Source organism: Artibeus jamaicensis, unplaced genomic scaffold (genome assembly GCF_021234435.1).
Source record: "Artibeus jamaicensis isolate MK-2021 breed Jamaican fruit bat unplaced genomic scaffold, CSHL_Jam_final contig_64, whole genome shotgun sequence".
Lineage (NCBI taxonomy): Eukaryota > Metazoa > Chordata > Mammalia > Chiroptera > Phyllostomidae > Artibeus > Artibeus jamaicensis.
Genome location: NW_026521911.1, coordinates 3563801 through 3680756, shown reverse-complemented (window position 1 = coordinate 3680756; position 116956 = coordinate 3563801). Strand labels below are relative to the sequence as shown.

At 53.7% G+C, this 116956-nt stretch overlaps 2 protein-coding genes across 6 annotated transcripts; one reads left to right on the top strand and one right to left on the bottom strand.

Annotated features, from left to right (window-relative positions):
- Window positions 1-27936: 27936 nt before the first annotated feature.
- On the top strand, window positions 27937-98325 carry ARRB1 (arrestin beta 1). Of its 5 annotated transcripts, none has more exons than XM_053670743.1 (16): window positions 27937-28020; window positions 73609-73639; window positions 75282-75342; window positions 78001-78045; window positions 78714-78910; window positions 80221-80280; window positions 81125-81192; window positions 83276-83411; window positions 84263-84347; window positions 84782-84854; window positions 85644-85781; window positions 86451-86534; window positions 87728-87751; window positions 89839-89909; window positions 90725-90776; window positions 92115-98325. In XM_053670743.1, exons 1-16 carry the CDS (start codon window positions 28001-28003, stop codon window positions 92224-92226), a joined length of 1257 nt encoding a protein of 418 aa, XP_053526718.1. In that variant the 5' UTR covers window positions 27937-28000; the 3' UTR covers window positions 92227-98325. The 5 variants fall into 5 exon arrangements, with proteins under 5 accessions (XP_053526718.1, XP_053526720.1, XP_053526716.1 ...); XM_053670745.1 differs by having other exon boundaries at window positions 27966-28020; window positions 78755-78910; XM_053670741.1 differs by lacking the exon at window positions 27937-28020 and adding an exon at window positions 54597-54691.
- Window positions 98326-108783: 10458 nt separating this feature from the next.
- Window positions 108784-111697, bottom strand: TPBGL (trophoblast glycoprotein like). Its single transcript, XM_037131557.2, has one exon. The coding sequence runs from the start codon at window positions 111463-111465 to the stop codon at window positions 110296-110298; it is 1170 nt and encodes a 389-aa protein (XP_036987452.2). The 5' UTR covers window positions 111466-111697; the 3' UTR covers window positions 108784-110295.
- Window positions 111698-116956: the final 5259 nt, after the last annotated feature.

Genomic DNA, 116956 nt, shown 5'->3' with positions numbered 1-116956 from the left:
CAGGCTGGCACTCAATTCACTGAGCCACACCAGCCAGGGCTGGGCTGTGTAATATTGACGTACAATAAAATAAGACATACGTGTATGTAAATGCATAAAAGGGTAAATACCCAGCTGATAGATAACTAACTTCTGGGAATGAAGCAGTATTAGGGAGGCTAAGGGGCAAGCTACTTTATTGCTCAAACATTTTTAATAATAAAAACATATTCACACATTACTTGTGAAGTTGAAAATGAATAAAATGGAAAAAATGCAAGGACCTCATTTCTGATCGTCTGGCCACTTGTGAAACAGTGTGAAAGGCCCAGCCTCTGACACCCAATCTCTCCGCCCCGTCTTCTGACAGCGCAGCGTGAGGAGCGCGGACTCTCCATGGACCGCACAGCCCTGTCGGACACGGCGGCCGCGGGCCTCACAGGGCCGCTGGGCACCGGGCGGGGGGCTGGTCCCCGTGGAGAACCGCTCCGTGTGTGAAATACAGACCAGATTCCGAAACATAAAAAAGAGTGCCTCAATAATTTTTATATTGATTGCATGTTAAAACAATAACATTTTAGATACATTGAATTAAATAAAATATGCTATTAAGTTCACCTGTTTCTTTCTTTTTTTTTTTTATGTGGCTACCAGAAAATTTAGAATTCCTTATGTGGCTTATATTTCTGTTGGGCAGTGCTGTTGGAATCTTTCTTTCTTTTTTGTTTAAAAAAGATGTTATTTATTTATTTTTAGAGAGAGAGGAAGGGCGAAAGAAGGAGGGGGATAAAAACATCCGAAGCCCCCCACGGGGCCCACGGTCCAGGCATGTTCCCTGATGGGGAATCGAACCAGCAACCCTTTGATGTGTGGGATGAGATACACCAGTCCAGGCAGGGCTATAAATCTTTCAACCACAGAAGTCAATGGTGCTTTACTTTTCTTTGTTTTCTTGAGATTTGGCACAGTGGTTGGCAGAGAGAGGGCCCTTAGTTACTGTTTAAAGGCTTATTGAACAAAAGAAGCTTTACAAGGAGTGTGATGAATCTGTTCCCTGTTTGCCTGGGACCCTGGGAAACTCAGGGCTCGGTTTCATGCTCATTCGAGTTCCTGGGACCCCACCCTGGCCCAGGGGTGAAGGAGGCCTGTCGAGGGGAACTCAGAATTGTTTCTGGAGCCCTGGAGCCAGGAAAGTGAGATCGCCGCAGCCTCCTGGTCCACATAAAACCCTCCCTCCTCCAGACACTGAGGCCAAAGTGGTCCAGTTGACAAGTAGAGGTGAACTCAGTGAGAGTGGCCATTTAAACTTGTAAACAGCCTGCGTGGTCACTGGGTCCCCAGTGTACTGGGGTATAGATTTAACTTCCTGCCTCTGGGGCCAGACAGAATGTTTCTCAGATCAAATGATGCTTTGGAAAAACTCTAGGTGTTTTTCATTCAGTAAAATTTTTCCAAGCATCTGTTCAGTGAGGCACAGCATTGAAGGTCACAGACACAAGCTAGTCAGCCTGAGTTCTCATCCCTGGTCCGGCTGTGTGCTAGCTACGTGACTTTGGTGGCATTATCTCTGCATAAATTTTCTCTTCTGTAAAACGAATGAAAATATCAATACCCCCCCCACACACACAGGATGGCTGTGAGGTTAAATGATTTAGTAGAGACGGAGTGCTTAACATGTAGTAAAGCATCTGGAACATAGTAAATGCTCAATTAGCATTTGTTTTATTGCTTGGATGCACTGCCTATGCCAGGTGCTGGAGACATACTTTAATTTGATTCAGCTCCTGTCCTCCAGGAGCTCAGATCTGGGGGTGAGGGGTGGGGATACAGATAAATAAATGTGATAAGTGTCGTGTCATGATAGGGACACTAGAGCACTGCAGAGGGCAGGGTATTGGAAAGGTGTCGCGGAGCTCCAACCTTTGATCTGAGCCTCACAAGACACCAGGTGTTCGCCAGGCCAACAGGCGCATCAGCAGAATGAAGGGGCCGGACACTTTAGGAGCTTAAGAAGAACCCCCTTCCCACAACCTAAAAATAAAAAGTTCAAAATATAAAATACATTCAAATGGTTAAAAAAATGAAATACATGAATAAAAACATTGAGAAGGATAAAAGAAGCAAGCAAGAACAATACTGTTCTGGTTAAGCCATGTAAATATTTTGGGGCACAGTTTCCAGACCTCTCATTAAGCAACGAGACAACCTGTAATGAATGGATGTATACCAGCGGTGTCACACAAATGGGGTCACCACAGTGCCTGGGCCCCGTGGAGGACGCTGGTGCCACAGCAGGAGGGTGCCGGAGGAGGGGACAGAGGCAGGGGCAGTGGGGAGATACAGAACCAGCTCACCCTGCCTCGCACCCAGTGCGCCACTGACAAGCTTGGTGATCTCAGGCAAGCCACTTAACACGGAAAACGTTCACGGTACGGGACAGCGTATCATCGCTGTTAGTGCACACCAACAACTGGGTGTTTAGGTTACATCCACCTTCTATGGCTTTGGCTAGGGTGAGTCGCCTCACCAAGTACTACCCAACGCGAACACACGGGCTCTGACCTCTGCTCTTTGCGGATGGACACACACGGAACACAGTGGACTACAAGCAAAAGGACCATACTACTATAATGTACAGGGCAGAGAAAGCTTCCTTAAAAGGGAGATATGGGAATATTTGGGCCGGAGATCAGGCTTCTAAGGCAGAGAGATGTGGCCAAGAGAGAGAAAAAAGGCAGGGAGTCCCAAAACCCTCAGGCTTCCTCCTGGAGTGTGGGAATCAGGGTCTGATCTGGGGAGGTGGGGCCCAAGACCAGCTGGAACAAGGCCTTGCCAGGGCCAGTGAGGGCTAGGAGGGGCAGGGGTGTGCAGGTCAAAAATACCTGCTGGATCCTTCCTGGGGGCGTCACTGCGCCCAGCCGGAGGGCGGGGAACACAGCGCCGTACCTAGACAGTAAGTCTGTCCAGCTTAATTTTAGAACGCGGAAATTCCACCTTTCCGAAACTGGCTCTCCCAAAGTGCTGCATGCTTTGCCCTCTGGCGGCGACGACCTGCAACTACAGCACCTTGGTGATCCTCTTTCCCAGAGGTGGGTGGGGCTGCTGCTCTCCCTGGGCGGCACTCCTTACCCTCTCAAGGGGTCAGGTAGTCAAGTGTTCATCTTTTGTGACTCCATTCAAGAGGCTGAGAATGTGGGACAGACGTAGTTGGGGAGGTGGGCATGCTCCACAGAAACAAGAGGCAAGACAGGCTGGCTTCCCAGGACTTGGATAGTGAAACCCACACGTAAAGGACTGAATTTACTATGATTCCACTGTGGTGACCAGAGGACAGGCATAAGGTGGTAACAAGCCAGTACTACCAACTCCCCAGCTTTCTGCCCAGAGCAAGGCCTTGTGAACAGGTAGCTGGTTAGCTTGAAGACAAAAAGAAAGGGCAAGAGCCCAGGGCTGACATGCAGCCAACACTGCCCAGAGGTAGGAGCCAGGCCTGGGGTACTGAATACGGAGGGCTCTTACTTAGACATGAGTGCTTTGGGGTTTTGTAGAGAGAAGCCAATAGAAGCTTAGAAGGCTGGGGTTCTGGCTCCAAGGAACCTCTGCTTAGCCTCATGCCTCTGCAGAGAGACACTCAGCCTGTCTGCCTTTTGAGTGGTGCAAGGCTCCACACAAGCATTGAGCTTTGGGGAGGAGTCAGAGCAGTAGGGCTCGGACCCCACTGCTGGGGGGAACATAAGTTAGCTTAGCGGCTCTGGAAAGTTTGTTATCCTTGAGGAATGCTGATTGCACACTCCCAAAACCCAGCAATTCCACTCCTGGGTATAGGAGTCTGGTCCTCAAGACTTTGTGCTCACATTCTCCCTTACAAGAATATGAAGGGTGTGGTTTCCCTCTGTACCACAGAGGGAAGTTATGCAGAACTTTAACATAGGTGGACACTTTTCACCATGTTTAAGTAAACTTGCAAAGACTATAATTTCCAGCACTATCGCAATGTCAACACTGTAAATATAAAGCAGTTAGTCACTCTTATAAAGGTCTCCATAAGAATATGAATGCCACAGTGATTTGATACCCACAATTATCCACTTAAAAAATACAAAAACAAGTTTTTCTTGAACAGTTGCACATTCTTATATTGTTTCATTTTCTCCTTGAACTTATGTTTCCATGCCTCATAAGCCCGGGAATGTTTCCAGGCACCCTGGAAGCTCCAGAGCGCCCTGTGGAGTGGGTCCATGACCTCGTCCATTCTTTGTGCCCCCCCTGGCTGAGTTAACGCGGGTTTGGTTTAGCTGGGCCGTTTTCCAGGAAGATGTGAAACCAGCTGGGTGTTTTTGCCAGGTCAGTGATGTATTGAGATTTAATTTCTTTCCATCCCCCCTTGTTTACTCATCAAGAAGGGTCTGAACCACAATACAGCTGAAACTATTTACCATACTATTAACTCATTTTACCAACAAAAGGAGAAGGAGACTGTCTTCTAAGACTGAAAATCTAGCCCCCTAAGTAAAAGTACTTATTAATATCCAGGAATGTAAAGGATTAGGCAGTGTCATTTCCCAGATGCAACTGATTACTGATCATTTTCTACCAACAAAAAGCCACAGTAGGAGAAGTTAAGAAGACTTAAGATGCCTCCATCTTAATCATATTGAGACCTGGTGAGAAGACAGTAACTAGGGACCACAACATCTCTTAAATTCTGTAAAGTGACATTAAATTATCTAAAATGAAAACAAGATGGTGAGTGGAATAAATGGTTGGGGACCACAAATTGTTTCAGGATACCAACCAAGTCCAGTTCAGTCCCTTCAGGAAGATGGGAGGTCACTGAAGAGCAGGACAGCTTGGAAGAGGAGCCGCTAGAGGGCGGCAGAGCACAGCAGACCCGGGCCGGTCACGGGGAAACCCAGCTGCGGTCCCCTGGTCCAGTGAACCCCAGTGAAAAAGCCTGGCAGAGAGCAGGACTCACTACCAATCGGCCTTCACCGCCCGCTACAGCTTCTCACGACCGAGAAGGGAGGCAGGGGCCCCAAGGAAGGTTATGGACCACTGCCGTCCAACAGAAATATAAAATGTGAGCCACATCCATAATTTCAAAATTTCCAGTAGCCACATAAGAAAAAAGAAGAAACAAGTGGCATTAATTTTAATATTTTTATTTACCTAGTAGATCCGAAGTATCATTGTAACATGCAATTAATATAAAAATTATTGGGCTATCTGAGTTTTTTAGTACAATATTAAGTCTTTGAAATCCAACATGTACTTTCTCTTTACAGCACTTAACAAGTTGGACTAGCCACAGTTCAAGGGTGCAGTAGCTACTACTGACTACAGACATTTAATTTCCAGCAGGTCAGCACCTCTTGCCAGACAAGGGTCTTGAGAGGATTCCCCTGCCATCCCAGGGCTGTACAGCCTTGGCCTACAGCACCCCTCCACCAGACACCTCCTGCAAGTATCTCTGCCAGGGTGCCGCACTGTCTCCTCACCTCTCAGGCCCCTCTTTGCTACACCAGAGCTGCTTCCTAAAGTTCCCAGATTAGGGAACTTTCAGGACGCTTCTTGCTCCCCCTGCCCTTCCCTGGTCAGAGATCAGAGCTGTTCAGGCTTGAGGAGGTTCCAGAGTTGAGAGCTTCGCCTCCGAAGAGCAGGATGATGGGGAGGAGGACGACAGCTTGATTCTAGACCCGGTCCCCACCGAGAGGCAGGTCTCAGAGAGGCGGGGGCAGGCTCTGGTCTCCCCAAACTTGGATAGGCCCCCACTGTGGTGACCTTGGGCAAATGACTTAAAGCTCTCTCACTGCCTCAGTTTCCTCATCTGTAAAATGTGGGTAATAGTAGCTATCTAAGAGGCTTGCTGTGAGGATGAAATAGATACCTAAAGTTGCGCTTGGCACATATTAAGAGCTAAATAAATATCAACTCTTAAAAATTTACATTTGCATAACTGCATTTTGACACTTTTAAACAATAACAGTTTGGTAAGATACAAACTGCTGAGAGCCGCTGGTGCTCGTGCTGGGCCTGGAGTTGCTCTGACCAGACCTTCATGGTGCCTGGATGGGTCCCTTATGGTGTCGCCTCCTGTCACCTTCCGCCAGTAATCAATCCCATTAGTACAGCCTGCCAACTGCTAAGAATTTTAATCAACGTAAAGAAAAAAATGATCAATTAAAATACCTCTGAAAACAACTTAGTTATTCTCTAATACACGGCTAAGGCTTCTGGAATGCTTGCAAAGTGTCAAGTGCTTTTCTTCCTCCTTATTTTATGCTTTAGAGCATTTAATTTCTACAACATTGCAAGTTAGAGTCTATATTTTATAGACGAGACAGATCACACAGCTAGGAAGTGGCAGAAGGAAGACTCAAATCCAGACAGTCTGGCTCCGGAGGCTCCGCGTGGGCCACCCTTTTCCATTTGTCACTGACAAAATCTGTTCCTTCCACTCTTGGGCCTCGCCTTCACAGCTCTCACCTTTGCAAAGCCCTCTGGTCCACCCGGCCCCACCCCCACTCATCATGTGTTCCCAGGCCTGTGTTCCCAGGCCTGTGTTCCCAGGCACTTGGTTCAGGCCCCTGGCACCCGTCACGTGACATCACCCCCCCCCCCCCGAGATATGCTGGAATCCAGTTCTCATACCAGGGTGTCAGCCTCATGACTGGTGACGAGGCCCAGGCCTGGGGCAGGGGGGGGCGGCGCGGAGCCGGGCAGGCCACGGTTTGATTTCTCCCTCTGACACCTGCTTTGTGGGTGCCTTGACCAAAAAACCCTAATTCCCTGTGCCTCAAAGTGTTTTGTGAGTGTTTTTGGTAATATGTGTGACGTTTCTGACAGAAAGTAGATGCTTTCTAAGTCCTGGTTTCTCTGAATTAAAAATAAGACAGTTTCTTTACCATCAGGAAATGACATAATCAGCACACTGATATGAAAGGCAATTTGAATACAATCCAAAACTCTTCAAATGCATTCGCCCTTTGACCCACCAATTCTACTTCTAGGGAATTACTTACAAATATATCCCCAAATGTGAGAAGATATATATGCATAAGATATCCATTGTAGCAAAAGACTGGGCACCAGCAACATGCCCAACACCACAGAACCGTTCGAACACATTGTAACGTGCCCATCGGATGGGCTGCCTCGAAATCAGGGCCGAGAGTAGCAAGGCTCTCCGTACAGTGGGATGAACCACCTTCCAGATTTAAAAAACAAAAAAAAGCAAAGTGCAGAACAGTGTGGAAAATGTTACAATTTGTGTAAAAACTAAAGAGAAAGGCTATAGATGTAAATAGATGGCCCCCGGGGAGGGGCTGCGGAGCCGGGCCTCAGACGGGAAGATGGCTGGCTCTTCGCCGACTACTCTCTTTGAATGTTGTAGGATGCGCATGCACACTGCTTACATTTTTAACTAATTTAAAAATTAAAAAGAACACCTGAAGATATTCGATCTCAGTCACAACATCTTTCCAGAGATGGTGGACGAGTGGCTAACAGGGACATGGAAAGGTGCTCAACACGCCTGGTCCTCAGGGGAACAAACGCACATGGAAGCCACGCGGGAGCCCCTCACGCCTGTCGGAATGGCTGTCATCAAACAGACCAGAGGTGAGCGCTGGGCAGGACGCAGAGAAAAGGGAACCCTCTGGCACGGTTGGCGGGAATGCAAATGGGTGCGGACGCTGTGGGAAACAGCATGGAGGTTCCCCAAAACTTACAAAGAGAACTACCATCCGATCCAGAGGTTCCACTTCCAGGTATATGTTCAAAGGAAATTAACAATGTTTACAGTAGCAGTGTTTACAATAGCCAAGACATGGAAGCAACTTACGTGTTTACTGATGGACAAAGGAATAAGAAAATGTGGTATTACACACACACACATATCTATGTATATATGCGGTATTACATATATATGTGGTATTATATACACACACATATATATATATATAATTGAATATTATTCAGCCGTAAAAAATAAAGCAATTCTGCCATTTGCAACATCACAGATGCTAAGCAAAATAAGTTAGACAGAGAAGGACCAATACTGTGTAATCTTAATGTGGAATAAGAAAAAATACCTGAGCTCTTAGAAGCAGAGAGATCAGCAGTCACTGCGGGGAGGTCGGGAGGCGGGTGGAGGCGGCCGAAGGGCACAAACTGCCGGTCCCGGGGACGTCCGGGCAGCGTGACGCCTCTAGGTAAACAGCACTGTTTTCTGTGCTTGCGCGCTGGGGAGAGAGAGCACCGTAAAAGCTCTCCCCACACACCCGCAGAAGAGGTGACAGTGTGAGGTGACAACGCGTTACTTAATCTTACTGTGGTCATCATTCTGCGGTATATACCTATACCAAATCATCACATTGAAAACCGTAAACCTACACAAGTTCATTTTTCAGTTAAACCTCAAAGCTAGGAACAAACCTCATCATAATAAGGGAAATGCAAATTAAATCGAGATTACATTTTTCATCCCTCAGACTGGCCGGCATTTTCGAGTCTGGCGGCAAGCGCGGCTCACACTGGCCCTGTGGCACCTTACGGGTGGCAGTCAAGGGCTGCAGCCAACTGTCAAACGGCCTGGCCGAACCTGGTCAAACGTGCTTGCCTGATGACAGTGTGATTCCCTTTCCAGCTCAAAGCCAGAGGCAGCGCTCTGCCCCTGCCACGGCCCACATCAGCCCCCAGCAGCAGGGGCCCCTGTGGGGGGCTGGGGCCAGGCCGGAGGAGCTGAGCTGAGGAGGCTGAAGGAGACTGGCCCAGTTCTGCGGTTTCCGTTTTTTAATGTCATTTATTTAAATTAATTTATTTTTATTTATTGATTTTAGAGAAAGAGAAAGGAGACAGAGAGACATTGATTTGTTGTTCCACTTATTTATGCATTCACTGGTTGCTTCTGGTATGTGCCTTGACCCAGCATTGAACCTGTGACCTTGGTGTATGGGGACCACGCTCTAATCAGGTAGACAGCTACCTGGACAGGGCTATCTTTTAAAAAAAATTTTTTTAATATAAGAAGAATGTACTCATGCATTACTTATATAATTAAAAGTTTAAAAATTCAGAAATATTTTACTAACATGTTCCCAGGAAATGTGTGGGGAAAGGGGAAAGATGAGAGGAAAGACCATTTCTGTTGCCTCACCTCCTCCACCGGATTTCCCCCGAGATGTCCGCCCTGCAGCTGCGTTGAGAAGGCACACGGTTTGGTGTTCTGCTTTCCCGTTACCTTCACAACGGCCTTGGTCAACATCTGCAACAGGCCCCGGAGTCTCTCTCTCCGTCTCTGTCAGTGGCCTGAGGGAAGGACGGCAGGTGGGCGGGGGAAGTGGCGGAGGTCGGGTGGGGCGTTCTGTGTGCTCTGGGCACTGGAGAGGAGGGTTCTGCAACCTGCACACCTGGAAGTTTTGGTCTGGGTGGTTCCCGGTCGTGGGAACTGCCCCGCGCACCGGAGCGTGCACGGGAGCGTGCACCGGAGCGTGGTTATCCCAGGCCTCCCCCCACTAAATGCCGCAGCAGCCCCCACCCCCGCAACACTGTGACAATATTGAGACCGCAGAGGTCTCAGACATTGTTGAAAGTCACCTGGGGTAAGGTTGCCAGATTTAGTTAAAGACAAAAAGAGGACACCCAGTTAAATTTGAAGTTGAATTTCAGATAAACTACAGATGATTTTTTAGGTAAGTGTGTCTCACAGAAGACATCCTTCTACTGAATTCACTTGGTTTTCTGAAACTCAGACCGAAGCGGACGGCCTGTATTTCACCTAGCAACCTAGGGTCGGGGTGGAGGGGTCACCCACTGTCCGGAGCCCGCCGTGGGGTGGCAGCTGTGAAGGAGACGACAGAAGGGCCCTGGCTCCCGGTCTGGCCGTGGGACAGGAGCAGGGCAGGGGGTGTGCTGGGCAGCCCCACTAAGGCTCTTCGGGCGCCTGGCTGGCTGGGCCCTTCAACTGCTGGTTCTGCTTCTGCTTCTGCCCCTTTCTCCTACTCAAACTGCTCTCCCCAAGGGTTTCCGTGACGTATTCACATTGTGTCCCCCACGGGCAGAAGTCACTGAAACCCGAAGGACTGCATGAAGCCCCCGTCCAGTGGGCTGGCAGCCAATCTCCCCAGGAAGCCCGCCTCAGAGGCTGGGAGAGCTTTGAAGGGCAGGCTCCTGGGGCCTCCTCCACTCAGGGTCTGGGGAGGCAGGGCCTTTGAGGCTGGACCTGCTGGGCTTGGCAGGGGTCCCTGGGAGAGGTGGTGAGATTCAGCAGCTGGAGGCAATGGAGGAGACAGCCCAGCCCTTCCATAAGCTTTACTGTGTGCCAGGCCCTGTGCTCGGGGCTGGGGAGGCATTAGTGGTCAGGCGGAGCTGGCCCTTGCTCCGTGGACAGGTATGGGAGGTGCCGGCAGGGAGCGTTGAGGGCACCCAGAGGACCAGTGAGTTGGTCTGTGGGGCAGAGGGCCGATCAACAAGTGGTAAGTCAAGCCATGGATGTATGTGAAGTCCAAGGTGCCTGAGACATCTGGGGCAGACGTCCAAGGGCCGGAGCTTTGGGTCCAGGTTAGGCAGAGAAGCATGGGCAGAGCCCTTCGGGACGATGAGCGCCATAGCTGGTCAGAGAGAGAAAAGAGGGTGAAGACAAAGCCTAGGAGCCTCATGTTTAGGGACAGTGAGGGACACTTGGAGAAATGGTCAGAGGGATTGATGCTGGGAGGCCACTGAGGAGTACCCAGGAGGGAGCAGACGACGGCAGCCAGCACTCCTGGGAGGCAGACCAGCTGGGGACGGCCATGGAGGATACGAGGACATAGCCAGCACAGTCCTGGGCCTCTCACTTCAGGATGAACGTTCACTCGCAGAGTAGACCCAGGGGAGGACAGGTGTTGTCGGGGAAATGTTGAAATGCACTGGGGATGCCAACAGGAGAAGGAGGCCTCCTGGGGCCACGAGCCACCCATAGCCAAAGCCCTGGAGACTCAGACTGCCTTGGCTCACTCTGCGGCAACCCAGCTGGTCGTCGGACGTGCCAGACGGGCTCCTACCTCAGGGCCTTTGCACCTGCTGCCACTGCCTAGACCACTTCCCCAGCAGGCACAGCCTCACTGCCTTAAGGTTTTTATTCAAATGTTATTTCTCCAGTAGGCCTTCCCTGACAACAGTTTAAAGTAGCAACACTCCCAGCATTACCTAGTCCCCTTCCCTACTTTGTGTTTCTCCAAAATACATTTATCACCATCTAATGAAATCTGTATTAAATAGTTTTTGTTTTGATTTGAATAGACATGTTCACATAGTTCAAGGCTACAAGCTGTGCCCAGCCTTTTGCTGTTACAGATAGTCCTGCAGTCAACAACCTTGCACCTAATTCTTTTTCTGTGTCGATGACACTCTCACCCAGAGTCCCAGAAGTGGCATTTCTGGGTCAAGGGTAAACACATTTATAATTTTATCTTATTAATTTTTTTCTCTTCTGACTAGATTGTAAGTTCCAGGAGAGGACTTTTAAACATTTTATTCATTGCTGTATCCCCAGTGCTTCCAACATGGCTTAGCACATAGTAGGTGCTCAATAAATTACATGTTGACGGAATGAATGACCTCATACCTGGAAGCCTGAAGACGTGCTCCTGGGGGCCATTCCAGTCGGCCTCCGTTCCAGCCTCGGGGCTGCGGATCCTCAGAGGCTTCTGGACGCAGCCCGCAGTCCCTGCCGTCCCACACCCCCTCCAGAAATCTGAAGTCTTCTATCTGAGTAGATGCAGGGGCGCTGTTCCAAGGCGGACTGTTCCCTCTCTCACTGCTTCCCTGGCTTTACCCAGGAAGACATTTGAGAAATATGTCTACTAGGCAACATGCCTCGTTTCACTTCTCAATTCCCTTCCCTGCCTATAGTTTCCTCTTTTTAAAAAATGTACAAAATCACTAAATTCATGAAGAACGATCAGGTGGCAGAGAGACTGGGCTAATTTTCAGAAATTCATTCATTCATGGAGTGAAGTTTTTTTTTTTTAAAGATTGTATTTATTTATATTTTAGACAGAGGGAAAGGGAGAAAGAGAGGGAGAGAAACATCAATGTGTGGTTGCCTCCCACACGCCCCCTACTGGGGACCTGGTGCACAACCCAGGCATGTGCCGCAACTGGAAATCAAAGGGGCGACCCGATGGGTCACAGGTCGGCCCTCAAACCACTGAGCCACACCAGCCAGGGCGGAGTGAGGGTTTATTTTGTGCCTGGGCCTGAGAACATGATGAAAATTACCCCTGTGTCGAGGGTTCCTCATTCACATTCCTGGGGACCGAGCACCAAGAAGTTTCCTTGTGGGCAAGGACTCAGTACCCACCTTGTGCCCCCCTCCCCAGAAACCGGCTGGTTGGGTCCTCCGGGCCTTCAGGGCAACGGTGAAGAGACTGACTCGAATAATTCTCTGATCGTCTCTCACCTGTCAGAGGGACTGGTTTTTTTTTGTAGGTTGGTTGTTTAACTTTAGGTTTCATGTCTCTGGGAGTGTCTGTTGATATTTGTCTGAGTCAACTGTTTAACTGCAGGGAACTTGGTCGCTCTGACTCCAGGTGTTGCCCTTCGGGCCCCTTGGGGAGCACCGGGTGGAATCAGGACTTCTCCCATGGCCCCCCGGTTTTCACCAGAATGGGGAGGAAGTAGAGGGGAGAAAATTTGAAGCCAGACTGACCTGGGTTCAAACCCTGGCTTACTAACTGTGAGGGCTTGAGCAACTAAGGTCAAAGCTCCCTTCATCCTGCGTTCCGGAACTGCCTGTCCTTTTCCATCCCTCCGGTAACCAGGCACCGAGATACAGAGGACTGAAGGGGCAAAGTCCAGAACCTCTGACTCGGGGTTGGAAAGAAGATTCCATGAAGGCAACCTGTGTACCTCAGGCCAGGCCACCGCCTTCACCTTCACGGTGAAGCGGTTCTTTCTAACAAAACCAGGACCCCCGGCTGCAGATCGTCCGCGAGGGTCTTTTGCAGCTGCAGCTCCAAACATGTTTTGGCTCCTAACATAAACTTTTTAGATTTTCTGAGAAGTTCAGATATAAATTAGAGAACTGTTTAGATCTCTTTAATTGCATCTGGTGCTAAAGTGTTCATAACCTGTGTAGCCAGGCGTGTTCTTATTAAACTTCGCTAAACAGAAAACTCCAGAAAATTCCTAGACACTGGACACCTGCATCAGTGTGTATGCTGCACTGGGGGATCCCAAATTTCTATACAGACTGAATCATCAAGAAAAAGCCCTTCGCCCAGGCCAGGTGGATCAGTCAGTGAGAGCGTCGTCCGAATATGCCAAGATTGCAGGTTCGATCCCTGGTCAGGGCACATACAAGAATCAGCCAATGACTGCGGGAATGAGTGGAACAACAAATCAGTGTATCTCTCTCTCTCTCTCTCTCTGTCTCTCTCTTTCCCTTCCTCTTTTCTCTCTAAAATCAATACATTTAAAAGGAAGAAAGAAAGGAAGGAAGAAGGAGAGAGAAAAAGAATTCTGTAAGACCGAAAGAGACAGGAAATTGCTTTGACTGTAAGAAGCTGAAGGTTGGAGGGAGCTTGAAGCTGCCTGAACTTGAAGATACCCAGTGGTTATTTCAAGAGATGACAGTGATTAAGACAAAGGGTTTGGCGTAAACACAGGAACAAAACTACCCCGGGCAGATTTGACGGTGACTGCATCGGCTGAGAAGTAAATGTCATTTCAAGCCCTTGAGCTGGCGTTGCCTGAAGCGGAGTGTCCCACCGTAGCCTGGGGGAGACGTAGGGGACAGAGCAACAGTATTCGCCCCATGCACCTTGTCTGGATTCTGCCTCAAACCAACCAATTGTCAAAGAGAAAAAACAGAGAGAGGTATTTGGGGAAATTGGAAAACTGACTCGATATTTGAGGGTGAGGTCTTGATAACCCTCAAAGCGGGGTGACGGGCACATGGGGTGCATTTTGCTCTTCTTTTCACCTCTGCATATGTTTGAGTTTTTTCATAAAAAAGTAAAATACACTAAGGCCAAAATACAGAGTATTTCAAATGTTAAGATCGAATACTTCTCTTTCCTTACGTAGCGTCCATTGCTTAACATCGTGCCACCTTTTTTTTACTTTGTGTCTGAACCACAGTTTTCTGGTACGGGTTTGTGTTCTTCCTGGAGTTTCTCGGCCCTTTTCCCATTAGTGTCTGAGAGGGGGAGCAGGTGCCTTTTTTTACCAAGTGACCAAGAGCTTCTAGCTTCTTAATTGTACTACCTACTGACTGGAATTTACTTTCTTCTTGAAAACGTTTTTAAGACACCGTTAATCAGAGCCTTCTGTTTTCCTGTTCTATTTTCATTCAGATACTTCCAGGAAAACAATTGCCACCCTGAAAGTTTTCTGTTCAGAGTGGGTCTGGGTCAGTCCCATTGTTTCTTGGGTGTTCCGCCTGTCAGGTCGGGCCCCCTGGGAGCAGAGCCTGAGACGAGGATTCCGGTGAAAGTGAGACCACTCGTTCACCGTCACCAGGATGGAGCCGGGAAGCAAGGAAGGGTCCTGGGCCGGACGCTAAGTTCAGCGTGACCCCGCAGAGACCCTGGAGTTTACCCCCTTGAAACTGGGGGGCATTTTGTGCAGCCATGCACGGCAGCTGGGCGGTGGGTGCACCAGACGGGTGAAGGGGGTCCGAGAGCACCATCCACGACTCCGGTGGTCCTCGTACTTGTTAAAACAGATCGCAGGGCCCCACCCCAAGAGTTTCTCATTCAGTAGATCCGAAGTGGAGCCTGAGAATGTGCACTTCTGACATGTTGCCAGGTTCAGCCCCGGAACTATACTTTGAGAATCAAAGCACTACATTACCTGGTTCTGTGTTTGCTTTCTTCAACCACGAGCTCAAGTAATGTTTTTAGCAAGAGTGCATGGGAGGTAAACTTTATTTGTTCTTACAAGTCTATTTTGCCTCTACTAGATGTGTATTTTTGTTTGCTTGTTTGGGGGTTTGTTTTTTTTTAGTTTGGTGAGTTTAAAAACATCTCTCCTCAGGACTTGGCAGGTCATTGTTCCTAAGCTTCCAGTGTCAGAGAAGCTGGAGGCTAATTTGATCTCTATTACCTTATAGATAACCTGCTTGTTTGCTTTCAACTTACAGAGTTGTTAGGCTTTCTGAAACCTCATGAGACCCTGGTTGCATGATTTTTCTTTGAGTCTGATCATCATTCAATGAGCATTTTTAATCTGATGTATTTTTTTCCAGTGCTCTGAGGTTTTCTTCCATTATCTCTCTGATTATTTTCCCACCTCTTTTCCCTTCTCTCTGGAATTCTCACTACACAGATATCTGCCTTTTGATTTGATCCCTTATGACTCGATTGTTTCCCCCTTAATGAAAAAAGACTCTTTGTTGTCTCTATATTCCTGGAGAATTCTGTGACTTTTGCTTCTAGACACTTTTAAGTACTCTTAAAAAAAGATTTTATTTATTGTTTTTAGAGAGAGGGGAAAGGAGGGAGAAAAAGAGGGGAGAGAAACATCAATGTGTGGTTGCCTCTCATGTGCCCCCGACTCTGGGGACCCAGCCTGAAACCCAGGCATGTGTCCTGACTGGGAATCAAACCAACAATTCTTTGGTTCTCAGGCCGGCACTCAATTCACTGAGCCACACCAACCAGGACTAAGTATTTTTTTTTGGCAGAGATAATACAGAGAGTGCCATGCACCCTTCCCCCAGTTTCCTCTCTGAGCACCTTACATAACCGTACTAATACATCAAAACTAAGCAGTAAACATTTCTACATTACTATGGCCAAACTCCAGGTTTTATTAGGATTTCAACAGTTTTCCCATCGACATCCTCTTTCTGTTCCAAGACCCAGGGCAGGGTACCACACTGCCTTCAATCATCGTGTCTTCTGAGTGTACAATGTCACAGTTCCTCGGACTTTCCTTGTTTTGTGTCTTTTGTTTTTTATGGCTTTGACAGTTTTGAGGCATACTAGTCAGCTCTTTGGTAGGACGTCCCCAGTTTGGATCTTTTCCCCTGGTTAGACTGGGGCGAAGTGTTTCTGGGAAGAATACCGAAAAGGTGAGGGACTCCTCACATCACGTGATCTCAGCTGGTGCCGTAACCTTGATTGCTTGATTAAAGCGACTTGCCAGACTGATCCACTGTGACTTTACTATGTTCCCCCTTTCCGTGCTCTCCTCTCTGGAGGTGAGCACCACATCTGGCGCACATTCCTGTCGGGAGAACCACTTCAGCTCCATCTGGAGAGGAGAGTAGCCACATATGTTATTTGGGATTCTGCTGTGAGGGAGATTCACCCCCTTCCCCCACACGTTTATTTATTCAATCATTCATTTAGGCCAACACGGACTCATGTATATTTATTTTAGATTTGGGGTTATACTCCAATACTACACTATTTATTTGGTTGCTCAAATTGTCCCAGCTTTGGCCACTGTCCCTTGCAGGTCAGTTTGTGTCCTACTGACACACCCCACCCTGATTTATTGAAGCACTTCCTTACTTTCTGCTACTAGCTTCTAGACTTTCAAATAATATGTTTTTGATTTTGGCAACTATATATTTTTTTAGATTTTATTTATTTATTTTTAGAGAACAGGGCAGCGAGGGAGAAAGAGAGGGAGAGAAACACCCACCAGGTGCCTCAACTGGAGACCCAGCCCGCAACCCAGGCACACGCCCTGACTGGGAATCAAACTGGCGACTTTTGGGTTCCAAGGCCAGCACTCAATCCACTGAGCCACACCAGCCAGGGCAAGCAACTACATATTTTTTAATTTCCCAGAAAATGTTCCTGTTTTCTGATTGTTCCCTTTTATTAGCAGCCCTTTCTTTGTTGTATGGACCCAATATATTCCCCAATTAAAATTTACCTCTAATCATAATGTTGTAAGTGCTGTTTCTTGGATTTAAAAGATCAGAATTACTCTCTAGACAAAGCATGAAACACTTAATCATAGTTAAAATATATGTAAGCAATGTACTCTTGGCAACGTACAAGTAAGAGCCCAATTGTCAGAGCCAGCAGGTGGGGGGAGGTCAGGTGAAGCAGACTGCAGGTGCTGACTGCTCTTTACATAGAAGTCAGAGATGCGGCGGAAGCAGATGGGACTGGAAATAGAGATTTTAAACAATTATTGAGCTTGAAGAAATAATCATTAGAAAAATAAACTGACATTATAAGTAACACAATGTGGAAGGAGTTGGAAGATGGAAGTGTGAGCAGATGTCTTCATGTTTTCATGAGTGAATATGATAATTAATACTGAAAATTAATGCCGTTCATCAAGAAGGGGAGGTATATGCGTATTAATCAGATCTGTGGTGAAAGCCACCACATATCAAAGCAGAAGAGATTATGGGTTTCTTTCAGAGAGGAGACCTGGAGCAGGGTAAGATAGGATGGAGCAATACTGAGTGCTCTCTTAGTGATATTCTGAATTGAAGCATTTAAAAAACAAACTTGATAAAAATAACATTTCGTAAAAATAATGTCCATGTTTGTAACTGTCGAGCACATCAGCAGGGCGGTGCCCAATGGAACGCGCAGGGTGGGAGGGGACCGGACCGCGGATGAGACGCGGTGAGGCAGGGCTGTGCACTTTCTGCAGAAAGCGGCCCACCCTGGGGAGGGGGTTCCCAGAAGCAGGGCCCCTTCCCTCTGCTCCTTCAGCATGTTTACCCAATAGCTTACCCAGTACTGGCTGAGTTTCAGACCCTGTTGGGAGGCAGAGGCTTGGAGCTACCTTTGCCCTTGGTGTTTAAACCAATTGTTGCAGGAGACTGCTCGCCCTAGAGCCGGCTCCCCACCCGGGAAGGGTGTGCAGTCCGCGTGCACTTTCCTTTTCACCATGAGGGAGTTTGGGGCAGGATTCCGAGAGGCATGGTGACCACTCCTCCTGGTTTGCCCACCACCGTGTTGGTTTTAAAACTGGAAGTCCTTCATCTCAGGGAACCCCTTTGTCATGGGCAAACCTGGGCATTTGGTCACCCTTGCCCAGGGGACAGTGCTAGCCCTCTCACTTCTCCTTGGTCTTGGCTCCACTGGAGGAGACCAAAGAACCCATGGCTTGTATCATCTCTGGAGCTGACAGCATGATCTCCTTTCTGAATTTGGGGGCCCTGCAGTCATAGGGGAGGTGGGTGGCAGATCAAGAAGCTGATGATGCTGATTTTTGGATGGCTAAGGTGACGGAAGTGGGTACCAGTAAGGGAAGTAGGAGAGATGGGTGAGGTAACTTAAGGAAGGGTGGCTTCTCTGCTTCCAAAATTGCATGTCTGGGGGCAAACTGTTTGACCTTGGGAAGAGACCCAATTGTTATCCCCACCCCATTCCTTAAAATGCACATATTTAATACATGTCTGTTGAGTACTTACTATGTACTATGCTCTGATTACTAACTATGATCATTTATTAAATGAGCCCTCTTTTAAACGCTGAGATATTGTGAGGAACCAGATGCAGATACAGATAGAGTTTACAGACCGAAAGTGGGTGTTGACCACTGACCCGTGGGGTCAATCCATTTTTGAAATCCATTTGTCTATATGTTCACCATGCGATTGCATGTGTGTGCCCCTGCGCACGATGTCGTCATGATTGCAGCTTGATGTTAAGTTTTAAAGTCATGTAGTACCGGTCCTCCAGTTTCGCCCCTGCCCCCGGAGACCGATTTAACTAGTTCCACACCAATGTCTACGAAGAAAAGCTTCTTGGGATTTTGATTAGGATTTTATTAAATTTATAGGTTGATTTTGGGAAAATAACAGCCTACTATTGTCTTCCAAGCCATGAACTTGATATACTTCTTTACTTTTTTTACCTCTCCTTTCATTTCCCTCAACAATGTTCTATAATTTTCAGTGTAAGGGTAAAGATCTTGCATGTCTTTTGTTAAATTTATCCCTAAATATTTATGTTTCTAGTGCTCATTTAAATAGAATTTTAAATTTCACGTTCAATCTCTTCCTGCTGGTATATAGAAACACAATTGATTTTTATATATTGACTTCATTTAATTCTGGTAGTTGTACGTTCCTTAGTATTTTCCATGTTAACAAGCATATCATTTGCAAATACATAGCTCTACTTTTTCCCCCCAATCTTTGTGTCTTTTATTTCTTTTTATTATTTATTACAATGACTAGAATTTCTAGTATCAAGTTAGTAGAACTAATGAGAATCGAGATCCTTGTTTTGTTCTTTATCTTAAAGGGAAAGCATTCAGAAAGGTGTAGAGATCTTCCTTATACTCCCCACCTCCACACCTGTAAGGCCTCCCCCACCAGAGTGGTACATTTGTTACAACTGATTCGTTACATACATTGATGATACATCATAATCACCCAAAGGCCATAGTTTACATTAGGGCTCACTCTGGATGTTGGATATTCTAGAGGTTTGGACAAATTTACAATATGTGTCCACCATTATAGTATCATACAGAGTATTTTTACTGTCTTAAAAATCATCTGTGATGACTTATTCATCCCTCCCCTTCCCTTCAATGCCTGATTTTTACTGTCTCCATAGTCTTGCCTTCTCCAGAATGTCACGTTGTTGCAACCACACAGTACGTAGCATCAGATCAGCTTCCTTCACGCAGCGAAATGCACTTACGTGTCCTCCATGTCTTTTCACTACTCTATAGCTCATGTGTTTTTATCACTGAATAATATTCCATTGTCTGGATGCACCCCAGGTTGTTTGTGCACACACCTACTGAAATACATCTTGGGTGCTTCCAAGTTCTGGCAATTATGAATAAAGCTGCTATAAACATCTGCATGTTGATTCTTGTGTGGACCTACGTTTTCAGTTCATGTAGGTAAATACCAAGAAGCATGATTGCTAGATTATATAAGAGTATGTTCGGTTTGGTTAAAAAATCATAAAACTCTCAAAACAGTGGTACCGTTGTGTGTCCCCACCAGCCTCGGATGAGAGTTCCTGCTTCTCCAAATCCTTGCCGGTGTTTGGAGTGGTCAGTGCATTTTGGATTTTATCCATTCTAATGGGTGTGCAGTGGTATCTCATTGCTGTTTTAATTTCCATTTCCCCGATGACTCATGATGTGCAGCATCTTCAGAAGCTGGTTTGCCATCTGTGTATCCTGTTTGGTGAGGGGTCATTTCTTTTTCTAGGACTAAAATTACATCATTTTGCCCACAGTTCAGTGAAGCAATTCTTTTTCTGTTTTCCCTGCAAATTAGATAATTTAGACTGATCTTCAAGGTCACTCATTCTTTCTTCTGCTGCCACCAATTAATAGGAAGCCCAACCAGTAAATTTTTCACTTCAGATATTGTATTTTGAGCTCTTACATTTACATTTGGTTCTTTTTTGAAGGTTTATTTTATCCTCCTTTGAGAGAGAGGGGAAGGGAACAGAAAGAGAAGCACTGGTCAGCTGTCTCCCACATGTGCTCCAGCTGGGAGCCGGGCCCACACCCTGGGCATGTGCGCCAAGCGGGAATCGAACCAGCGACCCTTTGGTTCTGGGACGACACTCCAACCAACCAAGCCAAGCTGGCCAGGGCTCCATTTGGTTCTGTTTAATTTTATTCTATTTCTGCACTGAAGCTAATCCATCTGTCTGTTTGTTCTACACCTGTTTTCCTTCATGTTCTTGAATGTATTTGTAACAGCTGACTTGAAATTCTTGTCTGATCAACCCAACATCTGGGTGACCTTGGCATCTGCACCTGTTGACTGCTTTCTGTTTGACTGCGGGTTACGTTTTCCTGGTTTTTGTTTGTTTGCTTTTCACACGTCCAGTAATGTTTATTTCTGCACTGGACATTTCAGATGATGTGCTGTGGGGACTCTAGGTTTTGTCACCTTCCTGTGGGAGGGTTGACTTTTGCTCTGGCAGGCAGTTCAGTCACTGGCTGGTCCTCCTGAACTGGGGAAGCTCAGTCGCACATCCAGTTAGAGCAGATCCACTGCACTTATTCTTTGTGAAATAATTACTGGTGTAGAAAGTTTCTTTTAGCTTAGCTGTTACTGGTAACGTCACATAAAGTTTTAAGGTCGTTGTCAAATTTGGTACAAAACTTTCATGTTTTCATACATGAGCTTTAAGGCCTTGTTACTCATTAGTTTTTGTATATGGTAACTAATCTTAAATATACATTTAGTCTTAACTAGCTAGTCATTGAGGGCCTCCCTGTCATTGGTTTTACATTATTTTTTTCAATGTCAGTATTTTCTATCAAATCTGGAAAACATTAAAAAAATTTCAGTTAGTTTGATTATTAAACCTATGTATTAAGTGAATTCCTCCTATTTATTAGGACAAATAGGAGGAATAACTCCTATTCATTAATCAAATTGTTGCACAATCGGAAAGTACATTCATCACTTCTGTTTGGAATTTATCTCTTCCTCTTAATTAGTTGCCCTTTTGGGGATGATTTGAGAAAAAAATTGTCACAGTTCATCACTTAATGTTTAAATAGTTCCTGTTGATTTTATCACTTCGTTTTTTTAAAAATAACCTTCTCAAGGCATCTTTTACATTTGAGCATATCATTTAATTAACCACAATTTCAAGTGTACAATCCAGTTATTCTTTTTAGTAAGTTTACCAAGTTTTATAATGTTTCCGTTACCCCAGTAAGACCCCTCAGGCCGTCGCTGTGAATCCTCATTACCCTGCCTCTCACCGTTGCCCTCGGCAGCTACTAACCTACTTTCTGTCCCTATAGATTCGCCTTTCTGCACACTTCATATAAATAAAATCATACAACATACGGTCTTTTGTGTCTCACTTTTTTTACAAAGGATAATGTTTCTGAAGATCATCCATGTTATAGCATATATTTGTATTTGCTTTATTTTTCATATTTTATTATATTTAAATTTTATTGATTTTAGAGAGAGAGGAAGTGAGGGAGAGAAACAGTGAATGAAGCAGGGGAGAGAGAGAGAGAGTCATCGCTTTGTTGTCCCACCCACTGATGTGCCCACTGGTTGATTCTTGTATGTGCCCTGACCAGGGATCAAACCCGAAACCTTGGTGTAACGGAATGATTCTCTAACCAACTGAGCTACCTGGCTAGGGCTGTATTTTACTTCTTTTAATTGCTGGATAATATTCCTTTGTGTGGATGTACTGCATTTGATCTACCCATTTTGTCGATCCATGTTGATGGACATTTAGATTGCTTCCAATTGTTGGCTCTTGGGTCTATTCTACTTTGCCTTTAATCTTGGGCCAAATCTCCAGTCTTGACACACTGTCTGTATGGTTGAGGTATAGCACCTCTGAGGTTTCGGTGGGAGACCCAAGGTGCTCACTAAATCGCAATCACTCGGGGAAACTGAAACGAACCTTCCCCGTGGTGGGAAGCGTCTGAAACCCCCTGCTCGGTTCCTTCAGCTTTCTAGCTACCACTTTCCACTGCAAGTCATCCCCTCGTGGGGTCGGCCAAGTCAGGGGTCAGCCACGGACTTGAGATCAGTCTCTATGTGGATTTGGAGTCTTAACCCCACTGACGCTCTCCTTTCCAGGGTCCCCCTTCAATTTCTGGCCATTATAGCAACCCCAAATTCCTTCCTCTCTCAAGGTTTCTGCTTGAGTTCCAGCTTCTCTGCACTGCCCAGAATGGGGAAGTCCCGCAGGGGCCATACATACAGAATTAGATTTCACCCAGTGTGATTCCCATCTTTCAAGAATGAAATCCTCTCCAGTTTGACTATTTTTGCTCGCTCTCTAGTGCCTTCCAATTCTTGTCACATTTTGTCCAAAATTTGTATTGCTGTCTGCAGGAGGGTTATTCTGATACAAGGTACTTTGCAATGCCCTGGCCAGTGTGGTTCAGTTGGTTGGAACATTGTCCTGTTCATCAAAAGTTTGCAGGTTCAATTCCCAGTCAGGGTACATACCTAGGCTGTGGGTTGGATCCCTATTCGGGGAGCCTGTCAGAGACAATCAATAGATGTTTCTCTCTGACACTGATGTCTCTCTCTCTCTCTCTCTCAGATGAATGAGAGAGGAATGAAAAATGTCCTCGGGTGAGGATAAAAAAAGACACTTTAGTATCTTTTAGTATCTAGAATTGGAACCGATCTCTCTGTTGCTCTCTCTCTGTCTTTTAGAAAGCTAACTGAGACAACCTGGCAGAGGCTTTTCTGTTAACAAGGGCATGCGTCCTTTGCTGTCATCTCCTGGCTCTGAGTTCTTACTGTAGCTCGCTTGGCTGCATTTCGCAGTAAAGTGGATGTTTGTATTTTTTGGCTACTCAGCCTCTAAACGCCCTTCTTATGTTTGGGGAATCCTTCACCCTACGATTCTTGGAGTAAGTTAAAGCCTGCTTCCCACTATGGAAATCACAAATGACAAAACACAATTTCTGGGGCTGGCAGAGGGCAGGGGCACATGACCTAGGGTAAGGGCACAGGACGAGGTGCAGCCAGTCAGATGCACAGGGGACTTGGGCTCAAGTCCGTAGGCCCAGCCAAGAATCCTTGCTGGTGAGAGGTGGCAGTGGCCACGTCTAGTTTCTGGGGCTTGGTGCTGGCACCAGTGGAAGAATGAGATTCGGCATTCTTCATCAGTTGTAACTTCCTGAGTATTCTGCCAGTACCTTCGTTGTCTATGTAAATCAGCCGGAATTGGTTTTGTGGATTACAAATGAGAGACTCGAATTGTCCACCTAGTGACAGTTAGACACTAGTAATCTCACCACGAAATCTGGTTAGACAAATGTAAAAAGCCTACTGGGAGCTGGCCCATCCCTGAGCCTGCTTCCTTGGGATATGGCCCCTCCTCCTTTTCAGCCCCTCCCCACCCCTCTCTGTGCTCTGGCCACAGATCCATCTGAATTCCTCTGAAATGTCTTGCCCTCTCCTTCCTCCCTGGCTTTGCAGCTGTTGAATTTCCTCTCCCTGGAGCGCACTTACCATTCTTCCCCTCAGCTGCCCACACAGCCTCCTAATTGGTCTCCCCTCTGCATCCCCTCTGGCCCCTGTCCAGTTCACTTCACACCACAGCCAGAGCCATCTTTTCAAAACACGTGTCTGAGCATGCCACTGCTCTTCTTAAAATGTTTTAAAGCTTCTTTACTGACCTTAGGATAAAGACCAAATTCCTTAGCACGATCCCCCAGGTAGAGAGATACTTAAGAGATAGTTGTCCAGGACTGGCTGGATAAAGATTGAGGGGATCGAAGGAGGAATCAAGGGTTCCACTCGGATTTCTGGTTCGGTGAAGCTCCCTCATGTGTCAGCCTCTAATATCTCCAAGGCATGCACCAGTCAGGCTCAGATCCTTTGCTGAACAGGGAGCCGAGAGCCCATCCCCCACCCGCCCCCTCACTCTCACTTCAGCTGCCTGACCAGCTAAGCAGAGGCGTTGGCGCTGAGCTGCAGCCCTGCCTTGTACTTGCTATGTCCTTGGCCGAAGCACTTTCCCTCTTAGAGCCTTTCTTTTCTCATCTCTGAAGCAGGAATAATATTTCATTTCTCTCTATCTTTTGGTAAAGAATTACTATCGTGAGAAGTAAAAATTCAAGCACGAGACCGGCCCAAGTTAGGACCCAGAGGAAGATGACCATCTCCTTATGAGTCTCAGCAGTGAAATCTGTTTGTCTTTTTGAGAAATTACTCTGGTTTTCATGTGGAAGAAATGGGTTGAGACAGGAAGGAAGGAGCCTCTGGGCCCCTCAGCCCTCCGTGCCCTTGGAGAAATTCGTGAGGAGGTGGTCTGCGTGGAGCGTTGAACAAACAGACCTGGACCCTCCACTGTCCACCGTTGGTGCCTCAGCAGGTGCTGTCGGCTCTACCTCCAAATACTCACGAACCTCTTCATTTCTTTTCACTTCTGCTGCCACCACCGTAGTCTAAACTATTACCCCCTCTCTCCTGCCTACGGCAATCGGGGAATGCCCTGCTTCTGCTCTTGTCTTGCTCCAAGACATCTCCTTGCAACAGCCAGGGTGACTTTTACTCATCTCCTAAGTCCTCCACTCGCTCCCCAAACTCCTTGGCCCCAACCACAAGCCCTGTATGATCTTCACCACTCCTTCCCCGTTCACCCAAACCCAGGCACCCTGCTCCTGGGCTTCCGAGAGGCCCAGCTTCTGTACTTGCTGCCCCCTCTGTCTGGACAGCTCTGCCCCAGGCGCTCCCCACACAATGCACAGCGCTGGCTCCTCACTGCAGGTCTCAGGCCACAGGTCTACTCCTTGAGCAGCTTTCTCTAAGTATGCTGGCTCCTATCATGCTTTGTTTCATCATCATTTTATTTTATTCATAACACTTGTTACTGCCTGAAATTAGATTATTTATGTTCACAGAGGTCTCCTCAAGATTACCACTTTCATATTTTTATTAATTTTAATTATACTAGGAATACATCACAATGCTGTATTCCTAAAATGCAAAGCAAAAATACCCCTTTGCGTCTCTTCTCCCTCCCTAGATCCCTCACTGGAGTGACGGCTTCGTTTGTCCTGCTGATCGCCCTTTGTGAGGGCCTAGAACCATGCACGGCACGTTCGACAAACAGTTATTGAATGAAAAGTAAATCAAGGGCCACGTTCAGGCTCTACTGCATATTAGCTTCGCTTTGGGGAGGGCTTAAGAGGGGAGGTCAGAGGGCAAGGTCCAGAGAAAGCTATGGCTTTGGGGCAAGCCACTTAGCTTCTCTGAGTGTCAGTTTGCTCATGTATACAAAAAGGGAAAAGAGCATTTATCTCGCAGAATTGTGAGCATCAAGTAGTGGCAGGCACACCATACACCCCCTCGTGAAGTTCTTGGGCCAGCAGGGTGTGCTTGAAGTCCTGCAGGTTGACTCCACAGGCTACGAATCTGCTCGGTGCCCCGAGAAGAACGTTAGAGCTATGCCTCCAAACCGGGCTGGGAAGAGCCGTGTGCTGGCTCCACGCCTGTCTCCAAGAGCACAGTTTACCTGAAACAATCTGACGTATCTTCCTGGGCTGTTTGTTTTACGTGGAAATAATTTCAATGTTACATTTTGTATTGAGTCAAATAATGTTTTGGGCATCATCGGGGGGGCGGGGGGGAGAACCACTGGAGGTCATCTGGTTGGGTTGAACTCCTATTTTCCAGGTAGGGAAACTGGGGCAGAGAGTGGCAGGACCTGGCTTCTCCCTCTTGGCAAGGGTCCCTCTGGCTCACACTGTGGCCTCGCCTCTCATCACGCAGGAGTCTAGTATATTCCTCTTAAGATCCCTGGCTTTAGCAGAAACAGCAGGTGGCTTCCTCTCCTTCCCCTGTGAGAGTGAGGGGCAGCCCAGAGGCCAAGGCCAGGAGGAGAGTTCTCAGCCTTCATCCACAGTCTCCGAGCTCCTAACATTGTCCAGACCCTGGACTACCCTGACTGCCTGTCAGTCCCCCAGCCCCCAACCACCTGCCATCTGGAAGTAATTACAGTAATTCCGCTGGGATATCTTTCCCCGACTATGTAACTAGCGTAGGTATCTGTTTCTGAGCATAATTACAGGAGATTTTTACAGACCCACAATCGCATCCAAGTAAATGATAGCTTCCTTTCCTCCCATTAACAGGCCAATGTTAGGGACCTGTCAGGAGGACCAATGAGTCAAATCCCACAGTGAAAGACCTTACACTGTCCCTCCACCTGCAAAGCAGGAGTAACCTCAGACAAAGCAGGGTCCCAGCCAGGATTTTGAAGGACACCAAGAGGCCTGCAGGGGGCTGGGTTAACATCGACAGGGCCCTGCAGCGTGTCTGTCAGGCACTCAGTATGGACCAGCAAACATCTATGACCAATTCTGCAAGCTGGTACTACTGTATTTTGTTGTGTTTAATGCATACTTTTTTGCCCAAATTTTTGAAGGAAAAATAAGGATGTGCATTACACAGGGGCATAATGAATACATACCATGGGTATAATAATCCCATATACAATGCACACAACGTGGGTGCACATTATACCTGGCAAAATACAGGTCTCATACTTTACATGTTTAGAGATTGGTTCTGAGAGAGCTGGTGTCCCGGGCCACTCCCAGCAGCCTGTGGAGCTGCGCCAGGGTGCTTTCCATCATACTAGCTCACCATGCCAGAGTCCCAGGCCCAGCAGGCCAGCTCTGTGCCCCCTTCCTTATCTCCTCTTCTCACTGCTTCCTCTTTTAGGGCAGCCACTACCGCTGCCCTTGCTCACTCCCGTCCCCCTCCCACTGTCATCTGTTCCTCAGCGTTGACACTGTCTTCTCCTGCCCCCTCCACCCCTGCTTCCTGTCTCTGTTGGGTTGTTGGGTGTTATCTCTCCAGAAGGGTGGGGAGATGGGGTGGGGGAAGGGTGGAGCACAGAGCAACGGCCTTGCCAGGCACCCAGAGTCCCCCACCAACCCCCATCCCTGCCCTGCTAAGGGTGCCGCCAGGAACTGGGGCTTAGAGCAGGCAGACCCTCGGTTTTCACCTTCCGGAACACACAAAGGCTGCCCCCTATGTGCCCCGGGGAGCAGCCTGCGCACACGCAGGGCTGCACCAAGACTTGCACACCACTCCATCCACACAAATACACTCTAACCGGCCCGCGCACACGGCGTGCACACGTCCCCGCAGCAGCACACTGTCGCGTGCACACACGCGCACGTATATTCACCGCAGCGTGCGCCCTCACGTACACATCACATACACCACATGGGCGCACACGCACGCACACACATAGATGCATCTGGACACGCACCTGTGTAGACCCCCAAATGTCCTGCAGGCCCTGACGCCTCCAGCTGCCCTGGCGGCTGGCTGGGCGGCGCGCGCACACCCAGACACAAGCACACACGCGCACACTCCCGCACTGCTCCCCGCCCCTGGCCGCGGCCTGGGTGCTGTGCTGCGAGGCGAGCGGTTCGGCGGGCGGTGACCCGGGCGGGGGCGGGGGCGGCGGCTGCGGCGGCGGAGGCCGGAGAGCGGAGGAGGCGGAGCAGGGAACCGGGAGCCTGCTGGCCCGAGCTCCTCCTGCCCGCCGGGGATTTTCCAGCCTGGGCGCTTTCGCCGCGGACCTCCCTGCGGCCGCCGCGGACCATGGGCGACAAAGGGACACGGTGAGTGCGGGAGGCGGCCGGTTCGCTGCGCGTGGGGCTGACCTGGGAGAAGGCACGGGCAAGGGTTCTAGTCCGCGCCCTGGCTCCGCGATCGCGGTCACCTCCGAACCGCCAACGCCTGGCTCAGCAGCGCTGGGTTCTCCTCTGCCCCCGAGGTTTCCCCGGGTAGTCGCTGGCAGGGCCGTGGGCGGGGGAACGGAGACGCGAGGACCGGGCTGCCCCGTACGGCTCATGGCTCCTCGGCGCCGAGACACAGTCACACACACTCACTCGCTGACACTCAGCAGGAGCCAGCAGATGCGGGGAGCTACCGCGGGTAGGCTGACACACAATGGCACACACGCTCATGTGGGCATACCGGGGCACTCGTCCACGGGCACACTCATCTGCACGCACACGCTGACATTCACTGCCGTACACTCAGTGGTATGTACTTGTTAACACATTCTTGCCGACCGTCATGTTGTTGTACATAATGTGTGTAACAGATGTGTCACACTCCAACACGCCAACTCTAACACGCCCTTATGCTGCACACACATGTTGGCCTACACGCGTCCACTGTCGCTTTTGCTCACTGTTGCAGACACTCTCACAGGGATACACACGTTGTCACCCTTACTGATATGACCACTTCGTGCTGGCATGTATCTCGCTAACATGGTGTTCACGGGACCACACCAGCACCGACCCCCATGGCCACAAGCTGGACGAGTGCCCACACAGACTGGCGCCAGTCCCTGGGGCTGCTGACACACGCTCTGGTCCCCACAGGTCACACGGTGGGAGGAACCGCACCCAACTGCTGTTTCCTCTCCCTCTGACCTCCCTGAGGCCTGGCCCGGACGGCAGGGTCTGTTCTGAGCTGGGGATGAGGAAGCAAGCCTTCCCCAAAAGGGAGAGGATATGCCCCTGAAATGGAAAATTGGGACAAAAAAGGGGAGGGGGGCTGGAGCTGGGGCAGGGCGGCCCCTGGGGACAGCCCTGGGCAGATGCTCAGCCTCGTCACCCTCGCCCTGCCCTTTGGTCTGCCCACTTCCCTGAATTCTCATAGAAGCTTCTCCTGTGTCCCCTCCTGCTGCCCCTCCCGCAGCCTCCTCTTGCACGCGTCCTTCCCTTCCTCTCTCCTGTTCTTGTGCCCCGTTGCTTCCTCCTCTCTTTCCCCTCCTCCCTCCCCCTCTCTTTGCTTCCAATAATTACTTATTGAGCACCTGCTGCATACTAGGCATAGTGTGGGGATCAAAGATGTGTGCCGAAGGAACGGATAGACGGGGGAGAGATGACCCCGGAGGTCGCCATGTTTCCGGACCACGACAAAGCTATTTCCCCCACTGCCATCCCACGCTCTCTTTTGGCATCACGAGAGGGGACCTCCAGAGACTGTTTAATTTTTCAGAGGAAGAAATTGAGGCTCAGAAGTAACTGGTGCCCCTATAATTTAGGGACTGCTTCCCAGCCATCCTGACAGTTCTGCAAGGAGGTTAATTTTCCTCTTCCCACTTCCTGGAAGAGGAACCAGAGCTCAGAGAGGTCATCTGACTCGCTTAAGGTCAGGAGGGATCAGAGGCAAGGGCCTAGACTGGAGCCCGCATGGTCCCACTTCTCTGTGACTGTTTGGCACTGCCATGCCTCTGGAGGGCCCTGGGTCTGAGTTCTGGGTGGGGCACCCTGTTCTGTGTCTGGAGGCCCAGGCTGGTGGGGGAGGCTTCCAAAGGTTGTGAGGTGTCTGCATGCACCTTGATAGCTGGTCCCCGTTGCAGGGGCTGGCCAGCACTGTCACCCGGCACCCTGTCCTCCGCAGGAGAATGTGTGAATCTCTTTTCCACATCCCTGTCCCTCAAAGCCAAGATCCTGCTGGCCATCGAGGTCAGACTTTTCTCCCTGCAGGAAATCAGGAGCTCTTCCTCTCCTTCATTCTTCCTCTGCTGCTTCGCCCTCAGGGTGAGTCAGCCCCTCTTGGGCCTTGGCTTGCCTCTCTCTGACTTGGGGAGGACTGTCATTGGTCCCCTGCTGCCGTGGGTGGTCAGCAGGATGAAGACACCAGGAGCAGTGAGGCACCTATTGGAGATGCGATGCTTGGAGGCAGGGCCTTTCCCCTGCTCTGCCTCTAACTCACTGAGGGACCTTGGAGACCTTGGGCATTGTCTCCACCTTTCTGGACATTAGTTTTCTCATCTGTAAATTGGAGCCATTGATTGTTAAAATTTACCGGGCTCTCCTTGTGTTCACTGAGCTCACTGGGCAGGGGAGGAGGTGCTGCCTGGAGCCTGGAGCCCAGGTCGGGCTTCATTCCAGCCAAGGGTAGCCCTGCTCCCCTCTCGGTCTCTCCTGCAGCCCCTGTTGGCCTCCCTCTCCCCCCCAGGCAGGTTTCCTGGTTACTTTGGAAGAGAAGGGCAGAGTCAATACTGGGCTGTGTCTTGCCTTATTCCATAAGCTGCGGGACCCTGCTTTATAACGGCAAATGCGAAGCACTCTAAGGATTGGGAGTCATCCGTCCGTCCCTGAGCCTGAGTTTCATCCCCGATATGAGAGTGACGGTGGGAATTAGTCAGAAACCATCACTGCCCTCTAGGAACTTTGGGGTCAAGGGGGAAAGACAGATACCTGGATAGGACTCGTTATAAGGCAGAAAGTATGCTGCCTGCTCTAACGAGGTGCCCTGGGAGGAGTCATACACCTGTTCGACCAATGCTGACTGAATGCCAGGGCTGGGGGTTCAAGATGAATGGCTCCCCTGTGTCCCCGAAGGACTTAGAGCAGAGCAGGTGATTACAGGACAGGAAGACGTGTACTGTGAGAGGCTAAGGAGGAGTCCCCAACCCAGACCCAGCAGGCCACGTGGTGAGGGAAGCTTTCCTGGGAAGGAAGTGGCATTGGAGCTACTGAGTCTCATGTGGAAGGATGAGGAGGCCAAGGAGGTGGGATCAGGGACATCATTGCTGGCCGAGGGCGCAGAATGTGCGGAGGCTGGAGGCGTGAAGCAACATGTGCAGCCATGGCGGGGGGGCGGGGACCGGGGGTGCTGGGTGAGCCTTCAGAGGTAAACACAGGCCAGCCGTCCACAGCCTGGCATGCCAAGCTAAGGAGACCGGCTTTTCTCCTGCGTGGAAGGTGATTAAGAGAGGAGTGTGGGGAGGGGAGGGATGGAGCAGATTTTCATTTCAGAGGGGGCTTGGGCAGTGGCGAGGAGGGTAGGTGGGAAGAGTCGGCCTAGAAGCAAGGAGAGCGGTGAGGAGGCTGAGGAGGGGCCTGACCGAAGGCAAGTCCTGACCGAAGGCTGTGCAGGGGATGGAACCGAGGAACCTGGAGAAGGAGGTGGAGCCATTTAGCCTGACTGGCTGGGTCTCTGACATGCACGACCTCCTCTGGTTCTCCCAGTGATCTTATTCACCTAGGGACTGCTGCTCCCATTTCACAGGTGAGGCAACACGCTGAGAAAGATGAAGTGGTTTGTGCACTGCATTTAGCCAATGAGCTTCTGAACCCAGGCCTGTCTGCCTGCAAAGCCCCTCTGCTGCTCTGTGCTTTCGTTCAGCGGGAGGGTTGTCTGGCTCCCAGGTAGCCTCCCCCAACTCCCCGGTGACTCCATCCTCAAGCTGTGTTTCCCTTCTGGTTCTTGCTGTTCCTACTAACTCAATTGGCAACATGAAGGATCGGAGTCAGACAACAGAAGGGACTTCCTGAGAAGCTGTGGGGTGGAATGGGTTTTCCTTTCGTACAGATGTTTACAAACTCTTCCTTTCTGGTGGCTGCGGAGGGCGGGTGTGATGGGAACGCATGGTCACCAGCGGTCCGTGAGCCTTGGCTGTTGTCTCTGTTGGCGGTTAGGCTCTGTGTGTCCCATCTTGGCTAGAACGTGGGGAAATCCTGTGGCTTTGGCCAGGGTCACTGTGGGGCTGCTGGGAGCAGAAGTGTTGAACCTGACCCGCTGTGATCCCTGATTCTAGGTTGGCTTCTGGGCCTCAGACTTCCTCATGGCTTTCTCCTTTCTGAGTTCGGGCCTTCTTGCTTGAGATTGCAGCACAGGTTCAGGGGTCCCGAGTCATGGGCTGGCGACACCTCAGGTCTGTGGCGAGGGAAGGACGCGAGGCTGGGGGTCAGCACGCCTCGAGTGGCTTCCTGGAACTGCCGCCAGTATGACCATACCGACCATCTAATGAAGCCTGCGAGGGACTGGGGGGAAGAGGGAGCCGCTTGGCAAGGAGCCAGGCTGGAGGTTGAGGGAGACGCAGCGATACTTCTGCATAGATGGGTCAGGACCTCGGGTGGAGGAGCGGGGGTGGAGGTGGAGTTGGGGATTTGAAACTCTTGGGATTAGAGATGGTGGTTGATTTGGAGAGGGTGGGTGACGTGGTGCAGGGACCAGGTGTAGCCTATGACCAGAGGACAGTTAGGGACAGCTGGGCCTTGGAGGGCACCAAAGGCCAAAGGCCTTGGCAGAAGGTGGGGAGAGGAGGGCGGGCACAGGGGAGGCCGTGTCCTGGGAACAACCAACAGAGGACAAGCTGGGTTAAGGCCCCTGGGATTTAGCCAGAAGACACTCGTTGACTTGGCGTGGGGGTGGGGTGGGGTTTGGAGCAGGTGGTGAGGACAAAGCCAGGTTCAGGTGCAGGGGAGACGGGGAGGACTCTGTTGTTTTTCATGCCTGGAGCTGGGGTGAGTGCAAGGCCCTGGGAGGTGGGGCTGGGGTGTGGAGACCTGGGGCACGAGTCTCAGTGGAGGGCTGGAAGGGACATTTCAGGAGTGTGAGCTGGTCACAGGGAGGCATATCTGTGTTGACTCCTGAAAGAAGGGCATTCAGGGGCCTTGGGGAGGCATTCTGGAGCAGGTGCGCCCTGAGCTGGGTCCTAGGGCATGAGGAAGGCTTAGGTGTTGTAGGCAGATGGAAGAGCCTATACCGAAAGGTGCGGATAGTGGACGCAGGGGCTCAGGTGTGCGGGGTGAGGCTGGCGATGGAGGTGGTAGCCTTGGCAAGAGGCCCCGGCTGCTGGGGTGATGTGTTTCAGGGCACTTCCTGACTCTCTTATTTGCAGCCCAGGTATCTTTGTTCCCCAGCTGGTGAGCGCCCCTGGGTTGCTGTTATTTCTGTTTCCTGTTCGCTCGTCCCTTATTCACCTCTGGGTCTGGTCCATAGGAGACATCTGGCAGGAATTTATTAGCTGGACAAACTCCGTCATCTCTTCTTGTCTCTGCTATCACCCTAGGGGCTCCCTTAGTGCTGAAGTTAGGTCTTCTCCGTCAGGGAATTCTGGGGATGGAGGCCATGCTTCCCCCATTAAACTGGGTGCTGGGGGTCTCTTCCATCAGATCGGGAAGTCAGGAGGGAGGGGATATGCCACCCCTTTAGGATGAGGTTCTTGCAGGGGACGCCTGTTTCTCCCCCATGAGACAGACTTCTGCAAGCGGCAGCCATGCCTCCTTCACCAGACTGGGGGCCCCGCGAGGTGAGGCCCGTCCCCAGCACTCGACCCCTGCAAACAGAGCAGGTGCTATCCCCGATGGTTCCCAGGCACCCTCCCTCCCCGCTGCGTGCAGGAGAGGTCCTGCCCTCGTGTCCTCTTGTGTCCTGGTAGGGGGTGTAGGACAGAGGGTGTGGGGCAGGACAGGATGGCTGCTTTTGAGAGGGGAACAAAGGACTCTGTTGTCCCAACCCCCCTTCCCACCCCCAGGGGCCCTGGCAGGGTCATCTCTCTGGAGACACGCCTCCTCCTTCCTGGGACTGGTCCATCTTTAGTCCCACTTTAGAGGAACTGCTTGTTCCTTCCCAGGAGACCTGGTGCCAGACAAGGCCCCCAGGAGGCCAAGGCCCAAGGCCTGGACCAGACAGGTCCCTGGAGTACTGTGTGTTTGAAGTTATCACAGCAACTGAGCAGCTTTCCTGCTGCCCAAGTCCGGGGTGGGCCTGCCTGAGACCGTAGTTAGTCCATGGGGCCGCTGTACCTGGAGCAGGATCTGTCTGTTGGCCTAAAGAATGTGGAGCAAAGTGGGGTGCTGTGGCTGATGTCAGGCCAGCAGGACTGCACTCAAGGTCTGAGCTGTTCGGTGGCCCTGCAGGGTGTAGCTTTTCTCTCTCCTGCACTCAGAGGCGAAGAACCTGAACAGGTCTGGTCCTGGATGAAGCAGGAGGTCCCTCCCATTCTGGCCTTGAGCACCTAGGTTCGCTCAGAGGGAGAAGCTGCATGCTGCTTCCTTTTGCAGCTACATCCCCTTCTCCTAGATGCTGCAACCAATGAGCATGGGGGGGGGGGTGTGTTTTGGCAAAGGATGGGGAGAGGTTAGGGAGTGGACAGCTGGGGTGCAGCACCTCAGGAGGGTCCCAGAAGTACGCTCTAATGCTTACTCGTTGCTGTGCAGTCTCGGGTACCGCACTGACCCACTCTGGGTCGTGGTGTCCCTGTGGAAAAAATCAGCCACCACATGTAAGGCCCTCTTGGCTGAGCCGCCCTTTTCCTGTGTTCTGTGAGTGTGTTTGGGGATGACCTGTCTTCTGGAGGACCGGAAGTGGGGATCAGGCAGCTCATGGCTCTGGCACACATCAGGGCTCTGGGACTGCCAGGGAGCTGGGCCGGGGTGGTGTGGGCTGTGCTTTCCCACACAAGTCCTCGCCTCAGCCGCCTTCCACCTCTGAGATCTGCTGCAGGTCCTGGACTGTCTCCTTCTCTCTGCCCAGGCTGTGGCCTCCTCATGGACACCCTCCTCTGGGTGTCCACAGCCTCCTCTGTGATCTGATTAGCATAGATTAGAGGCTGATTAGAATACTGGGTAGGCTCTAGTGAGAACCAGATTTCCTGGTTTCAAATGCCAGCTCTGCCACTTACCAGCTCAGTGACCTGCTCCAATTATTTAACTCTTCCTCTGCTGCAGCCCCCTCATCTGGAAAAGGGGGTAGTAATAGTGCCTGCATGGGAGGTTGTTGTGAAGATTAAATGAATTAAAGTAGGTAAAGTCCCTGGCACAAGGGTGGTGTCACTGAGGTGAGCTCTGGGATGACTGCTCACTGGTCTGCCTCCCTCATGAGGCCGTGAGCTCCCGCCGTGAGGGACCCCAAAGGGCTCAGCACAAGCCAGTTTTATCATTGGCTGTCAGTACAGGGGGAATGTCCTGACCCCACACAATGCTCGGCGCCCTTCCTGTCCTTTAAGGACTGGATCACATGTGGCCTTCTCCTCCAGGAAGCCCTCACTGTGCCCCGTGGCCTTTTGTGCCATTCTCTCTCACAACAGTCCCACCGCTTTTGTTTGGGTCTTGGTTATTCCTACAATGTGATGTCCTCTCTGTGAGGCCAAGGGCACCTGGCCCGGGCCTGTCGTCCCTGGAGCCTGTGCAGACCTGGCATGGCGCTGAGCTCCATAAATATTTGTTTAGCGAAGGAGACTGAATGTAGGTATTTCACTGGGAAAAGATATGCTTGTGGGGTGAGCAATGTGGTGGGTGAAGACGATGGGACATCACTGGTGACTGTTACATGTCTAAAGGTGGGCCAGGGAGTGGAGTATTCTCTGTGACTCCGAGGGCGGAGGTCATAGGTGACCGGCTTCGCCTCGCTGGGAGAGTGATCTCTGACAGCCGGCGCTACCTGGCAGGGGGGTTGGTGGCTCGCTCGAGCCTCCGTGCCTGTGCCCCTGCTGCTGTCCCCATCTAGAGTGCCACCCGCCCTTCTCTCTCTCTGCTGGTCCAAGCCCTACTTCCTAAATAAGTGCCCCAGCCATGGAGCCGTCCTTTGCTGGTCCCCAGAGGGTGGGCATCCCCATCTCAGACATTACTGAGCCTTTGCTGTGTCCAGGCAGAAAAGGTACGGACGATGGGTAGATCCTCTTTAGGATGGACATCTGGATCGGCTGCAGTGTATCTCATGTGGTGTGACCTGGCCTGGGGAGGGGACCGTGGCTTCCAATGACCCACTGGTGGTCAACGAGCTCTTTTATGCAGCCGGAGAGCACAGAGCTCCCCATCGGCTTCCACTGGGCAAGTACGCAGAACCTAACTGCTGGGGATAGAGTTCTGGGTACTGCGTCCAGCAGGCTGAGGTCATAATCAGCTAATTAAACCACCCAAGAACTGCTCTTTGGCCAAGAGGAGGAGAGGGAAATGGGGTGGGGGTGGGAGGCTCAGAAGAGAGGGATGCCATGCAGAGGGGTTCAGGCGCTGGACTTGCTGAGCACAACTGGAAGAGAGAAGCAGGAAGTGGGCCGGGGAGCCGGGAGACAGACAGACAGACAGATGAAAGAAGGTGCTATATGAGGACAGCACCCCAGTGATGTGGCTCAGGAGTTGGGGTTCTGACCCCACTTTCCCCTGTCCCTGTGGTACTGTGGAGGAGCCGGTTTCCTCCTTTGTGTCAAGCAGAAAGTAGGGGAGGCGTCGTCCCAGGAGGTCTCTGGGACCTTTCCTTTTTGATTCCAGCGCTAGAAGGGGAGATGTCATCAACAGCAGGCTGTGTTCTTGCGTGGCCTCCAGCACCCCATCCTCTGGACGGGGCGGGCTGTATGCGGGTCTGTCCCAGCCTCAGACTGAGCTGCAGGGCTTCATCAGAAGCGAGCGTGTAGGGCAGCTGGCAAGCCCTCGGCCTCTGTCATGTCCTCGTCTCTGCCCATCCTCATGACTCGTGTCCTGCCATTTAAGGCTGCCCAGTGTCTTTTTCATTGGTCTCCTGATTTCCCAAGTAGCACCCCCAGGGGTGTGGGAATCCTGCTCCCCAAAGGCAGAACCTTGAGGTGTGGAGCGTGGAGGTGAGTCAGACAGACTCGGCTTCGCTGTCCAGCAACACTGCTCACTATCTCCACAGTACTGGGTGAAGGTTTTCCTGTTTGTGAAACTGATGTAGTAATAACACCACTGCATGCTGGGGGCAGAGAGGGTAAGGACTTGATCAAGAGTCATTGTTACTGTTCGGGACCTGGAGTGGATCTCAGGTCTTCTGTCTGTGCCCCCCGTTCTCCGGCCTGTCCTGGACTGTGTGCACAGCTGGGTGTGCGGGGGCGGGGCTGCGCTGGGCCAGAGGAGAAGCTCATATGATGGCAGGAAAGGGAAGTGAGATTGCCCAGGGAGGGGAGGGGTGGAGCACAGTGGTGCTGGGGCAGCCTGGGTCCCCTCCCTTTTGGCTCCTCACCCATGGCCGATTCTCTAGGAGGAAGTGGGGCATGGGTGGGCATTGTGGAGGGCCTGAGGCCTCTCTCTTAGCGCCCAGATGCCAGTGAGGAGCCCAGAGCCTGGTTTTCTGCCAGGGAAGCCAGCCGACTCTGTTTCCTACACTCCGGCAGCAGCCTTTCCTGGTTCCCAATCCCTAGTGGGAGGTGTCTTCTTGGATCCAGGGCGCTTGAAAAGCAGCGCCTGCAGAGGTTTGCCGAGGTCTGGAAGAGAGGCAGCAAAGGCAGAGAAGAAAGCCGCCTTCCCCTCCCCCAGCCTCTCCCCAAAGCTCTGGGCTGTGACAGCCAGGGCCTCTGACTCCGAGGAAGCTGGTTACATAACTCAGCACGACTCCCTGCTTCCTTCTTTCATTCCTCCCCAGAGGGACCACACAGAGGAGGTGCAACTCTGCTCAGAATTCCTGGGCCTGAGAGGTCCCTGTGACCATCCTCCTGCCTGCGGGGGGCTGGGGGGCGGTGCTGCCTGTAGCATTTTAGGAGCAAAGCTGTGTGCACTACCTTGGTGCAGGCTGCCGGGGCTGGCTCTGCCCAATGCCCGCCTTCCCGCACTGTTGGGAGCAGAGCTGCAAAGAGAGAAGTGTCATTAGAGGAAACGGCCATGTCCTGAGATAATTTGCCTGCAAAGTGGCCCCCAGAGGGGAGCTTCTCTGAAACCAGAGGAACAAACAACCAGCGTCTTTCAGTTTGTTCCATTCAACTTCACAAACATTTCTGAGTGTTGGCTGGGTGCCAGGCCCAGACCCCCCCACTCAAGGCCTGGCCCTGAAGCCGCCCGGCCCACCCCAGGGGCTTGTCTCTGTTTTAGCGGGAAGCTGATTTAAGGAGCAGCTCTGCCCCTGTCTCCCACCTAAGACCACGCCCTGTCTTGTAGGGTGGGGTTTGCCCTGCAGGGTTCTGGGGTGGCGGGGAACATCATGACAAGGAGCACCCCCATCCCTCCAGGCTGGGGGTTTCAGGGTTGGCTTATACCCTTACTGTTCAGCCACCCGCCCTCCCAGGGAGGGTCTCGTGGACGTGTATGTCTGTGAGAATCTGCCACATTGCAGGCCTGGGTTGGGCACCTCAGGTATGAAGAGGAAACGGACAAACCTTGGCCCCTGGGCTGCTCACATCCTTTGGGGGAGAGGAGCTGGGTCAGCACAACACACCCTAAGAAGGGGACAAGGGGGTTGGTCTGGCTTCAGGCAGAGCGAGCCCAGTAGGTGGGGTCAGAGCTGCTCTCGAGAGGGGGAGCACTGGAGCAGTCCTCACAGTGAGCTGAGGTGAGCCGCAGGGGCTGCTTGTCTTGGTGGTGTCTGTGACAGACATTTCTAGCCAGGACTGACTGCTTCATCAGGTACTTGAGGACCCACTATGTGCCGGGCACAGTGTCAGACACTCATCCATCTGTCATTAGGAAGGGGTGTCCTGGGACTGCAGACTTTTTGAGGACACAACGTCTAGGGCGAAAGTGCAAGTTCTGCTGCGTGGCATCCAGGGGCTGTTTGGACAGAGGCCCTGGGCTCAGCCAAGACACCGTTGGAAACCAGGTCTGCCCAGCACTCCTCTGGTGGAGGGTGGGGGGAGCCAAGGCTTCCCTCTGGCCAAACAGACCCTGCAGAGGTCTGATGACTGTTCCAAGTGAGTGATGGACAGGAAGTAGTCAGGAAACCACATCCTGTGAGAAACAGCTCCAGGCTGTGGGGCTGTGGGTGGTAGCGGGATTGGGACCTGGGTGCTGTCTCTGCGCCTCTGAGGGCCCCGGGGTGTGGTGGGGAGGGGCGGCGGGCTGCCGTTCTCACCTCCCCTCTACTGGTAGCTTTGTGTCTGTGATAAGTTTTTCAGCCTCTGGGCATAGTTTCCATGCTTTTTATGTTCTATCTGTGCTAATGAAAGTGCCTAGCACATTAGTGGGTTGATTTTATTGTGGGTCCATATAGCTCCAGGGCAGTGGAAGAAACCTAGAAGCATGTTTTAAACTCAGTAAGAACAACTTCTCCTCCTCCTTCCCCCTTCTCCCCCTCCCCTCTTCCTCCTTCCTCTCCCTCATCTTCTTCTCCCACTCCTTTCTTCTTTCTTCTTCTTCTTCTTTTGCAATACATTTTTAAAAATATCCTAAAAACGACAAAGATGATCACACAGAATAACCAACTGGTTAATACGCACACACTCATTTCTCAGATCATTGGCAGTGCTGACTTCAGCAGCGGCGGCTCAGCGTGCCTACTTGAAACAATGCAGCCATCTCTCACGTACACCACTTTGCAGAAGAAAAGGAAAAAAATAGAAGTTTTTAATACAAAGAACTTTCAAATGCAAAACTGTGACCCAGTCGCAGACAGAGCCCTGACCCAGACCACAGCCCGACCCGGATGCCTCCACCTCAGCTTCCTTTGGAGGGAGGTGCTGGTGGGGGGAGCACGTGAGCAGGGAGCTCTAGTCCTGACCCTCGCGGTCCCCACCTGCTGTGATGGATACATGCCCCCGTGGCCAAAGAGGTTTCTTCTGCCCACCGCACCGCCGCCTGCCCAGTCTGAGCGCCCCTCCGGCCTGGACTGTTGCAGTGGTGTTCTGGCCACTGACCCTCTATTCAGCCTCAACCCTGCATACTCTCCTCTTGTTCTGAAATTCATACCTGACCCCGTTCTTCCCCAGATTAGAAATTGGTTTGCTGCCTTCCCCATCCTGTAGGACAGTCCCCATTCTTCAGGTGGCACTGGTGGCCCTTCGTAGTCTGTGCCAAACTTCTTCCCATGTTCCTTTCCCACTTTTCCCCACCACCAGCCAATGCTCTGGCCACACCGACTTTCGGGGTGTTCCTCCACAGTCTTCGTACTTTTCATACCTCAGTGCCTTTGTTCGAGCCCATCTCTTGGTCTGGGATCCCTTCCTCCTCTGACGAAATCCCCCTTCTATTTGACGTTGACACAGTTCAGCGGAGCACGCGGCACTGGACGCCACTGGGCGCTTGGGAGTGGCGCCGGCCCTGGACTCCTCGCTCCCCGCGCCAGCAGAGGCGGTGGCCCCTCCAAGCTCCCTTAGTGTCCTGCAGCCTTCCCAACGGCATGGCTTATTGTCACTGGCTGTCACTGTGTCAGGTTTTAGTGCCAACGGGCAGGTGTGTGTTTGGTGACTCCTGGACCCTCGCACCTGGTGGGGCCTCAGATGAGTGGGGACCAGGACCGGGTCGGGGAGTGAGTCAGGGAAGACTCACTGGAGGAAGCGAGCCCCGGGCTGATGACCCAAAGGAGAAGCGCTCTTTCCCTCTTCTCACTTCCTTCCTAGCCTCGGTGCTGGAAGAAAACAGCCAAACCTACAAAAAGGAAGTGTATGCGTATATTTTGAGTTAGGCGCTGGGATTTCTTAGCCTGGGGATGATTTAAAAAGGCATGTACTTCCTCCGTCCCTCCGCCCTTTCCTGTCTCCTTCATCCCTCTCGCTCTCCTTTTCTTCTCTCCACACACATTTTCTGAACCTCTAGAACGTGCCAGAGACCGAGGTTACGAAAACTGTTAAATAAAACATGCCTTTATATTCTTCTCTCTTCTTAAAGGTCGTGTTGGACATTTATATTCATCTGTCTCCTTAATGTTCATGCTGGAACCTGCCATTTCCTCTGTCTGTCTCATTGGATCTGAGTTCAAGTCTTGACGAGTCACTGACAGCTTTGTGACCCTGGGCAGGTCATATCACTTTTCCGGGTCTCAGGTTCCTTCTGTACCCCACGGAGGTGAGGATGCCCTCCTTATAGGGTTGTAGCTGAGAACGTGTGTGAGGCGCCAAGCAGGTGCCTCTGGCAGTGGTTGCCCGTGGAGGGAGACCCCCTCTCAGACAGGAAGCTTTCTGAAGGTGGTGGCCACGAGCAGTGTGTCCTCCGGGCTCAGCATGAGGCCAGGCACAGAGTACGTGAGGGTGACCAGTCACCCCAGTTCTCCTGGAACTGTCTCAGTTCCGCGTCCAGGGAAACCCCACAGTCCCGGGCGAGCGGGAACAGTGTGTCACTGTGTGCTGCCTTTTCCATATGGGTTTGTAGAACGGATATACGACCGAATGAACCGTGATGGAGGGACAGAGGTGGACCGTGGATGAGCAAGAGCAGGTGCTGGGGGGCTGGTTTGGGGGGTGAGAGGTATGGTCTCGTGATGGGTCTAGAAGCCCCAGCAGGGGGAAACCGGGGGGACCCTCTGCTGCTTGGCGGGGCGTGGAAGACACAGGGCCACGAGTCTCTCAGGCTGTTGCTTTGGAGCTGGTTTCAGGCTTCTAAGGCCTGGGGGTTCTTCCTCTGGCATGTCCAGAGAGAAGTCGTTTGTTGATTTCCATTCTATCTGGGAAGGTACAGTGAGCCCCCAGCTGCTCCTCTGTCTCAGAAGCAGGAGGCCGCTTGCTCCCCAGCCCACTGTGGTCCCATTTGTCTGTCCATTGCCTCGGGAGCCAGGGCCGCGAGGTTGGAGAGCAGGGCCAAAGCCCCATCCTTGGGCCCAGGCCCAGAGAATGAGTGAGGCCTCGGTTTGTCCACGTGCTCTGAGGGGACACAGCCCTGCCTGCCACGCTGTCTATGAGATGTCACTTGTGGAAGGTGCCTTGGCATTGCTAGCACATAGTAGGTGTGCTGTGTTGTTTGTTGTCCTCTTCTGTAAATTGGGCAATAAAGCTTGCCCTGTATGCCTCCCTGGGTTGTTCTGTGGGACGAATGGGGTGTGGGATGTGGGGACCCAGGTTGAACTGTGTAAGGCCCTTCAAATACGTGAGGTGTGTGCCTGCCGGCCCAGGGTTCCAGGCACCGGTGGGGGCTGACCCTGCCCACCAGGACATAAAAAGGTTTTCCCTGGGTTGTGCTCTGGGATCACAAAGAAAGCCAGTGGCGCTGCCCGCATGTGCACACATCCTCTGCACTCAGATGGGCTCTGCTGCTTCTGAAACAGTGGCAAGAGACAGAAAGAAGAAGGACTGCCCTCAGGAGCCTCACCCGTCTGCTGGGCTGGGGGCAGGGCCTTTGTGAAGGCGAGTTGTGCTCAGATCGCCTCTGGGCCCTTCCTCCAGCCCAGAGGCGGATTCACCATGAGGCTGGTGCAGCAGCAGCAGCTTCAGGTCCTTCAAACTCCAGGGCCTTTTCCAAGGCCTAGCAATGCATCTCTATGCCCAGGGGTTTTATGAAATGTGCAAAAGAATGAGTGCGAGTGTGTGTGTGTGTGTGTGTGTGTGTGTATGTGTGTGTGTTAGAGGGCTTCCGAAGTCCATGAGCTTCATTTAGGTTCATTCAAGCCTGGAACCATCCCCGCTCTGGCCGGGTGCTGCTTTGTGCCAGGGCCTCGGTGCCAGGTTGTCGTGTGTCCTCAGGAAGGCCTCATCCCACCGTGAGGATCTGGCCATCAGCTAGAGCCTTTCTGGCTGAAGCAGGACCTGAAAGGCATCCTGCAGAGCCAGTTCTGGGCCAGGCAGAAATCACACCTTCTGCTTGCTGTGTAAATAAGAGACTGGAAAAGGCCTCCCTGCCTCATCTGCAAAGTGGACATACCTACCTGAAAGGGCTGTGGGAAAGTTTAGATAATGTACCGGGGGATGCAACTGCCCGGCACAGCCTCGGGCTTGACGTGGGAGCTGAGCAAAAGTTGGTGGAAGCTGGTTGGAGATGACTCAGGGGTCCCACCCCTCCCCCTGGGACAGAGCCAGTTCTGCTGTGGCGGGCACCTGTGCTGTGCCTGATGCTGGCTGCTGGGGACACAGCTGCTGGGGTGGAGGTGGTAAGATGAGCTAAAAGTGTTTATAGGCCGTGAAATGCAGCTCCTTGGGCAGGGCGGGTATAAACTGGCCCTTTGGTATGAGAAGGGTGGGCGGAAGTCTGGACTGACCTTCTCTGCTCTTGGGCTGGGGTTGGGCTTGGGAGGGTGGGGTGAGTGAGGAGCCTGACCTGTTTGTGCCTGAGTCAAGCTCTGGTTCAGGCTAAGCTGACCTTTCCTGCTCAGAAAGGAAGCCAGGCCGGCAGGGTGCGCTGCTTCCCCCCAGAGTGAAGAGGTGTCTGTCTCCTGTGCCTCCCAGCAGAAGCATCCCCTCCAGTGTGGGGCAGGAAGAGGCCGGAGTGGGAGCTATGAGGAAGGGACATGGGCTTTGGTGTCAGGCCAGCTTTCAAACCCCACTGCTATTATTTGTTATGTCTGTGACCTTGACAGTTGTGTCATCTCCCTGGACCTCAGTTTTCTCATCTTTAGAATGAGGGTGATAGCATTCTCCACCCCCACCCCCCCGGGTTATGATAGGTCTTGAATGAGATAACATAGGGCTTAGCACAGTGCCTGGCACAGAGAGGTGCTTAATGAATGTTGATTGTCCCTCTTTTCTGCCCCATGACCCTCATCAACTTGCCTTGCACTTTACCCCTTTACCCACGGTTGGACCGTGGGCTGCCTGGGACAGGGCTTTATGTCTCGTTCTTTCATCGTCATACACCCAGCTCTGGCATGGTACCTTCGAAACACTTTGAATTGGTTGGTCAGAAGCTACACAGGCCCAAAGGAAAGACAGAAACTCACTGTGCACCTACTCTGTGCTTCTGCTGAGGCCTACTGTGTGGTCTCTGCCCTGCAGAGCTCCAATAGCCACTTGTATCTTGCTACACAAGGGACTTTGTTTTTTTCTTCTCAGCACCCCTGTAATCAGAACATCGTTTGGTCAGCATTTGAGGTCTGCCTGTCCCCAACTGGAATGCCAGGGCCACCCGAGCTGTGTCTCCAGGTCCCAGGGCCTGGCACAAGGCACACGTGTACATTTTCACTGAATGAATGACTGTCCTTTTCTTTCCCTTCTCTGAAGCCAGGCCTGGTGTCCTTTCTGGCCCAGCCATTTTCCACTTGGGGCAAGTCACCCTGCCTCTTTCAGCTCCGGTTTCTTCTTCTTTAACGTGAGGAAAACAGTGGTCCCAGACAATCAAGCGCTTGGCTGTGCCTGGAACAGGGTGAGTGCCCAGTCACGTCAGCTGCTATTTTTCAAATGATCTCTAGTTCTGACCTTCAGTGACCTTACTGTCTCCAGCTAGGAGGAAACTGGGGAGAACATTCCTTTCCTCAGACCCTCTCCACTGGCCTCACAATGGAGTTGGAGCTCTGTACAAACTGTTTATGTTTCCCAGGCAGAGTTTATTACCCAGCCGGGCCTTTGCAATTAATTATGAGCAGAGCAAATAACTTGTCCCTGGGAGGCTGGGCTTGGCGTAAACAGTTCTGTCCAGCCAGAGGCCAGCCCAGGGGCGAGGCTCTTCCCTCCAGCCTCTGGAACAGAGAGGGATTTGAGGGTTAGGGTTAGGAGGGGTTGGATGGGGCGGGGAGCCAAAGAGAAACACTTCTCCTTCAACAGCTTTTCCTGGACTGCTACTTAGCCCCTGAGGTGCTGGTATATGCTTTCTCTTTAATCCTCCTCATTACCCCACAAGTCGGGTCCCTGTTTGCAGGTGAAGAATCGAAGATCAGCTAAATGAAGCACTTTGCTCAAGGCCACACAGCTCGAGGCAGGATCTGAAGGTTCAGCGTGGCAGTTGTGTTGAAAAAATAGGCTAAGGAAGACAGCCCGAGCTCCAGCTGGGTAGCTCAGTTGGTTAGAGCATCATCCCAATACACCAAGGTTGTGGGTTCAATTCCTAGTCAGGACACATAGAAGAATCGACCAATGAATGCATAAATAAGGGGAACAACAAATGGATGTTTCTCTTTCTCTTCTTTTTCCTCTGTCTCTAAAAATCAGTAAATAAAAATTTAAATACAGAGAGAGCCAGAAATTGGGAAATCACTGAGGGATTGTGACTGTTTGTGACTGGGCTGAGACGTTCACCGGATGCTCCATCAGGACGGTCCCACTAATGGGCTGATAGCCACACCATCCACACAAAGAGCTGGTTTGGGGAGTGGTCTTCCACAGGAGGGGCCCCCTAAGCCAGCCCACTCCTTCCAACCTAGAATCTGGAATTCTCGATCCTTCAGCCCCGACCTTTGGGCAGAGAAGGCTCAGAAAAGGTTTGGCTCCAGGTCACACAGCAGGAAGGCTTAGTGGGGACTCCTGGCCAAGGGCTTTTTCTAATGCGTTTATGTCTGAGAGGGAAATGGCTGATTGGCAGGGGAAACCCTCAGCGGCTGGCCTGATCCCATGGGCCCTCCCCTTGCCAGGGTTGTGAGTTCTGTGCTTCTGGAGAGCTCTTCCAGTCTAGCAATTCCTGCTGCACTGGACAGTCCTGTGCAGATCTCCGGAGCCTTCCGCGGGGCAGGCCCTCTCCACAGGGCAGAAAGCTGAGACCCAGAGAGGAAGGGAAGCGAGGCACTCCTGCTTCTGTGCTCATTCTGCACTTGCCGTGTCTGGATCCTGGAACCCGTAGGCCGAGCAGGAGCCCCGCCCTGTGGCTTCAGGCTGCGGTGGAGACTGTGCCTCAGCCTGAGCCACTCACTCGAGTCACCAGCTCCTGGCCTAGAGCCCGGCATGGAATGGTTACTGGTGCCCAGGAAAAGTGTGATTCTGAGGGTGACTGACTGGCTGGTGGGTGACAAGGACCCAGGGAAGGACTTGCTAGTCCCAGAAGCAGTGGGCTTCAGTGAAGTCACCATCTTCACCAGGAATGAATCTCGGGGTTGCCTTTTGGGAAACAAGACAGAACAACAGTCCTCATTCAGAGGGTCGTGGTGTGGTCCACAGGCGGCGCTGGCTATTCACAATTGCCCAAAAGGGGAAACAGGTGGCCCGATGTCCATCAGTGGTTGGCTGGATAAATGAAGTGTGAATTGCGGTGTACCCGTACCACAAAATAACACTCAGTCATCAAAAGGGATGCAGTCCTGACCCCTGCCACAAGACGAGTGACCTTGAAAACAGTGTGCTGAGTGAAAGCAGCCAGTCGCAGAGCCCCCATGCTGTCTGATTCCGTTTACGTGAAATGTCCAGGATAGAAACGTCCGTCGACACAGAAAACCGACAGTGGCGGTTGCCAGGGGCTGGGGGAGGGGAGGGTGGGCAGAAGCTGCTCCTGGGCCGGGGACTTCACTGTGGGTGGCGGAAGTGTTTTAAACTGGGCAGAAGTGGCAGTTTCACACACCACTGTGAATGTACTCAATGCCACTAATTATTCATTTCAAAATGATAAATTTTATGTCATGTGGGTTTCACCCCAATAAATTTTTTTTTAATTGCTAAAAAAAAAAAGGCAGCACCTGTTAGAAAGAGATGTGGGAGATGAGACTTGGGTGTTGGCACGAGCGTCCCGGGGACAGGATGGTGTGGGAGGGAGCAGCTGTGACGGGGTCAAGGTTGAGTGGGTGGTGGTCGGCCAGACTGGTGGACACCCGGGGTTTCAGACCAAGACCACCAGGGCTCAGAGCTGCGTGGCCTTGAACAGGTTACTTAACCCTTCTTGCGTCAGTTTCCACATCTATAAAATGGGAAAAATAAAATGTTTGTTATGGGAATCTTAATCTTATATTATGGAAATCTGGAAGTCTTTCCGAAGATTAAATGAATTAATATCTGTGGAGAGCTTGGAATAGTGCTTGGCACAAAGAGAGTTCTACGTAAGTGTTGGCTACTGCTATTAATTCCCATTCACACTTTTATTTATCTGTTCGCTCACCAAGCACCCCTGCGGAGGCGGGCCCTGGGCTGCACGCTGGGGACACAGCTGTGAGCGTGACTCAGGGCTGCCTCTCAGAAGCTCCCTCGGGTCCCGGTGCGGTCACACCGCAGCAGCCATCTCCCCTTGCTGCGCCTGCGGCTCCAGCCGTTCATGAAAAGGGTTCATCACCTCCTGCTTCTCCAGAGCTGCTGGAACAGGCACCGCCTCCCCCAGGACCAGGCAGGCCTCCTTCATGGCATTTGAAGATGCCCTGAGCTTGGGGGCTGGTGCCTTGGGCTTGTGGGGACCTTGACAAGTCCCCGGGCCTTAGTTCCATTGTGTCACTGGAGAGGTCTGGCTGGCTGAGTTCGGGGGTTCTCCTCAGGGTCTTCTGACTCCTGGACCTCCGAGCACAAAGTTTGCTATCCCATGTTCCGGATGGGCCTGAGGTGTCATGTCAGCTGCGATTTAATTTATAAAAAGTGGGTAGTCTTTTGAACTGGCCAGCCAGAGTAGGGGTTAGGATGGGAACTGGGGCATCCTGCTTGAGCTTCGGCTGGGGACTGGGCTTCTGCCTCCCTCTGGGGGTAACTAGCCCCCATCGGTGTATTCATACACAACTGTGCTTAAGCCAAGTGTGGCATTTCATTATGGCTTCTTTCCCTTCAGCATTTCCCATGCTATTAACTTACCCCAATTTCCGTATTTGCAAATGACCCACAAGAGTTCCTCATGTGAACACTCCACAGTTTACCGAACCATCCCCTTATTTGACATTTACATTATTTCCCATTTATTCCTCTTGTAAATAATGCTGAAATGATTATCTTCGACGCTATCCAATCACTTCCTGAGGGCAGAAGGCTGAAAGTTGCGGGGATCCCGGGCTTGGCTGCTGCCCTCCTCCCTCACCCCTGCACACCCTTCTTGCTCCTGAGGTGAGCGTCTTGCTTGCAGAAGAGAGGAGGTCCCCTCCAGGCACTCTCAACAGGAGTTGTTTCATTTATCTTCTGCTGCATAATCAATCACCCAATAGCTTAGTAGCTCAAAACAGCATTCATCTCTTATCCCCTGGTTTCTGTGGGTCAGGAATGTGGGAGGAGCTGGGCTGGGCAGGCCTGGCCCGGGGGCTCTCGGGGTTGCAGCTGGCTCAGGGGCTGCGGCAGCTGCGTGCTCACAATGGGGCCTGGGGACACGTCCCTGGAATCTGTCCATGTCTCTCCCTCTCGTTCCCTCTCTTCCTCGGTCTCCTTGCTACCTCGCTAAGCTGGGCCACCTTCATTTCTCACCGGGATGAATGATATCAGCTAAACACTCAGCACTGTCTGCGGTCCAGATATTGTTCCAAGTTCTTTACGTACATAAAATTGCTCATTGAATCCTCACAAGGAGGCCAGGGCTGTTGGGACCTCTGTTCCGGCTAATAAATGGCAGGTCGGGAGTTAGAACCCAGAGCAGTCTTGTTAACAGTGCTGCTCCTTCGCTGGCCTCCGTGTCCACTCTAGCCTCTCAGCCCTTCCCCTCTCCACCCAGCAGCCAAAGTGAGCATGGGAAAGTGCAGCTACATCACGTCTCTTCTCTGCTGACACCCTGTCAACGCCTTAACACAATGACAGTAAAACTGCGACTCCTGACCAAGGCTGCTGGGGACCGGGCCCTGCTGGCTTTGCCCGCCCAACTTCCTCAGCACCTTGGGGAGCCTGGCTCCATCCCTGAGCCTCCCCACTGCAGGTTTGGTTCCCCTCTGCCGCAGAGCACCAGCCGTACCGTTCCCTTTCTCGGAGTTTGTACTGCTGCCTGGTTCAGTTGTCACTTCTTCAGGGAGCCTTCTCGACTTTCCAGGCTGGTCAGCTCGCCCGCCTGGCCTCTCGGAGCCCTGCACCGACGGCGCTAATCGAATCACCGTGTGCTGGCTGCCTGTTTCCTGCCTGCCTTGTGGGCTGTGGCATCGCACACTTGCAGGGGACACCGGTGGCACTGTGAGTGGTACCACGGCACCCCTGGGGTCGTGCAGCGCCCTGTCCGGAAAGGAAACTTCTGGGGGCCAATAGTGTCTGACATACAATAGGTGCTCAGTAAATATTGGCTGAATATTATTATTAATAATAGAGCTAATATGTATTACTGGGCGCAGGCACTTTGCTCATTTAATCCCCAGAACAACACTTCCTCACAGATGCAGAGACAGCCTGAGAGAGGAGAGCCACATAACTGCTAGAGGTTTCGACTGCGCAGGCTGGTTCACTGGGGTGAGAATGAAGGAAGGGTCCCCAAACTCTAGGGTCTCAGAGCCACTCAGACGAGGGTTGGGAGGGAATGCAAGTCACTGCAATAAAGCTTCTCAAAGGGTGGTCAGGACCTAAATGTGGGGAGGGACAGAGGAAGGGGGAAAAGGCCCCTGGACAGGAAGTGGATTTGCTTTCGGGCCACTCCGCTGCTTGGGTGCCAGGGCTGGCCGCCTGCTCTCCTGACGGTAGCCTGTCTCCCAGGCTGGCTGTACCCTGTGGGGGCCAGAGGAAGGATGGGGTGGGAGTTGGGTGGGATTTTCTCCCACACGGGGGGAGGCCTCAGTTCTCCCCTACTTGGAGGCCTGTCCTTCACCTTGGGCCTCCTCTGAGAGGAAGTGGGGGCAGCCCTGTCTCGCAAGTGAGGGAATGGAGAGGGCCACAGAAGTCAAGGGGTTTGTTCGAGACTCAGAGCCAGGACCAGAACCCAGGTCCCCGGAAGGGGTCCCCGGAAGGGGCCCCCACAGCTCCCAGCAGCTAAGTGTGTGTGTGTGTGGGGGGGGCAAAGATGATGCCTTTTTGTTCCTCAGTCCCACAGCTCTTCCTGACTCCTGACCCCGGCAGCATGCTGCACCAGGGAACAGGCCTCTGTTAAGGCTTCAGGGACTGGCCTGAAGTGACTGCCAGTTCCCAGTTGTCTGGGAACAGCTTCAGTGCCCACACTTGCTCCTTTGAACTCCTTGGGTTTCCCACTGGACTGGAAGCTTTCTGTAAGGGCTGGGCCGGACTCCCCCATCAGATCAGTTTTGCTCCACAATATTTTCTGAGTTTGCGCTAACTCCTGTGTGGAGCCAAGCCCAGCCCAGAGGTCGGGTCTGGGGGCTTTGGAAAGAGTTGGTACCGCAGTGGGTCTTGAAGGAGCAGTAGGGGTGTCTAGGTGGAGCCCGTGTCCCCATCCTCCTGAGCCTTTGCCTCTCTGGGTGCAGAGTGGGGCAGGTGCTGGTGACTGATGGGGCATCCCCAGCACCGACACTCCCCCCGCCCCGCCACAGGGCTCCCCCGCCCTCTAGCCCCCAGCGCCCTCCCAGCCACCTGTCCCTTGGAGGCCTCCGCCTCTATCCCTGTCTCCTTCTCACAGGTTCAGGCTGCCGGGGATTCTGTTTTGGTTGGAAAGAAGAGGCGGAGGTGTTTGCGTGTCTGGCTCTTTCCTCCTTTCTCATTCCTCCTCCCTTCCTCCCGCCTGCTTCTCAGGATGTTTCCTCTGTCAGCCTGGCTCTACTCCAGCCTCTCCCCTCCTCGGGCAGGCAGCAGCCGTCCTCTCCCACATGGGGCTTCTGTGGGCTGTGGCTTTCCAGAGTGCGTCCATTCATGCCTTCTGCCCAAGGAGGGGTCTGCGGGGCACTCCCTCAGGGTGGGGGCGCACTGCCCCCTCCTTCCTCCATTGTTTAAAACCCACATCTCCTGGGAGAGGAGGCTGCAGGCCCACTCCACGGCTGCCTCCTGCTCTGCGTGGGACCTTGGGCTCATTCCATTCCCCCTCTGGGCCTCGGCTTCCTGGGGGAGCCCACAGCCCATGCAGCCCCTTGGCACAGAGGCACACAGCGCGCCTTGTGCTCATTTGGTGGTAGATTCGTGCTGCTCTGCCAAGGATCTTTACCTCTGGCTTGGGGATTTGGGGAGTTGCTCCCTACAACTTGGCAGTGACTTGGAACATAGAATTTGAATTTCTTTCCCCTCGGTCTCCTGCCTCCACTTTTTCACACCCCCAGCGAAGGTCCCATCACCCACTGGGCACTCTCATGACCCCCTCTGTCTGTCTTTCCTGGCAGAAGTTCACAGGGTGAAGCAAACCCATGCCCTGGCCTGACAGAGTTCAGTCTGGGCCTTGTATCCTCAGCACTGTGCACTGTGCTGAGAGCAGGGTTGGAGGAGCAGCCTGGGAAGCAGAGAGAAGCATAAAGGAGCAGTGAGGACTGTGGACAGACAAGGTGTTGAGGGAGCACTTCCCGGAAGAGGCAGAGCTGACCCAGGGCTTTGAAATGGGGGTAAGAATTGGACAGAAAGGCAGAGTGGGAAGGTTATTTCAGGCAGAAGGAACAGCTGGTGCAAACTCTGAAACAGAGGCTTGCGATCTAGGGCTTAGGGTATGCTGGGGAAGTGGCTAGAGAGGAGGCTGGAGAGAAGGGCCTGGATGTGCAGGAAGGAACCTCTGATGAAGGGGTGGGAGGGTGCCTGGCCTGGTGAATGATATCAGCAATTAGCCCCCTTGGCTGGGTCTCAGGTCTGTGTGCTGCAGGCCTGGGCTTGGAGGGTAGGCAGGCAGTGCAAAGGAGGGCCCCGGGGGCTTGTCAGGGCTTGGGACTGAATTCATCCGAAGATGACTGGGTCTGCTGCCCTGCGCAGAGCAGGTCGTGGGACTAGAACCCGTCAGGGCCAGCTGGTTAAAGCAGGCTTTATGATAATGTGTGAAATAGAACCAGGTTCAGCCGTGGTCTCCATAATTTCCTGGCTGTGATCCTGGGCAAAGTATTGACTTCTTTATACTGTGGTTTCCTCTACAACAAAGACAATAGAAGGTACTTTTTAAGATTTTCACAGACATTAAACAAGGTAACTTGTGTAAAGTTTTCCATTGTCCTTCCCCCTCTCCCCTCCCTCCCCCATACTCCTTTCCTCAGCAGGGCTGGCCTTTGGACTGGCCCTGAGTTTGATGTGAGGACGCTGGCCATCCTCAGCCCCAATAGCTTCCTGCTGAACCTCCCCACCAGGCCCTGGGTTGGCAATGCCCGCGTTCAGTATGCTTCCCTGGGACAGTGTCTCGGGTCCCAGCATCAGCATCACTCTTAGAAACGCAATAGTTAGAAATGCAGATTTTCAGGCCCCTCTCATACCTACTGAATGGAACTCTGGGGGTGGGCCTCCCAGGTGATTCTGGCCCAGGCTCGAGGGTGAGAACCTCTGCCTTAGGGGCAGGTACCCAAGGGCGTCTCAGTGGGAGGGGCCTGGCTCGGGGCCTGGGGTCAGAAGGCAGGGATGCTCAGGGGGCCAGCTTTCTGGGCTTGTGACCTGTGCAATCACACACGGCTCCGAGCTCAGAAGGGCCTCATAATTGGTTTAATGCTCTTCTATCTCCATCTGGAAATCTGAACAAGGGGCCCATTTTCATTTCAATCTGGGCCCACAAATTACGTGACCAGTCCTGGGGGCAGGTCGGCTAGGTGTCCTCAGGGAAGTTTCTTTCGCTCTCTGAGTCTCACTGTCCCCATCTGAACGGGGGTGACAGTCCCCACATTCTAGAGTAATGGTGAGGGTTAAACTCGATGCCTGCATTCCTCAGGTGGCCTGGTGCCTGGCCCAGGCAAGTGGAGAGCGGCTTCCTGAGGCTGTGTGCCAGCCTGGGCGCATCTCCGGGGACGCCGTGGCTTAATGGGGCTTATGGCCTGGAGCAGGGAGACAGCCGGCCACTTCTCACGCTGTGAGAAGTACTCTCGGAGTGCGTAATGGGGGACTCTGACCTAGTTGTGGGTCACTAAAGGCTTTCTGAGAAAGTGCCTAATGAGTAAAAATCTGAGACGGAATGAGACAGAGTGGGGTGAACTCAGTGTCAGGGTGGACAGCCTTGTCCAAAAGGAGGAGCAGCATCACGATGTGTTGTTTTCCCGGTTAATAATGACAGCAGACCTTCGTGGCAGGCTGAAGCAAGATGAGAAGTCCTGGAGAGAGGAGCCAGGGTGCAGAGCTGAGGGCAGGTGGCCTGGGCGCCTCCCCTTTAGACAGCTCCTAGACCATGACGCTCCCAGGAATGAGCCCTTGCCCAGCGGCCTCCTGGAACAGGGCAGGAATGTGGCTTTGCCAGCTGGTGCCACAGGCAGGCAGGTTATTAATTCTCTGGAAACCTCAGCTTCCTCTCTAGCAAGATGGGCCCCTCTCAGTGGGCTGTGGTGAGGTCGAAGCGAGGTGATCGCATGGAAACCCCAGCACAGCGCCACCCACAGGAGGTGCTCAGTCCATAGTCCATTCCTCTTACCCTCCATGGACGTGGGAGTGGGGAGCCCAGGTTTGGTCCAGGAGCCCCTCCGTCTGGCCCAGGCTTGCTTCCCTGGTGGTGGTGGAGGCGGGGGGAGGGGTCCTTCCTTTAACGGTAAGGAAAATGAAGCTAATAATCCCTTTCATAGAGATGATCAAGGTCAAGTGACATTAAGAGCTAACCAGCTTCCAGGGCCCAGAAGCAGTGGCTTTAGAGAGAGCCAAGTGCCCACTCCTCCCTTGGGGGTCCGGCCTGGGGGTTCACTGAATCCATCAGCTATAGAAGTGACAGGGGTGAGTCCTCAGCCCCGGCCCAGCTTTCTCAGTGGTGGCAGCAGCTTGAATTCATCACAGGCTTCACTGCACCAGGTGCTTCCCGTGCAGTCATCGAGAAAGGCGCTCTCACCACTCTCATTTTGGAGGCGAACCAGAGTGACTGGCTCTTTGCCCAAGGTCACCCAGCCAGTGAGGGGCAGACCCCAAAGTCTTAACCACTACCCGGAACTGACTTCCATAGTGACGCACTGTGGGGCGGGGGCAAGTCCCGAGTTTCTCTGGGCCTCAGAGTTTCCATGTGTGCCCTGCAGGGGGTGGCACCTGGTGTTCTCTGAGACCCCCTCAGCTCCAGTGTCCTGGGGTCTGCGTTTCTGGCAGGGCCTGTCTCCCAGGTTGGGACCACACATCCCGTCCTGCATCCTGGCTGCTGTTGCCTTTACTGTGGAGCGAACGACCAGCTTGCTCGGGCCCCCTCTGCTCCAGCCTCCCAGGCGAGCTGCCATCTGGGGCCGACCCCAGGCCCTGTTCCCTCTCCCTCACCCACAAGGAGGAGCAGGCAAGGCCAGAACCATGGTTTCTCCACCACAAGTGTGTGTGGCCCAGGATTGGTGGGGGCTGGAGCCCTGTGGGAGATTCCAAAGTTAGAAAGGGCTTTGGCGGCTCTGGGGAGCTGACCAAGGTCAGCGCGGCTGGAGAGTGTGGAGGGAGGGGCCAGATAGCCAAGGGTTTGTGGGGAGCAGTTAAGAAATTTTAGGCAGAGGAGGGACTTCTCAGGTGTGCATCCGGAACGACCGAACTTGCCAGCGCGAGCTAACACAGGGTCCTGCAGGCAGCGTTTACAGCGTCAGACGCCATTGTGATACTTTTCCTGCAGTTGGTCGTGAACACTCATATTCCACTCCTTCCTGGCTGTGAGACCTCGGGCTCGTCACTCACCCTGAAGCCTCATTTTCCTCGCCAGTAGTGGTGCAGGAAGGAGGCTAAGGAGCTTCTTTCTAGGGATTGTATCAGGATCAAAGAAAGATCACGAGAGGATTTCATCTAACCCCAGTTAATCCTGCAAACACTGACGGCCCAGCCCAGCTGTGTAACCAGGGCCCTTTCATTACGCCTCCCCGCTTCGTCGTTCAGGGCAGGGCAGCACCCAGTTACTGGTTCCAGGAGGGCCTGGCCATGACGTAACCCCTTGCAGGCAAAGCTTTACTTTCCCCAGATCTCTGGCCGTCTCAACCTCTGCCCTGCGCTGGCCCACCCCTGCCTCCTCCTTAGACTCTCCTCAGCCCCGAAGCCCTGGCCTAGGGGCTGCGGCCTTGAGAGCGGCAGAAATTCCCAGTAAGTCAGTGTGGCGTGGAGTGGAGCATGCAGGTCCTGAGGAGCTCACGTACCTTCCTGAGCCTCGGTTTCCTCATCTGCAAAATGAAGATGGGACTATCTACCAGGTTAGTCTCCTGTAGCAAATTACCACACACTCAGTGGCCTGAAACAACGCAAATTTATTCCTTTACAGTTCCAGAGACTGTGTTCCTGCCCAAGGCACTTGGGGAGACTCATTCCTTTGCCTTTTGTGGCTTCTAGAAGGTCCCTGCATTCCTTGACCCCTGGCTCCACCCTCCATGACAAAGCAGCAGTGTGGTGTCTTCCAGTCCCTCAGTGCTCCTGCCATTGTCACCTTGTCTTTTCTCTCTCTGACCCTCCTGCCTCCCTCTTATAAGGATCTGTGTGATCACACGGGGCCCACCCAGAAATGCAGGGTAATCTCCCCACTTTCAGACCCTCAGCTAAATCACATATGCAAAATCCCTTCTACTTTGTAAGGTAACATTCACAGTTCCAGGGATTAGGGCGTGGTCATCTTGGGGGCCGTTTTCAGCCTTGCTGGGTAGTTGTGAGGAATAAATGAGACCAAGACGTGTGAAAGGTGCCCGGGGGCTGGCACTCAATCCCCCCGTGCCCTCTCTCTCCCTCCTTTCTCTGGGCCTGTCTTCCCGTTCATGAACCGAGGCCTGCCCTTCTTCAGCAGTGGGATCTCACCTCATGTAGAGCGTGCAGCACAGACAGGCCAACTGTGCCCTTGGCCCAGCGTGGGATTCGTGGAAAGCAGCAGGAGTGAGCCCTGCCCCTAGGACGCCCCCAGCAGCCCCTGAACAGCCCCACACTCCCCCTCTCTCACTGCCGGGGCAGGCGTCCTCTCAGTTCCTGGCCTGCTGAGCATTTCCCATCATTCCCAGGGATAGCTGATGGGAAAGGCTGAGCTCACTGATCCCTGGGGAGGGTCAAAGGGTGGAGGGAGGAGAGAGAGAGGCTGGCAGCGGCCTCTGGGAGTAAAGGGAAGAGGAGAGGCCAGGAGAAGAGAGTTGCAGGGGGAGAGGTGGAGGTTGTCAGAACTCAGCATGAGTGTGAGAGGGTCGGGCAGGGCCTCCAAGCTGGGCCTTAGGGAATGGTTAGGCCTCTACCTTGTGGTCTGTCCCCAGCCATGCTGCTCAGTCCTTCTGCCAGCCACCCCTCCTGAGAAGCCCTGGGGCCCAGAGGAGTGTGTATGTGTGTCGGGGACAGGAGGAGCATGTCACAGACGGGGGGGGGGGCTGGAAGTGAGGGATTTCTGCCTGACAGAAATACCCACCACCCTCAGGGGGAAGAGGACCAGCTCCACTAGGGTCCATCCCCACTTTCCTTCTGCACAGCGGTCAGTCCCCGTTCGCCCTGGGGCTCATCATCTGCCTCCCTTTCCTTATTTGCACGTGTGTGACGGAGGCAGAGGCAGGTGGTAAGGCCATTATGGGATGTGAGAGAATCTCTGAGGCAGTGACTTTGAAAGGTACACTCTGCTGTATAGAGATGTGCATTTCCATGCATACACGTGTCACTTGTCACTTAATGTTCTCTCTCCCGCACCTGGACAACCTGGCCAACTCTTAACCATTCCTCAGGTCCCAGCTCAGGCAGCCCTGTTCTCGGTAACTCCCTCCTCGGCCAGCCTCGGCCCCTCTGGGAAGAGCTGGGCCTCCTCCTCCTGGACCTACCGTCACCTTCTTTGTAGCCCTTCTCACGGTGCCTTTCTCCGGGCAGCTGTTGTGTGCGTCTGTCACACTCATTGCACGAGGACGGTGCATTCACCACGGTCCCTTCTGCTTCTCAGGGTCACTGTGGCTGTGGCAGGATGCAGGCAGAACGGCGGAGGCATGGGGAGCTGGCCTCCCTGCGTCTGATCTGGGCAAGGTTCCCCAAGTGTGGCAGCGTAACCCGCTGGACTGAGCAGGCCCCCACGACCAACTCAGTCAAAGTCACTGAGACCCAGCTCAAAGCTTGCGGCCAAGTCATCCAGGCACAGGGCCCTTCCCTCTCTTTGATATGAAAGTTCATGGTTGTTCCTGGGACGTCCTGCTGACAGGTAATCAAGACCACGAGGGGGGCCATGCTGGTGTGAGGCTTCCTGATGAGAGTAAAAGCTGAGCCAGAGACGGGGAGAATGTTGAGGGCGGGGCTGCCCGGGCCTGCGGAGCGTGTTTCACAGTCCCATCCATCGAGCTCAAGCACCCCCGGAGGTCGACGCTCCGGTGCCCACGGCCCACTGAACCCAGAGAGAGTGCCGAACAAACGTTGGGATGTGTGGCATGGTGGTCAAAGGCTTCTCCACCCCTGGCTGTGTGTTCTCTCGTGTGATTATTTAACTCTTTTCTCCACTGGACTCTAACCCACATGCGGTGGGGCCTGGATGGCCTTGTTCGCCCTGGCAGTGCTGGTGCCTCTCAGTGCCGGGTCCTGCCATGTATCGAACTTGGACTATGTGTCAGGCACAGGCAGACCTCAGTTTGTTCGTCCCCCTCAACACCCTGGAGGGGGGTTGTGTTAGCCCATTATCCAGGTGAGGACAGGTGAGGCAAAGAGCCATTAAGTGCCAGAGCCAGACCCTGGTTCTATGGCTCTTCCTTGCGTCTCTCACCATTTGTGTGGCCTCCTTGGGGCTGAGGAGAACGTGAGCATCTAGGCCGGGACTGGTTCCAACGTTGTCGCCACAGACAGGCTGGTGGACAAGGGAAATGCCAGCGCCGTTCCTCCTGGCAGGTTTCCCACAACATCCCAGGGAAAAAGAAGAGGGCTGGGGTGAGGGGCAAGTGGAGGTCCGGGGTGAGTGTGGAGGTGCCTCTTACCAAGCCTAGGCACGGTTTGCCAGAGGTGCGGAGGTGCCCCACGGTGCCCCTCCCTGCTCGCTGCTGTGGGATGGCCACCCTTGGCCGACTTCACTGTGACCGCCTCATGTGCAAGCCTGTGTGTTCTTGGAAGTAATGGAGACGCATTTCTTAAAAATGCCTGGTAACCGAGCCTCGACCTGATAGCAGGCCTTTGTCTCCGCCCAGCACTCCGGCCTCCCAGGGACGCCTCATACCCATTATCTCCTCTCAGTCACCCGGGCCCCTGTGAGGTGACATCGCCCCCACTGAGAGCCAGTGAGCCAGCTAAGGATAAATGGGACAGGACCTGCCCAAGGCCACCCAGCCGGCCTGTGTATTGTGATGGTGGCTTGTAAATTTGCACCACTTACAGAGCGTCATTTAACACTCTAGACAGCTGAACTGCAGGCTGAGGAAGCGACAGGCCTGCCCAACCCTGAGCCCTGAACTCCTTTATGATGCAGCTTCTCTGCACCAGCAGGGTCCCGGCCCCAGAGCCGCTCCCACCCTGGGGGTGCGGACACCGAGGGGGGACATGAGATAGTCACCCTCAGCCTAAAGGCACCATAAAGGGAATAATGTCTTTACCTCTTGTGTTGTCCCCGTTTTATTTTTAAAGATTTTATTTTATCTTTAGAGAGAGGGAAAAGGAGGGAGAAAGAGAGAGAGGGGGATGTTGACATAAGAGAGAAACATCGATTGGTTGCCTCTTGCTGGCACCCTGACCAGGGATTGAACCCGCATCCCAGGCATGTGCCCTGACTGGGAATCCGACCCATGATCTTTTGTTTTGTGGGATGATGCCCAACGCACTGAGCCACGCTGGTCAAGGCTTATCCCCCCATTTTAAACATGACATAAGGTACCTAGCCCGTGACAAATAAGTCTAAATTTTAGCAAAGGTACTCAGTTAAAAGTCTCAATAAAAGGGTCACAGTGATAGTGAGGTGACTGATGAGCCCGTGCCTTGCGTGGCAGTGCTGCTAATTCAGGGAACCTTGGGCGTCCCACAGTTTGTCTGATAAGAAAGTGTTTAGTTTGGAAGACGCTTGGGATACATCGTGCCTTTCAAAAGTATCTAATCCTTTTTATTAATCAAGTAGATGGCACATTTCTTTTTTTTTGTTCTGTGACTTTGGACAAGTCACTTAACCTCTCTGTGTCTGTTTTCTCATATGTAAAGTAGGGATAATAAGAATATCTCCCCTACAGGATTCTTGTGAGGATTAAATGAGTTAATATAATGTTCAGAATAGTATCCTGCATGTATTAAACATTTCACAAACATGTTATTATAATAATAATAACTATTATTATTATTATTATCATTTCTTAATCAGAAAACATACCCAGAGCGAGTTACCACATATGGTCATGTTGCTTTTCAGCAAACATGTGTTCGGCTAACCTCTACTGAGTGCGGGTGCTGGGCATGTCTGGGCCTTGACCTGGGGCCCGGCTGCTCCCTTGCTCTGCCCGGTGGCCTGGGTTCACTCCTCTCCACCCCTGGCTCCCAGCTGCCAGCTCCCAGCTCATAAAACGTGTAGGCAAAGCACTTTGTGGATCAATGCTAACTAATAGCAGCTCCCTGGAGCTGGCGCGCCTGTAGGGAAGGTGATCGTGGAGGCAGCTTAGACCAGGCTCAGGGACCGCCCCCTGGGGAAGGCCAGGATGTCCCCGAGGAGGGACCTGGGAAGGGCCTTGCCCTTCCTCCTCCCTGATGTCTCCTACCACTGCAGCCAGAAGTGGGTGTCGACAGGGTTGGGAGATTGGGGAGTGGGGGGTAAGGAGTTTTGGCCAGTTAGTGGCTGAGCCAGGAGCAGAGACCCATTCACCTGGACACACCTGGACTAGAGCTAAGTACACAGCCTGGCCCAGGCATCCTCTGGCTGGGGATCTCCCAGTTGCTCACCTCACTGTCTCTCGAGAAGTTGGCGGCCCTGGCCCAAACCGATAGCCACTGGCTGCTGCTCAGACACATGGCTTTCGTGAGGATGGCAGGGAGGCTTCAGTTTAGCTGAGGGCATGAATGGGAAGCTGGCCCCGTAGCGTGAATGGGACCTGCTACAAGGGATGATGTGGACAAGTGTCCCCCTAGTTCTGCCCCGAGGGGGAGCCCTTCTCCGAGTGTCAGACTCAGAAGTCTGCTCTGGGAACTATGGGGGGAGTGACAGATGGGGTCACCCCTCTGGGAGTCCCTTGTCTGAAGGAGGAGGCAGGGCCTCATCCTCCAAGAGAGAGACTCCTGCCTGACAGGGGCGTGGCTCCTGTTCCCTGGGACTCCCTGAGGGAGAGGACCTAGCCCTGCTGTCCTCTGGCAGCGCCTTGGCTGAGGAAGAAGGCATGACCTTTGTCCTGCAGAAGCCTCCTGTCTGATGGAGGGGTCATGGCCACCTCCCCCAGGGAATCCTTATCCAGTTGAGGAACTCTGACCTCCTTCCTCAGGAAGGCCCCGTCTGATGGGGGTGACCCACCTTGTCAATTCTTACTCAGGAAGCCCCATTGGATGGCTTTTGCCCTTGCCCCCCTCCTCCCTGTCTCCTTCCCTGCCCCACCTGACTCATGGGGAGCCTAGGCCCATAAGTAATAGGTAGGAGAAAGCTGGACAGAGCAGTGTGTTTGGCTGCTGTGGGGCCGGGAGGAAGGGGGGCTACAGAGGAGCCCCCATGGCAAGTAAGGATGACATGGAAGATTTCCAGAGGAGGAGTCTTTATGGGACAGCCTGGTGGGCAGGAGGTGCCCAGCTGGGCTGAGTGCCCACTGGGAATAAAGGATGGAGGCTCTCCCAGGCTGGGAAGGGAGACTTGAGTGCCCACTCAGGGAGCCCCTGTCTCCACGCAGGCCAGACTGTGGGGGAGGAGAGGGCCCCGGAGACCCTCACCCTCCGCTGGTCCACCCGCTGGCCGAGGGCTGCCAGCCCAGAGACATCCGCCTTCCAAGGCCCGAGAAGCCCAGAGGAGGAGAGGAAACAGGACGCGTATCAGGAACGCCTTTTCCTTTCCTTTATAACTAACCCCCTCACTTGGGGTTGGGGAGAGCCGATCCTGCAGGGCCTGCCCAGGCCTGGCTGCTGCTGCCTACAGCCCCTGGCTCTGGCTCTCCCAGTGCCCCCTGCATCCCACCCGGCCCCCCACCTCGCCTGCTGCTCCTGGGCTGGTCCCTTAACTTCACCAAGACAAGGGCCGTCACACATAAAATGGGGTAAGACTTCCTCTCTGCCTTATAAGAGAGTTTGTTCTCCTCCTCTCTTTCTAGGGTTGACAGAACAGAGATGGGCACTGATGCGTGCTGACCTCTGGGACAGAGGCCATGCGCTGCTGGCCACCAGCAGCGGGCGGGAGCAGATGTGGGCAGACAGGAAGTCTGTTTGCGACTTGTCTGAAAAGGCAGGGGATGTACTGGTACAGATGTCCCAAGGCGAGTGGGTGTGGAGTCAGAGGGGGTCTGGCTGGAGACGGAGGTGTGGACCTACCAGCATCTGGTAGCAGCTGAAGTGGCCGGGTGGGTGGAGTCACCCAGGGAGCTGCTGGTCATGGGCTCCGGGAAGGGGAGGAGGCCAGGCCTTGGAGGCCACAGCCGGCCGGGCTCAGCTCCGGAGCCTGCAGAAAGCTGGGCGCAGAGCAGGAGGGGGCCACCCAGCAAGGGCTCTGGGGGCGAGCGGCCTGGGTGCTGAGATGGAGTCACTGGGTGCTGCTCCCAGGGGGTTGCGGAGACCTCCCCCTCAGCAGGCTGGGTGTGGGGGTGCGTGGGGAAGGGTGGGCCACAGATGAGGAGTCAGTGAAGGTGCAAGGTGCTCAGACATCCAAGAATGTGGCCAGCCAGACTGGCATTCTTCTATGTTCTTATTGCTTGAGTCAGTCCTCTGGGAGTTGGAGGGCTACTGTGGGAACATGTGTGTATTTGTGTGATATGTGCCTGGTGTAGGTATGTGGGGTTGGGTGTGAGAAGTGTGTTGTAGAGTGTGTTGTGTGGGTGTGTATGTGGGGTGTACTTGGTGTGTGAGTGGTGTCTATGTATGTGCGTGGTGTGTATGTGGTATGTATAAGTGTGTGTATGGTAGATATACATGTAGTATAAGGTGTGAAGTACATATGGGATGTGTGTGGTGTGTGTTTGTGGGGTCTGCGTGTGGTGGGTGTGGTGTGTGGGGTGCGTGTGTGTGGATGAGATGTTTGTGCCCGTGGCCACGTTCAGATTCTCGCTCCCCATCACATGCAGCTGCCGCTGAGCCGTGCCCAGTGGTGTCCTGGTAACAGCTGGCCTTCCAGAAAAAAAGGGGGCTGAAGGTGTGGCATCTGCCAATGTCTGTGGTGTAAATTCTCCCACCGTGGACTTCACATGACTGACGTGATGTCGCTGAGCGTGGAGGCGGGAGGAGGTTCTCGGGGGACACGTCAAACAGCATTCCCACCACACAGACTAGTGGACGTAAATTATACCAGATCAAGGTCCGCGCAGTAAAATTTAGTAAAATAATTGGTAAGGGATAAGATTTGAGTTTCTAATACAATCTGTTCAATTACAAGTTTAGATCAGGATTCCTCCCTGTCAGCACTGCTCACATCCGGACTGGGGGTTCCTCACTGGGGCCCAGGAGGGTGCTGACCTGTGTATGGTGTGGGCAGCGCCCCTGGTCTCTCTCTGCTGGACGCCAGTGGCCCCTTCTCACCTCGCCCCCGAGTCTCCATGCATTGCCAAATGTCCCTGGGGGGAAAATTCCCCCCCATCCTAGAGCCACTGGCGAGGACTGTGTTTACCGACCAGCCTGCAGAACCCATGATGGCGGCAGCTGGCTCCCGTGAGCTAAGTCCAGCACAGTGAGGGCCCCTTGTCTGGCTAAATGTAAGGCACTGATTTCCCCTCCCATTTTATTCTTAGGGAAGAGCTGCCACCGTAGGCCGCGGCTGTCAGTCCCACCGGAGCCCCTGACCGCAGAGGGCTCTCAGCCCCAACAGCCCCCGAGTGGCTGCTGAGGTGGAGTCGGAAATGCACCACCATTCTGATCCGTTCTGATGTTTCATGACATGTGAAAATGGGAAAGATATAATGCTTCTGAACTAGCATCTCATTCTAATGTAGCATATAACTCTGTATTCCTAAGAGTTTGTATTTTCAAATTGGCAAACAAAGCAAAGAAAACGGAACCAGATCTCCCTGCCAGGAGCATCCTGGGCTGCGTGTGTCTGGGGCCACAGCCATCTCACCGGCTCCTGCTGGGGGCACGCAGGTCTGCCTCCCCCCACCCCCGCGTGTCTCAGCATCGCGGTGAGGCTGCCTGCCCGCTCTGGTTCCCCACTCCGCCTGGGTCCTATTCTTCCAAGTTCTGAGCTCAGAGTTTGGCTCTTGTTTATTAATTTAGTCCAAGTATTTATTCAGCATTACGTTCCAAGGAAAATGAACAACTTAAGGAAGAGGGGCCCCGCTCTTCAGAGTTTGTCAAGGTTTCACTTCCAAGGTCATCCACTGAGGAGTGGACGTGCAGGCCCCATGAGGATGCTGAGGGCGTGCGGGCGGGAGGACAGGAGTGGGGAGCTGTGCAGGCCTGTCGGTGGCCCTGGTGCTCCCGGAGCTGAGCTGGGCACATTGCACATCACCTCATCCACCCGCCCCTCTGCGTCTGAGGGAGGCTTTGCTCGTTTGTGGAGACTCCCTGCTTCAGAGCACAGGTGCCATGGGGACAGGGCACAGGGGCTCCAGCAGGTAGGAACAGTGCCAGGGCCAGAGACTGGACAAACAAAAGGAAGAAGAGAGGAGGGAAGTGGGAAAGATGGTTGGAGGGAGGAGAGAAGGCAAGGAGGTGGGGGACAAGGAGTGAGTAAAGCCTCCCCCACCGCAGGTGAGAGGAGTCAGGGCAAGGGCGCTTTAAGCTGAAGCAGGCAGGGAAGGTTTCTTGGATGAGGTGACACTGGGAAAGAAGGACAGAGAGGATTGCAGTTGGGAGAAACGAAGGAAAAGCTGGTACAGAAAGAGAGTAGCCGATGTTTTGTCCCTGGTGATTCCTGGAATGTGACGGACTGAATTGGAGTTTCATTTCGTCCAAAACTGTTGTTTTTCATCTGAGACTATCAGGGAGACAGACAACTCAAACAAACTGCCCCGTCTCCAGTAGGGGTATCATCAACCCCTCCTCCCACGCCTGAGGCCAAGGCCTGTCCACCTGAGGGACATTTGACAAAGGGGGGGGAGGGCAGAGAGCTGGACGGGGAAAGGGTGCGGGGATCAGGATGGTAGTAACAATGATAGAACCACTAATGTCGGCTTCCCTTTATCCATTGTCTGCTAGGTGTCAAGTCTTTTGTTATTTTTTGTACTGAGTTTTCATATACGCCTCCAGCCAGTGGGGTAGACATCACCCAATTTTCCAGACCAGGGCAGGCGTGCCCCAGGGAGGATGCGAACCCCGCCCTAGGTCACACGGGCCTTGGGCAGGGTCTGCTTGCTGCAGCGTCCAGGCTGCTTCGTCCGCCAGCAGCCTCCCCTCCCCGCCTCTCCACACCGGAGAAGGCCGGAGAGCGTCAGGGGCCATCGGGGCGGCTCGTGGGATCCAGCTGCCAGCCCCATTGGTGAACTGTTTATTAGCTTTTGACTCTCATGTCTCCGGTCTCTTGGGTTACCGGGAAACAGGTTATGCTCCTTTAAGAAAGTCTCCCCTTTGTCATGTCCACCTAGAGGCCCTCCCCCTTCCTCACTCTGCACCCCCTGAACTTCTCTACAACTATGGATCATGGCCAGAAGAATGAACCCATGAATGCAGCAGGTAGCTGCAGGAAACCCTGTCCGCCCAGCAGCCACAGGCCCAGAGCTTGACTTGGCCAGGAACCCTACCCCGCACCCCCACCCCCATCCACCACCCGTGCCCCTCAGACCTGCCACACACCACCACGCTCCCTGCGAAGCCTGCAGAGGCCCAAGGGGCCACAAGGGATCTGAGCCAGGACGGGCAGGGGCGCCAGGAGCCTGGGGCTCTCCTCTCTGTGGCTCTCAGCACACCAGCGCGAGCCTGAGTCTCCTGGCCCCAGCACCAACTCTTCCCTCCCTTGGGTTTTGATTTCTCCATCTGGGAAATGAAGCAGGCCGCCCTGTGATCCTGCAGGCTCCACAGACCTGTGAAGTGGGGGTGACGTTTCTGTCTTCCTGCTTCCTTCCCCCTCCCGGCAGTCCTGAGAAGCAGGTGCGCGAACGGTGCGTAAACAGGCAGGCGGTGTGCCGACACAGGGAGGGCTGTTCGGTCCTGGCAGAGCAGACACGCCTGTGCACAAATAACTCTGCTGCCAGGGGGAGTGTGATAAGGGCCCTAGAAACCTCTCCGCTGCCACGGCCACCTGCTCCTCGCGCCTTCCTGCCCCCTGATGGCTGTTTTCACACCCAGGAAAGTGGGTCAGAATATAGGGCGGCTGTTCCTGAGAATCAATGCCCCCGTCCCTGCGTGCTCCCCATGCTGCCCAGCTAAGCCATGGTTGCCGTCAGAGGCAGTCGTGGGGGGAAAGTTTTGGGGTCTGAAGCATCTCTGTCTCCAAAATACAGTCCTGGCCAATCATTCGTCCTCCCCCCAAATGCCCGTGACTCCCGTTGCCTGCTGTGTGGTCTAGGTTCCTGAGCTTGGCCTTTAAGAGCCTTCACACCAAGCCCAGGGCCCGGCGCATGGAGGGGCTCCGGGACTGCCTGGCAGTCCGCGGGCGCCTCTCCGGCCCACCCTCCTCCCTGTGTTCCCCCGGCACTCAGGACAGGTTTTAGCCTCATCAGTCTGCCCACTATGGGCCAAGCCCTCGGGGGACACGGTTGCCCTCTCTGGGCTGTCCCCTGCCCTCCAGCAGGGCTGGCACTTCGCCGAGACTGTTCTCCAGGACCTCCTTCTCTGCTGCGTCCTCCCTCGAAGCCTCTCTTCATTTCCCAGACAGAGCCACACAGTCCTGCCCAAAAGGCAATATTGGGAGTGGTTAAAGGCGTGACCTCTGGAGCCAGATTGCCTGGGCTCTGACATCTAGTCCTGCCCCTCACTACCCGTGTGACCTCAGGCAAATTGCTTAGACTCTCTTTGCCTCTGTTGCCACCTCCCTGAAGTGGGGATGGTCGTGTCCCTCCTTAGAAGGCTGTCAGAGGAACAAGTGAGTTAATATCTGCTGCCCACTTAGAGCAGGGACTGGCACCTGCTTTCTCTCCTGGGAGGGTTTTCTGATCCCGACTGAAGACTGGAGTAGTATTCGAAGGTCTTCCCACGGTCACTGTTGAAAAGTAGAACATGTTCCTCCAACGTGGCTTTTCCAAGGTTCTCAAAGGAATGAATTATTACCAGTGATCTGTTCACTGGTGGAGAACCCACATTCCCAGAGAGTCCCCCCAGGGTGAGTTTTCTGATGCTTTGTCTCAGCGATTTCCTGCAGGGCCGTTCGTGGGGCTGCTCTCCGACATGGGGTAAGTTACTCAGGGTCACCGGCTCTCAGGTTTCCCCTCTGAGCACATGGGTATGTTTAGTGGAATAACATGATATGGTGACGTGTGTGAAGTGTGTGGCACAGCACCTCGTCTCGGGCAGAACTTACTGCACGGAGGACATCGAGCCTGGCATGTGTCCCTAACTGGCTGTCCCGTGGGTCTTGTCAGCAGGGACCATGAGTTCTTTGTCATGCGGCCCTGCGCCTGGCACGGTAGGGGGCCCGGTGAACGTGAGAGAAAGTGCGTGGGAGAACCGTTGGTCAGAGCGGAGCACGTGCCTGTCTCGGGTATATCAGTGCAGTCCGGGTGAGCCTGGTGGCGGATGGGACCGGCCCCTGTGAAGCATTTTCTAAACCCGTTGCCCGTTGATTGATCCCAAGGGCCAGAGAGAACTGTAGGCGGAAGGAGAGCCGTGGAGCTCCCTTACCTAGAGAAAAGGATCGTTACTGACCACCATCTATTTAAACTTCATCCATTCCCACTTTTGACTCATTCTCTCTTAGAACATTCGTTCAACGACATTCAACCTGTATTGATTGATTGATTGATTGATTGAATACCTCCTGGGCCCCAGGTACCGTGCAATGATGCAAATAAAATCTCTATTCTCGCTGAAGCGATGTACGAGAAGCACAGGGTGAGTGGGCAGACCATCACAGAGTGTGGGAAATGCTGGGACTGGGGACACACCGGGTGAGGTAGTTGGGGGGCACCTAGCCCAGTCTCGGGGGAGGTCAGGGAAGGCTGCCTGGAAAAGGAGAGAGCTGGGCGGAGGCCTCAGTGCAAAGAGTTCTAGGAGCTGACACTGCAGGCCTGGGGAGGGACCTGGGAGTCCCAGAGATGCGGACTCTGGACTGCAAAGTTGCAGAACCGGAGGTTCTGACTCCACAGGCTTCGGAGTAGTAGGATCTGTATTTCTCTGCTTTACTTTCGGTGTGTTGTCCTGATACTCCTTTCCCCAAGACTTAGGACATGTCTCTGGCAACTTTGTAATGTAATTTGTGCTTATTGTACAAAATGGAAAAGAACGAGCTAGGAGTGAGTAGGTGGGTGGGTGGAGGGAAGGAGGGAGTCTCTTTCAACCCCTAAATACCAACATGTGTTAGTGTTTAGATACATGTCCTCTCCTTTCATTCATTGTTTGGGGGCTTGTTTTTAGGGCTTTTTTTTTGAGATATAATTTACATGCTATAATAGTCCAGTGTTAGTGCAAAATACCACAATAATCACAGTTTTAGTTGGTTCAAAAGCCTGTACAACCCTCACCACAGTCTGATTCCGGGACGCTGTCATCGCCCCAAACAGAAACTCGCATCCATTAGCAGTCGCTTCTCACGCTCCCCGCACCGGCCCCTGGCAGCTGCTAACCCACTTTTTGTCTCCACGTACTTTCCTCTTCGGGACATTTCATGTAAACCAAATCAAGCCAGGTGTGCTCTTTTGTGACTGGCTTCTTTCACTTAACGTAGCGTTTTCCAAGGCTTCCCCGTGCAGCACGGACCAGCGCTTCATCGCCTTTGTGGCTGAATAATATTCCACTGCCTACACAGCACATTTAAAAATATATTCATCAATTGATTGATACCTGCTTTTTAATGTTTTATAACTATTATGGACAATGCCGCTATGAACATCCACGTGCCTGTGTTTGTGTGAACATCCATTCCCAGTTCTCTTGGGTATGTGCCTCCAAATGGAATTGCTGGGTCAGATGTTGACTCTGTTTAACTTTTAGGTGAGTTGCCAACTGTTTCCTGAATGATGCCCCCCACGTTACATCACCACCAGTAATGTACCAGGGTTGCAGTTTCTCTGCATCCTTGACTACACTTGCTATTATCCATTTTTAATTACAGCTGTTCTAGTGGGCACGGAGTATGTCACTGTGGCTTCGACTTGCATTTCCTCAGTGACTAATGATGCTCAGCATCATCTCATGTGCTTGTTGGCCGCTCGTACATCTTCTTCGGAGAAGTGTCTATTCATACCATTGTCTATGTCTAATTGGGTTATTTGCCTGTTTGATACTGAATAAAAGTAAAGTCTTTATGTATCCTGGAACTAGAGTCTTATCAGATACATGATTTGAAAACTTATTCTCTATTCTGTGAGGGTTTTTTTAAATCTTCACCCAAGGACATTTTTTTTTTCATTGCCTTTAGAGAGAGAGGAAGTGAGAGAGAGAGAAACATCTATTGGTTGCCTCCCATACACACCTGACCGGGGATTGTATGCCCTGGAATAGGGATTGAACCTTCTATTTAGAAATCTGCCGTGACTGGGAATTGAACCCACAACCTCTCAGTTACAGGACTGCACTCCAACCAAGGGAGCCACACTGGCCAGGGCTGTGGGTTGTCTTTTCACTTTCTTAACAGTGACCTTTGCGGCTCAAAAGTGTTTAATTTTGGTGACATCAGTTATATCTCTTTTTTCCCCTTTAGTTGCCTGTGTTTTTGGTGTCATATTTAAGAAACCATTGCCTAATTCAAGGTCATGTTTTCTTCTAGGAGTTCTAGGTCTTTGATCTGTCTTGAGTGAACTTTTGTACATGGTGTGAGGTAGGGGATCTAACCTCATTCTTTGCCGCGTGTGCCAGCATTGTTTGTTGAAAGACTCTTTTCTCCTCGTTGACTTGTCTTGGCTCCCTTGTCAAAAATCAATTGACCGTAAATATATGGGTTTATTTCTGGATTCTCAATTCTCTTTCATTGATCCGTAGGTCTATATTTAGGTCAGTATCATACAGTCTTGATTACTTTAGCCTGTGGTAAGTTATGAATTCAGGAGTATGAGTCCTCCAACTTTGTTCTGTTGGTTTTTTTTTTTTTCCAAGATTGCTTTGGCTATTCTGGGTCCTGTGTGTTCCCACGGGAATTTTCAGAGCAGCCTGCCAATTTCCGAAGGAAATCCAGTGGGGACTCTGACAGGGATTGCACTGACTCTGTAGGCCAATTACAGGAGTACCGCCATCTTATCGTGTTTTATTTTGGTGTTTGTTGAGTACAAATTGAGCTCATGCCCAATATGGTATTTTGAGTCCTGATTTATTCTGCTTACTATTCTGTCATAGGCACTTCCCATCTTACGAAAGATGCAAGCATAATTTCACTGCTATGTAATATTCCCTCATTTGGCTGTTCCACAGGAGTATCAGCTCTTGGTTGTTGGGTAATTTATCATGGGCGTGCTTTGTTCTGGGGCTGTCATGGTGCAGGTCTCGCCTACAGGCACAAATGGGCCCTGAGAGGACGGGAGGCCCACAGAACAGCAGTGGAATACTAGTGTAAAGTTGGTCGACAGGTGCCCCACGCTGCAGATGGGTCCTGGGGCTCCCTGGAGATGTCAGCATTCTGGTTAATGGACAGCTCACCTGCCGACCTGCCGGCCTGCCTGGCAGCACCACCCTGATGGGGTGCAATCAGGAAACAGCATCCAATAGATTTGCAGGCACTGATGGAGAGTGCTTTTTTTGTAGGCATATTTTCAATATTACACAAATTGAGTTTCACTCAGTTTCACTGAGTCATACTTTTTGTATCAGTCACGAGAAGCTGGTCTGCTGCAATAACAAACAACTCTTAGCTCTTAGTGGTGCTAGAACGTTCTTTTTCCCTCATGCTGCAAGTCTGTTAGGTAGCAGAAGTGCCCCGGAGTTTAGGTTGCTGCAGGCTTCCCCACGCAGGTCATTGCTGCCTTCTGTGGCAGGGAAAAGAGGGTGCGGTAGGCCGAAGAATGCCTCCCCCCGAGATGCCTATTCTCTGATCCTTGGAACCTTTGAATATATTATCTTACAAGGGGAACTTTTGAATATGTTATGGACAAGGGGAATTGTAGTTGCAGAGGAAGCTAAAGTTGCTAATCAGTCGGCCTTAAAATAGGGCACTAAATGTATCCAGAAGGCTCGTTAAAGGAGAAGAGGGAAGCAGAAGAGGTCGGAGTGATGCAGTGTGGTAAGAACTCAACCCGCTGTTGCTGGCTTTGAAGGCGGAGGAAGAGGCTTTGAAATGAGGGACGTGGGTGCCCTAGAAGCTGGAAAGAGCAAGGAAACGAATTTGCCCATTGAGCCTCTTGAGAGGAACATCTCCCTGCCAACATCTTGATTTTGACCCAGTGAGGTACATTTCAAACTTCTGAACTACCGAACTGTAAGATAAGTCCATGTTGTTTTCAGCCATTAGGTTAATGGCCATTTGTTATAGGTGCCAAGGAAAACGAATACAACAGGCATGGGGAATCATGTACCAGCCCTTAAATGCTCTGCCTAGAAGTGACATGGGGCATTTCTACTCATATTTCATTGGCTGGAGCAAGCCACATGGGCATGCCTGACTTTACAGGACTGGAGAAATTTGCCCAGCCTTAGAGGGGGATGGAATATTGGTAAATATAGTGTATGTACTGTATGCTTGCTATCTGTACTTCATGCTTCTATCTCCTATTCCATTAAAACAAGTGCTGGTGGCAAATGCATTAAGTTGACTTTGTGATCAACTAATGGGTTGTGGCCCCTGCTTTGAAAAACATTGCTCTATAGACTCTTTTCTGCCCATGTGTCAGGAACCACATGACACACTCTAGGCAGAGCTGATTGGCCCACGAGTGGGACACCTGACCAAAATTGACCAATGAGATTCCTCTCCTGGGACTTTGGAATTGGGCCATTCAGCAATTAACAGTGGGAAGCTGAGGGAGAGACAGAATAGGAAGAGGGTCAGAATGAGAGCCAGATGCAAGCCAAAATGATGGAGGAGCCGAAAAGCACTGAGTAAGCAGAGAGAGTTGGTCCACAAAGACAATGGAGCGGCCGCACAGAGAGCGGTGCAGCCGGCAGAACATGCAGCCCCAGAGGGAGAGGTGGAGAGAGATAGCAACCGTCTGAGAGGCTGATGGCTTCCCTGTTCCTGGCTCCAGCCCCCGTGCATCCTGCCTGCGCATTCTTCCCGTGAGATTTTTGTCTCCTTATCATGCCCCCTCCTCCTTTTCCTGGGCTACCCGCGGTGGGTTTCTGTTCCTCGTCTCCAGTAAGCCTTACCCAGCTGCACCACCACCAGTATTCCCTGTGTGGGACTGGGCTTTGTTTGGCTCGAGAACCCGGCTTGTGGGGCACAGATGGGACCCGGGAGTAAACCAGATCCAGCAACCTCCCCGCAGTCTGGAAATTTGGCTTTGACCACAGTCTTGTGTGTTTGTGCTGCTCTTCAAAGTGGATGGGCAGAAGCCGTCTGTGTGGTGCGCCACATGTGGGGGGGTCCTGGTGACCTGGACGCACCCCCACGGGGGCCTTTTTGCTGACATTGGGGTCAGGAAGCTGGTGCAGTTGCTTCAGGGAGGGCTAGACGAGGGGAAAGGTAGCCATCGTTCGCCCATCTGACCCTCCACTGCCTCGTCTCTGAAATGGGACTGTGGAAGGATCGGCAGCGTTTGGGGAAAGATACTTGGAGACATGACTAGGGCACAAAACACTTTCAGATCGTGGGCAGCTGCTGCCGTTGTCTGAGGAAGCCCTCTGCGTTGGCACCCTGAGGAGGCGGCGCCCTGGCCGACTGAGTTCGAGTCAGAACGTTCCCCCCTACTGGCCACCTTCCTGCCCCTGTTGCCCTCGCTGTCTTCTCACCCCTTTACTGGTCCTGTTGTTTCTCCTGCCCCCCCCCCACTCTTGCCCTCATTTCCCCTCATTTCTGTTCCAGAACTTGATAAAACACCTGCTTTAGGAAAGCAGCGGGCTTGGATATGAAGCACCCAGCTTCTGGAGGCAGACAGGCAGAATTGCGTCTGAATCCTGAACTTGTCCCTTGTTTGCTGTGTGTTCCTGGGCAAGTTACCACATCTCTCTGAACCCCTAGTTCATCATCTACGAGCATACAGATACATGGTAAAATGGGTTAGAATGCCCATTTTACGGTGCTAGTAGGAGAAAAAATTAGGCACTTAACAAAGGTTAGTTCCTTCTTAACTACCTCCCTCCCTCCCTCCCTCCTTCCCTTTTGGATTATCACTCTTTCAGCCGAGCCCCCAGCCCCCTCCGGTGGCCAGGATGCCACTTGTCCCAGTGGGGGATCGCTGGTCTCCTCTGCAGGCCCAGCCCAACCTGGTAGCTGCTGGTTCAAACCATGTGATGTGTATTTTTCTCACTTTAGCAATTATTACACTTCTGCTGACAGTGGCATCTTCACACTCCAAACACTGATAAATATTTATGAGGAGAAAAGCTCAGAACCCCTAGGGGCTGTCAGGGAGGAATGTGCTAGGCCCTTCTTTGCAAGCCAAGCTCAGATGCATCAGTGGTCCCGTGGGCCCTGGAACCAGGGGTGGCTGTGTAGGGGCTGCGGAGGCAACACAGGGCCACCCCTCACCCCCCACTCCTTGGAGGACAGACTGCCGCTGCAAGCTGTTGGCCTCACCCTGCCTCGCCCTGGCTGCCCGCTGGACCTGCTGCTCCGGGGAGGGACTGGGGCTGTGTGCTCCCTCTCGGCTGTGCATGTCCCTGCTCCATGGCCCTGCCTCTGCTCCAGGTCTTTGCTTGTGACTGCTCCTCTCTCCCTCTTCTTGTTTTTTCACTTGTTTGTTTCTTCATCTCTAATTCCATCTTCTATTTTCAGAGCTCCTGGGCCATGTCCCCCACCTGTCCTCTCCCTCCTCCAGCACCTTCCCTTATCCCCTGGGTCTCTGTCTCTATTTTTCACTTTTCTTCTCTCCCTCCCAACATTACGGAGCGTTTCTGGGGCTCGACAATGGGGGTCAGGGGAGGGGCCTCGGGCTCTCAGACGCAGCATGGGGGAGAGGGCAGGGGAGCTGCTGCAGCCTGCAGTGTGCTCCAGAAGACAGAGTGAGCCCCTGGCGGGACTCAGAGACCAGGCCTGTGCCTGACTCCACACCCAGAGATCTGCTCTGTGGCCACAGGCACATCCCCTCCCTCTCCTGGACCTCAGTTTCTCAGCTGCTGATTCCTTCACTGGTTCATTCATTCACCCACTCAACTAATATTTATCAAGTCCTGCTTGATAATGAATGAACTACTTGCCATTCATTAATGCATTTGTTGAACATCTAATAGGTGCACCCTCCTGGGCACTTGGGATACATGCGAGCAGAATCAGTTCTCAGGGAGCGGAAGTGTCAGCAGAGCAGACAGGCATGACTGTAACCAGCGATTATGTAGCAGGCTAGAAAGTGGTGCGTGCTGCGGGAAAAGGGGAAGGAGGAGAGAGGGAGTGAGAGTGTGGGGTGGAACACAGGGTGAGGACCCCCCATTCAGTGCTGGGCAAGCAGGTCTTGAGGAGTGTCCGGGGGCAGAAGACTGCGAGAGTGAAGGCCCTGAGGCAAGAGCCACCCTGGTGTGTGGGAGGAACAGCCAGGAGGCTCTGTGGCTGGAGGACTGAGGGAAGAGAGGCGGAGGCGAGGCCGGGAGGTAACAGAGGCAGAGCAGATGCACAGACCAGGGCCAGTCCTCTGCCTGAATGGGCCGGAGTTGGAGCAAGTGCGTGGCGCGGTCTGATTTACATCTTGAGAGACTCCCTCCACCTGCTATTGAAGAAGAGACTAAGGGGGCCCTGGCCAGAGCCCAGAAGAGCTATAATGGCAATACGGGTGCCTCGGGTGGGGGCAGTGATGGAAATGGTGAGACCTGGGCATGCTGGGCACTGTTCCAACTCTGAAGGTTTAGAAGGTGCCTGCAAAATAACTCCAGGCCCCTCGTCCTCAGCCCTGCTGCGGGGTGCTAACCCCAGCCTCCCCTCTCTTTCTCTCCACAGGGTGTTCAAGAAAGCGAGCCCAAATGGAAAGGTGAGTCTACAGCACCTGCTCCCCAGCTCCTGCCTGACCCCAAACTCTTGTCCTCTGTGGGGCATGTCTCCTGACCACAGAGGACCCTGCACATCCCCATCTGAGGCTGTTAGGAGGCCTTGACCACAGGGTTGCGGGCCCTCAAGAAACTCGCTCCTGGGATTGGGGTGGTACAGCCCCCTCTAGACTCCAGGGAGCCCCTTTCTCTGGTGTGGTGGTTTGCAGAGAGACTATCGCAGAGACTTTGGTGTGAGTGCAGGAATTAGAGAAGTGCCAAGGAACCCAGGGACCCTGCCCCCCCCCCCCACCGTGTGAGAGGCCCCTAGAGCCTGTCCACAGAACCGGGCATCCTTGAGCTGTCAGGGCAGCTCCCAGTGCCTGTCCTGCTCGATTTCTTCCCGCAGGCCCCAGGCTCCATCCTGCCTTCCTCTCAGCTCAGCACGTGGATGGTGCTGCCATCGGTCACGTCAGGCCCCGGCGAGCGGGTGGGGTTGGGGTAGGCTGCACTGAGATACATAAGGCTCAGCGCCTCCACTCGCGGCCAGACGGGGCGGGCAGACACAGAAGGGATCCTTCCCGTCTAAAGTGACAGGCGTGAGATAAAGGGCTGCCCAGGGGCTGCAGCACCCAGCCTGGCGTGTGCTTCCAGGCGAGGCGTTCTGGGCTTGCACATAGTCGTAGGGAGTGTGTGTAGGGGTGGGGAAGGGTCAGAGCAGTTAGGTCTGAGTGCCCAGAGGGAGGCTGAGGGGGCAGGAGCTTCGGCCGGGCTGGCAAACCGCACCTCACCGGCTTCCTCAGCAAACATCACTGGTCACTTTTCCCGCTGAGCCAGGATCCCGTCCTAGATTCCTTCTCAGCTCCTGCCAACCGAGCAATCAATCACAGTTGGCATTTGGAATGAAACCCATTTGTCATCTTGCCTCTGGGCACCGAGGCCCCGTTAAAGGGTCTTCAGATGGGACTAGCGTCATTAGATCAGCATTTTAGAAGGGCCAGGCTGGCTAAGGAGGGGGTGGCCTGAGGGCTGAGGGCTGCGGTGGAGGGACTCCTCGGGAGCTGGGGACTGTGGAGGAGCAGGCGTCCAGCGTGACCCTCTGGGCTCTAGCTCAGGCTCTCTCCCCCCGAGGGCTGGCTGCCGAGTGGGGCTCCAGCTCCAGATTCCTCTCTGCTTGGAACACCAGCCCCGGCAGGAGAGGGTTTCTGCTAGACCGTGGGGAACGAACTCAGCGTTCAGAGCTTCGCGCCGGTGTCCCTGCCCTCGGTTCCTCTGGCTTCTCAGAGACGCGCCCGGGACTCCGCTCAGCAGACCTCCCTGCTGCGGCCGCCCCACCTTCCGTGGTACATGGCGAGATTTCTCCAGGGCTGTGTCCTCATCAGTAAAATGGAAACAATAGCAACTTCTTCACAGGGGTCTAGAATGAACAGGTGCTTTCAAAATTGTACAAGGGTTAGTTATTCTTCTTATTGGGGCTGGGACTCAGGTCCAAGGCCAGCCAGTGAGGGTTTCGGTGAGGGTCAGGGACGGGTTTCGAGTTTCAGGGGCAGCTCCCAAGGTTTTCTCCAGGGCAAGGGCCAGCGGCTTTCAGGAGTGTGTTCTCCTGGCCCACAGCTGCTAACGTCACCCTGTGCCTCTCCTCCCCAGCTCACCGTCTACCTGGGGAAGCGGGACTTTGTGGACCACATCGACCTCGTGGACCCCGTGGGTGAGTCCCTGGAGCCCAGAGAGGAAGGCAGTGGGGGAGGCGGGGCTGGCCAGGCCCCTTCCAGAGAAGGGTGTGTTGAAGCAGCCCGGGAAGAGCCCTTGGGCCTCTGGTGCCAAGAACGAGGTGTGAGAGGCTTCCTGCTTCAGTCTGCAAACGTTTACAGAGCAGCTTCCCCCCTTACCTGAGGGTTAAGTGAGTAGGATGGAGGTGAGAATCAGGGAAGGAGCCCCGGTGATAATAAGGAGGCTGAGGACAGATGACGTCAGCTCCCCACCCCACGCGCCACTGCCGAATGGCTTGCAGCATACACTTTGGGGCAGGGGGTACTGTTATTGCCCCTGCTCCACAGGTGAGGTGAGGAGGCCCAGAGAGGTTACGCGACTTGCTCCAGGTCACAGAGCTAGTAGGTCACGGAGCCTGGATTCAAACCTGGGCAGCCTGGCTCTACAGAACCTTTGTTCTGCTCCCTCCTGATGGCACGGGCTGGGCGGTGGAAGGAAAACCCTGGGGCTCGTGAGGTGGAGGCTGTTCTCAGGGACATGCGGGTCCTCCCAGAGGCTGACGTGCCTCTCCCAGGCCCTGCTGTTGTTCAGGGCTTCTCAGCCTCAGCACCCCTGGCGTGGAAGGTCAGGTAATACCCTGCTGCTGGGGCTCCCCTGTGCATTGCAGGTATTCCGCAGTATCCCTGGCCTCTACCCGCTAGACCCCATCCCAGTATGACAAAAAACATTTTTGGATACTGCTAAATGTCCCCTTGGAAGGCACGTTCACCCCCAGTTAAGAATCTAAGAGCCATCGACTCTTCCCACACCTGTTGGAGGGTGGGAGGCCCCAACCCCCCTGCCCCGTTGTACATATGGGGACGATGAGGCCTGGAGAGGTTAAATGTTTTTTAAAGAGAGAGACACGAACGAACTAAAGTGAGGCCGGTGGAGGGACGGGTTGCGGGGGTGAGCACTGGAAATTGCACAAGGCCAAGTCCCGGTGAGGAAACTGAGGTATGGGGGGTGGAAATGCACGGAGACTGTGGCCGCTGTCGCCACACCACTGGGGCTGTCCTGGGGCCAGGAGGGCCGGAGGCAGCCGAGCGAGACAGCCGCTTCAGCTCTCTGAGAGGAAGACCCCTGTGGCGTTGGGACGGGAGACCTGGGGAGTCCCAGGTCGGCAGGGGTGTGAGCAGGGCCCGGGGCTGCAGAGAGGCCCGCTCCCGTCCAGGCCCCCTCCTTCTTGCCCAGAGCAGGATGACCCCACTCTTCCTCCCCACTCCTGTCTGGGGACACTGTTTGGTGTCCCCTGAGCTCAGTGTCCCCTCTGCCTTTTGCATCTCCTCCCTGAACTGGCCCCTTGGAGGCTGTGGGACGCCTCCCAGTGTTCACCTGTGGCCTCCTTCGAGGTGCCATTTCCAACCCACTGGCCTATTAGGAACCGCAGTGGAGGTGGCCCTGAGGCTGGGGGAGGGGCGGCAGGCCAAGGGAAGCAGCTCCCGCAGCACACTGGGCACCCGAGAGCTGTTCAGCAAGTGTTCCGAGAGCACCTGCTACGTGACAGGGCCTGTGCAGGCCCTGGGGGGGCCCCAGAGGACTGCCTTGGTCTTCCCTTGATGAGCCTTCTTGCCCTTTAAGACCTAGTGCAACTCCCCTCCCCCAGAGAGCCTCCCCTAATGCCCCTGGCTGGAAGGAGTGTCCTCACTGGGACGTCTCCTCGTCTCCTCGCTGGTTTTCCACTGAGCCCCTTGTGCCTGGCACAGAAGGAACACCCTCCGTAAGACGTGGGAAGGCGCACGGAGGCACTGGGAGGGGGCGGCACCTCCCCAACCACCTGTCCTTTGCACCTGCCTGGCACTGGGGTAGGACCCAGGGCCCTCTGGGCACTCGCTTCCAGATGTGGCCTCTGAGAGTCCCTGAGAGGTCAGCTGTGGGGGCAGCGTGGGGTAGGGGTGGGGGGTGGTGAGTTAGGATGTGGGCAGAGAGAGATTGTGCTTGTTCAGTGCATCTAGCTGGGTCAAGTGTGGCCAGAGATGACTGGCGATGTGACCGTGAACCAGAGTATCTGGCCCCCCGGGGTTCCGGGCAGAGAAGAGGGCCTTTGTGTCTGGCCGACTCCACCCGCCCAAGGCCAGGCCTTGGGACGTTCTCTGTGGTGCCCCGCATGCCGAGCCCCCTCTGCTGCTTTAATGCATGAACTGGCTCAGTCCTCACAGGAGCCGGGCCACTCACCCAGCTCTGCAGACCCCAAAGCCAAGATCTCTGAAAGTCTAAAACCGTTCACAATAAAAGGTCTTACTGGCCTCTCAGCAAGAATTTCCCAGCAGAGGTAGTGTGGGGTTGAGCATGGGGCGCGGCCCGATCCTGCAGGGGGCGGTAGAGAGTACATGGAGGATGGACCTGATGGCCTTCCTACAATTCAGAACTTCTAAATTCCAAATGATACCCGACAACAGGGGGTTTGGACCCAAATCATCATCATGACAGATAAACAGAAGTAACCCACCAAAAGAACCAGCTGGGTCTGCAAGGCCTCCCCATTTCTCTCAGGGTGCTTTTGGATAGACAGACGGTTGGGTTTGGGTTTGAGTTTGGGTTTTGCTTGGTGTTCAGGGCTTAGGAGTTTGAGAGGTTTGGTTGGGAGGGTCTACTCAACTCTCTGCCCTCCCTCCAGACGGTGTGGTCCTGGTGGATCCTGAGTACCTCAAGGAGAGGAGAGGTGAGGCCCCCACCCCCAGCCTGTCCAGGGCCCTCCTCTTCCCGCTCTGACCTCCAGCCCAGCGTCTCCCTGGCTCCCAGGCAGGGCAGCAGCCAATCATATTGGGGCTCCTCAGCCCCGATGCACATCAGAGTAGGAGCCCTGGCCTGCCTGGCCCGGGCGGCCCTGCGCCGTGCCCCTGGGGAGGAGCCGTTTTAATGCCCAGGCACTTTCCCATTGATACATAGTGACGGTCCGAGGCTGGGCTGCATGCAGGGCGGAAGTTAGAGTCTCACTGTGCAGAAGAAACAGTTGATTGTTGGGGAGGTGCAGGGGCTGTCCAAGGTCAGTGGGAAGATGGGAGGCCAGGGTTGGATTGGGTGAGACCCCAGGCCTTCACCCAGAGCCACCTATCTGTGCCCCTTCACACACGCCCTGGCTCAAGTGGAGTGGGGGTGGGGAAGGACAGATCTGGTCCAGCAGTCAGCCCCTACTTCCTCCAGGTGCCAGGCCACGGTGGCTCTCCCAGGTCCCCAGCGCCCCTGTCCCAAGGACAGTGCAGCCCTCTCCACGGGATCGGTGGGACAGACCTGTGGCCTCCAGCTGGCCTTCTCAGGGCTACGGCTGTGGTTGTGTGGGGCTTGGTTGGAGCCCTCCAAGGCCCCCCCTCAGTGCCCCTGCTCCCACAGTCTATGTGACACTGACCTGCGCCTTCCGCTATGGCCGGGAGGACCTGGACGTCCTGGGCCTGACCTTTCGCAAGGACCTGTTTGTGGCCAATGTGCAGTCCTTCCCGCCGGCCCCCGAGGACAAGAAGCCCCTGACGCGGCTGCAGGAGCGCCTCATCAAGAAGCTGGGCGAGCACGCCTACCCGTTCACCTTTGAGGTCAGGGACTGCAGGCCCCCGGGGCCCCATTCCAGAAGCACCACCTGTAGGAAGCCCTCTGGGCGGGCACGTGGGGGCAGCTGGGGCAGCGGCTTCACATCACCTACTTTCCCGGTGTATGTTGGGACCTGGGGCACTGCCACGTGGCCTGGTAAGTGTCTCTTGTCTGGCCTCTGCCGGGGGTGTCACCCTTACCTCTGAGCGGCTCCCAGACCCTCCTGAGTCCTGGTCGCTGGTGGGAGAAAGAGGGTACTGGGGGCTGCAGAGAAAGGGGCTCTTTCTTGCCCTTGGGTCACCACAGGGCTGTCTCCTCCCTCAGACTGGCTGGCATTTGCCCAGCCTCAGCCCGGCTCACAGATGAGGGATGGCAAGTAGTGGATTTCCCTGCTCCCCCCACTTTTCATTCCAAGACTCCCGTACCCTGGGATTTAGCGTGTCCTGTCTCTGAGACTCTGATCGGGACGAAGTGAACTCTCCTTGCTGTTTGGAGGTTGGGGGGGCGGTGCGGTTCATCCTCTCCTCCATGAGTGCCTCGGTTTTCTGTGGCTGCGGAAACAACCTACCACAAACGTGGTGGCAATTAAACCTGCCAGTTAAAGTACCGATTTATTGCCTCGAAGTTCTGGAGGTCAGAAGTCAGAAACGGGCCTCACTGGGCTAAAATCGGGGTGTCAGCAGGGCTCCGTTCTCTCTGGAGGCTCAAGGGGTGGGGGAAGAATCTGTTCCCTTGCCTTTTCCCGCTTCTAAAGACTGCTCACATTTTGGCCCGTGGCCTATCCCTGCCCCCCAACCCCCACGTGAGTCTTTTTCACATCCCACCTCTGGCGCCAACTCTTCTGCTTCCTGCTTTCACTGTTGAGGAGCCTCGTGGTTACAACCAGGATGATCTCTGCACCACGAGATCCTTAATCACACACATAAAGTCTCTTAGCCATGGAAGGCAACATAGTCATAGGTTTGGGGGTGGGGATGTGGACGTCTTTGGGGCCATTATTCTGCCCACTACAGCAGACATCCTGGGAAGATCTTTTTCAACTGTTGGTCTGTGAGGACTGGACTAGGCTAAACCCTTGGATGGAGAGAAACACTGTGGTCATTGGCTTTACTGGAGGTGCCTTTGGCCTCACGTGGGGCGTGGCTTGGCACAGTCTGATGGGGCACATGTGGTCTGCCTTCCGGAGGCCCTAACCTGACGGGAGACGTGCCTGTCCTTAGAGTGCCCTGGTCTGATGGAGGAGCGTGCTGGCGGGAGACCTGGGGGGTAAGTGGGGAGTGCGGCAGGAGGCTCATTCTGGCTGTCCTCTCAACAGATCCCTCCGAACCTCCCGTGCTCGGTGACGTTGCAGCCAGGGCCTGAGGACACAGGGAAGGTGGGTCACCCCAAAGGGAGCATCTCTCTGAGTACAAGACACTTGTGTCCCCCTGTCCCTGGCTTCCTCTCCAGGAGGTGCTGGAGCCCTCCCTGCAGAAGCCTCCTTGTGTCCGGGCGAATCTAATCTGTCTATTTACTGAGCGGGTAGCAGACGCAGTACTGTCCTTGCCCCGCAGTCGGCAACGTGTCCAAAGGCTTTCCTGAGTCACTGTCACTGACCTTGGTGTCGGCTGCAACAGGACCAGATGTGCTCTGGACGTCCACCTGGCCTCACACCTCACATGGAGGTGCATTCATTTCATAGGTGGGAAAACGGAGGCTCAGAGAGAAGTGACCCCACTAGTACCACAGGCCCCGATCTCTGAGCCCAGGTTTCCTCATCTGCAAAACGGAGAGAATAGGATGTGCCTCCTCATGTGGTGAGAGGGCCAGTGAAACGCTGCCGCGGTGCCCGCGGTGCCCGCTCTGCACGCACACCATGCTCCCAAACAGGGTGCGGAGGGTCCTGTTATGTCTGGGCAGCTGCCCTGGTGAGGGTGACCACCAGGCGAGGCAGGAGTCCGCAGAATAGAGCCCTGTTAGGGCGGCTCTGGATGCCCCGTGTTGGGAGAGCTGGGGAGCAGCCCCCGTGGGACAGTCCGATGAGGGAGGTGTCCACAGAGGGAGGCAGCACAGCCCTGGGGCCGAGCACAGGGCTCCCAAGTCAGACCGAGGGTCTGTCAGACCGTGGGAGCTTGGGGCTCTGTTCTGGCGTCCTGTCTGTAAGGGGAGAGGGCAGCTGGCAGTGCTCTTGGGACTCTGTCCACCCCAAGGCCCTGCAGTCAGCCACCCCCTCCCCACAGGCCTGCGGTGTGGACTATGAAGTCAAAGCCTTCTGTGCAGAGAACCTGGAGGAGAAGATCCACAAGCGGTGAGAAGGCCACAGCGTCGGGCCCGGGTGTGGGCTGCCTGCTGGCAGAGAGAGGGGGACAGGCCAGGCAGAGTGAGAAGGAGAGATAAGTAACAATACCTGGAAGTGCTTGAGGAAGGGCCGCACATTCCAGCCCTGGGAGGTCTGACCAGGGCACTCTGGAAGTCTGGCCGGTCATGGAGGGCTTCCTGGGGAGGTGGCTTAATGGCCCTGGCTCAGACCTCGGAATTTTCCCCTTCATACCATTGTACTTGCTTCCCCCGTCCCTATGCCTCTAGTCTTGTTATCTCCAGACTGCACATCTCTTTACTTTGTTTTGCAAAACAACCCCCAAAATTCAGATTGTTTTAAACAGTGACCTACCTCCCAGGCCATCCTAGACCCCAATTCCCAGTTCTCTTCCTGGGAGTCTATCAGCAGCAGGTAGTGGTGGTAGCAGGTGTCTGTGGAGGCTTCTAAGCAAGGGAGGGAAGTGGAGAAAGTGAACCCAGGAGAGAAGGAGGGAGGAGAGGTCAGCTCATATCTTAAAGAGGGGAAGCGTTCTCTCGGAGAGGCACAGCCCTGGGCAGAGAGCCCAAGGCAGCCTGAAACAGCCGGCCTTGACTTCTGAGGTGGGCTGCCTCCACCGCCAACTCAGATACCCCCTGCCTAGGGCAGTTCCTGCCCGAGGCTGGCTGGCAATGTCTTAGGGAATGGGCAGAGTGTGCCACCTGGTGGCTCTAGGATGTATTGCATTCATCTCCATCTCCAGCCCGGGCAGCTTGTGTGTGTTGGGGGGCAGGAAATGGGGCCCTTCTCCCTTGCTTCTCCATTTCTTCTTAAGGTCTGAGGCCAGGGGAGTGGAAGGGGATTGTGGTTTGGGGGGCTGGAGCCTGATCAGAGAAAGGAAGAGGAGCAACGTTGAGAACCGCCACCTGCTCCTCACCACCAATGGGACATTTTAAGTCCTCACCAGAGTTACTACTAATAATAGCAACTATCATTTATCAAAGATTTGTTAAGTGCTGGACAGTATTCCAAGTGATGGGCATGTATGAACTAATTTAATTCTCATAGCAACCCTAAGAAATTGGTCCTGCTACTGTTACTGATTTACAGATGAGGAAGTGAGACACAGGTTAATCTACTCGAGGTCATAAGTTCGTAAGGGGAGAGCCAGGATTTTGCCCTGGCTAACCGGCCCCGGGGAGTGGAGGCGGCTTTATCTGACGAATAGGGGTGCCAGCATGCTCGGCACGCCCCAGGGACCGCCTCACGGAGTCCCGGTTCTGTCCTCGTCCTGTTTCTCTCTGAGCTCCTGTCACCATCACTGAGCCCTGTCTTGTCTCTGGGCCTCCACTCCTTCGTCCCCTTTATCCTCTTCCCACCCTGCATCCCCAGGCTCAGTCCACGCCCCATCACGGACCCCCCCCAACCCGTCACCTCTCCAGGGTGCCGTTTCCTCATGGGGTCCGTGTCCCCTCTGCATATTCTTGTTTCATAGATATTTAGCAGCATTTGTTAGCAGCACCCACTTGTCACGGGCGCTGAGAAAACAGCAGTGAACAAGTGAGACAAAATTTCTGTCTGTAAGGAGTTTACACTACCAGATGCCAGAAGGGATGCTGGGAGTGAAGACAAAGTCCCTTTCTCACCCTCCTGCTGGCCACCAGGACACAGACCTAGAGGACGTGCTGGGGGTGGTCAGCTCTGGTGTTGTGGGAGTTCAGACCAGGAGAAGATCCACGTGGGCAGATCCGGGAAGGCTCCTTGGAGGAGGAGGCATTCAGCTGGGCCTTGAAGAAGGAATCAAATGAGGACAGAAGTGGTGGGAAGAGGGTACTATAGGCAGGGGCCCCGTGCAAATGAAGCTTCAGAGAAAGGACTGAAGGATGACAGTGAGGATGTGGGGTGGCCGGGGTCAGGATGAGGGCGGGTGGAGTAGGGCCAGATGGTGACAAGGCTCCTGTGCCAGTCTCTGCAGCTCGGACTGGAGTCTGAGGCCGTGGGGCACCATGGCCGTCTCTTGAGCAGGAGGATTGAGAATGGCAAGGAAAGTCACCAGAGGCAGGTGACTCTCGTCATCTTTGCCCATCTCCACTAGGAATTCTGTGCGCCTGGTCATCAGGAAGGTTCAGTATGCCCCGGAAAGGCCTGGCCCCCAGCCCACAGCCGAGACCACCAGGCAGTTCCTGATGTCAGACAAGCCGTTGCATCTCGAGGCCTCCCTGGATAAGGAGGTACGGGACTCAGACGTGGGGTGGGGGGTAGAACTACTGGGGCTGGAACTGCTGAGATCCCAGCTTTTCCTGGCCTCAGGTAGGAGCCTCTGCCCCCAGCCCCAGGAGCACAGGGCTCTGGGGACCTGAGATTTCCCTCAGGGGTTTGGGGAGGCCTCTTGGGACCTAATGTGGTGTCAGAAGGAGGCACGATCCTGAAGGATGCGACCAGCTGCAGAAATCAGTGCAGCTCCCGAAGGGTCCTGGGTCCCAGTGACCTCCCTGCACCCCCATCCACCTCAGGCTGTGAGCATCCCTTCCCCCTCTCAAGGGCCCACTGAAAGCGAGTGCTCGGGGCGAGGTTCAAGTTGAGGTCCCTGGTGAAGATGCAGAGCTGGTTCCCTCAGGGAGTGGGCCGGTTCTTCCCCACCTCTCTCCAGCTTCTAGACCCTCCCGTGTCTAAAATTCTAGGCGGCCAGAGCTGGCAGGGACTTGATCCGTCACCCCCTACTCCAGCTGCCAGATCATACACAGGAGCAAACGGAGGCTTAGGAAGCCTGCGCAAGGTCGCACCCCTCTCCTTCTCACTGCTGTTATTACTGTGATCATCATTTCTGGTGACCAAGTCAGGACTGGAGCACAGGAGTGTCACCTTCTAACCCAATGACCTTTCAAGGCCCCTCGGAGGAACCACAGTCTAATGTGCCTGGTGGCCTGGCCTCAGCAGGAAGTGGCTGAGGAACTAGGGGCCTGTGTCAAAGTGGCCAAGGTCTGGGGAGCCCCGGGAGAGGTGTACGAGGCCTCTCCTGCCACCCCCCTCTGGAGTCCGAGTATCCTCCCACCCAGCCCTGCTCCCTCCTTCCGCCTCCCAGATCTATTACCACGGAGAACCCATCAGCGTGAATGTCCACGTCACCAACAACACCAACAAGACCGTGAAGAAGATCAAGATCTCGGGTACCCCAGGCAGAGGGCAGGCCAGAGGGAGTCCTCCCACGGGGCGGGGGTAGCTGAAGGCCCTCCCCTTGTTAACAGCCTTGTAAGTAACTGCCGGCTTGCAGGGGAGCCCAGGCCCTGCTCTGAGCCAAAGGGTGAGGCTTTTGAGGCTGCTTATTGGCCAGGTAATGTGTGTACTTTGTAAGCCGCCTCCTCTTAGGTTCCCTGGGCTCAGGGCAAAGCTGTTCTCGAGGGGAAGGTTTCTTGGCCGTGGAAGAGAGTAGGTGTGTTTGGGCAGCCCTTTGGGTGGAGGGTGGGATGGTCACCTATGGAAGCCTCCAGGGGACTCTGGCTATTTATTGCCTGGGGCTTAGCACCCCCAACTCAGGGGAGCCTGGGATGCCTGGGAGCTGCACCCCTGACTCGTATCACCTCGTTTCCCTCTTCCTCCCCAGTGCGCCAGTATGCAGACATCTGCCTCTTCAACACAGCGCAGTACAAGTGCCCCGTGGCCATGGAAGAGGCAGAGTAAGTGAGCATAGCCCAGCCCTGGACGTGTGGGATTGGGTGGGCAGAGAAGGAACCCTGGGTCCACTTACAGCCCCAGGAGCCTCTTCTCCACCTGGCAGAGGGCTGGGCCTCGGACTTCCTTGCCACTCACAGTCGATGATCCTGACCAGCCTTTTAGAACACATTCACTTGATTTAGCTACAAGAAATTGCATGCTACTGTCAAGGAAAAGATCCACTAAAACAAGAATGACAAAATAAGAGCTAATGAATCTGAAGGGCCTGGGGTCATAATGATACTGTATCAGAAACCTACGCTGAAGGGAGGTGCTTTGCTCTGAGCTTCCTGGTAGCCAAGGCAAAGAGGTTAAGACACTAGGTGCACAGCTTTTCTTGTCTGGTAAAAGAATAATCCAGCTCATGGGGTAAAGGGGGTTGTGGGGGTCGGGGGTGGAGAATAATTTCTTTTTTAGAAACGTTGGATTTGAGGAGAGCTACTATGACTGATCCTGGAACTTTGTTCCAAGCTTGTTAGCAGCTGAGGAAAGGAGAGACCTCAAGTGAAACATTTTTTTCTCACCAAAAGGAAGTAGATCCTCCTATTAGAAGACACATTTGGTGTTTTCTTTTTCTCCTGGCCCTGAATATAATTTTTTGAGTGGTTAATTTCATTGAATTTTTCTTATATGTGTGTGTTTCTTTACATGTAATAGCAATCAGTAGTTTTGCAACTACTCTTTGAGAGGTCCCGGCTGGGCGGGGTTGGCCTGGGCACGGGCATCTCTATACCCGCCTCCCTTCTGCCCAGTGACACGGTGGCCCCCAGCTCAACGTTCTGCAAGGTCTACACGCTGACCCCCTTCCTGGCCAACAACCGAGAGAAGCGGGGCCTCGCTCTGGATGGGAAGCTCAAGCATGAAGACACAAACCTGGCCTCCAGCACCCTGTGAGGACACGCCTTCCCTCACCCCCCCCCACTGGCTCTGGAATGTCCACTCTGTCCCCGTGGATCCACACCCACCTGGGGCCCACCAGTGCCAGCATGAAGCATAGGTTCCCCTCTTCCCAAGTGTTATCCAGGGTCCCTCGTCAGGAACTTAGATGGCCAGGGAAAGCTGTCCCTTTATTCTCACCACTATCTAGGAATGACCCAGAGGACATGATGGACCCCTAGACCCACGCCCTTGGTCAGTGCTGGGCTCCACTGGCTTGCTTGAGGGAGAGCAACCTGGAGAGGCTTCCTGCAAGAGGCAGCAAATCCTAACCCAGTGTCTTCAATCAGATGGGGTTTGTCTCTGAGGCATAGTGAAGCTGGAAGGGAGGGAGTAGCTCCTTGAATGGCCTTAGCAAGAGACAGTGAATTGTGAGGGGGTTCAGGAGGCTGGAGAGATGAGGGCAGATGTGGGGGTGCCCCTCGAAGGTGGATCTTCATCCCTCTCTGAGTTCCCGCCACCTCAGGGCACAGCTTCCCTCTCTCACACACTGCTGTCTGCTGGCTCCTGGTGGCCGAGTGGTCCAGGAGAGGGGGGATGGCCCTGCCCCCCACCACACCCCTCCCCTGCCTCCCCCCACCCAGGGAGCTCCCGTGGACCGGCTTCCTCATGTCACCTTGCAGGTTGAGGGAAGGAGCCAACAGAGAGATCCTGGGCATCATCGTTTCCTACAAAGTCAAAGTGAAGCTAGTGGTGTCTCGGGGCGGGTGAGTGTGCAGGTGCAGCCCCCGGCCCCTGAGTCCAGGGGCCGTGCCCCTAACCACCCACGGCCTGCTGTGCCGTCTGCCTGTTTGCTGGACTTTTTAGCTGCATTCACCTTAAGGATGAACCAAGCTCTAGGACTTCCTTTTCTGTCCCTTCCTCCTCCTCTGCCCCCTTACTCTCTGCAGAGGCCTTCAGCCCCAGCCTTGCCCCTCCCATCTTCCCCTCCTCCTTCTCCCCCCGCCCCGCCTCTGGGCCCACAGTGGGGGGAGGCTCCCCAGAGTCTGTGCTGTGGGGTATCTGGGGGGCCCTGCGCCCCTCATCACACCCTGGAGTATAGCACCCACCCCCACTCATGCCCCTGATGATCTGCTGGGGACTGAGGACCCCACAGCTGGATTGGGGGTGTTCTGACTCTGTCATTTTACAGATGGAGAAACAGAGGCCCGAACCATTCCCCAAACCTCTCCTGCAGTCTCCTCCCCTGACCTCAGGGCTCGGGCTGGGAGCCAGGGTCACGGCGGTGGGCTGCGGACGGTCCCTGCCCTGGAGCACAGTCTGGTGCAGGGAGGCTCAGAAAGAGCTGCCTTCCCCCATACTGTTGTTTAAACCTAGAATTAAGGTTTCTAATTTTTCACAGGGATTTTTTCTAATTAATACATTTGTACGGAAGGATGGGAAAGCTGATAGCCTTCGACGTTCAGTCCCCTGTATTATGAGAGTCCTGCCTCACGCAGGTGGGCAGTGTGTAACTCAACCGAGTATTATAGGACATCTCAGAGCTGCTGACCCCAGCTCCCAAGGCCTGTGACTCTCGCAGGACCCGGTCTCCTCAGGTTGCTTCCTGGAGAAATCCTTGGTGTGAATCCCAAACTGCTTCCTCCATCGGACAGGCCTCCCAGGAGAGGCAGCCCAGGGCCCCCTTTTCCTGTTTCCTTTGCAGACATGGGTCCTGCGGCTCAGCAAGGCCCTGTAGCGGGTTTGGCCAAGCCAGGCCCAGATCTCAGTGCCCCCGGGAAAAGCTAATGCCGTGTCTGTCCTGGATGAGCAGTTACGGCCATGCAGGGGGTGGGCGAGAGTGTGTCCCCGGGTCTTCTCAGCCTACGGGCAGCGCAGGTGGTGAATGAACATGCTTTCTGTTTTCTTCCGCTCTGAACTCTCTCCTGACCACCTCTCCCGCCTCCTCTGACCCACCCAGCCTGTTGGGAGACCTTACGTGCAGGTAAAGTTCCTCCCTTCGACCTGATGGACCCACCTCCCAGGACTGCAGGGCCCTGGGTTGGCAGGAATCTTATGGGTCACTTTGGATTGCTAGGCTCAGGCATGCGCAGGGCCTGGAACCCTCTCCTGAGGGACCAAGGGGATGCAGTTTTTCCATTAAAAACCTCACCCTGCTTGAGCATTGCACCCAAGTGACAAGGACCTTTGCAGATCGCAAAGCCAGCGTTACTGATCTAGGGAGTAGCCCCCAATTAGTCTGAATTATAGAATGTTTGGGAGAAATGTCAGCCTCATGGCTTCCAAACTTCTCCACTAGTGAGAACGGACTGCAGGCCGAGGGTTGCTAAGGGGACGGCCTGTGGAGCTCCGCCTCTGTCGACAAGACTCCCCTTCCGCCAGCGGGATCCACATATGTTCCAGAAAAGGCGCGTGCCCCCCACACAGAGGTTCTGCCTCCTTCTGTCACAAGATGGCGGCATGACTGATCCCCAGAAATCAGTCCGTTTGGATTGGGGTGCAATTCAATTCAGTTCAGTTCAATTCAATGTATTTCAGTAAAGATTTCCCGAACCCAGCCTGTGCCCAGGCTTGTGCTGGCTGCTGAGGTTCCAGAGAAAAATCAGACACAACCCCTGCCCTCAGTCGCTCCTGGCCTGGTGCGAGGTCAAGGTCTAGATTCTTCCGTCCGTATCCTGTGTGGTTTTAGCGGCAACCTGTGTCTTCCACCAGCTTCTGTTCTGAGAGCTCACTCTACCAAGTAGACCTGGAAAAGCAATCCCCTTTGGAAGCAAAAAGAACCAAATTGTTTCAACAGCCTTAGGAAACCTCCATGTTCTAACTGCGGGGAAAGTCACGATTCTGCCGGGCACAAGCTTCACAATGTAACCAAGCCTTTCCCCACATCATCTTCAGGAAGTTCTAGTGGTTCTGGAACGGAGGTGTTGTTATCCCCACTTTCCAGACGAGCTCAGTAGGACTTGAGGATGTAAGGCGCCCCCAAGCGAGTGGTGGGGCTGGTGGAACAGACCCTCCGGGTTGCCTGCCCCCTCTGCTCCCCTGTCCCTGCCTTTCTCCCAACCAGGCTTGCTGGGCAGCAAGCTCAGGAAGGCGGGGTTAGCGGGGCCTCCCAGGGGGACACGCCCTCAGACTGAGAGGAGGGGCTTCAGGGCTGCTGTTTGTTGTCAGAGTGCAGGGCAGAGGGTGGGTGATAGCACCTCGGTTATGAGCGGCTATCACCCAGTGGTTAAGGGAGTCAGAGGCCTGTCTGTCACTTCGCATTGATAGCTGCGTGCCCTTGGGGAAGATTCTGTTTGTCCTTGTGCCTCAACTTCCCAATCTGTACGTTGGGTGCAATAACAGCTTGTGAAGATTAGCGTAATTCTAGGATAGCCCCCGGCACAGAGTCAGTGCCACGTAAGTGCCTGGTCTTGTTATTTTTCTGGCTGTCAGACGCCCTGGCTGGTGCCATCACCTCCATGGCCCTGACCCCCCCCCTGCCCTCCCCCCATCTCCGTGCCCAGCGCAGACAGCCCCAAGGCCTGGGTCCCCTGCAACTTCAATTTGATTAAGCTGGCCTCAGCCATGCGAGGAGGCAGGAGGCTAGGAGCTGCTGGGATGCAGGAGATGCTGGGAGATGGGCGGTGGTGAGGGTGGGGGCAGGGGACCCAACAAGGAAGTTGGGAAGGGCAGTGTCAGGGAAGGCTGGGCTGGCTGTGGCGATTTGAGGTTGGCAGGGTCCCTTGGCCCCTCTGGAACTACCAGTGACCAAGATGCACAGACTGTTCTAAACAACCCTCTTCCCACCCCTGTTCCTCCTCCCAGCAAGTGGGAGTCCAGGGATCCTTCTCAGGGAACAGTGGTTTCCCTTCTTTTTGGAGCCAGGATTAGAGGTTTGCTAGTTCCACTCCAAGGAAGACTGAGGCTCCGAGGATGGCAGAACCAGGGCCTGGGGCCAGATTTCCCATCTCTCAGGCCAGAGCTACCCCTTCTGACCACAAAACCCCACCCCAGGCCCTCAGACTGATGGAGCCTTGATCTCACAGCCAGAGACTGGGCTCGGAGCTCACCGGGTCTGGGTCTCTGTTTCAGTGATGTGGCCGTGGAGCTGCCCTTCACCCTGATGCACCCCAAGCCCAAAGAGGAACCCCCACACCGAGAAGGTAAGTGGGGTCTGTGGATCACTGGGGTGGGGGTTTCCAGACAGCCAACCCCCTTCTCCACCAGCTGCTGTGTTTTCCCATCACCCCCCCTCCCTCTGGGTCCGCCTCCAGCCCAAGGGTCACCCCTCTTCCCCAACTCCCCAGGATCTTTTGTGAGACCCACATTCCTATTTACCTCTACCTCCCCAGAAGACAGAGAGGTCTGGCTCTGTTCTCTATGGGGATGGGCAGAGGCTGGGGTGGAGGGGGCCCCCTGGCCATGCTTGGAACCCTGTCTTGCACCCGGGTGTAGGGGAGGGACTGCATGGACAGGATGGCCCCTGGACACACCATCCCCACAGTTTTTCCAAGCGATACCAGATTGCTCATACTTCATTGAATCTAAAACTATTCAGTCAAAAGAGACATTGTAGTATGTACCACAAAGAAAGACAAATGTTCCCACAACTAAACTATGCAACACCATCGATTGTAAAGATACCCAAAGTTCAGAGATGTGAAAATGGTTGTTTTAGAGTCAGTAAGTCATGCATGCAAGAAATGAATCTAAGTCACGTTGGGAATATGCCGGAAGGAGCAGGGGCCAGAGGCTCTTGTGTGTGCTGGGGCTGCGGCGGGCCTCTGGGACCGCCCTGAACCCTCTGGCCTGCCTCCAGGCTGATGCGGGGGTATTCCTGAGACGGGGAACTAGCCTTCCTTCCCTACTGCCTTCTTCCCTTGCCCTTCTCATCTTAGCTTGGTGTTTCCGGGGTGTGAACCTGTGCCCCCACACCCACTCACCACTAACCGTGGGTGCCCACCCACCCTGTGTTCAGTTCCAGAGAACGAGGCACCAGTAGATACCAATCTCATAGAACTTGACACAAAGTAAGCCAAACCCTGCCTGCAGACCTCTGGGGGGTGGGCCTCGGGGAGGTGGGTGGGGCAACAGGGTTATTTGCATATATGCTTATTAATCCCTGATGAGCAGCTGGGCTAACCCCGCCTGCTGAGAGCCGCCTCTGCTCGCCTCTTCAGCAAACCGCTTGCCTGCATGTGACTTGAAGGACCCTCCGTGCCTGTTCCTCTTCCTCCTGACTTGGTGGGGTCTGTTCTTCCTCCCTCATCCTTGCACGTCCGTCAGTCCGTCCACAGCACCTGCTCAGCTCACACAGGGCTGGTTCGCGGCCCTGGGCTGGGACTCTCCTGCCTCTCCCATGCCCAACCAGTGGAATCAAGCTGTGGGGTGGGGAAGGTTCTGGGGATCTTGTTGCTTCTGACTCCTGAGGACTGATGCGGATTTCCCTGCGGCCAAAGGCCATCGGCTCACCGGACAGTGGCCAGAGGGGGAGACCTGGGTCGACATCGCCAACCACCTCCAGGGCCAACCAGCTTTTTTGCTTCAGCTCCAAATCCACTCTTCCCTTCTCTGCCTGGAGATATTTGGGATCTGGGGTCTCAAGTCACCCTATGAGCACACCCCACACAGCTGGCTGGATTCTGGGAGATGGGGGACTTGAGTGGGCCTGAGCGGACATGTTTCATGGTAGAGGGGAGCTCATTGTTCTCAGAAGCAGTCCTTAGTCCTGAAACCCCACTCAGGCACCCTCTTCCCCCCCCCTTCCTCCCCCCTCCCCCCCCCAATTAGACTTGCTGCCAACCCCTTCCTCTCTAAGACCCGACAGAGCAGAGTGTGAATCAAGGCTTTCCTGGGGCAGGGTCTTCTCAGTTCTCTGTTCCATAAAGCCAAGCCAGCTCGTTCCTGAGCAGGAGCTGAGATGCTTCCTGGGAGTAGCTCTTTCGTGGGGTGGGCAGGTGGGGTTTCTTGGGCTCGTTCTTGGGGGATTCAGAATATGCTGTGAAACTGCTGGTGGCCTGACCCCTCAGAGTGGGAGTAAGTTGTTCCTCCGGCCGCAGCCCAGCTTCACCCCCCCTACCACATCCCCGAACTGCTCAAGGACCGGGTCACTTTTCAGTCCTCAGTCGTGAAAGGCAAACTTAGGCCTTCCTCTGGCATTTCCACCACTGGCTGGAGGCCACATGTGACCAGTCCTACTGTCACTGGTGGGTGTCCAGATGTGCCAGCCTGGCAGGCCTGCCCGCCCACTGTCAGCCCTGGAGGCTGGTACCCGAGTCCCACCAGCAGGCAAGCCCTCTCACTCCTCTGAATAAGCCTACTCACCCCGCCCTGCAAATACCCCTCGTTTTCCTTGTCTTTCCCACCAGCGACGACGACATTGTGTTTGAGGACTTTGCCCGTCAGAGACTGAAAGGCATGAAGGACGACAAGGAGGAGGAGGAGGATGGTACTGGCTCTCCACGGCTCAACAACAGATAGACTGGGGCCAGCCCAGCCCGGGCAGCTCCAGGTCCTCCCTCCTGCTCTAGGCTGCTCGTTTGTCTTCTTCCTGTCCTGGTGCCCCGTCCCCTTCGTTCTTCCAGTTTCTACCAGGGGGCCCAGTGGTCTTCCAGGCTGTGGTGGTGAGCCTCCGGCCTCAGGACGGGCCCCGCACCCCCATGCTCGCAGGGCCACCTGCGCCACCATAGCCCTCTCACTGCAGTCACCTTTTCATCCCCTTTCTCCCTGCTGACCCTCAGAGAGGCCACCGTGGCTCTGGCCTTGGACTTTGACCTGGGATGGGGAACAGCGGGGAGGATAGGGCGTTGGGCTTGGCGGGGTGGGGATGCGGGGTCCAGACTGTGAGAGAATGTCCACGGTCCCAGGTGGCTAGTGCAGTCTGGCAGCTAAAGGATGACCACGCCAAAGGCCACTGTCTTCTGGCTGGGCCCGCAGCCTGTGGATGGATTCTCAATGCCTGTTTGCAGTTCTGACCCACTAAACACCGTTCTCCTACGCCCATCCCTGCCCCATGTCCCTCTGCATCTGACAGTGACATTGGTATAAACCCCAGGAGTGGAGAAAAGCGACTGGACTTTCTTACCAGCAGTTACCTGGTCTAGGGCAAGCAGCGTGAACTAGCCCAAGAGTATTTCAGTGTTGTCAGGGTGTGGTCTCCTAGCTACCTGGCATCTTACCCATGTTGTCCTGTGAATAAACATGCGTAGAGAGAGAAAGTAAGGAAGGGGTACTTTCTTCAGAAAGTACTCCCTGCCCCCGCTTCCAGGCAGGATGAGCTGAAGCTCCAAAGGAGGTGTCCTGAGGGTGGCTCTGAGAAGTGGGCGCAGGGGCCGGAAGGGGAGAGTCTTCCCTGTTCCCTTCTTTGTGGACTTGAAACTGGTGAACCCGTGGGAAGCAAGGCTGGAAATCCAGGGGGCGCTCGGGACACCAGTGTCCTCCTCCCTTCCCTTGCAGTTCTTCTGGGCCAGGCTGGACTGGCTCTGCAGGCTGGGACACAGTGCTTGAGGCCACCGTGCCCACAGGCAAAAGGGGTCCTTCCTCAGAAGGTGGCAGGGTCCTTTGGGATACCCTCACCTAAAAGGGGGCTGCCGGGCAGCAAGGCACCCTTTGTTTCCTTGGGGAGTTGATGACCCCCTCAGTGGTTCCCAGTGCCATGGGGACCCCGCACCCATTGGCTGGTGTGTGTGGTTGATGTCTGGGGTGTTGCTAGGGTAACAGGGCAGGCAGGTGATGAGGTGGAAAGTGTTCGAAGGTCTCTGTTGTTGTCTGGTCTTTGATACTCTCTTACTCTGTGTCCTTGGGCAGGTTCCTTTCCCTTTCTGGGCCTCAGTTTGCCACGTAGAAAACCAAGGGCTTTGACCTGATGATCACAAGGGGCCCTCCCAGCTCTGTCCTCCAAGAACTTGTGAACATTAAAGTTTCTGGCTTAGTGGGTGGAGCCAGAGCCACTGACTCTGTTCTGTGCCTCCAGAGGGGCTCACTGGTCAGACCCTGGAGGTATCAGGGCCATGGAGAGCTTTACTTCCCCACGGCAGGCCTGAGTAGGACCCTTGTTGGACCTGGGGGGCTTGCCTGACGTCAAGGCGTGGCCATAGCTAACATGGGAGCTGCCCGGCCCTGGGGCCTGAGTATGAAGGGAGGACAGAGCTTGCATTTGCTGAGCTTCCAGCAGGGCCAGAGGGCTGCTGGTGACAAGGCCTCCAGTAACACAGCCGCTGTGGATGTGGACACCTGAGCTCCACCTTATACCCAAGCAAGCACACTGATTTATGGGGCAAGGGGCTCTCTCCTCAATTCCTGCTTCCTTCTCTCTCTAGCCCATACTTGCCTGAGAAGGGAGACAACAGAAATTTCATTACACAAGTTGAATCTCAACACTTTTCAGTCCAGGCTCCCCTGGGGTGGACTGGGCAGTCACTTCCCAGGGTGAAGCCACTTCACCAGCTCCTGGCTCTGCATCAAGCCCTTCCCTTCGGCCTCTCATGAAGACTCAACCCTAGGGAACCCTACTCAGGTGAGAATCCAGTCACCTTGGACAGTCACACTCCCCTGGCCAGTCCCGGGGTCCTAGCTGCGGGTACTCCGGGCACCAAGCCCCTTACCAGAGCTCACTGAGTGGTTTGCACTCCATCGGGCAGCTGTAGAGCTGAAGGAATGCTGGAACAATGTGCCACGAGCATGTGGTCACCAGGGTCTTCTTTGGGAACCTTTGGAGCTGGGATAAGACCCTTTAGGATTTGGGGTAATCACTCCGCTCCACACCTCCTCCTCCATCTCTAACCTGTGCACATGAAAGACTTGCCACTGGTTTCTTGAGCTTCCACCCCACCAACATCTCCCTCACCCTTTTGGGTTTATCTCCAAGGTTACCCGAAGCTTCTCCAGCTGCAAGAAGCATCATAGTCCCATCTAGCCTTTTACTCTTTGGGTTCAGGGCTGCAGAAGGGCAGTGGTCAAGTTCATTTGAATTTGGCTTCCATCCTGCGCTGATACCTTAATTGCTCAGTGCTGAGCACCGAAAACACAGAGATCAGTTAGTCCCAGGCACTGTCCCAGAGAGCTTGTGGCCAGGGAAAGTCATGGGGGAAGAATGGGGCCATGTTATTCATGGCCCCAGGGCCATTCCTCATCCACATAGTGCCTTGCGTGAATCAGGAACAGTGCCCCTTCCAGGTGGACTCCGCCTACGCTAGAATGGACAGCTCTGTAAAGGGTATCCAGGCTGCAGTGTAGCCCTGCTCGCCCCTGGACTGGGTGCCCTCCTGCAAGCCATGCACTGCAGCTCGGGGGCCCTTGGACCCATGTTTCCTCTGTCCTCTTCCTGTGAGAAAAGCCCAGCTCCTCTTCCCAAGCTTCTGGTTGGCTTTAGACCCTTGCAGCCCCCAAACATGACTGGGCCCCTCTCTGCGAGCCCCTCTCCTGGAGTCAGGTGAGACCCCGGAGGGAAACCAGTGGGTTGGGAGCACCCACTGGGCCCCAGGCCCCAGCCCACAGCGTCAGTTCATTCTGTGCACGAAGTTGGGTCCCGTGCTGAGCACACTGCCACACTGGGACTCGCCAGTGGGCGTGAAGGTGGCACATAGGTAGCAGTTTAGGGTGGAAGGAAGACCGTGGCCCTGAGTGAAAATCCCCAGGCAGAGGGTCAGCTGGGCTCCTCCACATTCCAACTATGAGAAGAATCAGTCCCAGTGAACCTAAGGACTGGTTATCTGCTGGACCCCACCGGCCTCCTCAGCCTCGGTGGTACTGTGTCAGCTGGGGAGTCACTGATAAGCTGGTTCCCGCTGCGCTGGGAGAAGCATGCTGGTCTAAAAGCCCAAGGTGCCTCTGTGTCCTCATTGTCATTACTCAGCTGAGTAGCCTTGAGCAAGTCACTCAACCTCTCGGCCTCAGTTTCCCTGACTGTAAAATGGGACAGCAATCCCTTCCCCACTTGCCTCAAGGAATTGTAAGGCTCAGGTGAATAGCAGTCAGTAGACTTGAAAGTCAGCCCTGTACATTGCAAATGGCGGCACAGGCTATTGCCCTGCCACTGCAGGGGAGTGGTCCAAGGCCATAGAGGAAGTTAGCTGTGGCCTTCTGGTCATCTCATTTAGGCAGATGTCAACCAGAAGGAGATGCAGCCAGGTTGGCTTTGGTGACCCAGCTGAGGGGAACACGGAGGCGCTATTCAGGAGTACCACACCTCAGATAATGGTCCCAGCAATCAGGACAGAGACACAAGACATGGGTATTGTCGGTGATTGGGGCACTGGGCCCAGGTTGGTGAGGACCCCCAGCCCCCAGTCCCAAATCACTTCTCCATCAAAGAACCCAAGGGTGATAAGGAATAGAAATTGCCTGCTCCTTCCCTTCAAGGTACAAGGCCCCTTCCAGTGTCAACCAGAGCTGCCAGTACTTCATGATGATACTTGGGACATACCTGGGACACTTGGGGAAAACCCAGGCCTCTTACACGCGGTGCTGAGCTGCAGCTGACCTGTCCCCCAGTGGTTCCGGCAGCCCACAAAGGTGGATTCTCTCCTACCAGTGACTGGGGATGGGACATCCTCAACCCATCCTGGAGGAAGACATTAGGCCCCAATCTTGAACTCTTTCAGGGTCTCATGGTCATAGGCCTATGCCTGTTCTGATGTTTTTCCTTTTCAAGTCAACAAGGACCAAAACACGCTCCCCCACCCTCGCGCATGAGCCCGCATCTGGGCCCGGGCAGCTCCACCACTTCGTTCTCCCTCCGGGACCTGAACGGCCAACCCGCCGGGGCAGGCTCTCCACCTCTGATGCTCGCTGGCAGGGCCACTGCACAGTGGCTTCAGAGAGAGGCCTGTGGAGGGGCGCATCCTTTCCCCATCACTCTCTCCCAACCCTTCACCCCAAAAGGGAAGTCGAAGCACAGGTCCCATGGACCCATGATCTGTAGACACTCTGACACAGTGGTTTTCCAGCCAGGTGCTGTGGAACCCCTGCTGTTCCACAGCACCTTGGCAGGGCTGTTGAAGTGGGGAGGGAGGGATGGAGGCAGGGCTAGGTCTCCAGCCCTGCCCCCACCCCCACTCCCACCATAGCAGCTCTGCTCTTATGTCTTGCCTACTGAAGTTTCGCCTTCAAAGTTTCTTTTGGAGAAAAAAATTTCTTCAAACCATGATTCCAAGGTTTGATATTAGACCAGCAGGCACACGTTCTGCCCTTGCTCTTCCTGGTGGAATGGCTGTAGTGTTCCAACACTGGGTACCTTTGTACCGGAACTCAGGTCACAGGCCCAGGCCCAGCCATTTGCTTATTCACACACACACACACACACACACACACTTTGTCATTTGGGGATTTTGTAGCCCCCTACCCTAAAGCTTGGGCCTAGGTTTCATTTGGGCAGGGGCCTGGTGCTCGGTGACTGGGGGTCATGACCCTGACATTGGCCCATGCAGTGTGGGGGGCTGTGGGGCGTGGAAACAGGCCCAGCCCTCTCCTAGGACTCGTGTCTGCACCCCAGTAGGACACCCAGCTCTCCTGGCCCAGGCACGAGGGATGACCGAAGGAGCAGTGTGGTGAGAGGAGACACTAGAGTCAGGCTCTTTACATGTGGACAGGTGGATGGCAGTCCAGGTTTCTTACAGGAAATGCTGAGGCAGGACTTTACAGCCAAAGTCCCTCCTGTGAGGGCAGGACCTGCCCAGAGATGTTCCAGGCAGCAAGTTTCCCTCAAGCGATTCTGCCAGGACTCTGCTCCCACCTTTGTGGGCAGTGGCGTGTGTGGGCTGCAGGAGGGTGCCTGAGGGAGGCTGGTCCCGTACCTGCAGTCTCCCGAACTCTCTCCCTGCCAGCCTGCCCCTTTGCCTGGGTCCCTCATCAGGGCTGAGGGCGGGCACCTTGGTGAGATCTGGACCAGCCCTTGACACAGCATCCTGCCCCTCGCCCACCCAGAGCATTCGAGGTGTAAATGTGAGGCTCAGGGCGCTGCAAGCCATATGGCATGGAAGAAAGTGTGCCATCTGACGCTCTACGTTCAGTCCGAGTGTGTCCTGGGGACCCGCTGACCTCAGTGTCTCTGTGTGTGCTGTGGGGCTAGCGCCAGGCTCTGCCCACCTCACGGGAATTACCACTGCAAGGATCATGAAAGGAGTGGGTACCAGAGGTGCTTTCGCAGGAGAAGCGGGAGCCTCACAAACTGGGGGTGGGATCGTTGCCTGCGCTGCAGATCAACAGAGCGCTCAGGGGAACAAATGTGGGGTGCACAGTCCTTCTGGAACGTGTCTGCTCCGTGGAGCCAGCCACAGACCCTGGGGGCGGGATGGGGGCAGGAGCACCTCTTCCCACTCAGTGGGAGTCAGCACTCAGCCTGCTGCAAGTCCTGGATGTGGGGACTGGTGGGTGACTGGGACAGCTCTCCAGGTCGGTGGCCCTTCTGTGAAGTGATTATTTTGTGATACTCTCATTCCTGGGCCATCTGCCAGGTTTATTTGTTGTACCTGTGGCATTCCTTATTATCTCAGATAAGTTATTGCAGTTTATTCAACTCTAACAGGACAGTGAACAAAAGAACTACAAATAGATGTCCATTAAAGGTCTTTTGTGACAGGTGCTGGCTGTGCTTTTACTTCTGTCCCATAAACCCCTGGTGGGATGTGGACCAGGAAGTGCTGGCCCTGATGCCCTGGACTGGTGGAAAGGGCCCGTGGCTGGGTCACGTGTTTTCTTCCCTGTCTCTGGTCCCAGCTCCAACCTGGTTGCTGCACCCCATTCCAGAGACTGCCAGGACGCTTTCCCCTCCCCCTCCTGCCATTTACCTGCCTTACGGCTTTGGGAAAGTTGCCCGGACTCTGATCCCTGTCAGGTCCACTGGGTCTCATGACCCCTGGTTTTCTCCTGGGGTGAAGCGATCCCATCTTCTCCTGGCACCACTGACCGCTTCCGCCGAAGTCCTGCCCCAGTTCCAGCCATGATTCCTGTTCAGGTCTCTTTCCTGCTCTGCTGGGTCTTCCCCAAGCCACTCCTGTTTTCCACAACTTACCCCTTCCTGTTCCGAAAGAACACTGGGGAGGAGTGAGGATACAAGTGCAAAAGATTCCAAGTTCTAAATGATAACGTACAGTATTAACACGAAAGGAAGGTGCTGATGAATGTAAAATGATTTTCCTAGAAAATGGATTATATATGAAAGACAAACTTTTACGTTCCTATAAAATGATGTGCAATTTAGATCAAAGCATCGCCCTCCTGGCCGGCCAGAAGGTGGCCTGTTTCCTGATGCCCCTTCCAGCCCAGAGAAGGGCAGTGGGGAGATACCCACACCTGAACCAGGAGACCTGAGCTAGTTTTTGTTCTGCCCCAACATGGACTAGATCAGTATGAGTCCAGATAATCAGCACCTGTGCCCATATTTCAGTAGCAGGAATTTAACTGAAAAAACTGGTTACAAAAATGTTGCAAGAGTTGAAAGGGTAAATGGGACATGAAGCAACCCAGAGATCAGGTGCAACGGGAACCCACAACCACCTGTGTGGTGGAAGCACAGGGAGAGGAGGTGGGCTTTGTGGGGCTGAGGAACCAGGGCCGCTCTACAGGGACTTTGTGGGAGAGGGTATCTGAGGAGCCTGGACCACAGAAGAAACACAGGTATTGCTGGAGATGCTGCCTGAAGCTGAAAGAGCAGGGGAAAAACGCTAGTTTCTCCTCTTCTCCTGCCCTTTGATTCAGTATTTGTGCCTCCTTCGGGCGGAAGCTCATTTTCAAGGAAGCTTGGGAAATGTAGTTCGCAGTGGTCACTGCCCTGCTGTGCAGAGCCAGAGGAGGCCAGGGGACTAGTTGGGAGACCAAACGGGCAAATCACCAGCTCCTCCTCCATCTTCTCACCCAGCAATAGAAATAACGACACTGGGCTGGATATCACAGTGTAGAAGGAGGGCCCTGACATCTGGCCAGGACTCTGAGCGTGGGAGAGGGGCTTGTTGTTGCCTCTTAGCTTTGAGCTTGCCTCCTGCCGTCCCCGCCTGGTGGTGCTCTGGGACTTCATTTATCCAGCTTTTGGAATCTCCAGCAAATCAAAATCAACCGGGGAGGCATTTCAGATTCTTCCCAAGACAGGGTAAGTCCACTATAGCTTATTTCTCCTACTGATTACATAGAAAAACTCTGGACAAAAATACAAAACAACTACCTAATGACTCTGAAAATTAAACAAAAGGAGGAAGATGGTGCAGGGGATTCAAAATTTGGAGAAGTAATCTGGGGTCAGTTTCCCTTTCTTTCCTCTTTTCTCCCGTGGATTTGTGCTGAAGTTAGAACCATCAACAACACAAGGTAAGACAGAACTGAGGGTCTAAACCTAAATTAGTTGATTGTCTCTAAACATAACATAATCAACATTCTACAAAGGATTATAACACGACCAAGTCTACACAATATGACATTCAAAATGTCTAGGATACAATCAGAAAGTATTTAACAAAGAATCGGGAAAATATGACCAATTCTCAAGGGAAAATACAATCGATATATACCAACTCTAAGATAACTTTGATGCTGAAAATTATTAGAAAAGAGTTTGAAGGAGCTGTTAGAACTTGAAAGTGATGGAAAGATAGTGGTTCTCAACAGAGATTAGAAACTAGAAAATGAGCCAGATGGATTTTCTAGGACTGAAAAATAAAATACCTGAAATAAAAAACTCACTGGACAGGCTGAAGGGCAGAATGAGGGCGACAGAGGAAGAGCTGGTGAAACTTAAAGACACATAAGTAGAAATCATTCAATCTGGAAAACAAAGGAAAAAGATTGACAAAATTAAGATACTGCTGCAGAAAAAAATTGCATGAAAGACATAAATTTATAAATTCAAAAAGCTGAGCTAATCCCAGACTCAAAGAAAAGCATATGATACACATAACCAAACTGCTGAATATCAAATGTAAATGGTAATATATTGAAAGCAGGTAGAGAAAATGACACATTCTTTTTTTAATATATATATGACAGATTTAAAAAAATATTTTATTTATTTATTTTTGGAGAGGGGGAAGGGAAGGAGAAAGAGGGGGAGTGAAACATCAATGTGTGGTTGCTTCTAGTGCACCCCCTACTGAGGATCTGGCTTGCATCCCAAGCATGTGCCGTGACTGGGACTCGAACCATTGACGTTCTGGTTCGAAGGCCTGTACTTAATCCACTGAGCTACACCAGTCAGGGCACAATGACACATTCTTGTACATTCTTCCATACAAAGAATGATCATTTGATGTAGCTTTCTCAACAGAAAACATGGAGGCTAGAAGAGAACGGAATGACATCTTTAAAGTGCTAAAAGTAAAAGAATTGTCAACCCAGAATTCTGTAACCAGGGAAAATATCCTTCAAGAATGATTTAAAAGAGAGAGATTCTCCGGTGATGATGAGAATGTAAGAGAATTTGTCACCAGAAGACCTGCAATAAAAATAGATAAATAGAGAAAAGAAATTCTTTAGGCTGAAAGGAAATGATGCCAGAGATGAATCTGTGTCTCCAGAAGAGAAACAGGCTACATTGGTCATCCCGAGTCCTTTAAATATGTGTGACTGTTGAAAGAAAAGATTATAAATTGTCTGATAGGGATGTCAGTGTATATACAGGGAACACACATGACAACTACGATGTAAAGGTTAGTGGGGGAAATAAAGACATCTATTTGGGAGACTTCTGTATTATATATACTTGAAGTACTCCCATATTAATCCTAAGTATATTATGAAAGATTATATATGTATATGGTGATTCCTAGAGCAACAAGTACAGCCAAAAATATAAATTAAAATTGCGTACTAAAAATATTCAAATATTTCAAAAGACGGCAGTAAAGTTGAAACGACAGAATAGGAAACAGGAAGGACAAACAAAAAAATAAAAGTGATGGACCTAAATCCCACCATATCAATAACTGCATTAAATGTAAATGGTCTAAACATAATTAAAAGGCAGAGATTGTCAGACTGGATTGAAAAACAAACAAACAAACAAACAAGATTCAGTTATATTCTGTCTACAAAAAAACGCACTGTAAATATAAAGACAAAGCCCTGGCCAGTGTGGTTCAGTGGATCGGGCACCTGCCTGCAAACTGAAAGGCCACTGGTTCGATTCCCAGTCAGAGCACATGCCTGGGTTGCAGGCCAGGTCCCCAGCTGGGGGTGTGTGAGAGGCAATCAATCAATTTATCTCTCGCACATTGATGTTTCTCTCCCTCTCTTCTTCCCTTCCCCTCTCTCTAAAAGTAGATAAATAAAATCTTAAAAAATATAAAGACACGGATAAGATGAAAGTAAAAATACGGGAAAGGTAACCATACAAACAATACTAAAAAGGAAAGCTGGCCCCGGCTGGTGAGGCTCAGTGGACTGAGCACAGGCAACTTATTTTCTTCGAAGGTGTGAAGGCAATTTGATTGTTGTCTTTTCAATAAATACCGCTGGTGAGAGTGTGGAGGAACTGGAATGCTCATAATGGGAATGCAAAATGGTAAAACTCTTTCTTAAAAATTTATTTTTCAATTACAGTTGACATACAGTATTATATTAGTTCCAAGTGTACAACAGAGTGATTAGACATTTATATAATTTACGAAGTGATCACCCTGATAAGACTAACGGATACTTTGGAAAACAGTTTGGCAGTTTCTCACAAATTTGTATTATAGAATTGTACACCTGAAACCTATATAATTTTATTAACCAATGTCACCCCAATAAATTCAATACAAATTAAAAATTAAAAAATAAACATGCTATAAGACTTAGTAGTTCCACTCCCAAAGGAAATGAAAAATTACGTTCCTACAAAAGCCTGTACACGAACATTAATGATGCCTACATTCATATCTGTCAATAACTAGCAACAACCCAAATGTTCTTCCACAAGTGTGAATGGATGAATCGTAGGCCACACAGTGGAACCCTGATCGGCAATAAGAATGAACCAACTCGTGATAGCGACAGCGGGGAGGAATCTCAAATGCATGAGACCAAGTGAAAGCAGCCCGACTGAAAGGACAAATTGCACATGTCTACTTACATGACATTCTGGAAAAGGCAAAACCATGGGGACAGTAAACAGACCCCTCGTTGCCATGGGCTATGGTTGGAGGAGGGTGTCTACAAAGTGACAGCAGGAGGGATTTGGGGGCGGGGAATGGAACTGTTCCATATCTTGATTGTCCAAATCAACTGTATGTCCCAAAAGTGGATTTTACTCTCTGCAGACATGTACCTCAATAAAGAAGCAAAAAGGGCAGGACCAGAAGAAACGAAACAATTTATAGCTCACTGTAAGGCCTCAAATGATGTTTACTGGGCCGGTACCATTTGCTGGGGCTTACGCTGTACCTTGAAGACACAGGGGTAACAGACACACCCCCTTCCCTCCAGGAGCCCTCAGGTCATAGGAGGATGAGGCAAGGGTTAGAGTTGCTGCCGAGTGGTGTTGGAGATGGGCCCACAAGCACGCACTGCGTGCCTGCGTGAGAGCACTGAGGAGGGGCCATCACAGTCAGCTGGGGCACATGAGATGGGGGAGAAGGCAGGCTTCCTAGAGGAGGCATTGCTTGAACCACGTTTTGAAGGATGAGGAGTTAGGTGATGAGAGGCTATGGATATTCCAGGTAGAAGGGAAGGCCCCTGGGAGCCCTCAGGGGGTGAGACAACCTGGGGCCCTCAGGGAGTTGTTAGGACTTCGAGGCAGCTAGGATGAAGGGAACCAGCAGAGCTGACAGGAGATGGGACCAGACCATGGCCATGGGGAGGGAGGTTACAGATAATCAGTTTCAAGAGACAGGCTTTAAGCAGGGCAGTAAAAGGGATCAGATTCATGCATTGTTAGGGTCACTCTGCTGCATTGTGGAGGATGGACCAGGGAGAGAGACTAGAGGCAGGGGGACCAGACAGGAACGGGGGCAGGGAGCCAGCTGAGAGGTGTAGAGCTGGGAACCAGATGGGGAAGCAGAAGAACAGATCAGAGAGATATTTAGGGGTAGCATAGCCAGGGCTTGCCTCCCATTTGATATCTGAACTTTCAGTGTCAAAGAAGAAACTGTACTTGCTCTTTCTCTGCCTGGATTGATATTTCCTGGACTCTTTACAAAACGTGCTCCTTCCCATTCTTTAGAGCAAGCCGCCTCCTCAGAGGGCTCTGCCCGACCACCCCATTGAAAGGGCACCCTCCCCACCGCTGTCCCATCTTTGTTTCCCCCTGAGAAGTGTATTGTTTATTTACTTGTTTACAGTCTGAGCACATGGCTCTGGGTTCTAAGCCTAAATCGGGCCTTTATTAGCACGCTGTGACATGTGGTTCATCTTTATGTGCTTTCTTCATTTGTAAAGTAGAAATAGTGACAATACCTGCTTCACAGGGTAAAACGGGTGCTATGTCAAGTGCTTAGAACAATCCTTGGCACACAGTGAGCATATATGTGTTATTTATTACTATCATTATTTTATAAGGGCTTATACCTTGTCATTTTCTTCAATATCGTATCCTCAATTTCTTCCTAGCACAGTTCTTGGCACATAGTAGGCACTTAAAATTCTTGAATGGGTTGTGACTCAATGAAAGAGGAACTTTCTCATCTTCACCAGCAGGTGACGCACATATGCAGAGAAAAGTTAAAACTGGTTTGGCTTCCACACAACTCTGCCCACAGACGTCGCTTCAGTCCCCGGAGGCAAGGAACCTCGGCCGAACCACCAAAGCAAGTTGATCAGATAGGACCCTGGACAAGTACTGCAGATGGTGGGCCGGAAAACTATAACTGTATTACAAAGTCAAAGTCACAAAGCTGCATTATGTTTTGCATGGTTACGTATTCTAAAGCTGTACTTTCCGTTCTCTCGCTCGATGGAGCAGCTGCAACAAGGAGCTGACCCTGCAGGCATCCACGTAAGGGAAACCTCGGCTCAGTGAGGTGGGGGATTGTGGGTGTCCAAGGGAGTGGGCGTCTGACACACAGCCGCAGGAATCCACAAACCCGTGTGATGCTTCTCCCCCGTGCGGTGGATATCTGCAGGGCAGGGACAGTGCTCACAAATTTTCTCTGTGCACCAGGACTAGGGACCTGAAAGGGTACTGGGCCTCGGGGGTGGGGGGGAAGCTTCTAGTCTGGTGCTGACATTGGGCCAAAAAACCCATCTGTACAAATAAATGTCTGGGGGGGGGTGGTATACCGTGACAGGAGCAAGGGTTGAGGTAAGGACAGGAGACAGCCCTGAGCCGTCCTGTTGCTCTCAGTACAAGGAAGGCATTTCCGGCAGAGTGGGCTGTGTGAGCAAAGGCATGGGGCTTGGAATCCCTGAGCTCAGTTGCTGAAGTCTGAGTAATTTGGTGTGGCTGGAGAACAGTGTTCAAGACGCTGTCTAGTGTGGATGGGGGACAGGGTTGAGGTCAGGGAGTGTATTAGCTGTCTAGTGCTGGCAGACTAGCTCAGTCTAGCAGTCTAGCACTTTTCCTCCCCCACCCGCCCCCACCTGAGGTCTTTTCAAAAGTCATTGGAGTCCAAGGCCCACCAGCCTGGTACAGCCCTAGCTTATTCTTGTCCCCATGTAATTATTAATAGTGGCCGCTTTCACTGTCCAAAGTTGCCTGGTGTGTGTGGTCACATTAGTTAGAGGGTCCCCCCGTGTGCTTCCATTATCACAGCGACCCATCTTTACTGAGGACAAGAGCAGGCCCTGTCCATCTCAGCAGCAGCTCAGCGGAGACAAGAGGCCCAGGGACAATGAGTTTCAGGCCTGGGACCATCGAGAAGGATCCGGCGGCAGGGTTTCTGCCTACGGTAGGCTAGAGCAGGCTTCTGAGGCCTGCTGCTAGGTGCTAATGGAAGCTGAAGAGTCCTCTCCACCCCCTCCTTGTTCACACTTCCGTTTTGCATCTCTAGGCCACCACAGGCTGGGGTCTGCTGCCAGAGGCCAGGAGCCCTGGGGCTGGAGATACAGAGTTAGGAGGTGGGGCAGCCAGGGTCAGATCCTCCGATCCAGACCAGGGCAGGGATGCCCCCAGGGTGCGTCCTGAGCTCTGGATCTGCTCTGCTCCTGATGCCCTGTGTGACCTGGAGGAGGGCTGCTAGGCTTTCTGGGCCTCGGTTTCCCCTCCAGTACAATGAAGAGTTGGTTGAGGTGGTCTGCACAGGTCTGGCCAGCACGGGATAAATTGCCTTGAGGCAGCACTGAAGGAAGGGGGCTGGGCAGTGAGGGAGAGGTGAGGGGGCGAAGGCAGGGACTCTGAAGAAGCCGAGTGCATGATCCCAGTAATATTTACTGCCCCCTCCCCTTCGCCCAGTCTGGGAAAGGCCATGCCCGTACATTAGTCTGCCAGGCAAAGACCTAACGAGGAAGAAGATGGACTGCAGGGAGTGCAGGCAGTGCCTCTGGAGGTCACGACCCAACCAGGACAGGGTGGGGGTTGGGGGGAGGACCTGGAGCCAGCAATGGGCGGGGCTGTCCACGCTCAGTGTCAGACTGGGCCCGGATGGCAGGAGGCAGCTCTGCCCTGTCCACAGCTGAGTCCCCAGCACCCAGCACATAGTAAGGTCTCAGCCTGGGTTTCTGAGTGAGAACAAGACGATTTAGCAGGTCAGGCTGAGCTCAGACTGAGGCCTCGTCCTCTGGACCCCAGCGGGCCCTCGCTGAGGGACACGGGGAGGACGGAGGACGGGGGTCACAGATAAACTCGAGGAGATGGCTCCCTTTGTTTTTTGAGAGGAAATTTCACGGTTTTTACAGGGTCACAGAATTCTGGGGAGTGACATGTTCCTCAAAGTACACAGCTGGTCTCGCGTCTATCACTTTTCTGACGGTTACACGCCTTTTCTCTCCCTCTCCCGCTCTCCACCTGCCTGCTCTCTAGGGGACGTCCTGGATGGAATTTTCCTCCTGGCACTTGGCCCCTGCAGGCCCCTGCAGCCTCTCCCCACCTCAGCCGTCCAGCAGCATTTCTGGCGTGAGATTAAAGGGGGAGGCTGGCCTTGTGGTAGGGCTTTGGCACTGCTGAGGGGGGCACTGAAGGGGGTAGGTGGCAAGAGGGTATCAGGGCATGACCAGCCAGATCCCTCCATCTCTCCTTTCCCTATAAGGGATCTTCTATCGCACCTCTCCACATCCCTGACGTCTCTGCAGGTGGAGGTCCCTCTACTGCCACCCAGTACAGAACGCAGGGGAAGCAGATCCGTCTTACATCCTCCCACCTACTCCCGGCCACGAATGGTCTTCTCCAATTCTCTGACTGACAAGATCTTCCTGCCTGAAGGTCTTTCTCTGTTCTGCAAACTCCTACTCATCCTTTAAAGCCCATCCAAACATGACTTCCTCTAAGAAGTCTCCGCAGGTTGGGTCAGGGTCCTTACACTAAACTTTGAGCTTCCCGGGACTTCTTTTCTCTAAGCCTTGATTAAGTATGACTCCTCCCCTGGGTCGTTCGCTTCTCTGGCGCTGGAAAAGTTGTACTCAGTAGAGGCTGAGAGAATGGCTGCATCTGCAGAGGAGGCAGGGCGGGGGCCCTGGGACCTAGTGATAGTCCCGTAAGACCAAAGGTCACTAATAGGCTACAAGAAGGATGGCAGCCCAGAGACAGCATTTAATGGGCACTAAGGTTAAATGTCAGCTGGCATATGTGAAGCTCTCAATTGTCTGATTTTTGACAACTACCGATTTGATACTTAGCTTAGTAGCAGCTCTCATATAAACTCTCAAAGATGTTTGCTGACAGCGGACCCACAACTAACAGCATGTTTTATTTGCCAGGGCTTATTGCAGCCTTTGGCCATATCATCAGAGGGCACATCTTTGGAACTGGGGAGGTGACCTGTTAAAGACAATTCTCTAACCATGTTAGAGACACAGCCACTACTTTGTCCTGGAGGATTTGCTTTTTGAAGGTCATTGACAGGTGGGGATGCTTCAGAAGAAAGTGATCCCTTCTCATGAGGAATGACGGGGTAGGGGATCTGCTAGGAGAAGATAGGACACCTGCACTGGCCCCGACTCTGCAAAGAGCGGTCCTGGGGCGAGCTGTGCTCCTGGCCCCAAGGCAGAGCTGGGGCTGGACTGTCAGGAAGTCCCAGGCGGAAGCCTCTGGCGCTGAAACCGATGCCCCCGGGAAGAAAGGAGTGAGCACCTTATCGAGAGAGGGTGCTCCTTACTGAGGTGGTTTGGGAGATGGCTCCCGCATTACCTCGGAGGTCCATTTCAATGTTACAAGGCACATATTTTAGGATGATGCAGCCCTAAAATCTGAAATGCCAGCGGTCTGGACTTCTGCCGCATGGTTCCAGGACTCCAAGATCCTCAGTGCGAAACAACCCAGCCTGGGGAACCTGAGGCAGGAGGCAGGCCTCTCAGCCTGGCCCCTCTGGCCCCGCCCAGCTGCCTCCTTGCTCCCACATATTCCAAGGAGCCATTTCATCCACCCCCACATCGAGGCTGCTTCTCCTCCCAGGCTCTCACATACCCGAGGGGACAGTTCCTACACCTCTAGCCAGAAGACTGTGGCATGACAAAGGGTAAAGGGAGTATCGGATAATTCATCAGAGGGATTGATGGCAAAGCAGCAAATAATGAACCATCCTTTTTCTTGTCTGAATTAACTGACTCAGTTTTCTGTGGCTGGAATTCCTCCCTGGTAGCCTCGTGCGATGCTAGCATTTATCAGTCCAACCAGATCCCCCACCACCCCCATCCCCACCGCCGTGATGATGAATGGAAGGGTAAGAGGGTGTAGAGGAAGCACAGGATCCTGCCCTGGCCGTGTATGTATGACCCCATCTCAGAGGATAAAACGCAGCTCTGTTTGGACAGTAGTGCCATCCCAGCGGGAAGTCTATGGGCCGAGCCTCCACCCTGCTCTGTGCAGTCAGAGCCCATTTCCTTTCCCACAGTCCAGGAGAAGACACCAAGGTCCCAAGGTCACCCCACACCTCAGGGAGGTCCAAAATGCCCTCCTAAGTATCCCCTCCAGCCCCTTCAATGCCCAAGGTCGGCAGGAATGACACGGCATGACTTACAAGAGCAGAGTATCGGAGATTATTGCAGACTTTATAGAAAACTGCCCGAGGGACATCAGATTACTGGGGTAGGGGTGAGAAGGTGGGCCTCAACCAGTGTGTCGGAGGGTGACTTCCCGTGTGCAGAGGCAGCACAGGCCAGCCATTCTGCCTGACCGAGGGGTGGGAGTCAGGGAGAGGCACCCACCTCCCCACTCACCAATTGTGCTTTGGGATCATGCAGAAGGCAGGTTGCTGAGGCTCTGACCCTGAACAAAAGGGCGTGTGCCTGAGACAGGAGGTGAGACCCCCTCCCTCTTCCAGAAGGCATGGAGTGGCGGGTAGGGAACACAGCAGCAGGAAATCCTTAGGGGTGGAGACACATGGGTGGGAAACAGCATGTACGCAGCAGCTCCCAGCCCTTCAGAGACCCCTTCCTTACCCCTCACTGAGGCCATGGTGAGGGGGTGACCCTGGTTCTGAGGCCTGACTTGCATCCTCAGGAATCTCCTTTCTCCGTGGAGACCCACCAGTATGGATGAGGTGTGTGGCAACTGCACCTGTCTTGCTGGGCTGGAGACTTCATTTTAGGAGGTAAAAAGGGTGAGCACATTTCAGGGATGGATTCCTCATTGGACCCTGACCTAGTAGTGAGTAGGAGGGGTGAATATTGAGTGTAAGCTACAAATGTGGGTGGAATCAAGAGCCTAAGACTTGGGCAGGGGTTGTAACTCAGATCGGGGGAAGAGCTGAGTCTGAGATTGGGGCAAACACTGAGTGCTAGGGGATCAGAGCCCCAGCGGGAAACGCTGAGGATGGGCTCCACTCTAAGGCTACACAGTGTGTGCAGACAGTGTGCGCCTGTCTCTGGGGTGGGAGAGACCAAGGGAGCTGAGCCCCAAGCAGGGGCCAAAGAAGGGAGGGGCCTGAGCCAGAGCGGGGGTGGGGGTGGTACTAACACACCCTCTGAGTAGGGGAGAGCCCCTGAACACTTCAGAGCCCCAGGACAGGGGTATCTATGCAGGATGGAGGGCTCGGAGCTCTGGTATGAGAAAAAAGGCTCAAAATCCACAAAAACCTTTTCGTGGGAGTGCTCTGCTTCTGAGACCCAAATGGGATGTGAGGGCCCGAGCTGGAGATGGGGGTCCATGAAGTCTAGGGTGCTTCCTGCTGAGAGTAAAGGCTCAGGAAGAGCTTGGTGGATGCAATCTCAGGGCTTTCAGATTTTAGGACAAGGTCTCCGGGTGAGTCTTAAGAGGCCCTGAGGGGAGTTGATGGGTCCGGAGCCTGGGACGGGTGGGTAGGGTTTCTGGAATCAGAAGGTGGGTATCTGGGTCTTTGATGGTGAGAGTTCTTAGAGGCTGGGAAGAAGGGGGTGCAGTTTGGGGTCTCCAGGTGTGTGTGTGGGTGGGGTGGGACAGGAGGTGATGCCAGAATTCAAAGGTCTCAGGCAGGTCAGGGGCAAGTCTCAAAAGCCCCACCAAGCTCACGGGTGTCCCATACCCACTGCTTCAGGCCTCAGCTGGCAGGGGCACCCCCAACCTCGAACAGGCAAAGGTCAGAGGCCCGAGCTCGGGGAAGTGGCGCGGGAGCCGGCGGGGGCGGCTGGGGCGGGCGCACGGCGCGGGTCGGCATCCTGTTCGTAGCGGTAGTGGTAGCCCTCCATCTGGTCCCGGCAGGCCTCACGCAAGTTGCGCATCCAGCGCTGGATGCCGCGGCGGTTTAGGTAGAGCACCATTAAGAAGATGAGGCCGATGAGCGCCAGCACCAGCCCGAAGAAGACATAGGAAGCTTCCAGCTCCGGGCCGGTGAGTTCTACTTCTTCCCCACGACCTTCGGCGTTGCGGTCCGCGCAGAGCAGCTGCGCCTCGTCCAGGTCCAAGAAAGGCCGGTCGTACAGGGGCTTCGGGGCTGTGCATCGCAGGCGCCGTGCGTCGGGGACGCGCTCTGTGGCGTTACGCAGCCAGGCCAGCAGGGGGCGCGCAGCGCAGCCACAGCGCAGGGGGTTGTCGGCAAGCAGTAGGCGCGGCACGGGCAAGTCGCCATCCCGCTCAAGTGCGCGCAGGTCGTCGGGGCCCAGGCCGGCCAGTTTGTTGAGGCGCGCGTCCAGCTGCTCGAGGTGCGGCAGGCGCAGCGCGGCAGACGGCAGGAGACTCAGTGCGTTGTCCGCCAGGCCCAGGAGGCGCAGCTCGACAAGCGGGACGAGCGCGGCGTCCAGCGCGGCCAGCAGCGCGGGGCCGCCCCGCGCCAGCGCGTGGTTGAGCTGCAGCGAGCGGAGCGTCGGCAGCCCGCGGAAAGCGCCGGCGCCCAGGGCGCGCAGCGGGTTGTGGCTCAGGTCCAGCGCCGCCAGACTAGGCAACCCGTCGAAGGCACCGTCTTCCACCACCTCGATGTTGTTGTGTGTGAGGCGCAGAGCGGTCAGTAAAGGGAGGCGCACGCCACCCGCCGCCACCTCCTCCCCGTCCGCGTCCCCGCCGGCGAAGGCGGCAGCGCGCAGCACCGTCAGGTTGGCGCCCACGATGGTGAGGTTGCGCGCGTCGGGCGGCACGTCTCGCGGAGGCTGCCGGAGCTCGGCGCCCGAGGCGCAGCGCAGTAGCAGCTTGGGGCTGCCGAAGCAGTAGCACTGGAAGGGACAGGGCGCAGCGGGCTGGCTCAGCGCTGCCGCCACGAGCAGCAGCCCCGGTAGCAGCGGCCCCCTTGGCTCCGGCTGTCCCGCGCGCGGGGCCATTGCAGCGGCCCCCGCATCCAGCGTCCGGGCCGCCGCTCTCACCAGTGAGTTCAGAGCGCCTTGGGGGCGGGGAGGGGGGCGGGTGAGGCAAGTCCTTGACCTGCAGATGCTGGCAGTCGCGGTCGGTCCGTCCACTGGCTGTAAAATCCGAGGAGCCTTCCCTTTCCTGGCTGGCGCGAGAGGGGTCAAGCGGGGAGCAGAGCCCCCCGCCCCCGGTGCCCTACTCGCCCTGCGCGCTGGCCTCCGGCTTCCGCGGCCGTTCTGGGCTTGGAGCCGAGTGGGCAGGGTTTGCCTCCCCCCCCTCCCCGCCTCCCAGCCTCCTCCTCCGCCCCCAGCGGAGTCTCCGCGCCCTCCTCGCAGAGAGGCGGGGTGGGAGGCTACCGACAATCTGGGCTTTTGGCTGCTATGCTTTCTCTCTCCCCTTCTCGGGCTCCGGGTCTGCTGAGAAGTTTGGCTGTCCCAGGTTCTCAATGCCTCCTCTCCTCCACTTTCCATGTTTAAGCTGGTTCCTTCCTCCCTCTCTGGCACCTGTGGGGCTGGGCCGGACTGTGGAGAGCAGGCAGGTGGGGTCAGCACCACAGAGTGAGAATTTGGGGGAGACCTTTAGCGTCCCCCCTACAAGCACAAGCAGTGATGAGGGGTGGGCTGAGAAAGTTACTCATTTTTCAGGCTCTTCCTAATCTCTGTGATCTAGGAGAGAGCTGTGCAAGGAGAGACTGGAAAATCCCCAGCCTCTGGCCCCCTCCGCTTCGACCCCGGTTACATTAGGGCTGCCTGGGTTACCACCACTTTGAGTTTAATAGGAGGAGCGTTTTCCTGACCCTGTCCCACCCCACCTTCGAAAATCAGGGATGTCCCCTCCGCTTCCCCCTGGCTCCCAACTCACTGCCTGCTAAGCCAGGAGTTCTTTCATCTGGTCCCCGCCACTAGGCTGGACTCTTCCTTCCAACCGCTTTCCCAGGCCTTGGGACCAGTGAGTGTGGTGATTCAGCTCTTTTCTGTCCCCTCCCTGCCCCAGTTCCGACGCAGACACCCCACTAGACTGTACTACGGGGTCTCAGGACACTGGGTTGTTGGACACCATCAGCTGCCCCTCCTTCCCTCCATGGTGCCCCACCTATGAGTAATGAATGGGTGGAGGACTTGGGGCTCCAGTGGTGGGAGAACAGGAGCAGATTTTGCAGCATGGAATATGGGGAGTTAAGCTAAGGGAGTTCAGGGATGAGCTGTTTATGGGTTTGTTTAGTTCTGGGTGGATTTTTTTTCCAGAACTGGGAAGCTCCAGACCTGCCTTAAAGGAACAGGCTCCTGAGAAGGGAGCACTCCTGGCCTTGACATGAATTATTCAGGCTGGAGAGACAGACACTTGATCCTGCAGGCCATTCTGGTATCAGCAGAGCTGGTTGGGATAGAGGCTCCCCCACCTAAGAATCAGTCCGTCTCTTTCTCCTGAGTTAGGGATGATTGTTGGGTTGACTCCTTCCTTGAGGTTATATTTAACAGATCAATAACACTTAAGGAGAAGAGGCAGACCCTGCTGCGGCTTGGGTCTCTGGCAAGGACCAATATTAAGGACCAAGGCTGTTGGTGCTGGGATGGGGGGATGGGGAGGGGGAGCTGGTCCTTCCCTCTCTCTCCCAGGTATTGGCAGATGAGAACAGTAAATTGCACATGCATGACTGGGTGTGTCTGCACATATGTGCATGTGAGGTTGTCCATATGTCAGTACACACAGATTCATACTTGCTTGAATGTGCACATACATGCATAGGAAAGCTTGCATAAACTTGTGCAGGGTTCTGGGCAGGCTCAGATGTGCCTCATGCAAGCACATGAAGGTTCATTCACACATGTGCACATATGTGTCCCAGAATCATAAGGACATTCATATTTGAACATTCATGCTTCAGGGCCCATGCAGGTTCCTGGGTGTGTTCTGGGAGGGGTAGGCGTACAGACCCATGCATGCAAGCATATGCACCCAGAGACCGGCCAACACACTCTGAGCCCACTCCTGCCCTCCACCTGCCCTTGGTCTGTGGAGGTAACCAACTGTGGTGTCTTTTCTCATACAGCCTTTGGAGCTGGGCCCTCACTCAGCCCTTGTACTCGCCCCCAGCCCTGGGCCACGTCTCCTCCAAGCCCCAACCCTGACATTTCCCCCCAGAGGGAGGGACTGGCTCTTCTTCCCTGTTGTGTTTCTACCACAGGGGCTAGCACAAGGCAGTGTACAGTAAGTGTTTGTAGGCAAATGAAAGACTGACTGAATGAAAAGGTCTCTGCTTCCCTGTCCCACTGCATAGAGCCCCTTTTGCCTGCAGCCTCTGAGGACTCACAGTCTAACTGCCAAAGTAAGAGCCCTCTCCCCAGATCCCCATGGTGATTGGCTCCTGGTGGGCTGATGCCCCACCCCAACCACTAAAGGGCTGCAGGGCAGTGGGCAGCCTTGATTGGGGAGTGCTAAACACCTCAGTAGGGAAAGGAAGACTTAAAGAGAGCTAAGAACCCTTAGGCACCAAAGCACAAGGCAATGATAGTGTTTTATAAATGGGGAAACTGAGGTCAGAGGGCCAGGAACTTGCCCCAAAGCCAGTGGTTGTCAGGGCTTTGCCTGGTAACCTGGCCCCAGGGTCCTTGCCCAGGGCTTTGTGCAAGGTAGTGGCTGCATCTGAAAGGCTCCAGCACCACCAGGAAATTTCATCCTGGCCCCAGGGAGCTTGGGGCCAGGAATGGATGCTAGGGTGGGGCCGGTGTGCCCTTGGACCTTTCTCTGCAGCTGCGCTGTCAGCATCTACTGGAAAGTAGGTGGGCTTCTGAATTCCTGTCCTTCCTAGTCCTCTCAAAGCTGTTGTGATAAAGTAAATGGAAAGTGCTTCAAAACAAGAAAAGCCATGTCACCTAGGGTCTGGGGGCCTAGCACCCACCCTGCCACGCTTTCACCCTGTGGCTCTGGATGAGGCATCGCCCCTTTCTGGGACTAACTGGCTCCCGTGTCATTTTTGCCTCGTTTCCTCTTCCTCCCTGCCCCACACAGCACATTCATGACAGGTAGTAAAAATCACCACTCGCTGTCTGGCTGTATGCGTCTGCCTGGCCTCCTCCCCACCTTCTCTTGGTTCCCTTCTCTGTCCAGGTGGCCTCTGGAGCCAAGTCTGTTCTCTGGAGGAACAGCCCTGTCCATCTTAGGGCTGTCAGAATTCAGCATATGGTAGGCACTCGACATATGTATGTCTGGTTGCATTTGAGGCTATGTGTTTATTCCCTGAGGCATCCAGTGGAAGTATCTTTACTCAGACTGTTTGTCCCACCAGGGGTGCTCCCTCCCCTGGACTCTTCTCCAGTCCAACCCACTGCCCCTCAGGGCTCAGCTTGAGTTCTGCCCCCTCCAGGAAGCCTTCCTGGCTCTCTTCTCTCCTTCTTCTCGGTCAGAGGGTTAGAGCTGCCCTGCAGCCCCTGATTGTCAGCAGCCGGGGCTCAGGACCAGTCTGACTCCCTGTATTGTCAGCACACCACTCAGAGCTCAGCATGGAGAAGGCAGTAGGGAACATTTATGAAATGAAATAATGATTTAAACATCTCTGGCTTGATCACCCCAGCCCTGTGAGGCAGGCTAGGTGAGGATCCCCCCCCTTACACCAGAACACACCGCCCGGAAAGGTTAAGTGCTTTTCCCCATGTTTGCAAAGCCGACTGACCTGGAGCCTGACAGAAGCTCAGGTTTCCTGTTGCCTCCTTTGCCCGGAGCCTTCCCCATCTTCCTAGGCGCTCTCTGGGGGGTGTGGCTGGGTCAGGTCCCCTGGGAGCCTGTGGGCAAGGAGCTCAGGCCCTTCAGCTTTCCTTTGGACTCAAGGAGTGAGTCACCCCAGCCGCATCCTGTGCTGGGCTGAGAATCCCCCATGTCAGCTACTCTGGACCCCAGTTCCTGAATTTATTATCCCACTTGGCCCCAGAGCCCCTCTCACCACTCCGAGGTGCTACTCCCTCCCCTGTTTCAGCTCCCCCACGGGTTCTTCTCACCCCACAAAGGCTGTGTCCCCTGTGAGGTCCACTTCCTTGGTGGGAAGCCTGGAGAGGTTTGGCAGCTTCCGGAGGTCACCCAGCAGGTAGCCCGTTCCCCATCTTTCTCCTCCAGTTTGTCCCTCAGAGGGGTGTGTGGCAAGTCTGCCTTTCCAGATCTAAGTTCCCCTGTCTGCAAAGAAGAGAGAGAGTGTGTGTCTGTGTGTGTGTCCATGTGTGTGATGGTCTTGGAAGGCTTTTGAGTCAGTGCCCCTTGACCTTTGACAAATGGGGGTCATAGAAGGGGAGGTAATACTATGACTTGCTGGAGTTGGTGCCCCATCCTTCTCAGTGTGTGACCTTGAACTTGGCTCTACCCCAACTAGAAAGCAGTGACAGGATAGGGGGCTCTCCCCAAGGTGATGCTGTAGCAGCCTCCCTTCCCTCTGCTCCCCCTTCCACTGAGGCCAGCGGAGGAGCAGCTGGGCAGGGCTGACAGGATGGAGCTCAGTCCTTCGGTAGTGGGCCAGGCCCCAGGTTCTCTCCTGCTGTGTCGCTTCCTCGCTGGCTGGCGGGAGGGGAAGACTCCACTGCGGGCTTTACTGTTCCCATTTCTCACTCCCCCTCCCCCCCACCGCTGTGAGACATGGAAAATCCATAGCCCCAAGATCCATTTTCTCCATTCAGACAGAGAGGCCACACGGACTCCGGTGGGGGGGTCAGGGGGGGACAACTGGCTTTTAAATAACTCTGATGCTTAATGGGCATCCTGCTTCACTCTGCGGCCTGGGCCTCTGGGGAGAGGCAGAGCGAACGAGCTGGGAGAGTCCCCTGAAAGTCGTGAGCGCTGCTGCCCTCACCTCGGCTCACCGTTCCACCCCGCCCCAACCTAGACTCCAGGCTGTGGGGACAACCCGTGTCCTTACTACCTTTCACAGTGCTTCACTGTTTCTGAGTGCTGTCCCAGGCTGGATCTTCTATCCCTGCTTTAAAATTGGAAACCGAGGTCCTGGTCCTTGGCCCACTGCTGGCGGCTGTGCAGCTGTGAGCAGGTCCTGCTCCTTTCTGGGCTTCAGGGTCCTCATCGGCGCTCCAAGGTGGGCCAGCTGGTGGGTCGCCACTGGTCACTTCAGCTGTAAAATTTCATGAGTTGTTGCCCTGGTCTAGATCTCCTCTCACACAGCTACGTTTTGCTTCCATGTGCTTCTTCTTGGAGAAGCTAAAGGACAGAGAAGACTGAGGCTCCAGGCCAGGCAGGGGCTGGCCCCAGGATTCCATTGTAAATTCAGTGGAGTTAGGAGCAGGAGTCTCTTTCCTTACCTTCTCTCCCTTCCCCTCCTTCCTTTCTTTTGCAGGTAGAGGTCAGGATAGACCAAGGGCAATAACCTATTTAAACCGTAATTTCCTTAAGACTTGGTCTCAGGAGCAATAGATGCAATTTGGGGCAGTGGGAGCAAAGCCTTCTTCTTAAGCTGGACCAGAGTCAGGTTCCTGG

Excerpts from the sequence above, each read along its gene's own strand:
- ARRB1 (XM_053670741.1), top strand. The coding sequence starts at position 54,612 with ATGCAGGTCCTGAGGAGCTCACGTACCTTCCTGAGCCTCGGTTTCCTC. Across the intron at positions 73,640-75,281 it reads AAGCGAGCCCAAATGGAAAG|CTCACCGTCTACCTGGGGAA; the intron begins GTGAGTCTACAG and ends TCTCCTCCCCAG. Across the intron at positions 78,911-80,220 it reads CCTACCCGTTCACCTTTGAG|ATCCCTCCGAACCTCCCGTG; the intron begins GTCAGGGACTGC and ends TCCTCTCAACAG.
- TPBGL (XM_037131557.2), bottom strand. The coding sequence starts at position 111,465 with ATGGCCCCGCGCGCGGGACAGCCGGAGCCAAGGGGGCCGCTGCTACCG.